At 39.4% G+C, this 144,179-nt stretch overlaps 1 protein-coding gene across 1 annotated transcript; it reads left to right on the top strand.

Moving 5' to 3' along the window:
* Positions 1-67,476: 67,476 nt before the first annotated feature.
* On the top strand, positions 67,477-123,164 carry hacd1 (3-hydroxyacyl-CoA dehydratase 1). The gene is made up of 7 exons (XM_052560468.1): positions 67,477-67,660; positions 68,494-68,611; positions 82,606-82,624; positions 82,711-82,799; positions 82,917-83,038; positions 120,204-120,382; positions 122,196-123,164. Exons 1-7 carry the CDS (start codon positions 67,542-67,544, stop codon positions 122,276-122,278), a joined length of 729 nt encoding a protein of 242 aa, XP_052416428.1. The 5' UTR covers positions 67,477-67,541; the 3' UTR covers positions 122,279-123,164.
* The last annotated feature ends 21,015 nt before the right edge of the window (positions 123,165-144,179 follow it).

The raw sequence follows: 144,179 nt of genomic DNA, 5'->3' as shown, positions 1-144,179 counted from the left end.
CAGTTTTTCTCAATTGCTTTGGCACATTTTTCGAAACAGTCTTAACATTCTCTAAACTGTGAGTGCAAATGTCACAACTGTTTGCAGTAACTTCAAAACTTTATAGCATGTCTGCAAAATGTAGTTACTCACCCAAAACATTTAATTCATGCTTCAAAACCTAGTTATTGTGTCAATAATTTGGCCAAGGCCACCAAAATCTAAAGTATTTTTGTCATTGTGTGACTCACACTGGTCAAAATGTTTAGTTGTTTTTTCACCACAACAGTCAACCATGAAAATTAAGGGTTTAAACAAAAATCTCAAAAAATTATGAACATTTGTATTTTTACAGTGTTTATTTTTGTACTTCATGTGTATATACACAATACAAGTGTATTTACTGTACATGTAAAGTAACTTACAAGAGTAACAAGATTTCACTTTACATTTCATATTTGTGTATTACCACAAATACACAAACAACAAATATCCCCTGCACCCATCCCCTGCAATGGTCAGCTGTGATGTCCTCACATGCAGCATTCATGGCATCCAGCAAAGACATCTGATTTTGTGGTCTATGATCATACACTTTCCACTTCCATGCTGAAAAAAACTCTTCTATGGGATTTAGGAATGGAGAGTATGGTGGAAGGAATTCCACTGTTATCCTTCCATGTGCAGCAAACCAGTCCCTAACACTGTTGGTTCGGTGGAAGCTGACATTATTCCAGACAACAACATAATTAGGCAAATGTGGTCTAACTAAACCTCTTTCTTGTTCTGGAATCAGGTCTCTGTAAAGTGCATTTAGGAAGGCCAGGAGAAGTTGGGTATTATAGGGCCCAATGTGTGGAATATGTGTGCTCACACCGTTCTCTGAAATGGCAGCACACATTGTGATATTGGCCCCACGTTGGCCTGGTGTGTCAATTGTGGCTCGGTGTCCAATGAGATTGCGACCACGTCTCCGGCCTTTGGACAGATTAAACACAGCCTCATCCACAAAAACAAGAATGTGGGACGCCTTGACTCTTTCACTGTTCCTCTCAAATGGCACCTTATAGAGCTGTTTCATAGTCATCTGATGTCTTTTTAAAACTCTGTCTATGGTGGAAATGCTGACAGAATTTATATTTGCGAAGACATTATTGTCATTTATGATTGCACTTTGGATCTCTTTTAGCCTGATGGAATTGTTGGCTATGACCATGTTGCAAATTTCTTGTTATTGCAGTTGGTTAAATACTGCTGCTCTGCCACCAGCGCGAGGTTGTCATGCATTTCTATGGAATAAACAAATAGATTTGCATTTACCTTTACAATATTGTTGTTTATACTGTAAAAACACTTTACATACTGTAAAAAAAAAAAAAAAAAACATATTTACCTGTTTTCCCTACGAAAGGTTTGCACAATTGATGACACTGTGGACCTGTTTACATTAGGCTGTACTCTTCGACCATCTCTTCCATTGTAAAACCATGATTTATGACATGATCCACAAATGTGGCTCTGATTTCATCAGCGACTCTGACTCTTCTATTTCCACCTCTTCCTCGGTTATTTCTTCCTCTACCACCACCACCACGTATTCTTACACGCCTTCCAATTGCTCTTCCATGAGCATGTTGCTGCAGCTCAGGGTTGTGAACGTCCTCCATTCTCAAAAACTTCTACAGCAGTGATTGTGCTGTGGGCAATCTATATATATATATATATATATATATATATATATATATATATATATATACTCCCAAAGTTGATTGGTTACGTAAATGGTTAAATGGTTGATTCATATTAGAGGTAATTTGCAATTAGATATTTTAGAATATACATTCATGTATACTAATCATGATAATTGAATAGATCGTTTTGAATGTGATGGCTTACACAATAAAAAAAAATGTCTGAGAAGTTCTGAAGTGTTTGACAGTGTAACTGAGAATCGAGTCATCAGTTTTGATCAACAAGCCATATGCAATTATTTGTTGTCCAAACTGCAGACAGTTGTATGTACTCTTTGCTCACATGTGCCAAAGCATTTGCAATTTGCTCAAATCAATAAAAAATTCCAATCTGATGTGAAAAAGAAGCGAATTGTTCAGAGATCTGAACTTAATGTTTTGGGAAATAAAAAAAATAATTTGAGAACTGAGCCAAAGCAATTGAGAAAAACTGTAGTATGTTATGTGTACGCCAGGTTAAAGAGATGGGTCTTTAATCTAGATTTAAACTGCAAGAGTGTGTCTGCCTCCCGAACAATGTTAGGTAGGTTATTCCAGAGTTTAGGCACCAAATAGGAAAAGGATCTGTTGCCCGCAGTTGATTTTTTAATATTCTAGGTATTATCAAATTCCTGAGTTTAGAGAACGTATCGGAAGTGGAGGATTATAATGTAGGAGCTCATTCAAATACTGAGGTGCTAAACCATTCAGGTCTTTATTAATAATAAGCAAAATTTTAAAATCTATACAATGTTTGATAGGGAGCCAGTGCAGTGTTGACAGGACCAGGCTAATATGGGCCCCTCCCTCCCCTACTTTCATTTTCAAGAGTCTATACATAAATCTTTTGTGTTTTGACAGTATTAGCAGAAAACATAATTTAGTTCAGTAATCAGGCACAGTTTAATGGGCTTTTTCATTTTCGTACAGAACACTTTGTGCTCAGAAAAACCACACGTCAGAAAAGCACACAAATGAAACATTTAAAGAGCCACACAGATGGGAAATCAAAAATTACCTGTATTACAGTGTATGATGTAGCTGTCCATCAGTGTAAACAATGTGCAAAGTAATTAAACCAAAAAGTACACTATTTATAAAGTTATTGGCTTCTAAAGCAAGGAGTCGACTCTGAATCGCTGAAACGAGTCGTTATAGATTTCAAATCTTTTGCCCATCTCTATGTACATCACTAGGAAAACTTTGCATAATAATCTCCGCCTACCGTCTTGGGAGAAACGGAACTCTGACCTGCCCCACCCCCCCACACAGACGCTCTGGTTGGTGTGATAGCATCATGTCGAGGAAACAGTGTGTTTTTAACTGTAAAGGCAAGTTTGTTTTATTTTCACTGCCAAAGAATGAAGATCAGAAGAACCAATGGCTAAAATTAATTTTTACCACAATAACAGTGCAGTACAACAAATCCCTTTTGTTGTGTTCACAACATTTCACTGATGACTGCTTTTCTAATCTCGGTGAGTACAAGGCGTGATTTTCAAAGCGTTTGGCCATAAAAGAGGGTTCATTACCAACTTTATTTAGACCAACAAGCATCTCCGAATCACAACGGGATGTATGATTATGAAGTTATGTGTTTGTTTTCTCCCGAGCGTCTTATCAATATGTGTGCTGTCTGCTGCTTTTGTTTGTGCTGATCTTCATTTACAAACACGTCATTAAAATGAAGTGTAACTCCGTGAATACTCAACGAAGAGACATGAGAGAGATATCTATAGAAAGCTTGACATGTCTACTTTAAAACTAAACAAGTGCCAGATATTCTGTGATAAAGTAATCCATATGAAAACAAAGTGATGTCCGTTTTTCACGTCTCCCTTCATTATATCTAATGTGACCACGCCCCCGCGCTGAACGCGCTATTCAGATTCAAACTGAAGCGCGCGGCTTGAATACGGAACAACCAATCAAAACTGACTATGTTAGTTGACCAATCAGAACACAGTATGCTACCGAAAGGTGGGGTTTAAGGAAACTGAATCTTTTGAACAGCTTAGCGCGAACCGTTTGGTGATCTCTGAGAATTGAGGTAATTTTAAAATGATATTTTGACAAAATTACAATGTTTTTTAACCTGGGATGGATTTAAACCTATTGTACAGGACTTATAAACAGTGATAGGAAGCTTAGAATTTTCATCTTACTGGCTCTTTAAATAACCAGTAAGGCTTTAAAGCAAATGCAAAAACATTTTCTTTTGTGAATAAGTGCAGTGTTCCTTGAGAGTAGCTCTACCACAGAGTTAACACTGATGTTAATATATGTCGCAGTATATTAATTCCATGGCACCAGAACTTCAGCTGATAGAAAGTACTTGATAGTCCATGATCAAAAAAATATCAATATCCTACCTTACCCATCCTGTTTCAAATGAAATGTATTTGAACCAATTCTTTGTGTAAAGGTTATAGGAAAAAGTAGGATTCAACAGGGCTAAAAGGCCCCCCTGGGGTAAAAGGCACCTTTGGTATTATTTTCATCTAAACCACTAGGTGGCACAAAAACCTGGTGTAGCAGTTTCCAAAACATTTGCTTTTTTTTTTTTTGCTTGAACAAAAATGTATTCTTTTATTTTTCCCCGCAATCAAAATAAGACTAAATTCATCATCAAACTCAGAAACAATGCAGAACAAATCGACAGAAATGGCACAAATAAAGTGGCACACTTGTGAGGTTATAAAACAACTGCTCTCTTATAATTATTTCAAAAAAATCATGCAAAATGCAGAACCACCAAAGAGGGAGAGAGAGAGAGTGAGTGAGATAGAGATGACAGGATGAGACAAAACAATTTAGCACGCACACACACACACAAACCTGCTCCAACCTCATCAGAAGTCATGTGGTTTACCATGCTTACTGCCTGCAATGCATTGTAATGTAACATTATTGAAAAACAGGGAAAAAATGCTAAACTTTGACAAAAAATATTTTATTTTTGTTATAATTGTGATTTTATAATATTTAGATATGAATCCAACTGAATCCAACTTGTGAAAAGATATATTTCAGGTAGTCAAATAACAAATAGCATATAGTGGAGCTCTATAGCCATCTAGTGGTGAAAGTGATTTTTTTATTTATTTTAAAACAGCATTTTCCAAAAAATGGGTAAATCATTTAAAATGATCCATGTTATCCCCATGAATGAAAGTTAGAAATCTGGGTCTTTTATAAAGTGAATTTTACATAAAATGCTGTTTTTTTTGTAAAAAGCCTATTTAAATAAATATTTATTTATTTATAGAAATTTAAAATATATCATAAACCCTCCAAAAACTGCAAAAATGTTGAGTAAAAACATTAACAAACAGAGTAAAATTACATTTGTAAAAAAAAAAAAAAAAAAAAAAAACTATCTTGTTACAAAATTAAGTGTTATTGTCTGGGGTCTCTGGAGACCCCACAAAACACGAGTGTATACAGGAAACGAAGACCATCAGAGGGTTAATACAACCATATTTTGAAACTACTTTTTTGTAAATTACAGATTTTATTTCAATATGCAAATGACACATTTACAAATATATTTTAAAATATTTTATTTAAATGTACAAGAATGTGTAAAAATACAAATTACATTTTCAAGATGTACAAATGTGTCAATTCATATTCATATCAAAACACACAAATGTGCAAATAAAGTTCACAGCTGTGGCCAATGGTTAGAGAGTTGGACCTGTAACCTGAAAGTCGCAGGTTTGAGTCTCTGTGCTGGCAGGAGTTGTAGGTGGAGGGAGTGAATGAACAGCGCTCTCTTCCACCCTCAATACCCATGGCTGAAGTGTCCTTGAGCAAGGCACTGAACCCCCAGTTTCTCCCTGGGTGCTGGATATAGCTGTCCACTGCTCCGGGTGTGTGTTCACTTCTCACCACTGTGTGTGTGCACTTGGATGGGTTAAATGCAGAGAACCAATTCCAAATATGGGTTACCACACTTGGCAAATGGTACAACTTCCAAATAAAATGAACATAACATATAATAATAAAACAAAAACAAAAATCATAAAATCAAGTAATAATAATAAAAAAAAATATACCAGCTGCTGGACCTACTGATGATCAATAAAATAAAATAGTTTTTTACTGATTACTAAATGCAAACCTTTTAAGGAGGAGACAGTGTGCAGAAGGAACTATTAAAGACTATGTGTTCCAAAAACTCTCAAACGGGAGAAGAGGGCTTTAGGTTGTAGATGTCATGTACAGTTTGAAACACAGATCGACTGCTTGTAGTATCGTCTTCTGTTCCATTGCCTCCCTGTTTAAAATAGTAAAAACTTGGAAGGAGTTTTCCTTGTCACCAAGCACAAGGACACGTGGATTCTGGCTTGTCTCATGATTCAAGTTCAGCACCAATTAGTGCCAACCTTAAAAGACCATTTAATAAAAACAAAGTTCAGTTAACATGCATTGTGATGATATTTCATTGATACGCTCACTTTACAAATGAGTGAATGTAAATGAGTTAAAAGCTATAGCAAATTTAAATTGGTTAAAGTGATAATTCACCCAAAAATGGAACGATTTGTATTAAACAACGTGTGCCTTATACAACATAAATAAAGGTGACTTGACTACACAGGGCACTGTAATTTTAAGAGTTGCTTTTACTTATAGGTTGAATCTCAATGAAGGACCGATTCATTTTCAGTTAACAGGCAGAAATTCTATTGTTGTTGACATTTTTCCTTCACGAAAAAGTCCATTGTCTAAAGCATAAGTATAAACACATTTAGTACAATATATTTAAAAAAAAATGTCAATCAATCTAGTTTCATAAGAGAAATTGCTGTAATTATAGGGTATTCTAATAGATGCATAACAATATTCAATATGAATGAACTATAAAAACACTTTTACTGTACAATTAATTAGTGCTGGTGCACTAAGACGAATAAGGCTTCTGTTTTACGCTTGTGACGGTTGGGTTTAGGATAAACACAAGGAGAGGGCAGGATCCAATAGCAAGGTATGGGTTTTAATAACAGAAGGGTAAATACAAAATAAACAGTCTTGATAGACAAACAAACCAAAAGAGGGAACCGGATGAAACGGGAAACTCGGAGGAACGAGAAGGTAGGTGAAGCCTCGGGAGACGAGAGCATAGACACATAGGAAAAAGGACTCCATACAGACAACAGAGAAAGACAGCTCTATATAGGGAGACTAATGACAAAGGATTGTCAGCACCTGTGCGATTTAATTGGAGTGCAATTACTGTGACGACATGACCAGACTAGCGGAATTAAAGTGCCTATGGTGAAGTGCCTAAGGAGAAGTGAGCTCACTAGGGGACACCCAGGAAAACAGAGACTGACAGCGTGACATTACCCCCTCCCCTACGGAGCAGCTCCCAGATGCTCCACCCGAAACCCCGGAAAACCCAACAGAAAAAGAGGTAGGAGGGAGGTGAAGCGGCGGCGGACTAGGGGGAGGGACGGAGGGTCAGAAAACAGAGACAAACAACCAGGTGGAATGTAGAGACAAAGACAGGACAACCAGGTAAAATGGAAGAAAACAGAGACGGAACAACCAGATGGAATGGCGAGGCAGAAGCAGGAGAGGTGAAACACAAAACAAGGAGTCCAGGAGGGTGGTGGACCGGCGGAGGAAAAACAAAGGGGAGGGACGGAGGGCCAGGTCCAAAGGAGGAAAATAGACAAACAAATGAAAACAAAAACATGGGTAAATGGAGGACATTAGGTGATGCCCACCCGGGCGGAACAGAGAGCCATCACACCCATGTGGTCAGGGCAGAAAACCCCCCAGGGCAGAGCGGAAGACCACCACCTCCTCGCAGTCAAGGCCAGAGTCCCCCAGGGCGGAGCGGAAGACCACCACATCCTCGCAGTCAAGGCCAGAGTCCCCCAGGGCGGAGCGGAAGACCACCACATTCTTGTGGCCGACCCCATGGGAGGACGAAGATCACCGGTGACTTGACTCAGTCCTCGAAGATCACCGGTGACTAGCCTTGTCTCTGGAGAGTTCATGGGAACCTGACTCGACTCTGAAAGGTCAATAGTGACAAGCCCTGACTCTGGAAGGTCCACGAACACCTGACTCGACTCCGGAGGGTCAACCGGGAACTGACTCAACTCTGAACAGTCAATGGGCACCTGACTTGACTTAAGACTGCCTGTGGAGACGTGAGACACCTCTGCCTCGGGCACCGCCTCAGTCACCACATCGGGAACGGTCTCAGGCACCGCCTCGGCCTCCGGAAAAACAGCGGGCACCGCCTCGGCCTCCGGAACAACAGCGGGCACCGCCTCGACCTCCGGAACAACAGCGGGCACCGCCGCCGCCTCGGGAACTGCATCGGGCGCCGCCTCGGGAACTGCATCGGGCGCCGCCTCGGGAACTGCATCGGGCGCCGCCTCGGGAACTGCATCGGGCGCCGCCTCGGGAACTGCATCGGGCGCCGCCTCGGGAACTGCATCGGGCACCGCCTCGGGAACTGCATCGGGCGCCGCCTCGGCATCTCGAACAGCATCGTGCACCGCCTCGGCATCTCGAACAGCATCGTGCACCGCCTCGGCATCTCAAACAGCATCGGGCACCGCCTCGGGAACGTCCTGCTGGACGGCAGCGGCCCGCTCGGGAACGTTCTCCGGACCTTGAGTAACGGCAGACGCCTGTCTCCTCCTCCGTCCTTTATGATGGCGAGTCGGTGGCACCTTATCAGGAGACTCAGGTGTTGAATCGGCCATCTTGTGCTGTGGTGCTAGGCTGGCGGCCATCATGGGTTGTGGCGCTGGGTTAGCGGCCATCTTGTGCTGTGGCGCTGGGTCAGCAGCCATCTTGTGCTGTGGCGCTGGGTTAGCGGCCATCTTGTGCTGTGGCTCTGAGCGGGCGGTCATCTTGTGCTGTGGCTCTGAGCGGGCGGTCATCTTGTGCTGTGACACTGGGTCGGCGGCCATTTTGTGCAGCAGCACAGGACTGACGGCCATCTTGTACTGTGGCGCTGGACTGGCGGCCATCTTGTACTGTGGCGCTGGGCTGGCGGCCATTTTGTGCCGATGCACAGGACTGGCGGCCATCTGGTTCCACGGCGCTGGCTCGGCCGATCTGCGTTTCCCCCCTCCTCTCTGGACATACTGGGGAACTGGCAGCCCCCAACCGAATCCCGGGTCGATGGGCGCCCACAGTGGAGATCGCTGCCGGACCTCCTCCCGGCTGTTTGTTCCGGAGCGACCTCCCCTGGTTCCCCAGAACACCACTAGGCGAGAGCCCTCGAAGCCACCTTTCTCCCGCTTGCTGGCTGGGGACAACATGGCAGCAGACATACCGCTGGATCCTTGTTTGATGGAGTCCTTCTGTGACGGTTGGGTTTAGGATAAACACAAGGAGAGGGCAGGATCCAATAGCAAGGTATGGGTTTTAATAACAGAAGGGTAAATACAAAATAAACAGTCTTGATAGACAAACAAACCAAAAGAGGGAACCGGATGAAACGGGAAACTCGGAGGAACGAGAAGGTAGGTGAAGCCTCGGGAGACGAGAGCATAGACACATAGGAAAAAGGACTCCATACAGACAACAGAGAAAGACAGCTCTATATAGGGAGACTAATGACAAAGGATTGTCAACACCTGTGCGATTTAATTGGAGTGCAATTACTGTGACGACATGACCAGACTAGCGGAATTAAAGTGCCTATAGTGAAGTGCCTAAGGAGAAGTGAGCTCACTAGGGGACACCCAGGAAAACAGAGACTGACAGTGTGACAACACTCCCCTCTTAAAGGTTGGTTGCATGAGTAACGTTAATGTTATGTATATTTTGGGCACTGAAAGAGCGGATTGCCTCATGACTGCGCGCTTTTCTTTCGTCTGGGTTTTGAACTTTTTTAACAGAAAATTGCAGGTTAATTCAAACGCTTCTCACGGAGTCTGCTGTCTGTCGCATGACTGATGTGTGTGAGCTCAGCTCGCGCAGCAGCTTCATTCACTGATCCGATCCGATAAATGGTCCGTGTGGCTTTTCTAGCATAATTCTAATGATTTCATCAAACTTTCACATTTCACCAGACATTTTTATTAACTTTAAGTAATACTTGTCTGAAAAGTTTTGCAGATAATCTTTTAATGTATTAATGCTGACGAACAAACAGGAATAGCATTCATTTACAATCGATCTGATTGTCTGGGGGAAACAAACGGACTAAAGGGATTTAAAACTTTTTTAACGTATACAAAAATGATAATTAACGTATCAGACACATTACTTAATGTTATAACAGTTATATACGTAATAGTATTATATTAACAGTTCCTTACCTTTCATAATCATGCAGGCTGCCACTGATGTCCGCGCTGAGTCTCTGACTGGACCGTTAAAATTTTAACGGAGTGAAGTGGAAACATATTTATCCCAACAGTTGGGTTATAACTAAAAATAACCCAATGGTGAAAAAAAAAAATGACACAACAAATTTTAAGATAACCCAACACATTGACCCAATTTTTTAACCCAACGGTTAGGTTAAAAAAAACAACCCAACGTTTTTTACTGTGTGTAAATGTGCACAGGGGTAGCGCATGCATTTGATGCAGAGTGGTAACGGTTTGAATATGCATGATCGTAACTGCACTTTGTATTACTGTAAATGTGCATCTAAGAAAAAGAACAGAAAAAAAATTGTATGCAAGGGTTGGGGGGGTCTTGGAGATTATTGGCCCTGGGGCTTTTGCAAGTCATAATCCATTCCTAACTGAACCCTATAGAAAATGAGTGTGGTGAACTGAAGAGAAGCACCATTATGAAGCTGGTAATCTGAAGGATCTGAAGTGATTCTGGATGAAGGAATTGTCTCTGATCTCTTGTCAGGAGACTGTCCTCCTCAGGGTTCAAAATGACTTAGGACTCTTGGGGGGTCCTCTAAAGTTTAATTATTAAAGGTTCTGAAGACTACCTTGCTACACGATATACTGTATGCAGAATTATATGGACCAGTGTTGATAATGGTCTTGGGATGATTGCCCACAGCACAATCACTGCTGTAGAAGTTTTTGAGAATGGAGGACGTTCACAACCCTGAACTGCAGCAACATGCTCATGGAAGAGTAATTGGAAGGCGTGTAAGAATACACGGTGGTGGTAGAGGAAGAAATAATCAAGGAAGAGGTGGAAATAGAAGAGTCAGAGTTTTTTTTTTTTTTTTCCATGAATGTTATTTGTTGTTTGTGTATTTGTGGTAATACACAAATATGAAATGTAAAGTGAAATCTTGTTACTCTTGTCAGTTACTTTACATGTACAGTAAATACACTTGTATTGTGTATATACACATGAAGTAAAAAAATGAACACTGTAAAAATACAAATGTTCATAGACTTCTTTTTTTTTCTACATGCTATTGAATTTTCTCAACAAATATGAGATTTTGTTTAAACCCTTAATTTTCATGGTTGACTGTGGTGGTGAAAAAACAACTAAACATTTTGACCACTGTGGGTCACACAATGACAAAAATACTTTAGATTTTGGTGGCCTTGGCCAAATTATTCACACAATAACTAGGTTTTGAAACATGAATTAAATGTTTTGGGTGAGTAACTAAATTTTGCAGACATGCTATAAAGTTTTGAAGTTCCTGCAAACAGTTGTGACATTTGCACTCGCAGTTTAGAGAATGTTAAGACTGTTTCGAAAAATGTGCCAAAGCAATTGAGAAAAACTGTAATCCCAAAGTTGATTGGTTACATAAATGGTTAAATGGTTGATTCATATTAGAGGTAATTTGCAATTAGATTGCGAATGCAATTAGAGGTCATGTGCCAATTTAGCAGACATTACAAATAATGTCAATGTCAGATATATTTTAGAATATACATTCATGTATACTAATTATGATAATTGAATAGATCGTTTTGAATGTGATGGCTTACACAATAAAAAATGTCTGAGAAGTTCTGAAGTGTTTGACAGTGTAAGTGAGAATCGAGTCATCAGTTTTGATCAACAAGCCATATGCAATTATTTGTTGTCCAAACAGCAAACAGTTGTATGTACTCTTTGCACACATGTGCCAAAGCATTTGCAATTTGCTCAAATCAATAAGAAATTCCAATCTGATGTGAAAAAGAAGCGAATTGTTCAGAGATCTGAACTTAATGTTTTGGGAAATAAAAAAAACATTTGAGAACTGAGCCAAAGCAATTGAGAAAAACTGTATTAGACTTCTTGTCACAATTTGGCATGAATTGTGCAACTGAATCTTGACTAATGAAGAGAATGTAGATGATAAACCAATGATAAACCATTTCTCTGAAATAGCTCAAAGGTTCATCTCATGAATCTTCAGTTAGAAAGCATATATTGTATAGACAGAGGACAACACAAGAGTTACAAATTCTGAAAATTGACTTATTTTCGTCTTTGTGCCCATATTTCCTTTTCTAATATCACAAAAACATTGTAAAGGAATTTTTTTTTGGTCAGACCACTAGTAAAAGTGTAACTGGGAATTCTATCCAGTCTCTTTCAATCAATATCCCACATACAGTAATCTGTAAATGTATGGATATATGGCATACATAAGCATATGGCATACTGTTCAATACAGTAGTTTACATCAGAACATACATCAGTTATATTGACAACATGACTAAGCAATTTTTATCCGTAAACTATGACACAAGGACTTGTCATTCTGATGGAACTGACATGTTCATTGACACAGATATTTATTTTTGAGAGATGAACTAAGGATTTTGAGCAAGAGACTGGCTTTTGCAGGTAATCCATTGTGTTTTGCTCTTTGTACGAGTTGTTTTGAGAAATGAACTTACTGTTTTGCAAATCTCAAGGATGATTAGAGAAATGTACCAAAGCAACTGAGAAAAAACTTTAATTGAGTCTAGGGGTTTCAGGGAGTTTAGATTTGAATTTTTGGCTTGTGCACTAATGGGCCACCATAGTCTTGGCTCAATTTGAGCACTCTGCAATGTAAGTCTATTGGTTTTTTTATGATTTTTTATTTTTATTTTTAAGAAAACTGAAAGTCAAATCAGTCTGAAAAGATATAGCACACCAAGTCAGAACAGTCTGAAAGTCTGACCCAAGTTTGGAGTTTTTAAGAGTTAAAGCTCTATGAGGAGTTAGAGTTGAAAATTTGGGGTAAAAAGAAGAAGAAGAAGAAGAAGTTTAAATAGGATTTCAGTAAGTTGGCTTTCATAAAGCCAACTTATTTAGGCCTCACACTGAGTCACTCAATGAGGAAATAAACTTTATAATAAATGCACCAGTTCAGCTATAATCTGGATTGTACTTGCATTGCCTTTTTGTTAAGGGATTCACTTTGGTTGGCATCATTGCTGAAAGGGGTTTCCCAAGGTTGCTGATTGGCTGGAAGTTCAGTGGTTTGTAGTGAAGTCTTGGATGTTGGCTGGAGTTGTGGGCTGGTTGAAGTTTTAGATGGGCACTCGAGACCGGACTCGGGGACACAGTGTTGCAGCTAAATTTGATGGTGTCCTGAGTATTTAATCATGGCTGTTGGACAATTCCCAAATGGTTTCTTGACCAATTAGATGTCGTCTTAGCTTGGGGTGTTGACATGTTTCTCTTCCCAATACATAAATCAACATGTAATCTTATCAATCACGTGTTTAGAATTTTCCAACTATTGTAGAGTGTAATTTTAACATGATTTCTATAATAAGAATATGATATATTCTACAAAGAATTGATTGGAAGAAATGTTTCAAGCAAGAAGATTCAAACACACACATACTAAACATGAATATGAGCCCTTAAGCTATTCAATATTTATTAAAATCACATACACAACGAGTGATTAGAACATTATAGACAAATGTGTGGGTTATATACATGCTATTAAGTTATGCAATACCTTAAAAAGGAGTTTGACTAAAACTGACCCGAGGCTGCTGGCCTGGACTGACGTTTTAAAATGGTGCTAAACTTCTGATTCAGTGATATCACACCAATTCATCGAGTGTGGACATACACTGTGTTCCAAATTATTATGCAAGTGTTAGCTATGGGATTTAATAAAAATAAAAATTAAATGTTTACTTTTTTCAAAATTACATTACATTTACAGTTATTCATTTAGCAGACACTTTTATCCAAAGCAACTTACAAATGAGGACAGTGAAAGCAATCAAAAACAACAAAAAAGCAATGATATATAAGTGCTATAACAAGTCTCAGTTAGGTCAACACAGTACACGTAGCATGGACTTTTAAATAATATAATAATAAAATAAAAAAATAGAGCAAGCTAGTGTTAGAGGTCTTTACACACACACACACACACACACACACAAACTGTTTGTTGTATTTCTCATATCTTTTAGATAACTGCTATCAATCTCAGGTTTGTTAAATAGTTTGCCAGGTCTTCTTAGGTAAATGCAAAACCTTAAACGTTGTTCTGATACTGTACAGCAGAAACAAGTGCTATGGTAATCTTGTCATATTTAGCTTGTGTTGGTATTACCACAAAAAAACAACAGAAAAACCACATATGGCATCTAATGATAAATTGTTTTGATACTGTACAACAGAAAGTGCTAACCTGTTATATTTAGCTCTGCTCATTTGTTGTGTGGTACATTTATGTTCTACTGCTGCAGTACCACAGGATTTCCACAGGACATTTTTTTTTGTAAGGAATGTTAAGTGCAGCGGGCTTGCTGCAGCTGAATATCTAAGAGACATTCTCAGTCCCAGACGAAACCTACGCAAAATAACATGGTGTCCATGCTGTGTAAACATATTTGTCCTTACAAGTACAATTTTGGCTGTATCATTAGTGAACCCTCCAAAAACTGCCCTTGAGAAATTTTATGTTTATTAATAAACTGCTAACGTATTTTTACAATATAAATAAGCATTGTTTGCTCACACTTTATCAGAACAGAACTGGTACATTTCCATAAATAAAATTTCATTTTATTAATTAAGTGAATTAAGTATAATTGGCGGTTATAAATTACAAATGACAAATGTGTTATATTTTAGCTATAACAGCTATAATGTAATGATAACATCAAGAACATCAAGCTAGGCCAGAAAGTCACTGTTCATCACTTTCAGAAGGTTTTAGGTCTCATGGCAGCTGCATCCACGGTGATACCTTTGGTCCTCCTGCACATGAGATTGATTCAGTTGTGGTTCAGAACCAGGGGATTTCATCGAAGGGCCAATCCCCAGAGGCAAATAAGGGTTACGCGCCAGGGGCTTTGTACCCTATCTATGTGGTTCAGACCCCGGTTTCTGACTTTGGGTCCCACTCTAGGTCTGTGTTGTCATCGCAAGATGCTAATGACAGACGCTTCCCTCATTGTCTGGGGAGCAGCCTTAGTTGGCCGTCCAGCCCAAGGGATCTGGAGAGGTCATCTTCTCGAATTGCCACATCAATTGCCTCGAAATTAAGACTGTATTTCTGGCCCTGAAATACTTCGTCCAGAAGTTGAGAGGCTACCATGTCCTAGTGCGGGTGGACAACACATCTGTAGTCTCTTACATAAATTGCCAGGGCGGACTGCAGTCACGCTGCTCGAATGAGTTAGCACACCAGGTTCTGCTTTGGGCACAGGACAAGTTCCTGTCCCACAGGGCAATTTTCAATTCCTGGGCATATGAATGTGGGAGCAGACTTGCTTTCCAAACAAGCTGTGAAACACAGCAAATGGAAACTCCACCCCTAAGTTATCAAATCTGGGAAAGATTTTAAGTAGTAGAAGTAGACCTCTGTGTTTCACAGGAGATGGCACAATGTCCCCTCTACTTCTCTCTGACTCATCCAGCTCCCCTGGGTCTGGACACTATGGCCCATGCGTGGCCCAGACTGCGTCTTTACGCCTTCCTCCGATTGCTCTGCTCCCGGGAGTTCTGGCCAAGGTCCGTCGACAGGGGTCTCATCTCTTACTTATAGCGCCCCGTTGGCCGACCGGAGTTTGGTTCTCAGATCTAATATCCCTCCTCGATGGCTCGCCATGGGTGATTCCAGTCAGGAGAGATCTTCTCATCCCCGGCCTGAGTTCTGGAACCTTCATGTGTGGCCCCTGAGGGGGACCAACTAAGAGGTGCTGGCCTTCCAGCCAAAGTAATAGAGACTATTCTAAGTGCTAGGACTCCCTTCACTAGAAGAACTTATGTGTATGAGGGCTGGTGCATGACACACCATGTAGACCCAGCTAACTGCCAAATTGTTTCAGTACTGGAGTTCCTGCAAGAGAAATTGTCCTCAGGCACATGTCCTAGTACTCTCAGAACTTACATGGCCACTAGTTTGGCTTGCCATGTTTTGATTGACTGGGTTTCTGGGCTGCCTCCAGGCAAACAGTTTCACATTGGGTGAGGGATGCTCCTGCTCAAGTGTGTGATGCAGCAGGGTGGTCCTCTCTTTGTCAGGTTCTATAGTTTGGATGTCCATCTTACTCATTTTCAAAGACTTCTGTCCTCCGCCATTTACAACACCAGAGCAGGAAAGACTTCACTTACTGTGTCCAGTATGTGCTCTTCAGATTTACTTCCACCGCACTAGCCAGTGGCGTAAGTTATAGCAGCTTTTCATTTGCTTTGGGGCCGCAATCAGGGGTGCTGCTGGCACCAGGCAAACAGTTTCACATTGGGTGAGGGTTGCTATTGCCCTAGTCTACGAGGCGCGTGGTCAAACTTCACCTCTAGGAGTTAGTGCCCATTCAACCAGTTGGGTTGCATCTTCAATGGCTTGAGCAAGAGGTGCGCCCTTGCAGCAAGTGTGTGATGCCGCAGGTTGGTCCTCTCTGCACACATTTGTCAGATTCTATAGTTTGGATGTCGATGACACTCCGGGCTCGCATGCCCTTGAGTCCACATCCCAGAGTCATGTCTGAGACCTCTTCGATGTTTGTGCACACACTACACAATCCTGGGAGTCCAGACACTTAAAGTGCGGCAGCGTTGGTATTCTCATTCCTATTAATGCAACTGAGTGCAGCATCGAGAGTGGCCTTTGATAAGGTAACGTCTCAGGTTACTTGATTGTAACCCTGTTCCCTGAAAAAGCGGGAATGAGATGCTGCGCCTCAATGCAGCACTGTCGACGTGTCCGGGCGTCTCTTCAGACAAAGGGGTAACCTGAGGATGTTTCCGTTTCACTTCTATTTATATTCTATTTATTTTTGGACCAAAATGTATTTTCGATGCTTCAAAAAATTCTAACTGACCCTCTGATGTTACGGTTATAAGAAAACAGGGAATGTTACAGTGTCAGACATGCAAAAGAAATCTAATGTATCTCTTGCTGTAGCTACTGTGTATAGACCACCAGGGCCATATACAGAATTCTTAAAATAATTAGCAGATTTCCTCTCAGACCTTCTGGTTACAGTTGATGAAGCGCTAATCACGGGAGATTTTAATATTCACTTTAATAATACAAATGATGCATTATGACTTGTGTTTACTGACCTAATAAACTCTTTTGGAGACAAGCAAAATGTCACCGGGCCCACTCATCATTTTAATCATACACTAGATTTAATTATATTACATGGAATCGATCTTACTGATATAGATATCGTGCATGCTGCGTATCAATTACTATGTGGCTCAGTGTTACCGTCTGGGCAGAACTATTGTTCCAGCCACCAAAGACAGATTCGCAAATAACCTGCCTGATCAACTGCTATTTGTACCAAAAAATACACATGACCTAGACGAAATGACGGGCAACATGGGCACTATTTTCTCTAATACATTAGAAGCTATAGCCCCCAATCAAATTGACAAGGGTTAGAGAAAAACGTACTGTGCCATGGTATAACAGTAATACTCACTTTCTCAAGAAAGACTCATAGTCTTGAATGCAAATGGAGAATAACTAACTTGGAAGTTTTTAGAATTGCATGGGAAAACAGTATGTCCAGCTATAGACAGGCTCTAAAAACTGCTAGGGCAGAGCATATCCACAAACTCATAGAAAATAAACAAAACAATCTAAGGTTTTTATTTAGCACAGTGGCTAAATTAACAAATAACCAGACGCCACCTGATTCAAATATTCCATCAACGTTTAATAGTAATGACTTTATGAATTTCTTCAATGATAAAATAGATAACATTAGATAAAATACAATAGCGAATGTAGATTCTACAGTGTCTAATACTTCAGTTTCATCCATCGCACCCAAAGATAAACAACAGTGCTTTACAACTATAGGACAGGAAGAGCTAAATCAACTTATCACTGTATCTAAACCATTAGATCCTGTACCCACTACATTACTGATAGAGTTGTTAGCTGTAGCCGAAGAACCGCTTCTCAATATTATTAACTCGTTGTTAACTTTAGGTCACATCCCAAAACCATTTAAACTGGCGGTTATTAAGCCTCTTATTAAGAAACCAAAACTAGATCCTAATGAACTGGCAAATTATGGGCCTATTTCAAATCTTCCATTTATGTCTAAAATTTTAGAAAAAGTTGTGTCTGTTGAACTCCTTCCTGCAAAAAAAATAAAAATAATATCTGTATGAAGAATTTCAGTCAGGTTTTAGGCCCCACCATAGCACAGAAACTGCACTTTTTAAAATTACAAATGACCTGCTTCTTGCATCAGATCAAGGCTCCATCTCATTGCTAGTTTTATTTGATCTTAGTGCTGTGTTCGACACCATAGATCATGACATACATATAGATCGATTACAAACCTATACATTTACTTGCTACATCATTAGAAGGATGGCATCTACTCTAATATTTGTCTGTTTCTCTCTTATTCCAAGGTCACCGTAGCCACCAGATCCAGTACGTATCCAGATCAGATGGTGGATCAGCACCTAGAAAGGACCTCTACTGCCCTGAAAGACAGCGAAGACCAGGACAACTAGAGCCCCAGATACAGATCCCCTGTAAAGACCTTGTCTCAGAGGACCACCAGGACAAGACCACAGGAAACAGATGATTCTTCTGCATAATCTGACTTTGCTGTGGCCTGGTAACTACTGGTTCCGTCTGGTCATAGGAGAACTGGCCCCACAACTGAGCCTGTTTTTTTCTCCATTCTGTCACCGATTGAGTTTCGGTTCCTTGCCGCTGTCGCCTCTGGCTTGCTTAGTTGGGGTCACTTCATCTACAGCAATATCGTTGACTTGATTGCAAATAAATTCACAGACATTATTTAACTGAACAGAGATGACATCACTGAATTCGATGATGAACTTCCTTTAACTACCATTTTGCATTATTGACACATTGTTTTCCTAATGAATGTTGTTCAGTTGCTTTGATACAATGTATTTTGTTTAAAGCGCTATATAAATAAAGGTGACTTGACTTGACTTGACTTGACTATACAGTTATTCAAGCGCAGGCTCTAAGATGGTTTAGGTCCTACCTGTCCGATCGCTACCATTTTGTTTATTTAAATGGGGAGTCATCTCATTTATCACCAGTAAAATATGGAGTGTCACAAGGATCCGTCTTAGGTCCCTTCTATTTTCGATTTACATGTTGCCCCTTGGTAATATTATTAGAAAATACAGGATTAGTTTCCACTGTTATGCTGATGATACTCAGCTATATATCTAAACGAGACCATATGAGACTTCTAAATTATCTAAACTAACATAATAATAATTTTCTCTTATTAAATTCGGATAAGACAGAGATATTAATTGGACCAAAAAACAGTACATAGAATTTTGTAGATTACAATCTGCAACTAGACAGATGTACTGTTACTTCCTCTTAAGTAAAATATCTGGGTGTTATATTAGACAGCAACTTGTCTTTTGAAAATCATTGTTCTCATGTTACAAAAACTGCATTCTTCCATCTTAGAAACATTGCCAAGCTACGAATGTTACCTCTTTCTGATGCAGAAAAGCTAGTTCATGCATTCATGACCTCTAGACTGGACTATTGTAATGCACTTCTAGGTGGTTGTCCTGCATCTTCAATAAACAAGCTACAGGTAGTCCAAAATGCAGCAGCTAGAGTCCTTACCAGGTCAAGAAAATATGATCATATTAACCCAATTTAACAGTCTCTGCACTGGCTAAGTTCCGTATCAGTTACAAATTATCATTACTTACCTATAAGGCCCTAAATGGCTTAGCTCCTGCATACCTAACTAGCCTTAAAGGTGCCATCTGTAATGTTTGGCAAAAAAAAAATCAAGTCATACTCCACATTCCATACCAGATGGGGGCAGTATGCCTCAATAAAGTGAATTGGTCTACTCTAGAGTAACAAACGAGAAACGGCATAGTCTCTATGCTCCGCCCCTACTTTCACAACAACACTACAGCCATAGCCGAAGCCTAACTGTGCGTTCACACAGTCGACATCTAGAGCGTCAAAAATCGCTCTTGCCGCTCTGCTCACGATGCTGCAGAAAGATTTGTGAGCGCTCGGACGCTCTAACGTAGATCGAATGCTTATTTTGTATTTAAAGCGGCCGCAAAGCACAAGGAGTTATAAGTTAACCTCATTAAATATTGTTGTGGACAAATATTAGGATCCTTTACTTAAAATGAACAATCTCAGACACCTTGGTCCATGTATTACTTTTATTTTTTATGTCCCTGTACACAAACAGGGACACATCATAGATTCATAAAAACGCTAAACAGCAATAATCACCCTTTCCTTTATTCTGCTTGGGAACTAATGTGCCAACTCTCAAGCATTCAGCGTGAGACACACGCAATTGACTCTTTTCACAAACTTTCACGCCACACATCAATTTTTTCACGCACAGAAAAACCACGAATCAAAGAGGACACGGAGACCAACAGACTAGACAGAGCAGGTTAGTTATGATATAATAAAATGGGTAACATTAAGTTAGGGCTGTGCAAAAAATCAAATGCGATTTTCATGCACATCTCATCAGTAAAGACGCTCCTGTAATTAGAAGTATATCTCCAGCACGTGTGTTCAGATCAGGGTTGCCAGGTTTTCACAAAAAATCCTGCCCAGTTGCTTCTCAAAACTAGCCCAATCCCGCTTCCAGAAGGTTCCCCGATAAAATATTGCTTCCCGGGGTTAAAATATACGTTTTTTAGCAGGGTTGTCTTGGTAAAATTAGCATTTTAGGGGCTAAATATCACGTTATTTGTATTGGGGTCGCTGTGACCCGCGGACATGAAAAACAACCACAGACTTGGCAACACTGGTTGGCATTTACTACACCGAGCCGTAATTCACTGACAATCTACACAAAATCGATGTTAAAATCGCAATACCAATAACGTGATATTTAGCACCTAAAATGCTAATTTTACCAGGGAAACCCTTCCCAAAAATTTATATTTTAACCCCGGGAAGCAATTTTTATCGGGGAACCTCCCGGGAACGCGATTGGGCTAGTTTGGACTAGTTTTAAGAAGCAACTGGACAGCATTTGTTGTGAAAACCTGGCAACCTGGCACATGCTGGAGATATACTTCTAATTACAGGAGCGTCTTTACTGATGAGAGTTGCATGAAAATAGCATTCCATTTTTTTGCACAGCCCTACGTTAAGTTATAGCTAGCTTATTATCAAACGCAGCTACGGTTAGCCATCGCTGACATTAGCACGTTTATCGAACAGCCTTCGATACATTTCTATGTTATAACTTCCCGAAAACAAATACACAAACATATAAAACAAAATTCTAGCGAAATACTAACAGCATCTAACTTACCAATCCAAAAGAAATGTTGCAAGGTCGGAGTCGAACCTCATTTCTTTCAGGTCCATCAGTTGTCTCCAGCGATTAAAAGCAGTGCCGATGTTTACTCTGGTTCGGTTCCTTTTCTTAGCGGATTTGATTTGTGATTCCGAGCGCGGTTGTTTCCCTGTAGTGTGTGGTGGTCTCTTGCCAAGGGCTTGAGACATTCTTTCTCTCTCTTCCCTGAACTGAAATGAAGTACTGGGCTGTACTTTCCACATGACTGACATCAACTTCAGGCACGCCCACAAGCCGTGCGAGTTATTTGTGTATTGCAGGTTGGCTGGTGGTTATGTTGCCCGCATACCACCTCCCATGGCCGAAACTGCTATTACGACACCTGTCGGGCCGGGGCTAGTAATGCTAATGCTAATTAAGGTTGATATCTCTGCAGCACTATAACTTGACATTTTTTTGTGACATCATCGCCCTTCTTTCTTCTCATTCTTTTGATGCGTGTAGGTCATGTTATGGATATTTTTACCTAAATTTTTGCATATGGCACCTTTAAACCATGTTACAATCCATTACACTCCATAAGGTCACAAAACGCTGGACTTTTGGTAGTTCCTAGAATAACAAAGTACACTAAAGGAGGTAGAGCTTTTTCATATTTGGCTCCCAAACTCCGGAATATCCTTCCTGATAATGTTCGGAGTTCAGACACACTCTCTCTTTTTTTTTAAATCTACATTAAAAATGCATCTCTTTCCCCAAGCATTCGAATAATGTATCTCTTAAATTGTGACTACAGTTGTATCTGATCATTCTTATTCTTTAGCTTGGGTTAAACACATTAATTTTACTTTGTTGGAAAAGCAGCTATGATAATGATGTCTCTGTTTGTTTCTATGTTTTGCCACAGGATAACTAGGATTTACACAAGCTTCAGTCTGGATCCAGAACACCTGAGAAGACATGATGCTGACCCCTCATAGGACGATTTAGCCTACTTTTATTGCTGCATGCCATGTGTGGGGCTTCGTATATTTGGCTTCATCCGACAATGACTAAAAATTCTGAGATCTATCTTTTCACTCTGAGGAAAATTAAGGACTCATACACAACTATTATAAAAGGTCAAAACATTGTTCACTGATGCTCCAGAAGGAAACACAATGCATTAAGAGTTGGGGGTGTACATTTTGAACAGGATGATAACTTAAAAAAAAAAAATTGTTTAAAGATCATATCTGTTCATTTGGTACTGTCTTTCAGAAGCTACATAGTTTTCTAATACTGATTTTCAGAAAAAAAAATTAGTAGTTTTCCCTGATCATTCAATTCAAGTATTCACACCCTGTCTCTCTTAATAAATTGTGCTGATTTCTTGAAAATCAATAAATGTGTTTACCATTTGAAATAGTTGTGTACTATCCAAAAACAAACATGAAACACTATATATTTTTATTCACTCAGCTATAATTCTGACTAGCAGATTAAATGTAATTAAATGAGATTTAATTTCAGTGAAATATCAATACCCCTATCATCCTCTGCCATGTCCTTTCTATTTATTATGTGGAAACTGTCACTGGTGGTTTAAAGGGTTCATATTTTCACAGTCCTTGAGATGAATGGTTGGGTCTGGGAACAGAGGATAAAATATAAATACTATAAATACATTTTACAGTTTTCAATGTTTAAACACGAGTTAGAATGATGAAACATAATATAATAATACAAATGTAATGAAAACAGGCAGATATTTTGTTAGCTGAACTATAGAGCAATTCACAAGGTCATCTATATATAACAGACAGAATAAGCATATTTGGCCTGCTGTTGTCTGGGAATGGAGGTGAGAAAAGCGCCAATATATAAACTTCCTCTGATGCTAATTCCTCAAATAAAAACCGTTAGTCAAATAAACGGCGGGCCTCTTATAGTGGCCGGGGGCATGGTCAACACGTCAAATAAAGCCCGGTCTTAAATAAAGGCCGGGGGAAAATTTGTGCAGCAGAGCCAGATAACGAACGTACACGGAGAGTTTCTCATTCTCGAGTAAAGAACCGGTTGCGTCGATTTTCGGATCACCAGTACACTGAACCGAGAACTGTTTCTGTCAGACACGTCTGAATCGAGAACTGAGGAGCTGATGATGCTGCGCATGCATGATTCAGCATGAAGCAGACTGACACACAGAGCGTCTGAACCGAACTGATTCTTTGGTTTTATATATATATATATATATATATATATATATATATATATATATATATATATATATATATATACACACTGTGTATATATATATATATATATACACACTGTGTATATATATATATATATACACACTTTCCTATGTCAGATTTATCCCGGAAATTCCTCTTTTCACGCAGTGCTAATTCTTGTTACAAATGTGGTAGAACCCAGTGGTGGAAAGAGTACTGAAAATTTGTACTTAAGTACAAGTACTGTTGCATTGATGAAATAATACTCAATTACAAGTAAACGTACTGCTGTCAAAACAGTTCTTAAGTAAAAGTAAAAAGTACTCCTCTCAAAAAATCTCAGAGTACAAGTTACTTGTTACTTTAGCTGGTGATATTTAATTACCAAAAAATATTCATATCAAAGATCTATGTGGATGGATAATAGTGTCAGGGACCTGGCAAGCCCGGGCCCCACCAATCACTGTTGTCACTGTCACAATCACTGACTGGTTAATCAATGACTATTAACCAGCCACACCTGCCACGTATCACGGAACCAATCAAGAGCACTATAAATACACTCACCCGCACCTCAGTTCCCGGTCAAGCCTCCAACAGGAAAGACCCTCACACTTGTCATCCGCTGTTGTCTCAAGTCAGATGTAACGTATACTCACCTCACTGTTACGTTAACCTGTGTTCTTGTTCTGCTGTTCCCAGGATTGTGGATCACCGTGCGATGCCATGTGTTTCTACGGTTGCTGTATTCTCCCATGATCATTCCGAGTGGATACTGTCTGCAGGGCCGGCGCTAGCCATTTGGGTGCCCTAAGCACAAATGCTTGGCGGTGAACCCCTGTGACGGTTGGGTTTAGGTGAAACACAAGGAGAGGGTAGGATCCAAATGCAAGTATGGTTTATTGTAACAAAAAGGTAAATACAAATAAACAGTCATGGGAGACAAACAAAACCAAAACAAAAGAGGAAACCGGATGAAACGGGAACTCGGAGGAAGCGAGAAGGTAAGGGGAAGTCTCGGGAGACGAGAACAATTCACACATAAGGTAAGGACTCCATACAGACAACAGAGAAGAACAGCTCTATATAGGGAGACTAATGACTAAGGATTGGCAACACCTGTGTGATTTAACTGGAGTGCAATTACTGTGAAGACATGACCAGACTAGAGGAATTAAAGTGCCTATATGGTGAAGTGCCTAAGGAGAAGTGAGCTCACTAGGGAACACCCAGGAAAACAGAGACTGACAGCGTGACGCCCCCCCCCCCACTCCCCAACTAACCAACCAACCAAAGAAATGAATAATTCGAACTGAACAATGTAAACACAGAAAGTTAAAAGTGCAAAAAAAGTTTAGTGCAAATAACAGTATAAGTGTATGAATTTTATGCAGTATGAATTTTAAAGTGCACATTTTAAACTGCAAATAACCATGCATAACTGCACAGAAGAAATTACTCAACAGAGGGACTACATCTCTATAAAGAGACCATTCTGCTATTCTATAGAACTATATTAAACATTTTCACTACCATCAGTTGTCAGAGGCCCTACAGAGGCACACGCCTACATTTCCTAGCTGCAAAATCAGCTATCAGCAGTGTTGGGAACGTTACTTTAAAAAAGTAATTAGTTATAGTTACTCACTACTTTTTCCAAAAAGTAACTGAGTTAGTAACTGAATTACTCTATAATAAAAGTAACTCGTTACCAGGGAAAGTAACTATTTGCGTTACTGTAAAAAAAGAAAAAAAAAAAAAGAAAAAAAAAAGTTGCTACATGTCAGATAATTTGTACTTTTTTTTTTGGGGGGGAGTTTTCACAAGTCAGTTGAAATGAGTAGAACAGACAAGTACATAACTTTCAATATTTATTGCACGTCAACAGACAGCAAGTTTTATCATGCACTTCAAGTATTATCTTTTTAAGAAAGGGTGTTCTTGGCCACTAGCTTTGTTGATGCAAGGGACGCGCTGCTGAAGATCCCTCGCCGCTGTGGTGAATCCGCGGTGCCCTCGAGCTGGCGAGGTATGTGCCGCCAGGGACGCTCGAGGCGGTGGGCTGGAGCGAGTTGCCGGGGACGGGCGAGCTCGCTGCCGGCTGCCCACGATATGGAGGGGCGGCTGCCATCCGTGAGGGAGCGGAGGAGTCTGTGCCGTTCGCCAGGGGGCCGGAGCCTGCCGCCTCCGTGATGGAATCCGGAGGGGCAGAGAACGGGGGACTCCTGCCGCTGCCCAAAATCGGAGGAGCAGTCGCCGTCCATCGGGCGGCGGAGGAGTGTCGTGCCGTCTCCCGAGGGCCGTCCATTGCCACTGCCAGGCACCGCGGAGGAGATCACCCAGCCGGTGGAGGGCCGAGCAGCAGTGCGTCTGGGAACCAGATTTTTTTTTTTTTTTTCTCTCTCCCCTCTCTCGTCCCTGTCCCTGTTCCCGCAGGTCCCCGTGAGCGGTCCCCCCTGGAGGGAAGGGGGAGGGGGGTCTGAGTAGAGCGCAGTCTCGAGGGTACCCCCCGGCCTACGAGGGGCGATGGGGGTATGTGGCGATTGGGGCGGGGCCGAGAGGCGTGGGAACGAGGAGTGAGGCCAGGTGTAGTGATTGGAGATGAGCTACGCCTGCGCCCCACCGCCAGTATCGAGTCCCACGTAGGAGATGGAAGGATATAAAACTGGAGCGACTATAGTGAAGGACGAGAGAGGACCAGGCCTGGGACATTATTTTATGTGTTTGCTTTTTATTTATGCGCACCAGTCGTCCGTGAGGGGCTGGTGCGCCGTTTTGTATTTATTTTTGAATTATTAAAGTGTTTTTGATTGTGCGCCGGTTCCCGCCTCCTTCTTCAGGATGATTATGGAGTTATATCGTTACACCATCTGTGCTGCGAATCTCTGTGTAGCTGTTGCGTGTGTGTGTTTGGTGCCGCTGGCGCAGCCGCGTGTGCCGGCATATGTGTAAAAACACTGGCTCTGATTGGCTACCATGAAACACATGACTCTGCCTTAGCCAATCACAACCGCTTATCTCGTCATTAACCCACCTGCTCACTCGCTGTGTGAGCCAGGGGTGCGTTCGGATTGCATAGTTTATTAAATCAATGCATAGTAACGCACCGCATTTAACGTTCACTAACATTAATGGCGTTATAACGACGGGAAAAGTAATTAGTTACCTAACGCCGTTCTTTTAAAGGCGCAACATGTAATTTTTCTGCTTTAAAAATAGCAGAAATCACTATATCTATGTTATATATATTTTTTCGTTGTGTACATCATCCCGACAGTTTCCACGAACTTTCAAATCCGGAGAAAATTATAGTTTAATTAGAAGACACGGCACGTTTCTTTATTTCCGTTTTGTCGCCCGTCTATGGCGTCATATAAACTTTGACCCCTCTAGTTTATCTAACTTCCTGCAGAACCGCCAAATACAAAGGTGAACAGAAACAAAGACGAGACGAAGAAGAAAAAGTAGTAGCCTTTATCGGTATGATAAACAGGGATAAACAGGTATGCATCCATTCAGCAAACTTTATCTATCCGTATATTTTGTGAAACGATGATGTCTTGTGTAAAACGCAGACGGACTAGCTCTCATGTAAATCACATTTGTTCTATATCTAGCTGAATAAAGTAGCTTCAAATGCAGTTCTCTAACTTGTTTGATATCATAGTATAACGTAATTATAATTATTAACGAAAGGCGACCGTGTTTTTTAACATATATTACTACTAGCTAGATGGAATATTGATTTGATAGGGGTCTCAATTCATATAGATGGTTTCATCAGCGCCTGGACCTAAAGTTCAGGTCTGTGTTGTTTATATCGGTCTGGCTGCAGTGCCTTCTACAAACGCAGTTAAAGGCAAGGTGATGAGTAGACTGAAGTTGGGCTTAGGTGGTTGTGCTGTGGGATGTGTTTCCCATACATTTATTTATTTTTGGAGACCCGCCACAATATTAAAACTGATCTTTTTTCAAAAAGGCTTCATTGAGTAACGTTAAGTACTGCACGTTTAATAATAATAATTCCTTACATTTATATGTTTAAATATCAAAGCGAGGCACAGGTGTTTTTATATTGCTGTATTTCTAAAGGAAGACTTGCATGTTATATGCCTGTTAAAGCAGCGTGTGAGCGTAGCTCTGCTTTGTTTACAGCTGTTACTGGGGAAACCTCTATTGATTGCGCTTTAGGTCTATGCTTTAAAACATCTCCTGTTGGCAAATAATGAATTTGCATTTCCTTAAGTCCGCCTGATCCACGCAGAAAACATTTTGTTTGTTATCAAAAAATATCTACTCTAGAGGGACTTGGCTGTTGTTATTGATTCTATTTGGAAGTCTAACGGAAGTTAAGTTAGGTCCACAAAAGTGCTCATGCGCAGTAACGTTTGTTTATGTTGTTGCCGTTGAAACCGTCTATATCTCTCCATTTGAAAAGACGTGATTGTCAAAATACTAAGTTAGAATGAGTGAGGAATGATAGTGAGGAGCGACAGAGCGTTGAGCCTTACGCTCTTTCCCGACGTCATCAAAGTACGTCTTATGTTATTATTTTGATTGAGTGACCCCTGGTGGCCAAAAATTCCATACTGCACGTTTAAAACTAACATTTTTATTTAAAACATTGTCTTACCTGCAAGGGACACGCGAGATTCACCTTTTTCTCGACTAATTTGGTCTAGGCCTATATTACTTTTGTATTGCTTTTGTATATTAAAGGGGGGGGGGGGGGGGTGAAATGCTATTTCATGCATACTGAGTTTTTTACACTGTTAAAGAGTTGGATTCCCATGCTAAACATGGACAAAGTTTCAAAAATTAAGTTGTACGTTTGAAGGAGTATTTCTGTTCCAAAAATACTCCTTCCGGTTTGTCACAAGTTTCGGAAAGTTTTTTTCGAGTATGGCTCTGTGTGACGTTAGATGGAGCGGAATTTCCTTATATGGGTCCTGAGGGCACTTCTGCCGGAAGAGCGCGCGCTCCCGTATAGCAGAGCAGACAGAGGCTGTGCACAGACAATCACTGATCAGAGCGAGAGCATCGCGAAATGTCACAAAAGGAGTGTGTTTTTGGTTGCCAGGGCAAGACAACCCTGCACAGATTACCAAAGAAAATACAGCATTAAGGGACCAGTGGATGGAGTTTATTTTTACAGACCATCAACGGAGTTGTGCAAGTGTTTGTGTTTGTTCCCTGCATTTCTAAAATGCTTGTTTTACAAACAAAGCCCAGTTTGATGACGGATTTGCGTATTGTTTATTTCTTAAGGATGATGCATTCCCAACGAAAAAGGGTCACGATTGTGTGTTGGAACCACAGGCGGTGAGTAAAACTGCTTAAAATATCTCTGCCTCCTTGTTAGTGCGTCCGCCTCCCATCGGAGACCTGGGTTCGAGCCCCGCTCGGAGCGAGTCGTTGCTGCTGCTGCTCTCGTTCAGTTTCAGCCTTCACAGCTGTCACAGCTTCCAATCGCTCTCAAAGCAACTGGCGCTAGTGATTCTTTAGCTCCGCCCACACGTCACGCCTCCAGGCGCTCGTGTTTTTCCGGGAAAAATCGGTACAGACTATCTTTCTCTTATTAATATAATAAAACTAAATACTTTTTGGAGTTATGAAGGATGCAGTACTACTCTATAGGTACTCAAGATTAACATGATATTGAGTGAAAACGAGCATTTCATCCCCCCTTTAACATGCTTTTAGAAATATTTTATTTGTTATTTATACTAGTAGCCTATTGTGATGATTTTTTCACAAACCAGATTTTTTGGTGCCCCCCCAAGCACTTGGTGCCCTACGCGCAGTGCGTGATGTGCGTGTGCGGAGCGCCGGCCCTGACTGTCTGTGGCCTGCGAGAAGGAAGCAAAGAATAGTGAGTGATCTATAACTGTGGCTGTGACATCTGAGATCTAAACTCTTTTCTACGAATTATTTCTTTTCTCTCATTCTACGAACTATACTACATGCACTGGAGAAACGGAACTTAACTGTGCAACTAGCACCAACGATACACTGCGCACTTGAACTCTTAATAAATAACACCATTCTGAATTCACCTTTACCTCTGTGTCCAGAGTCATACCCGACAGAAGGCTTGACCAAAACCTAACAAGGATGAATTCAGCGCAACCCGAAGACAGCGCTTCCGCTAATCCTACTCCCACGTTGGTGTACATGGCAAGCTCGATATCCCGACCAGTGCCCTTCTCCAGTAGGGAGGAAGATTGCAATGGGTTTCTACTACAGTGTTCACTCGTGCTGGAACAGGACGCACACCAGAATGCTACAGAAAGATCTAAGATTTCATTTATCATACAGCAATCATCTGTACCAGCACTGAGATGGGCCGAAGCATTATGGTTTCAAGAATCTACCATCACTACATCCTTACAGAATTTCATCAGCCATTTCAAGGAGGTATTTGGACATCCGGTGGGAGATTCCTCGGTCAGTGATCAGCTGTTAAATTTACGGCAGGGCAAAATAACTGTTTCTGAATACTCCCTAGAGTTTCGCACTTTGGCAGCATCAAGCGGATGGAATGAAAAGGCCCTACTAACTATATACCGACGAGGACTAAATCCCCCTCTACGACTCCAACTCGCCATTTATGATGACAATCTGGGATTGGAAAAATTCATGCAGCAAGCTCAACGTGTGCATTAACGGTCACAGTCGTGTTATCGAGAAACCAACCAAGTGAGCAATTCTCTTTGCCCAAGTATGCCTGAAAAATGCCACCGCCCGAAAAAAAAAAGGCGACTCCAAGTGGCTATCTCCTGAAGAACAAAATTGTCATAGAGAACAGAGGTTATGCCTGTAATGCGGGGGAGGGGACCATTTCATATGTGCCTGTCCATCTCATCCTCTACGGTAAGTGGTGAGTTCGGTCCTTCCTCGATCTTATTCTTAGTGTGGAGCCTAACCACCAGGAATCATTCTCCCCATTTATTTTAAACAATAGTCGTGCAGAACTAATACTGGGCCGACCATGGCTGATTCAACACCAGCCCTTTATTGATTGGAAGACTGGGAAGATACTCAAATGGGGTTTTAATTGTCAATACACCCACGTAAATTACCCTATTTCAAAAGTTGAAAGTCAGCATGTCACCCTACTTGTTCACTCCACTTCTATTGAAAGCCCCAAGGAGAACCAGACTGTCAATATCCCACCTTGTTATGCCTCATTTGCAGATGTTTTCAACCCCTTAGCAGCCTCCTAGCTTCCGCCGCATTGCCCATGGATTTGTGCAATCAATCTGGCTCCAGGAGAGAGCATTCCTAAGGAGGCAGATTTACTAGCTCTCCATCCCTGAACAGGAAGCGATGAAGGAATACATAGAGGAAGCCCTCAGACAACGATACATCTGGCCATCTACATCTCCAGCCGCAGCTAGTTTCTTATTCGTTCCCAAAAAGGATGGAGGGTTGAGACCATGCATTGACTACAGAGCCTTGAATAAAATAATGGTGAAGTTCAGTTATCCTCTTCCATTAATCCCATCTTCCCTCGAACAGCTCAAGGATGCCCGTATCTTCACAAAGCTGGATTTATGAAATGCATATAACCTGATAAGAATCAGAGAAGGAGATGAGTGGAAGACTGCTTTCATCACCCCTGCTGGCCACTACGAATATCTTGTGATGCCGCATGGCCTTGTTAACGCTCCATCCATCTTCCAGAGTTTCATGGACGAAGTCCTATGTGAGTACCTGAACCAGTTTGCTCTAGTATACATTGATGATATTCTCATATATTCCTCGAATGAAAAGGATCACCAGTACCATGTGGCCAAAATACTCCAACGACTCAGAGACTTCTCCTTATTTGTAAAAGCCGAAAAGTGTCTTCCATCAGCAAGCCATTGAGTTCCTCGGCTACACTATAAACAGAGAGGGGGTAAAGATGGACAACAAGAAGACCCAAGTGATTACCTCATGGCCTACTCCAAAGACCATCAAGGAACTACAAAGGTTTTTGGGTTTGGCAAATTCCTACCACACATTTATTAACCAGTATAGCATGATTACTGCCCCACTTACCTCTCTCTTAAAAAGGAAAACCCAAGATACTCAACTGGACCTCCGAGGCTGAGCAGGCTTTTCAGACGCTGAAAAAGGTGTTTACCAGAGCCCCCTTGTTACAACACCCAGATCCTGAAAAAAGATTTATAGTTGAAGTGGACACCTCCACGACAGGCGTCGGCACCATTCTCTGCTAGTATTCTGAAAATGCTACTGAACCCATGCCTTGTGCCTTCTCAAAAAAGTTGTTCCCTGCAGAGAGGAACTATGAAATAGGCAACCAAGAAACTCCTCGCAGTAAAGTAAAGTACTAGAAGAATGGAGACTCTGGCTGAAAGGGGCCCGGCAACCGTTTCTTGTGCTGACCGATCACAAAAAACTGCAATATCTGAAAGAAGCCAAGAGACTTAACCCTCGTCAGGCCAGGTGGGCTCTTTTCTTCACTCGGTTTCAATTTCAGATCGCTTATCGTCCTGGATCCAAGAACACCCGAGCGGATACCCTGTCCTGACTGTATGCCATGGAGGAAGATTCAGAGAAGCCAGAGCCTATCTTACCCACAAAGTTGTTTGTAAATCCTATTCAATAGGACTTCGACAAATTGCTCAGAGAACAAGCTCAACAGCAACCCATGCCACCAGCGTGCCCACCGGGAAGGACGTTTGTACCCCAGGATCATTGCAAGGGTCTGATTTTCCCAGGTACATTCCTCAGTGGGGACAGGCCACCCAGGGGTAACAAAAACTCTTGCTGCTTTGCAGCGTAAATATTGGTGGCTAGGCATGCAGGAGGAAGTGCAGGAGTTCATCAGAGGATGTGTGCTATAACCAATGTCCCACGACATCTACCCACAGGAAAACTGGTACCCTTACCTATTCCCCATTGCCCATGGTCTCCCATTGGGGTAGATTTTGTCATGGATTTCCCAGTTTCTGATGACAAGACATGCATTCTAGTGGCCATTGCCAGATTTTCCAAGTCATGCAAACGAATCCCTTTATGAGCTCTTCCCACAGCATTTGAGACTGCCGAGTTATTGATCGAACACGTGTTCCGGAACTTTGGGCTCCCAGTAGACGTCATCTCTGATCGGGGACTGCAATTTATTTCGAGGGTATGGAGGGCCATTTCTCTATTAAACGTCACTGTCAGTCTCACTTCTGGTTCTCATCCCCAGGTCAACGGACAAACGGAACGCAAAATCCAAGACATCAGTCGCTTCCTATGGACATTCTGCCACCAGAACCAGAACCTGTGGAACCGTTAAATCATCTGGGCTGAGTTTGCACAAAACTCGCTCCGTCAATCATCAACTAACCTCACTCCCTTTTAATGTATTTTAGGCTATAAAACCCCCACCCTTCCGCTAGTCCTAGCAGTCAATATCTAGTTCCAGAACAGTGAGAGGGTTTGGGACCAGGCTCACCAGCATCTCCAACAGGCAGTGAACCGGCAGCAACGCTTTGCTGATCTCCATAGAAGAGCAAATCCCATGTACCAACCTGGTCAGCTAGTATGGCTCTCTACATGAGATATTCATCTAAGACCACCCTGTAAAAATCTCAGCCCTAAGTATATTGGACCATTCCCCATTGAACACCAAGTTAACCCTGTCATGTACCGTTTAAGATTACCTGCACTACTATTCTCAAGTGAAATGAGTAGAGGCTTGGACCTGGAAACAGCAGTTCTCACGTCATACTTAACCAGAGGATTCTCCCAAGCCATCAAACTGACTCCATCAGAGCAAGAATGCCTTTCCAGAGCCCGAAGCGACACAATTTTTTTTTGTTTGTATGGATTTGTATGGTTCAACTATTTGCTACAAGACTAGTGCTGCGCACTAAAAAAAGCTAGTAGGGTTATTTTTTTCATGATGTACAATAATTTTTAATACCATTGGCAAAACTACCACATACTGTATACTGCCATATACCTGTAGATATATTTTTTGTTTGTCCATCAATTTTTTCAAGGCCCTCATTATTTCAAGCTTTGAAATTGGTTTAATCCAAGTCTAAAAAGACACATATACTTTATATGATTAATAGATTTTAGAGGCTTTTATTTACACATACAGTACACACACACACACACACACAGTACACACACACACACACACACACACACATATATATATATATATATATATATATATATATATATATATATATATATATATATATTATGCCCCCATTTACCATTACAAAAATCTGAATCTTAAACATTTGCTCATTCTGTGTATTTCTGTCGTTAAAATAGGACGACTTACAGGACAAGGAAGCTTGATTTCAAACTAAACTGAATTTACAAAAAAATAAAAATAAAAGAGAGAGACAAGTAGGCCTACACATTCAGTAATCAAATTATAAAACAAATGACCTCAATTCAGTTTGAGGTATTTAAAATATGACCACACTGAATTTTTACAAGCAAAGATTTAAGAGCCATATACAATATGTTAGGCCTATTTATGCAGATAAATGGAACATCAGATGGCTTGACCTGTAATGACTGTAAAATGTAGTGATGCAGTAGACAGACTATATTTATATGTACAAATCAGTCAAATATCCCATTCCAAAACATTTCTAGCATACATTTACATTGTAAAGAAATTTAAGTTCCATCTTTGATTGTTGAAAGACGCACCACCAACGGAAAGGGAGGGATTTTTTTTTTCTTTTACATTCAACCACAGTGTTACGCTAGCTTTCACTATGCTAGACTGTTTTTGCTGCCTCTAAATAGTCAAATCAGCGTTGAGTCGCGTTCTGTGAAGTACTGCCCCTTTTTGGGCGATTTCTGTCAACTGTGAATAGACTTCCATTCAAAGATCTTTTTTTTCGAACTTATCACGCTGTCAGTCTCTGTTTTCCTGGGTGTTCCCTAGTGAGCTCACTTCTCCTTAGGCACTTCACCATAGGCACTTTAATTCCTCTAGTCTGGTCCTGTCTTCACAGTAATTTCACTCCAATTAAATCGCATAGGTGCTGACAATCCTTTGTCATTGGTCTCCCTATATATATCTGTCCTTCTCTGTTGTCTGTATGAAGTCCTTACCCTATGTGTATCGATGTTTCTCGTCTCCCGAGACTTCCCCTTACCTTCTCGTTTTTTCCGAGTTCCCGTTTCATCCGGTTCCCTGTTTTGTTTTGTTGGTCTCCCAAGACTGTTTATTTTGTATTTCCCTTTTTGTACAATAAACCTTACTTGCAATTGGATCCACCCTCTCCTTGTGTTTTCCTAAAACCCTACAATCTACAAGGATTCAGCATTATGTCTACTACCATTTCATCCCCAGCCAGCAAGCGGGAGAGAAATCGTTTTGAGGGCTCTCGCCTAGTGGTGTTCCGGGGGACCAGGGGACGTCGCTCTGGAGCCTGCTGTCGAGAGGAGGTCCGGCAGCGATCTCCACTGTGGGCTCCCGTTTACCCGGGATTCAGTTGGGAGCCGCCATGTTCCCATGATGACCACGGGGGGAAGGGAGACGCAAATCGGCTGAGCCAGCGTCGCTGTGCAAAATGGCCTCCACTCCTGGACCGCTGCTCAAAATGGCCGCCAACCTAGCACCACGAGGCAAGATGGCTGCCAGCACAGCGCCAAAGCACAAGGTGGCCAACAGTTCAGCGTCACAGTGCAGGATGGCTGACAGCTCCGCGCCAACATACAAGATGGCCGCCAGTCAAGCGCCACTGTGCAAGATGGCTGCCAACCCAGCATCAAGAGGCAAGATGGACGCCAGCATAGCGCCAAAGCACAAAGTGGCCACCAGTCCAGCGCCACAGCACAAAATGGCCGCCAGGCCAGCGTGACAGCCCAAGATGCCCGATGCTGTTCCGGAGGCCGAGGCGGTGCCCGATGCTGTTCCGGAGGCCGAGGCGGTGCCCGATGCTGTTCCGGAAGCCGAGGCGGTGCCCGATGCTGTTCCGGAGGCCGAGGCCGTTCCCGAGGAGGTGCCCGCTGCTGTTCCGGAAGCCAAGGTGGTGCCCGATGCTGTTCCGGAGGCCAAGGCCGTTCCCGAGGAGGTGCCTTTGACCTGCCAGAGTCAGGATTAGCCACAATGGAATTTCCAGAGACAAGGCCAGTTACTGCTGACCCTTCAGAGTCAAGTTTAGTCACCAGTGATCTTCAAGGACTGAGTCAAGTCATCGGGGATTTTCTAAGACTGAGTCAAGTCTGATCTTCATCCTCTCGGGGGTCTGGCCACGAGGACGTGGTGGTCTTCTGCTCCGCCCTGGGAGACCCAGGCCTCGACCACGAGGACGTGGTGGTCTTCCACTCCACCCTGGGGGACTCTGGCCTCGACCACGAGGACGAGGTGGTCTTCTGCTCCGCCCTGGGGGGGTTTCTGCTGTGACCACATGGTGGTGATGGTCCTCTGCTCCGCACGGGGGGGCATCACTTGATGTCCTCCATGGACCCATGTTTTTGTGTTTTTGTTTTCTTTTGTTTTTCTGTTTATCTCCTTCTTTGGACCTGGCCCTCCGTCCCTCCCCTTTATCCTCCGCTGGTCCACAACCCTTCTGGACTCCTTGTTTTGTGTTACACTTCTCTTGTCTCTGTCTTTCCATTTTACCTGGTTGTCCTGTCTTTGTCTCCCCATTCCACCTGGTTGTTTGTCTCTGTCTTTCCATTCTATCTGGTTCTATTGTCTCTGTCTTTCCATTTTACCTGGTTGTCCTGTCTTTGTCTCCCCATTCCACCTGGTTGTTTGTCTCTGTCTGTCCATTCTATCTGGTTCTCCTGTCCCTGTTTTCTGTCCATCCGTCCCTTCCCCTAGTCTGCCGCCGCTCCACCTCCCTCCTACCTCTTTTTCTGTTGGGTTTTCCTGGGTTTCAGGTGGAGCATCTGGCAGCTCCTCCGTAGGGGAGGGGGTAATGTCACGCTGTCAGTCTCTGTTTCCTGGGTGTTCCCTAGTGAGCTCACTTCTCCTTAGGCACTTCACCATAGGCACTTTAATTCCTCTAGTCTGGTCCTGACTTCACATTAATTGCACTCCAATTAAATCGCACAGGTGCTGACAATCCTTTGTCATTAGTCTCCCTATATATAGCTGTCCTTCTCTGTTGTCTGTATGGAGTCCTTACCCTATGTGTATCGATGTTTCTCGTCTCCCAAGACTTCCCCTTCTCGTTTTTCTGAGTTCCCGTTTCATCCGGATCCCTGTTTTGTTTTGTTGGTCTCCCAAGACTGTTTATTTTGTATTTCTCCTTTTTGTACAATAAACCTTACTTGCAGTTGGATGCACCCTCTCATTGTGTTTTCCTAAAACCCAGTCGTCACAGAACTGCAGCCACTGCAATGCAATCTCAATGAGTTCCGGGAGGGCTTGCCCTAACGTGCTTTCATCATCGTGTGTAACCTTAACTTGTGCAACTACTGGTGGGAACAGTGACATTCAATAATATTTAAAAACTATTTTTAGTTTTAACAACAAGGAAAAAATTTAAAACTACTTTAATATATTTATCAAATGTCAAAAAAAAAAACAGAGAGACGGGGACAGCTATGCAAATGGAGTTGTCAGCTGAACTTGATCAACATCACAGCGAATGTTACGTAGATTAATTCTATCGTGTCACTGAAATAAATACCATTCATTCATTGTAGCAATAAGGATAAATTGGCAATTAAAGAATTAGGACAACCAAGACCAAATTTAAACATCAAACAAGTATCTACAAAGGGCGGAAAGTCGTATAAACAAGTATGTTCGAGGAAGTGGTATGAGCAGAGAAAAAGGCTAATAGGCTGCGAAGTAGCTGACGCTTTATTCTGCTAATTTACAGCTGCATATTGTTACATCGTGAGAGCATGACGGACATCGCATGGGCAATTACAGGTGTCACCGAAATGCATCATCTCTCAGAGAAGGTGTAAAAACATGAAAGAGCAAAGATGCATATGGATAGTAGGGAGCAGTGTAATATAAGTGAGTAATTTAAGTAAGCAGTGTAATGTAAGTGAGGAATGTGATATAAATGAGCAGTTATATAAGCGAGTTGTGTAAACAGTTATTTATGTGACTTCAATGATTTCTTATTAAACTGAAATCGAAGTAAAACGTGTTTTTTTTTTTTTTTTTTGGGAAAACCACGTCCTGGCGTCGGTCTTCATTTGCTGCTGCTGTTAACATGCATATAAAAACATAACGAGAGCAAGAGATTGATTCCTAATGTCAGTTTATTTTTAACTTTTGATAACTTTTGACAAAATTTAATCCAGGAGCAAAGATAAATAATTTCTAATTTAAAAGCACGGAGAGATCGCGACTGCACACAGTCTGCGCACAAGCAGTCCATTTGTATAAGTTAGGCCTATGTGAGAGATTGCATCCAGTTTTCTGCGATTACATGACAGCATTCTCAAATTACAAAAAGCGCTCAACACATTTCCGCAGGAATGATTAAAATTATGCGGAATACCTGCAATTCCACGCAGAGATTCAGACTGTAATTGACAAGAGGCTGATGCGTGTCAAACTCACTAGGAGAGGAAAGAGAGATGCAAATTGTATTGGTGTATATTCGGTAGATACTGTGGAAAATGAATAATGGAACCGTGTCAGATATTTCAGTATCGGTATCAAAATATAGATATTTATGATAGCGCTACCATGTAGTTTGTTTCTCCAAGCTTGGAATCCATGAATGACACTGAGCTCCATCTCTGTCTGATCAGCTCTTCACCTGCTGCAGCGGCGCTTTTCCCAGTTCAGATATCAGCGCTTTTATTGGTCCCTTTACGATCAGATATTTTTATTGGCTACTGAAGTGCTGGCAAAAGTTTGAATATCAATGCAAACTGTGGGTGTACTCAGTAACGAACTATGATTTAAAAGTAACGAAGTAGATTATTTTGCTTAATTTGTACTTAAGTACAAGTAGAAGTACAGCTTTAAAAATATACTCAAAAAAGTACAAGTACCCCAAAAAACTACTTAATTACAGAAACGTGAGTAGTTGTAATTCACTACCTCCCCCCAATGGTAGAACCATCACTTCTACCACAAAATACTTTTTTAAGTAATCTTCCTGATGTGTCCCAACTCCTTAGCATATCCAAAACCTCAGACCAACTTGATGATGTAGCAGAAACTATATATTCTCTCTTTTCTATTCTCTCATTTTACATACAGTTGCTCATTTACACTTAAGGAAGATTAAGGAAAACAGTCTGACACCGTGGTATAATGAGCACACTTGCAACCTGATCTAAGTTCCTAAAAGAGATGCTTCCAGAAGTCATAGATCCTCTTCTGACTATTATTAATTTGTCATTGTCATTATAATATGTCCCCAAAACCTTCAAACTGGCTCAAAAAACCACAACTTGACTCCAAGGAACTAGTTAATTACAGACCGATCTCGAATCTCCCTTTTCTGTCCAAGATACTAGAAAAGGTAGTATCCTCACAATTACAGTATATTTCTTCTTAGAGAGTAGCGGCCCTAGTACTGAGCCTTGAGGTACTCCATACTGCACTTGTGATCGATATGATACATCTTCATTCACTGCTACGAACTGATGGCGGTCATATAAGTACGATTTAAACCATGCTAATGCACTTCCACTGATGCCAACAAAGTGTTCAAGTCTATGCAAAAGAATGCTGTGGTCAATTGTGTCAAATGCAGCACTAAGATCCAATAAAACTAATAGAGAGATACACCCACGATCAGATGATAAGAGCAGATCATTTGTAACTCTAAGGAGAGCAGTCTCAGTACTATGATACGGTCTAAATCCTGACTGGAAATCCTCACATATACCATTTTTCTCTATGAAGGAATATAATTGTGAGGATACCACCTTTTCTAGTATCTTGGACAGAAAAGGGAGATTCGAGATTGGTCTATAATTAACTAGTTCTTTGGGGTCAAGTTGTGTTTTTTTTTTTAAGAGAGGCTTGATAACAGCCAGTTTGAAGGTTTTGGGGACATATCCTAATGACAATGAGGAATTAATAATAGTCAGAAGAGGACCTATGACTTCTGGAAGCACCTCTTTTAGGAGCTTGGATGGTATAGGGTCTAACATACATGTTGTTGGTTTAGATGATTTAACAAGTTTATACAATTCTTCCTCTCCTATAGTAGAGAATGAGTGGAACTGTTCCTCAGGGGGTCTATAGCACTGTCTGATGTAAGACTGTAGCTGACGGCTGAATGGTTGCAATTTTATCTCTAATAATATCGATTTTAGAAGTAAAGTAGTTCATAAAGTCATTACTGCTATGGAGTTGGGAAATGTCAGAGAGGAAAGGTAATTTGTTCTGTTAGAGGCACTTGAAATTGCCCAATAAGCCGTGGTTCCCAGAACTTGTGGAGATGCTGGAATATTGGAATGATTGTGACGACATTTATAATTTGAAATTTGAAAATATTGGGAATATTGAATACAAACCTGATTACAATGGAATGGAATAATTTACAATAATTTACAAATCTCATAAATGTATATTTTATTCACAGTAGAATATAGATGACATATCAAATGTTGAAAGTGAGACATTTTGAAATGTCATGCCAAATATTGGCTCATTGATGTGGAAGTTTACAATATTTTATTCAGAATACAACATAGATAAAAAAAAAACTGAGGAAATGTTAAGGGGAAATTAAGTTGATTTTAAATTTCAAAGCATCAACACATCTCAAAAAAGTTGGGACAAGGCCATGTTTACCATTGTGTGTGTTTACCATCTCTGAGGAGACAAGTTGCTCAAGTTTAGGAATAGGAATGTTGTCCCATTTTGTCTAATACAGGCTTCTAGTTGCTCAACTCTCTTAGGTCTTTTTTGATATGGACTGCAGGCTAGCCATTTCAGTATCCGGATCCTTATTCTACACAGCCATGATGTTGTAATTGATGCAGTATGTGGTCTGGCATTGTCATGTTGGAAAATGCAAGGTCTTCCCTGAAAGAGATGATGTTTGGATGTTGTTCTAGAACTTGAATATACATTTCAGCATTGATGGTGCCTTTCCAGATGCACGCACTCATGCAACCCCATAACATCAGAGATGCAGGCTGACAGAATTAACTCACCATAAATGGATTCAGCTGGAAACGGAGCTGCGCCGAGCTCTTCTGCAGCAGGGCTTTCTTCTGGGTCAACAGCAGGAGGAAATCGCTGCTTCTCATCACACCTACTCTGAGATCTCTCTCCAACTCAACCAGCTAGTAGCCCTTTGGCTGCCCTGTCTGTCCCACCTGCTCCTCGCCATGAGGAACCGCGACTTAATCCACCCGCTCTTCTGCAGCAGGGCTTTCTTCTGGGTCAACAGCAGGAGGAAATCGCTGCTTCTCGTCACACCTACTCTGAGATCTCTCTCCAACTCAACCAGCTAGTAGCCCTTTGGCTGCCCTGTCTGTCCCACCTGCTCCTCGCCATGAGGAACCGCGACTTAATCCACCCGCTCTTCTGCAGCAGGGCTTTCTTCTGGGTCAACAGCAGGAGGAAATCGCAGCTTCTCGTCACACCTACTCGGAGATCTCTCTCCAACTCAACCAGCTAGCAGCCCTTTGGCTGCCCTGTCTGTCCCACCTGCTCCTCGCCATGAGGAACCGCGACTTAATCCACCCGCTCCATACTCGGGTGAGCCCAACTCATGTCGGTCATTTCTGTCCCACTGCTCGCTGACTTTCACTCTCCAGCCTTCCTGTTTCCCCACAGAGCAATCCAGGGTGGCGTTCATCATCACTCTCCCAGTAGGTCAGGCGAGAGAGTGGGGAACGGCCATGTGGGACAGCACGCATGACTGTTTTGCGTCATTTGAAGCATTCTTGAAGGAGCTGCTCAAGGTGTTTGACCGCTCGACATGTGGTATTGAAGCAGCTCGAGCATTGTCGCTGCTTCAGCAGGGAGAGCAGTCAGTGTCCGGTTACTCCATTCAGTTCCGCACACTCACTGCGTCCTCCGGCTGGAATGAGAAGCTCAGCCACGGCCTTCTCATGCTCAGCCACGGCCTGGCTGAGCATGTGAAAGATGAGATCTATTCACTAGAGCTGCCCTCTGGCTTGGATGGGTTTATCGACCTCGTCATTCGGGTCGACGACCAGATTACTCTCCGTTCTCAGCACCGAAGAGAGGGGATTACCCATGAACACGTCACCGGGGTCCTGTATGGCGCAGCATGTGACACGATGTCTCAAGGCCACATCCTCCTGGAGGAGGAGCCTATGCAGATTGGGAGAGCAAGGCTTACAATAGGAGAGCGACACCGTCACTTGAATAATCAGCTGTGTCTGTACTGCGGTGAAGCAGGTCATGTGGTAGCGGCGTGCCCTGTGGCAGGGCGACGATTTTCACACAAGGCATGGTGAGCATCACTACAACCCGACTGCCACCTGGTGGCCGTTCAGAGTTTCAAGCTTCAGTACAGTTTGGTGGAGCTGTTTTCCAGGTTTCGGCATTGATTGACTCTGGAGCGGAGGGCGACTTCATGGATTCCATATTTGGCTACTCGTTTGGGGATTTCGGCCCTTGCACTGGCCGAACCTTTTTCTGCCAGGACCCTTTGTGGCACCCATCTCACTAATATACTCACACCACCCAGTTTGTCACATTAACTTTGTCTGGTAATCATGCTGAAGAGATTAGATTTCACCTAATCATGTCCAGCACATCAGGCGAGTGCTCCAGCAGCTGCTGGAGAATCGTTTATTCGTTAAGTTGGAGGAGTGTGAGTTTCACGCAAAGTCGGTTCTGTTCCTAGGTTTTATTCTCTCACCTGAAGGTATCCGAATAGATCTCGCCAAGGTAAAGGCAGTTGCAGATTGGCCCACCCCAGATAGTTGTAGAGCAGTCCAGTGCTTTTTTTTTACTTGTAGGTTAATCAAGCAGCGGTTTTGGTGGCCGTCTGTGGTGCAGGTTGCTCGACGGTTTGTGTCGGCCTGCCGTATCTGTGCTGCGGGTAAGGGATCCAATCGACCCCCTGCAGGGCTACTTCAGCCATTGTCGGTCCCTTCGGCCCTGGTCACACATAGCGATGGACTTTGTGACGGGCTTGCCTTCATCTAGAGGCAAGATGGTGTTTCTCATTGTGGTGGACAGGTTCCCAAAGGCTGTCCATTTTATTCCCCTCCCCAAATTGCCGTCAGCGAGGTAGACAGCGACTATGGTCTTAGATCACATTTTCTGTATTCATGGAACGCGGTTTCTAGGTTTTGGACATAGTTTTGTCGACAGCTGGGGGCGACTGCGAGCCCATCTTCCGGTTATCACCTGCAGACTAATGGTCAGGCCGAGCGTACAAACCAAGATTTGGAGAAAGTCGTGCGCTGTGTGGCCATCTAGGAGTATGTGCACAACTCCCTCCCGGTCTCATCTATGGGTTTGTCTGCCTTCCAGTGCTGTTTAGGCTACCAGCTACCTTTATTCCCCTCTCAAGAATCCAAAGCTGTTGTTCCCTCCGCACATGCATTTATTCAGAGATGCCTCAGTACTTGGAGGATCGCCAGAAAAGCCCTCACTCGGACTGGCGAGAGGAACAAGGCATCAGCGGACCGTCACCGTCCTAAGTCCCCACTTTACGTGTGTGGTCAGAGAGTCTGGTTGTCTACTAAGGATATTAACTTCAGACTGCCCTCCCGTAAACTGGGACCCAAATTTGTTGGACCATTTATCATTGCCAAAGTGCTTAGTCCGGTGTCAGTAAGGCTCAAATTGCCCCCTCAGTTTAGAAGGATCCACCCGGTTTTCCACGTTTCAAAGATTAAACCCGCCTTTCGATCCCCCCTTCAGCCCCTGACCTCTGCCCCTCCATCTCCTAGGCTCATCGAGGGGTCGCCTGCCTATAGTGTACGAAGGCTCATTGATGTGAGGCATAGAGGTAGAGGTCATCGATATCTGGTAGACTGGGAGGGTTATGGTCCGGAAGAGAGATCCTGGATTCCGCCTCGCAATGTCCTGGTTCGTGCTCATAGATCAATTTCATTAGCGTCATGGTGAGTCCTCCAGGGAACTCCAGGAGGCATCCATGAGGTGGGGGGAACTGTCATGGTGTAGGGTGCTGTCTCAGCTTCCCCTGTGGTCTGTGTTGCCCTGTCTGCTTGGTAGCTCATGGTCTGGGCAATCAGCGCTGACCATGGCGGTGTTGTGCAGATCATGAACAGATTCTTCCCCACCTGTCACTCGTTCCCCCACTCCCTTATATGTCTCTGCTTTTCTGTATGTCGTCGTGAGTAGATTGTTTTGTCTTTGCTCATGTTTTGTATGGTTTCCAAGTTTCAGTCTCACCTTCTGTTTTCCTGTCTAAGGATCCATAGTTCAGAGATCCGGCAGCACGAGTGGTCAGCAGTGTGCCAGCCAGCTCGGAGATCTTTGTGTCCGCCAGAGCATTTTATTATTGTTTATGTTATTTTGTGTTTTGTGGCGAGAAAAAAATTATCCTTTTATCTACTTTGCTTCTGAGTCATCTGCCTTGCACGCACCCTGACAGATATTAATTTATATATATTTATATATAAGAAACGGCTATGTGCTTCAGCAACTAGCTCCCATCTAAGCATCTAAGAGGAATTTAATTGTCAGTGGGAACATAGTTTCATGCCACAGAGCTTCTCTTAAAACCACAGACAGTTGACAGACTTGTGTTCTTTGCTAAAAATCTTGTAAAAAAAATAAATAAAATAAATAATAATTACAATGACATACTTATCCCAGTTGCACAGTTTAAATTGTGAATTGCATGCACTTAAAAGTTGACAGAATGTACTTTCTGTAGTTGTTTTGCACTACTTCGGTTACATATAGGCCAACATGTGTTCATTTAATAAAAAAACTGCTTAAATTAGCAGTTTAATCTAAATTGTTGTTGTTGTTTATTTGTTTTAATGGACAAAAGAAAATCATGTTTTTTTATTATTTAAAGGCGCAATATGTAATTTTTCTGCTTTTTTTCTGCTTTGAACTTTCAAATCCAGAGAAAATTATAGTTTAATAAGAAAACACGGCACGTTTCTTTATTTCCGTTTTGTCGCCCGTCTATGGCGTCATATAAACTTTGACCCCTCTAGTTTATCTAACTTCCTGCGGAACTGCCAAATACAAAGGTGAACAGAAGCAAAGACGAGACGAAGAAGAAAAAGTAGTAGTTAGCCTTGATCAAGACTATTATATTTTATATTTATATTGTTTATATTCGTATTTATACCTCAATCAATAACTTAGTTATGGATCATGATTATGCTTTGCCTGCACGTTCTGTGAACGTACGGGTGAAATAAATGACCAAAACGTACGGGTGAAATAAATGATCCGAGAAGGTTTTGGGTCAAGATAAGAAACAAGACACGGGTAAATGTTGGAGTTGGATTTCCAAGATAGAGTTTTGTGACAAGCTGAAGCTACAGAGAGATGCCGAACTCGCTTGCATTCTGATAAACAGGCAGGCATCCATTCAGCTAACTGTATCTATCCGTATATTTTGTGAAACGATGATGTCTTGTGTAAAACGCAGACGGACTAGCTGTCATGTATAGTATAATGTAAATCTACATTTGTTCTATATCTAGCTGGATAAAGTAGCTTCAAATGCAGTTCACTATCTTGTTCGATATCATAGTATAAACGTAATTATAATTATGAACGAAAGGCGACCGGGTTTTTTTTACATATATTACTACTAGCTAGATGGAATATTGATTTGATAGGGGTCTCATAATTCATATATCTTTCCATTCGAAAAGACGTGATTGTCAAAATACTAAGTTAGAATGTGTGAGGAATGATATGGAGCGACAGAGTGTGTGTTCCAATGAACAACAACTCCCATGAGCCTACGCTCTTTCCCGACATCATCAAAGTACGTCTTATGTTATTATTTTGATTGAGTGACCCCTGGTGGCCAAAAAGCCCATACTGTACGTTTAAATGCGAATGCAAGCATCCCACATAGCAAACAGACTTGGCCCGCATGTTGCCTCAAGGTGGCACTGCTGGCCTCCTGTCGGCAATGGCATGTACCCTTTCAGCCAGAGCTGGGCCATGTGCGGCAATGATGGCACGGCTGGGATCCGGCAAACAATATCCGAACTGATTGTTGGTGGGAGGAGTGTGGCCCAGATCAGTCCAGTGATATGTGGCCCAAATCAGGCTAAGATCTGTCAGCATATTATGTGACCCATGATAAACAAGATAAATACAATATTGCATGATAATGGTTAAATGATCATATACAGTTTAATGAAGTGTAGAACTGTTAAAATGTAGTCTTTGAAATGGCAAGTCAAAACAGAATGAAACATTATCATTTAAAAATGAAGCAAATCAGTCAAGTATATTAAACTGCACTTAATTATAATTTTATTACATTTTATATTATTATTCTTGGTACAAATAATCTTAAATGCCTCACATGAAAAGAAAGAGAGAGAGAGAGTATTTAACCATTATCATGTAATATGTATTTGGTTATTTGGCTACTATGGGACACACACTGATCTATAATATAGAGTGGGGGCACATCATTTTTATTAGTATATTCATGATCATGAAAGTATTTTATTTTTATTTAAATCCTGTATCCATGTGATGCTTGGTGGTAGGAACAGATCCAAATTCAAACCGCATTCATTGGCGATATGTATCGCCTTCCTCTGAAGCTATAGTAACTATTTAAAAATGTGACGTTAAGAAGTTTTACAACAAGTTTTACAGCAGCAATATCAAATGCTCATTGGCTCTCGCCGGTTTTGTCAGAGATTGCGACATGCCATGTGTCCGGTGATGCATGTTTTGAATGAGGAACGCGCGCCTTGACAGAGTGGATCGGGATAGTATTTTCAGCCTTTAACAACTTAAATTATGCCCTGAATGATGATGCATTGCAGTTGCAGTCCACTCTAGCAGAATATAATAGTAGTGCAACTACTATTATATTCTGTCAGAGTGGACTGCAACCGTACTGCATCGTCATTTGGACTACTGTGGTACTGGTCTTGGTCACATCTGTAATAAATTATTATGATTAAGTTACATGTGTCTATCTGTTACGTTGGTTGATTTGTTCTTTATAAAAATAAATAGAAAAATCAATGCAATACGTTTTTTTATTGCACAGTTACATTATGTGTGGGTTTTAAGTCAGATTTTTTATTCAGTTTAATGTACTTTATTTTTTATGTACTTTACATTTATTCATTTACATTTATTCATTTAGCTGACACTTTTATCCAAAGCGACTTACAATTGCTATTTATGTCAGAGGTCGCACTCTCTGGAGCAACTAGGGGTTAAGTGTCTTGCTCAGGGACACATTGTTGTCTCATAGTGGATTCGAACCCGGGTCTCTCACACCAAAGGCATGTGTCTTATCCACTGCGCCAACACCAACCCACAGTTCAGTTTGAATCTGAATAGCGTGTTCAGCGCAGGGGCGTGGTCACATTAGATATAATTAAGGGAGACATGAAAAACAGACATCGCGTTGTTTTCATATGGATAACTTTATCACAGAATATCAGTTTTCGGCACCACTTGTTTAGTTTTAAAAGTAGACATGTCAAGCTTTCTATAGATATCCCTCTCATGTCTCTTCGTTAAGTATTCACGGAGTTACACTTCATCTTAATGACGTGTTTGTAATTGAAGATCAGCGCAGTCAAAGGCTGCAGACAGCACACATACTGAGAAGACGCTCGGGAGAAAACAAACACATAACTATGATCATAATCATACTTCGCGTTGTGATTCGGAGATGCTTGTTGGTCCAAATAAAGTTTGTAATGAACCCTCTTTTATGGCCAAACGCTTTGAAAATCACGCCTTGAACTCACCAAGATTAGAAAAGCAGTCATCAGTGAAATGTTGTGAACACAACAAAAGGGATTTGTTGTACTGCTCTGGTATTGTGGTAAAAATGAATTTTAGCCATTGGTTCTTCTGATCTTCATTCTTTGGCAGTGAAAATAAAACAAACTTGCCTTTACAATTAAAAACATACTGTCTCCTCGACATGATGCTATCACACCAACCAGAGCATCTGTGTGGGGGGTGGGGCAAGTCAGAGTTTTGTTTCTCCCAGGACGGTAGGTGGAGATTATTATGCAAAGTATTCTAGTGACGTACATAGAGATGGGCAAAAGATTTGAAATCTATAACGACTCTTCAGAGTCGACTCCTTACTTTAGAAGCCAATAACTTTATAAATCGTGTACTTTTTGGTTTAATTACTTTGCACATTGTTTACACTGATGGACAGCTACATCATACACTGTAATACAGGTAATTTTTTATTTCCCATCTGTGTGGCTCTTTAAAGCATGTCACAAAATGAATAACTGAGATCATAGTAATATACAAGGTAATAATATGAAATATCAAAATTCCCAGACAGCAATATAGTGTTGGCCCAGATCCGGCCCACATTTGGTCCACATGAAATCCATTCGGGCTGGATCTGGGCTGACACTGCTTGCTGTCTGGGTTGGGTCTTGGCTATATAAGGCTCAGGTGTGGCTAAGATTTGGGGATTCTGGTTTACTTAAGGCTGAGAATTGGCACCAATAATAAAACCTGTTGTGGCCCAGATCAGGGCCAGCTAAGTCTGATTAACTGGCTGAGATTCAGGCCGGTTATGGCCCATGTGTGGCCCGAGTCTTTAATCCAGTTCTGGGCCACTTCCGGGCCGTCATTCTTTGCAGTACTTGGGCCGATGGAAAAGTCATTGTGTGGCCCGGATCTGGGCCAGAAGACATTTGCTATGTGGGATATCGAGATATATATATCGAATATTGTAAAAATTTTTACAATATCGAGATAATTTTTTTATATACTGTATATCGGCCAGCCCTACCCATAAAAGACCACGAGAGTGGCTTCTACAGTTGCTATTTTCTGGTACCAAAGAATTAGAGCGGACTGTGCCTGAGACCACTGAATCGTGTGCTTTCGAATCGCTCATTCAAGATGATTACACTGAGACAAATCCTCTCACACATCAGACTGAGAGATCTCTGTGGATTTAAAGGATGTTTCACTAGTTTCACTAGTGGCCTAGTGGTTAGAGAATCGGACTCACAATCAAAGGGTTGTGAGTTCGAGTCTCGGGGCCGGCAGGAATTGTGGGTGGGGGGAGTGCAGGTACAACTGCTCCCCGGGCGCCGCTGCAGCATAAATGGCTGCGCACTGCTCCGGGTGTGTGTTCACAGTGTGTGTGTGTGTGTGTGTTCACTGCTCTGTGTGTGTGCACTTTGGATGGGTTAAATGCAGAGCACAAATTCTGAGTATGGGTCACCATACTTGGCTGAATGTCACTTCAATTCACTTTTCACTTTGGCGTGCTGTCCGGGGAAGGGGTCCGAGCTCAGGAATGGCCCGAACCTAGAGTACCCCCGCTTCCCCGTCTATTCATAAAGTGAACTCAGAGTGAGGAGATGGGGTGGAGGAGGGATGCTGATAAACCGTCAATGGATAGAGGTAAGTCAGCAATATTTATACTATGGGATTGATTACTTGATTATGGTCCACCTGTGTCGATAAGGCTAAGTATTTGACGCGCTCCTCCCGAATCTTGTTAATAAAAACGTAATTTCACTAGTTCACGCTTACATATCATACATCCAATGGGAGCCCCGACTCCATGCATTGGATGGGTAAACCTCTCTGTATGTAAAACAGAATGGCAAAAAGGATTGCCGGGGGCTTTCACCTACGTCCGAGGGAGTGTGAGCTCCTGGCAACGAACGGGTAAGCCTTGCAGAATGGAAAAGGTGAGGTTGTCTGGCTGGGAGGCTCTCGTCAGCATCCGATGGGAGCTTGGGCTCCTGGTATCGAAGAGAGAAGCCTTGCCGGCCATAGGATGGAAAAGGTAAGGTTACCTGGCCGGGAGGCTATGGCCGGCATCCGGTGTTGTTTTATTTTTTATTTTTATTTTTTATTACATTTGCTACACCGGATGGGTAGTCTCTTCGGCCATCAGAGGGAAAATTGAGATTGTTTTATCTGCAAAGCACCCATTGCTGTTCGGCAAAACTTAATTTGCGGTATTGGATGGGTACGTCTTGTTATCGGAGGGAAAATTTGTTTTAGCTGCGATGTACTCGTTGATGTGTGATAGGTAAGTGTCGCTGACTGAAAGAATATTTATTTTATTTTATTTATTTAATTTTTTTGAGGTTAATCGGGCATTAATCAGGTAAGCTTCGCTGGATGTAATCGTGCATGGTTGGAGTAAGAGAAAGATTCTTTATTCTTGTCTGAGCTTACTATTTGCCATTTTAACCATGCAGGTGCACGAAAAGAGCCTATGGAATCACCAATAATCGAAAAATATACTTTTTTTAAAATATATATTTAAAATAGCTAGTTCATGTAGTCGGCACTACTGTCATCTAGCCTGTCCTGTTTTTTTTTTTTTTTTTAACAATAGTAGATTCCATTTAAAGTCCAACGGTTTAACCCTAATATGGACGTAAACGAATGCCTTAAATATAAGATATTCAAAAACCGGTTAGTTCATATATTTGGAGTGAGTTCGGTTGAAATGATGCCTTGGTCATACGCACTCCGGACCACATGCCTCATGATGGGACCGACGCGCTGCCCCGGTAAACAAGAATGAGATGCGTTCTAACGTAACTGTGACATTAAACTCCGTTAGTAAGAGCGAAAACGTTGATTGGAGAATGAGCTTAATATCGTCTTGGCTATCGTCGATACATGATACTATCACCACAACCTAGGATGCATGGCATACCTTTTAAGCGGAGGTGATGTCGTTTTGTTTTTTGTTTTTTTTTTGCGTGTGAGCAGACGCTGCTGTGGCAGTGGGGAGATACAGGAAAGGCTCCTGCGGGAGCAGACACTGCTGCGCCAGTGAGGAGGTACAGGAAAGGCTACTTGCTTCGGCTGCTGTAGATGTTGGCTGCGTGAAGAGTAAAAAGGGTTAGTAACATTTGATGGGGCAAGCTAAAAATGAATGGGTGGTCTACTGTGTTACCAGCTTAGCAATTGGTTGCCTGATTTGACAATTCCTCAAGCCTTGTCCACATTATTATGTTCCTGGAAACAGAGGCTTTTAGAAACGATGAAGAATGTTTAGTCTTGTAAGACGTTGTACCGAAAGACATGATTATAGCAGTAACGTTAACCCCTTACCAGTCACCTCCCATTTTTGGCATGGAGACAGAAATTACATACCCAAAATAAAAATGTTTCTGCTCATGATTCTTTCTGACTAGATACATGATCAACATTTGTCCACGAGATGACACTTCGACGTTTACCGTTCCAGAATAGGAATCATATTCCTGACATAAATTACTAAATGGCATTAAACTCCATTAGTGAGAGCTCATTTTAAATATGGCACGTATCAGAATATCTGTTAAAGTACAATGGATTACCTTATATCTGCATTCGATGTATGTCTATTTGTGGATGGAGACTTCTTCGTCACCTACGGGCTCACATCATCCTTTGAGAGCACGGGCGAGCATGAAGTGCAGTGCTGAGATGGGATAATGAGATGGTAGGCCACCTAATAATTATAATAAAAAACGTTGACTGGAGAATGAGCCTAATATTGTCTTGGCTATCGTCGATACATGATACTATCACCGCAACCTAAGATGCATGGCATACCTTTTAAGCGGAGGTGATGTGTTTTTGTTTTGTTTTTTTGCGTGTGAGCACACGCTCCTGCGGCAGTGGGGAGATACGGGAAAGGCTCCTGTGGGAGCAGACACTGCTGCGGCAGTGAGGAGGTACAGGAAAGACTCCTGCAGGAGCAGACACTGCTGCGGAAGTGAGGAGGTACAGGAAAGGCTCCTGCAGGAGCAGACACTGCTGCGGCATTGGGGAGATACGGGAAAGGCTCCTGCGGAAGCAGACACTGCTGCGGCAGTGAGGAGGTACAGGAAAGGCTACTTGCTTCGGCTGCTGTAGATGTTGGCTGCGGGAAGAGTAAAAAGGGTTAGTAACATTTGATGGGGCAAGCTAAAAATGAATGGGTAGCATACTCTGTTACCAGCTTAGCAATTGGTTGACAATTCCTCAAGCCTTGTCCACATTATTATGTTCCTGTTGGAAAAGCATCTTTACTCTCATTTGGCCTCCGGGCTCTTTAGACGGTATCCAGAGTGGATACGTTTGGAACGCTGTTTTCACGTTGTAGTATGGACTGTGGAAACAGAGGCTGTACTGAAAGACATGATTATAGCAGTAACGTTAACCCCTTGATAGTCACCCCCCATTTTTGGCATGGAGACAGAAATTACATACCCAAATTAAAAATGTTTCTGCACATGATTCTTTCTGACTAGATACATGATCAACATTTGTCCACGAGCTGACGCTTCGACGTTTACAGTTCAGGAATAGGAATCGTTTTCCTGACATAAATTACTAAATAACTGTCACTGAAATTATGTTTTATCGAAATATTGGTCAAATATCGAAGCCACAGTCTTTAGACTTTCAATTGATGCACGGTTTATCCAGATCAAGTAAGAGAGTGATGTTTAACGTGCTGTGAACGTGAAACGATAATAAACTGCGGCCGTTGGCGATGCTTGCAAGCAAATGGGTTAATAGCAGTTATGTGCTATTCGCTTCCAAGTAGTTTCTAAAGATATTTACTTGCCTGTTTTTCGTATAACGCCCCTAAAAAGGTGACAGTAATTTTACTCATACTTGCTATCCTGCGTCAAAACACGAGGGCAGATGCGTTTTAGATGAATTTTGAGTGATCACACCAGTGAATGGTGAAATAGGTCCCTAAATAATTTGGTCCTGCCAGAAAACTTGCATGGAAATTAAAATGTAAAATTAAATCAAGCATTTAGCAGACGCTTTTATCCAGCGACTTAGGTACGGTGCATTCAGGCATTTTTTTATATATATATCATGGAACATATGTCTGTATCATTTCAGTGAGGTTTAAATGTGCGCTGTAAGGCGAATGTAATGTCTTGGACATTTCAGTGTGGATGACAACTCTGGAAGTAATGCCTTGGCTTCGTGGTTAAAAGTGGCATCATCATCCGACGGAACTATGTTTGTATCTGTAGTCCAAATCTATGCGCACTCCACACTCCATATCAGCAGGTGGCGGTAATGCATCTTTATGCTGGTTTGCCAAAACCACCATAAAACACTAGTAGAAGAAGACGGAACTGCGTCATGACGTCGTTTAACAAACTTTAGCCGCGAACCTGCTTTTAGATGCAACACTTTGGATGCCAACTGCCGTAAAAAAACAATGAAGCAGAAGAAGAACCTGCTTTTAGCGTCTTCGCCTGAAAATGTATTGGTTAACGCCGCGCAGTCTGCGATGCTAGAGGAAGCGGCCTCAAACTGCCACTCGGCCTGAACGTCGTGGTGAAAGGCTGAGCCGCGGCCGGAAGTGAGAGAGGCTTGCTGCGGTGAGGCTGCGACCCAGGCTGGTTGGAGTATTGCTGCTGCAATCCAGCGCTCGAAGAGAGCTCGGTCAAGCTTGGGTCTGTGATAAGGTGACAGATGAAGCGAACCAGCATGCTGATAAACCGTCAATGGATAGAGGTAAGTCAGCGATATTTATACTATGGGATTGATTACTTAATTATGGTCCACCTGTGTCGATTAGGCACATTATCTAAGTATCTGACATGCTCCTCCCAAATCTTGTTAATAAAAACGTCATTTATTTTCACATTCAGGTCGCCCCTTGCCACAGACGTTTCCTGAGATTTGCATTTGAGGGGATAGCATACCAATTCACTGTCCTACCCTTCAGTTTATGCCGCTGCATTCTGATGGAGAAAATGAGGGGTCCAAGAACTGATCCCTGAGGAACACCAGTGACCAGTTGATGTGTTTTCGATACCTTCTCCAAATCAGCGAAGAGGAATCCCTGTGATGCCCAGTGATGAGAGGGCAGACAGAAGGATCTGATGATTGACAGAGTCATTAGCAGCAGATAGATCAAGAAGAATAACAACTGATGATTTGGAATCACCTTTTGCAATCCGCAGGGCTTCCGTGACTGACAGTAATGCAGTTTCAGTTGAATGGCTACTTCTGAAACCTAAATTTAGGTGGATTTGATAGTCTGGTTTACGAAAACAGTTAGTTGGATCAGTTAGAAAAGATATAGCAACTTGAGTCAGACCAGTCTAAAGATCTGACCTGAGTCTGGTGGTTGTAACTTTAAAGGTCTAGGATACTTAGAAATTTAGTCTCAGAAGAGGAAAAAGAAAAATAAGAAGAAAAAGATGAAGAAGAAGAAGAAGAAGAAATAAGAATTTGGTAAATTGGCTTTTTCAAGCCAACTTAATACAAATAATCTGTCACGCTATCTGGTCTCTGTTTCCCTGTGTGTCCACTAGTGGTCTCACTTCCCCATAGGCACCTCACCGTAGGCACTACAATTCACACAAAGCCTTGTCCCTGCATCACAGTAATTGCACTCCTGTTAATTGCACCAGGTGCCTTCACTTATTAGTCATTATCCTCCCTATATTTACCAGTCTTTCCTGTTTGTCTTCATGGAGTCCTTTCCTTCCGTTACCCAGTTTTCTCATCTTCCGAGTTTCCCGTCTCCGAGTTCCTGTTCCCGTTCCTGTTCCTTCTTTGTTTGTTTGTTTGGATTGTATTCTGGTTTTAACCCCGGCTTGTTGGATTACGATTTGGATTACCCTTAATAAACCACACTGAGATTGGATCTTTCGTCTCCTGTATTTCTCTGGGTCTCCGATCGTCACAGAAGGACTCCATCATGTTGAGATCCAGCGGTGTGGGACTTCATTCCAATTCCCCAGCCAGAATGGTGAAGTGGGGGGAAAAATATTTAAAATTAACCACCCTCCGCCAAGAAGGCAATGAGGTGGGTGTCATGGCACAAATGTTCTGGACCCTAGCGGATGGTTTGGGATAGAATGATGCGGCCCTAAAGACATATTCAACACCGGGCTGGATGACCCGGTTCCTAGATATGTAATGAAGCTGTTGGATGCTTTTAATTTCTGGGAGTTTATATTATACTTACAACATAGGTCTCCATGCACAAGAGGCCGCCAGCCCAGCACCACAGCACAACATGGTCGTCAGCCCAGCGCCACAGCACAAGGTGGTCGCCACGATGCAAGATTGCCGCTATGCCCAGCGCCACAACACAAGGTGGTCGCCAGCCCAGCACCACAGCACAAGGTGGTCACCAGCCCAGCACCACGATGCAAGATGGCTGCCAGCCCAGCGCCACTGCCCAAGATTGGTTGACCTTCCAGAGTTGAGTCAGGTTCCCGTTGACCCTCCAGAGTCGAGTCAGGTGCTCAGTGACCCTCCAGAGTCAGGGTTAGTCACCGTTGACCTTCCAGAGCCAGGGTTAGTCACTGTTGACCTTCCAGAGTCAGGGCTAGTCACAGTTGACCTTCCAAAGTCAGGGCTAGTCACCGTTGACCTTCCAGAGTCAGGGCTAGTCACCGCTGACCTTCCAGAGTCAGGGCTAGTCCCTGTTGACCTTCCAGAGTCAGGGCTAGTCAGCGTAGACACTCCGGAGTCAAGTCAAGTCCCCGGTGAAATTCATGGACAAGGGCAAGTCACCAATGATCTTCATAGGCAAAGTACAGTCACTAGTATTCTTCATGAACAAGGTCAAGTGACCATTGATCTTCATGAACAAATTCAAGTCACCATTGATCTTCATGTGCAAAGTCAAGTCACCAGTGATCTTCATGAACAAATGCAAGTCACCAATGATCTTAATGAGCAGAGTAAGGCCACCAATTCTGCGCCGCCCTGGTGGGCTTCTGTCTCGACCACACAGATGTGGTGGTCTTCTGCTCCGCCCCGGTGGGCTTCTGTCTCGACCACAGGGCTACAATTCCATTTTGCTCCTCTCTGGATTCCTGCCCTGTCTGTTTGGCCCTGGGGACTAAACGTTATGTCCTTCCTGGACTGGTGTTTTGTTGTTGTTGTTTTTTTTTCTTTTTGCTCCTCTTCTGTCTGTTTCCATCTATGGACCTGGCCCTCTGTCCCTCCCCCTGATCCTCCACCGGTCCACCTCCCTCCTGGGTTCCTTGTCTTTGTCTTTCTCTCTGTTTCCCTCTGTGGACCTGGCCCTCCGTCCCTCCCCCTGATCCTCCGCCATTTCACCTCCCTCCTGGGTTCCTTGTCTTTGTCTTTCTCTCTGTTTCCCTCTATGGACCTGGCCCTCCGTCCCTCCCCCTGATCCTCCCCCGGTCCACCTCCCTCCTGGGCTCCTTGTTTTTGTGTTTGGACTTCTTGTCTTTGTTTTCCCCATTTTACCTTGTCCTCTTGTCTCTGTTTCCCCATTTTACCTGGCCCTCCGTCCTTCCCCCTGGCCTTCACCGCTCCACCTCCCTCCTGGTCTCTGTGTTCCTTGGCTTCTTCTTGGGTTCGGGTGGAGCATCTGGTAGCTGCTCCGCGGAGGAGGGGGTAATGTCACGCTATCTGGTCTCTGTTTCCCTGGGTGTCCACTAGTGGTCTCACTTCCCCATAGGCACCTCACCGTAGGCACTACAATTCCCACAAAGCCATGTCCCTGCATCACAGTAATTGCACTCCTGTTAATTGCACCAGGTGCCTTCACTTATTAGTCATTATCCTCCCTCTTTTTACCAGTCTTTCCTGTTTGTCTTCATGGAGTCCTTTCCTTCCGTTATCCAGTTTTCTTGTCTTCCGAATTTCCCGTCTCCGAGTTTCTGTTCCCGTTCCTGGTCCTGTTCCTGTTCCTCCTTTTTTGTTTGTTTGGATTGTATTCTGGTTTTGACCCCGGCTTGTTGGATTACGATTTGGATTACCCTTAATAAACCACACTGCGATTGGATCTTTCGTCACCTGTATTTCCCTGGGTCTCCGATCGTCACGCAATCAACATAAAAAAAAACTAAATAGTAAAGCTCGTAGACAAACTTCAAGTTGGCTTGAAAAAGCCTAGCTAGAAAGTTTGAAGTAGTTTTAAAAGATTAAAGTTTGAGGGTTTTCAGTTTAAAGTAATAAAAGTAGTTTTAAAGTTTTGAAGACCATACAACCTATCAAAAAAAATTAATAAATAGACAGATAGATATATAAAATAGATGAGAAATTGTTTACTACCATGTTGCTAACATTATAAGCAAGAAACAAGCATGTTGCTAGCATGTTTCAGAAAAGTTATTTGCATGTTGCTAGCATGTTTTGCAAGTGACTAGCATGTTGCCAACATGACCAGCAAGTGACTAGCATGTCATTAGCGTGATTAGGAAGTGACTAGCATGTCACTAGCATGCATCGAGAATATGATAAGCAAGTGACTAACATGTTGCTAGCATGACTAACAAGTCAGCAGCATGAAGTTAACAAGACTCACATTATTAACAAGTGACTAGCATATTTAACATATTTCCAGCATTACTATCAAGTCACTAGCATTTTCATAGCATGATAAACAAGTATCTAGCATGTCATTAGCATGATTAACAAGTGACTAGCATGTCATTAGTATGACTAAGTTACTAGCATGTCATTAGCATGATTAGCAAGTTACTATCATGTCGTTATTATGTTTCCAGCATGATAAGAAACGTGACTAGCATGTCACTAGCATGTTTCAAGCATTATTAGCAAGTGACTAGCATGTCACTAGCATGTTGTTAGCATGATTATCAAGTGACTAGCATGTGACTACCATGATTAGCAATATTACCAAAGTGACTAATATGTCATTAGAATTAGCAAGTGACTAACATATCTCTACCATAGTGTTAGCACAATTAACAAATAAGTAGAATGTTGCTAGAATGCATGATTAGCAAATGAGTAGCATGTTGCTAGAATGATTAACAAGTGACTAGCATGCCTATACCATATCGTTAGCATGATTAATAAATGAGTAGCATGTAATTAGCATGAATAGCAAGTGACTAGCATGTCACTAGAATGATTAACAAGTGACTAGCATGTAGTTAGCATGATTAGCATCACTAACATGTCTTTAACAAGTTTCTAACATGTTGATAACATTATTAGTAAGTGAATAGCATGTAATTAGTATGTACTAGCATGTTTCTAGCATGACTAGCAAGTGATTAGCATGTTGTTAGCATGTTTCAATGCTAATCCAGCTAAAACCAGTTGATTCAGTAAAAAAAAAAAAAGCTAAGACCAGTGTGAGAGTGGCCAAAACCAGCATGTTTGTAGCCTGATAACTAAAAAACTAAAAAGATGGATGCGGAAATAGAAGGTAAAAACTTGTGCCACATGCTAAGAGAATAGAAATTGACTACCCTGTGCACCTTTACATCAGTGGGAGGTGCCGAATCTGCCATGGAGAAAAATCCACATTTATTATGCTGGTCCGTGGTTAGGGAGAATGTTTTTGATCGTAGTGGATGGCTACTCTTAATGGCTAAACGTGTACCCATTAAATAAGTCTACCTCTACAGTAACCATTCAATGCCTGTGACAAAGTTTTAGCCCACGTGGGATACCTGAAATGGTGGTGTCAGATAATGGCAGTTGTTTCACAAGTGAAGAGTTCCAAGAGTTCAAATCACATCAAATACATCGCCACAGCACTGTATCATGCAGCTTCTAATGGACTGGCTGAACAGGTGGTGCAAATGTTCAAAAGTGTAATAAAGAAGAGCAAAGGAGATTCCATTGAGACAAAGCTGGCTAGAGCAATGTTCAGTTACAGGATCACACCACAGTAGACTACAGGGAAATATCCTGTGGAACTGTTGAAAACTAAGGTCTACCTTGGAAAAGTCAAAAACTTTAAAAGTCAAATACAGGAAAAACAAATGAAGCAAACATTTGACCATGATCAACATGCTAAAAAGAGACATGTGACTGAAGGTGACTAAGTGTACACTAAGAACTTGGTCAGGGCCTTTCTGGATTCCTGGAACAGTTCAGAAACAGACGGGACCGGTGTCTTGTACTGTTGCACTTGAAAATGGTCAGGTAGTGCGCCAGCACATAGATCAAGTGAGGAACAGGCATGTTGTGCCTGCAGAAGAAACTTTGGAGTTGGAGGAAACATCTATGAAAGAGGGGGAGGAGTTAACATGGATTGCGAGTGTTACACTTCCCAAAGACACTAATGTGGAGCAGACAGAGGAAATGACCAAGGAGGTGTTAAGATCAGAAACTCCGGTGAAAGGTCATTTAGAGTTAAGGAGGTCGACGAGACAGAAGAAGACTCTGAGTTATTTACAGGACTATGAATAGTTAGAAGTGAGTGTGTTATTTGGGGAAAAGGGATGTAGTAAATTGGATGCATTTGACAAAATTGTCCAGTAGAGGGCGGGATGGGTTTACTTATGTTACGTTTTCTCCTGATGAGTGTTGTTCCAGGGTTAGTAGGTGTCGAGATGCATTGTCCGATCTGCACCTGTTAATAAAGAAACAACCCTAAAAAACAGCTAAGACCACCGTGACAGTGGCCAAAACCACTTTAAAACCATGTTAATAACCTGTTTCTAGCCAACAATCATCTTAGGCTGGTTTTAGCTGTATTTTCATTAGGGAGCTTTTAAGCTTTGCTATGCCAGTAGACAGCTTTGGTTTTAGCTGTATTTTCAGTAGGGAGCTTTTAAGCTTTTTTATGGCAGTAGACAGCTTAAATACACCATAAGTCTTATTGTATGAAATAAAACAACCCCTCTTAACTTTAATTTTATGAGTGTCTGCAGTACTGTTAGAAGAGTTGGAGATTTAGCTGCTCTTTAAAAAATAGACAGTATATCAATGTCTATCAATGCAAGCTTCATTTGGTCTTTTAAATATCTAGGGATTGTGTTAAAAGGTGCACCTCACTTCAAAATACTTTCAAGCCTTTGTTGAAGAGTTCACAGAAATGTTATCACTGATTTCCTATTTTTTGTTTGTGATGCTATTTCAGGGGATTTTAATGTTCACATAGATAATGCGGAAAACAAAACTACAAAAAAAATGATAACTGTTTTAAAAACTTTTGACCTGATTCAAAATATGCTAGATTTAATCATCGGTAGAGGTCTAAACATTTCATCCATTGCAATTAAGGACGTAGCATCTGATCATTTCTGTATTTACTTTGATATATTGATCTCTGCTACCACTGTATCTTTCTCTGTCAGAAAGAGATGTATTAACGAAAACATGAGAGTGCTATTTATGGAGGCTATATCTTTAACACCAACCATTTCTGCAGACTCTGTTGATCTTCTCCTTGATTCCTTTACTCAAAAGTTAAACATTTTATTGATGATATTGCTCCTGTAATAGTCAGTAAGAAGAATGGCAGACAGAAATCGAAATTAACAGCAGTACAGAGTATGAAAAGACAATGCAGAAAACTTGTCTTTTTATTTTAATTCACTATAGCATCTATAAAGACAGCCTTCCTGCTTTCTATGTGGAACTAGCCACAGCTAGACAGAAATTCTTCTCAAATCTTATAAACAGTAACTTACAACAACAACATCCCCCCACCCCCCACCAAGTCAGATTCCCAGTGAAATGCTCTACAACAGCAAATGCAATGAGTTTGCTTCCTTCTTAAGATCATTAATATCAGGAAGGCTATTAGCACATCCTCTAGTTATACAGAGGTCGGACAGATTTGAACGCAATATCAAAAAGAATATACTATGTCTATTTTTAAAGCAACTGATAGCAACATTTTGAAAGAAATAGCGACTGCATGCTATCTTGACACACTTCCAACATCTTTTTCAAAAGTGTGCTAAACTGTTTAGACGCAGATCTCTTAGAAGTGGTGAATGCCTCACATCTTTCTGGGACTTTTCCAAGCTTGCTGAAAACTGCAGTTTTTAAACCCTTTCAGAAAAAGAGCAATCTTGATAGCACCATTTTGACCAATTATAGACCAATATCAAATCTTCCTTTTATAGGCAAAATTATAGAAAAGGTAGTTTTTAATCAGCTGAACAACTAACTGATGTTATTATGTGAGTATAGGAGAGCATAAGTCTAAGTGGACGTCCATGACATGCGGAGTCCCACAAGGCTCAATTCTTGAACCGCTCTTGTTTAGCCTGTATACCGTATGCTTCTATTAAGTAAAATAATGCGAAAAAAAAAAATGCCTTTCACAGCTATGCTGATGATACCCAGATTTACCTACTCATATCTCCAAATGACTACAGCCCCACTGACTCTGCCAACACACTAATGAAATTGTGCCAGAACAGTCTTTGCATTTGGAAACAAAGTTGAAGTTCTCAAGGTGAACACATACCTTGAATCTGAGTGTCTAACAACAAAAAATCAAGTCAGGAATCTTGGTGTGATTCTGGAGACAGACCTTAGTTTCAGTAGTCATGTCAAAGCACTAACTAAATCAGCATTTAAAAAACATTGCAAGAATTTGACATTTTGTTTCCAGTCAAGACTTGGAGAAACTTGTTCATGCCTTTATCACCATATCACCAGACTATTGTAATGGCCTTCCCAAGATGATCATTAGACAGCTGCAGCTCATTTTGCTGGCCAGTCAAGTACACCAACACCATGGTCATTTAACCAACCTTTGGTACTTTTGTAGTGTGGACAGGTGCCAAATCCTGCTGGAAAATGAAATCTGGTCAGCAGAAGGAAGCATGAAGTGCTCCAAAATGTCTTGGTAAATGGGTACAGTGACTTGTTTTCAAAAAACACAATGGACCAACTCCAGCAGATGACATTGCACCCCAAATCATCACAGACTGTGGAAACATAACAGTTTACTTCAAGCAACTTGTCCTATGAGCTTCTCCGTGTTTTTCTTCACCATTTTTTCCTTCCACTCAACTTTCTGTTGACATGCTTGGATACAGCACTGTGTGACCAGCCAGCTTTCTTGGCAATTAATGTTTGTGGTTTACCCTTCTTGTCAATTGTCATGTCAATGATTGTCTTCTGGACAACTGTCAGATCAGCAGTCTTCCCCATGATCGTGTAGCCTAGTTAACCAAACTAAGAGACCATTTTGAAGGCTCAGGAAACCTTTCCAGGTATTTTGAGTTGATTAGCTGATTGGCATGTCACCATATTCTAATTTGTTGAGATTGTGAATTGGTGGGTTTTTGTTAAATGTGAGCCAAAATCATCACATTTAAAATAACCAAAGACTTGTGCATTGAATTTAATACACGAGTTTCACAGTCAGAGTTAAATTACTGAAATAAATTAACTTTACACGACATTCTAATTCATTGAAATACACCTGTAAACCTAACAGACTATAGTCCTGCACGGGTCCATTTTTGGAGACCTGCACCCGCCCGTACCCACAAAGTTCAGCACCAGATCTGACCATCACCCATGATAATATAAAAATTAAATCTGCGCCCACCCAGATCTGTTAATATTTGGCCCATTACCTGATCACACATGCTAAAATCAATCCAATTAAAGTGCTTTATTTTTTATCTCGCACCTCTCTCAACATCACGACAGTGTCATAAATGTGCTATTGAAACGAAAGTGCACTTTAGGTTATCTGCGGGTCCCCGACCCGTTGCAGGACTCTATAACAGACCATACAGATTAGGATTGAGTCTGTTAGAAATAACAAGGGTTTACACAAAACAAGGGGGATCTGCTCTTATAGTTACTATACCGCCCGCAGTTGGAATCAGCTTCAAAAAGAGATCATATGTGATAAAACATTGGCCACTTTTAAATCTAGACTCAAAAATCTGTTTAGCTGTGCATTTATAGAATGAGCACTGTGTGGTGTCTGTGTGCTGTGCGAATTTATTGCACTGTATTTTATTAATTTTATTTTATGCAAGCCAAAATGATTGCATTGTATTTTAAATAAACTTTTAATTAATTTTCAAAGTTTTTTAATTCCTTGTTTTTTTTTTTCATGATTATTTTACTTTATTTTACGTAAAGCTTTTTGAATTACCATTGGGGATGAAATGTGCTATATAAATAAACTTGCATTGCCTAAAAGAATATGTGATAAAGTGATTCAGAAAATAAAAAGAAAAAAGAAAAACACACGGGTCCACCTCAAAATGTAATATTTTCTGTATATTCTGAATCTTAAACAAAATTATTTAATGTGTCTCCTTAACCTTCAGAGCAACTGGATATGTAAAATAAACTGTAAAAGCTTTATCCCTTACTGGGGCTTTAACATCCCCAAGAAAATAGCACTGGTAATCCCCAGGGATAGTATGTTTCAATTCTTTATAAATAGGTGTTATTACACTTACTATCGAAGTGATCTACATTACATCTTTTTAAAAAAAGGAAGAAAAACTAGTCCTAGATAATGGATCAGAAAACAAAAAAAAACTGCTTTGGATTATTTTTAACAAACCACTGGCATTGCATACTTTATCATAGTCTTTTATTGTAATTATAACTCCATATTTATTACTAAAATCATTAGAAGATAAGAAAAACCCATTTGCATCTAATAGATCATGAATAAATATAATGCCTTTACTATACCAATCATCTTTAAACTTTCAGTTTATAACTATAGACATATTGTTCCTAAGAGTGTTGTGAAGGGAAATTTTGGGTAAATATAATTTTCCAAAAAGGCAGTACTTGTTTATTTTAATATTAGAAACCTTCAAACAAATTTTAGAAATATCAAGATCACATCTTGAGACAAATTCAAGGTCACCAATATTTTTGAAAATATGATTAAGAATATGGTACCATATTGAGTAAGGCTTTGCTAAGCAGCTGTGGCCTAATGGTTAGATACTTGGACTAGTTACCTAAAGGTTGCTGGTTCGAGTCTCGGTGCTGGCAGGAGTTGTAGGTGGTGGGGGGTGAATGAACAGTGCTCTCTTCCATCCTCAATACCCATGACTGAAGTGCCCTTGAGCAAGGCACTGAACCCCCAGTTGCTCCCCAGGCGCTGGATATCTGGCCACTGCTCTGGGTGCATGTTCAGGGTGTGTTCACTTCTCACTAATGTGTGTGCACTTGGATGGGTGAAATGCAAAGCACCAATTCTCAGTATGGGTTACTTGACAAATGTCATGACTTTCACTCTTTAAGCCATATTATTCTGAATGTACCAAGATCAAAATCAATGGCTTTCAAACCTCCTTTTCATACTCTTTAACCAAATGCAATTTACGTAATTAATGTGTTTTATTCTTCCATATAAATGTAAATAATATTTAATTATGTAAGGCATTTCTCATTATTAAGACATAGTTTCTCATAATAATGAGAATCTTTCTCGTAATAATGACTAAGCTTCTCGTAATAATGAGAAACTTTCTTGTAATAATGAGAAACTTTCTCGGAATAATGACTTAATCCATTAAAAAATTTTAAAATAACAAATCTTAATTGATGTAGGCGCAAACTTGTTCTGTAATCTTTAGTGTATAATAATATAATCTGTCATTAAATAATGAATTTAGAGAAATTATCTGCATGTAGTCTTTTGTTAATTTTGTTAATTTGTAGCACTGTTACTCTTCCAGATAGTTATGGCTTCAAACATTCCAGACTAATATTTACATTTACATTACATTTACATTTATTCATTTAGCAGACACTTTTATCCAAAGCGACTTACAGATGAAGACAGTGGAAGCAATCAAAAACAACAAAAAGAGCAGTTAAGATTTCAGTTAAGAAATCCAGGCATTTTATGAAGAAATGAAAACCATTACACATATAAACTTAATTTCTAGATGTTTATTTCATGCATCACATGCATACAGTGTACAGTAAGATATCTCATTTGAAAATCACAAATTATCGTTGTTCATTATCATAGCAACCTCTTGGTCTTCAGCATCCCACTTTTTGCAGGAAAAACGCTTAACGAACAGAGACAGACTGAACCAAATTCAGTAAACAACTTAATGATCAAGCATATTGTATAGACAGGCAGTAGGGTGGACCCAAAATATGAATGCAACACAAAACAGAAACGCTTATGCATTTTGTATGTATACATATGCGCAGAACACCAAGTGGTTGTAACTACGCCTTGTTAGCTAGATGAGATTAACTGTTTAAACATTGTGGTCGCTTGTGATGCATGAAAGTGACAGTTAATAAAACCAACAAATCATCAAAATTATTATCTATTCATTAAGTTTATACATGCAATGGCTTTCATTTCTACATAAAATGCATGTGATTTTTGTTGGAATATACCTGAAATAACATAGTCTGGCAGAGTAACTTGGTAAGTGCTAAAAATTAACAAATGACTACATGCAAAAAACTATCTGAAATCGTTATTTAATGACAGATTACAGCATTATATACTTTAGATTACAGAACAAAGCAATGTTTGTGCTGTTCCTGTATGGCTTTGACCAACAGATGTCGCTTGCTTGCAGTTACTCTTGCATTGCACATTTGTCGATTAGGTCTCTCTCTCTCTCTCTTTTTGTGTGTGAATTAAGTCATTATTATGAGAAAGTTTCTCATTTTTATGAGAAAATAAGTCATTATTATGAGAAACTAAGTCATTATTACAAGAAAGTTTTCAGTAAAACGAGATACTAAGTCATAATTATGAGAAAGTTACTCATTATTATGACGTACAGAATTATATTTTTCTCAGCTGTGGCAGAAATGGGCTTCCATAGTTCTCAAACGCCAAAAAGCAATTGGATCAAGAAATTGGGATAGACTGTAAATTAGGGGATTAAATGAAAATGCTTTAAAAGGAGTAAGATATCCTGCCATTTACTTTTAAAAGTATTAAAATCTCTTCCAATAATAATTTCATCTGTAAGCCATGTGGTAGCCATTTTCTAAAAAATAATAATAATAATAATAATAATAATAAATAAAAATATAAGTGCCCTTAGTGTAACCATAAATATTTATCAACATATATTTACATTCTTTGAATTAAATTCAAATTCAAGAACCACCATAATCAAGTGACCCTCACTATCGCTTAAATTTGCAACACGTTTAGTGTCCATTTGATTAAACAAAAAGGTGACTCCTGCAGATTGCGAAGTTACAATGTGTTTTAAAGTGGTTTTGGACACTTTTTTTTTTATCAGATCAGGCTGGTCTTATCTGTTTTTTTTTTTTTTGTTATTTTATTTTACTGAATCAACTGGTTTTAGCTGAATTAGCATAGAAACATGCTAACAACATGCTAGTAACTTGCCAATCATGCTAGAAACATGCTAAAAAATGATAACTTAGTTAACTTAGATGTTAACTTAGTTATGCAAACAGCGTGTTAACATGTTGTTCATGCTAGAAACGTGCTAGCAACATGCTAGTAACTTACTAATCATGCTAACAACATGCAAGTAACATGCTAATCATGCTTGGGGGGTGAGGGGGTGGGGGTGAAATGCTCGTTTTCACTCAATATCCTGTTAATCTTGAGTACCTATAGAGTAGTACTGCATCCTTCATAACTCCAAAAAGTCTTTTGTCTTATTATATTCATAAGAGAAAGATAGTCTGTACCGATTTTTCCTGGAAAAACACGACCGGCTGGAGGCGTGACGTGTGGGCGGAGCTAAAGAATCACGAGCGCGAGTAAGCTTTTGCGTTGAGAGCGTTTGGAAGCTGTGACATTACCGTGAGGAAAAAAACATCCAAAACAAACCATGACTAACAGTCAGATTCAGCGTATATTTATGATCCAGAATCAGATCCAGAGGCTGAAATTTAACAAGAGCAGCATCAGCAACGACGTCTCTATGTGGTATGTACTGAAACTGTATATATTTGCTTAGCGGTTTTGGAAAATGACTAAGTTCCACTTTATGTTGTCTTTTTTTTTTTTAAGCTGTACATGTGGAAAGTGCAGTTTGATGACAACATTGCATGTTGTTTACTTGATGTGATTACGCGCCGATAGCTAAGTTAACAACACAGAGATATTTGAAGCAGTTTTACTCACCGCATGCGGTTCCAACACACAATTGTGACCCTTTTTCGTTGGGACTGCATTATCCTTAAGAAATAAACGATGTGCAAATCCGGCGTCAAACTGGGCCTTGTTTGTAAAACATGCATCTTCGAAATGCAGGGAACAAACAAAAACACTTGCACAACTCCGTTGATGCTCTGTAAAAATAAACTCCATCCACTGGTCCCTTAATGCTGTTTTTTTTTTTTTTTTTGGTAATCTGTGCAGGGTTGTCTTGCCCTGGCAACCAAAAACACACTTCTTTTGTGACATTTCGCGATGCTCTCGCTCTGATCAGTGAATGTCTGTGCTCTCAGTGCTCTGCTATACGGGAGCGCGCGCTCTTCCGGCATAAGTGCCCTTAGGACCCATATTAAGAAAATCCGCTCCATCTAACGTCACACAGAGCCATACTCGAAAAAAACTTTCCGAAACTTGTGACAAATTTTTGTTCCAAAAATACTCCTTCAAACGTACAACTTAATTTTTGAAACTTTGTCCATGTTTAGCATGGGAATCCAACTCTTTAACAGTGTAAAAAACTCAGTATGCATGAAATAGCATTTCACAAGTTATCCTATTTAAACTTAAGTTGGTTTGAGAAAGCCAACTTACTGAAGTGCTATCTGAACAATTAATGATCTTATTCATGTTAGCAAGTCCTCTGCTAACAATCCGACATCGATTTAAGGAGCAATAAAAACACGAAAAGTTTTGAGAGAGTGCACAACATAATAAGACACTCATTTATTGCAACATAACAGTTTTATCACAGGGTGTTACTTACCTTGGTTAAGTTTCCATCACTGCAAATACATCATATAAAACATCCACCTTGTGACATAGTATGCATGCATGTATTTGTTTATTTTATTTTTATTTAATTTTATATGTTATTTTATTCTAGTTAATTATGATTAAATTAATCCTTATGACATTTTGGAGGTGTATTTGACCGATGTTCATGATCTGTCAAGCGAGTTGTTTTCCTCCGTTGACACTCATGAAGTAGCCAATGAAGCCTCCAAAAAGGGTCCCGTGGAAGGATGACCAGCCCCCGCCGACAGCTGTGCTGGCGCAACGTTTTTGTGACTTTCGCAGTCTGTACCCGGTACCATGGCGTCTGGCGAGGAGGACGGAACAGTTGAGGAGAAAGAAACCAACAACAAGAAGCGGACGAAAGGCGCCATCGCAACGGCATGGCTCACGTTCTACAATATCGCCATGACAGCCGGGTACTTGCTGGTTAAAGTTTAAGTCTGAACTGCTTTTATTTAATTCACTTGCTGAATGCAGCCGTGTGTCTGTTTATAGTGTGACCATTGTAAATCATTCGATTGTTAAGTTACCAAAGTTAACTTTAAAAGCGTCCACGATAGTCTCTTGCGCTAAACACTCACAGTGCGCGTACATAATTGTTAGTTTTGATTTATAAAGGGTCAGCTGTTACAGAGTAACAGGAATATTCTTAACAGCTACCGAAGCATGCTCAGCTTTTCCTAATACGGTTGACTGTACTGCACGTGTCGTCCCCTTCTCCTCAACTGTCGCAGTGATATGTTTAGCGCTGACACTGAAACTCTGGCCCGGCATGGCGAAATGCTCGACAGACAAAATGCAGCTAGGAAAAGTAAAAGACGGGATAATTGTAATGAAAGCGGAGTGAACCCGTTTTTCAATTCAACATAACTTACGTGCTCTAAACGGGTGTGGACTTAAAAGGGTATATTTTTGTGAAAAAGAAGTGTTGACCAATGTCCCAAAACATGTTAAGTAGGCTACTCTTTATATTAACCGTAGTATGTGAATTTTACTTTTACAGTTAATGCATTTAAAATGTTCAGAATCGCAACCTCGCTTTGATTTTTTATTTATTTTTTATTTTTTATGTGCAATGACTTTAATACTTTTAAGTGACTAACTACTTTATAATGTGTATGAACTGTATCTTAACTTGGAAATAAGGTGAAAAGCACAACCTTACATTATATGCTTTTTAATTATTGTTGGTGTTTTTATTAGTTTTTATTAATTAATTTATTTTTATTTGTATTGTCTTTTATTGCAGGTGGCTTGTATTGGCTGTTGCCATGGTCCGGTATTACCTCCAGAAAGGCACCCATAAAGGCTTGTACAGAAATATTGCCAGGACACTTAAATTCTTCCAGACATTTGCACTGCTAGAGGTAAGATCAGCTGCCTTTAACCCCCATTGTGATATAAACATGCACTTTTTTTTTACCCTAATTTTTGACACCACCTTGAAGGAAAACAAAAACCTTCTTCTATGATTTTTTTAACTCTTTGTATCTATAGTTGTTGAATGAGTTACTCTCAGGTAATAATGTGGGATTAATTCCTGAATTAAAAAAAACAATCATATGGTCTTTCTCAAACTTTTTGGCTTGTCCCTTATCCTGTGGGTTAATCATTGGGAGAACATTATATTATTTTATTTCGTTATAATGTTATTTTAATATTTTTGAAATGTTGGAGTTCCTCAATCTGCAGATAATTTTTTTTTTTAAATGTTAATTTCAAACTGCATTTTTGCACACTTACAAGAAAGTGATAATACTAAAAAAAAAAAAAAAAAAAAACTCCTCACACAAGTGGACTTTGGCATTTACGATCACATAATCATGAGTGGTACATCCTCATCATTCATTTTGAAAAAAAAAAAAAAAAAAAAAAAAAAAAAATATATATATATATATATATATATATATATATATATATATATATATATATATATATATATATATTATTAAAAGAAAATCTTAACCTGGGCTTTAAACCCAATGAGAATTATTGTGTTTTAGCCCCCCGACAAAAGACACAGATACATTCAAAAATAAATGTGACACAGATATTAGATTTTTTTTTCTTTTTTAATTTATGCATTTTGCTACATCTAAACAGCTACACACGTATATGTGGGTCCTCAATTTACAAAAAAGCAAGCAAGCAAATTATTAGTTTTTTTTTTTTTTTTTATTACTTAATTTATTCAAAAAAGGTGCAGTAGCATTTGATTTTGTGTGTGATATTGCAAATAGCCATATTTGAGACAGTAATGACATGCACCTTTCAGAATGTTAACTTTAAGTCCTCTGCCATTTAAAGAGAGCTGTGCATAGTAATGCTTACCTTTGAATGGTATTCACCATTCATTATGAGCTCTGTGGATGTTTTAAATAAAGTAAGTTATGTGTATGAACACTCAACTCACTGTAAATTGTTGGACAAGTGTATTGCCTATCCAGTGGTTTGTGCAGTGCCACTAGTTCACTGCATTGAATGCAAGTGGTATGTTAAGTGTGACCATTAGATGGTGCTTGTCATTCAAGTTTTGTAACCTTACCTCTGAGTCAGCCTAGGCATATATAGAAGTAGATATAGAAGACAGACTGTTGTTTACTTCCTGTTGTACTGTTCTGTGCTCTGAACCTATGGAATAAAGAGTAAGAATAATTCCATAGCATACCCAGCTGGCATTTCAAAATTGAAACAACCTCGGTACCATGGTTGAATCAACGCTGAATTACCTTTCGATTTTGCAAATTTGGATCAATTGTGACATTGATTCACTGTTGAAATTGTGTTGTTGTTTCACCATTGAATTTGCGATATTGTTTCATTATCTTACCTTCATCAGGGGTGAATTATGCTCCGTTTGTAGATGTTGGATTAACAGTGAATTAGGTGTTGATTTTGCAAAGTGAATCAACGTTGATAACACAATGTTGTTTCACCATCGTACCTTTCAACATGGGTGAATATACAACTGTATGTTTATTTAGAACCTAGTTTGCATTTAGATCAACACTGTACATTATAAAGGTTAAAAATCAAATGACTGGCAGCAATAGCTTTACAATCAACTTCAATAAACTATCACATGCTCAAAATGGTATAACAGTAGTTTTATTTTGGAAACATACTGTATAAAACAGATGAAAATAACCCCAAACTTTAGCTTGCAGTGTTTGTGCATGGATGTATTGTTAAAAACCTTTAGAAGAACAATTAAAATACAATCATTTTTAAAGGTTTTTGTAAAATAATATACATATTTTGTGCTGCACTTGCAAGAGAAACTCTTGTACTTTTATCTTTTATTTTGGTGGAAGACTATAGTTTCTGTAAAAAACATGTTTTACTAATGTGTCTCATTACTAGAGATTTGTACATTTGTGCAGTGAAAATGTGTTGAACAGTTCAAGAATCGAACCTGTAACAGGAGGGAAGGTTAGGACAATTCCGGGGGCCCCCTGAGGGGGGAAACATTTTCTAACGAGGGATCAAATTAAGTAAATTTTTATTAAACTAAGTAAAATCACAACCTATCACAAAAGGTCAGTGAATAATTTACAGAATTGACAGTGCAATGTAGCAGATGAACAATTTCTTACCAATTTGCCCAAAATAAACTGGATCCTTGATGACTCTACAAGGGGAAAGAAGAAAAGGTTTACTGAAAAGTACTTAAAAAGCAGGATTTCATTTTATACCATTTCTTTAAACCAGTGGTTCTCAAAATTTTTACACAAAGTACCACTTCAGAAAATATTTGGCTCTCTAAGTACCACCATAATGACCAACATTACATTTCAGCAGCGTAGTAGGCCTAACTATTCAGCTACAGCTCTGCACAGTTAAAAAATGAGGCAGTTTTATTCCTAATAAGAATATTCATAGTTGTCAGACACTTCAACATTGTAAATTCAAAGTTTGAACATTAACACTGCACTGGGATTATATACAGGTAAATGAAATACTTAAAGATTAAATTAAAATTTGTTGTAACAAAAGTTATATAACTGTACTGTACGTAAATGTTAATGTAAAAAAAAAAAAAAAATCCTTACCCAGATTAAATAAAAATGTATTAACATTAATTTATATTTATTTTACTGATTCCTCTGTGTAACCACTAGAGGGAGCCTGACACTTTGAGAACCACTGATTTAAATTGTACTGACATTTGCAATTATATATTTCAGAAAACACGAAAGAGTTTTATCTATTAAACAAACAAAAAAAATTGAACATATATAACACACCTAATGCATGGGATTCATATCAGGAAAATTTGGAAAAAATTCTAAAAGACAGACATTAACAAAACACTTACCAGCAACACAACAACACCAGATGAGCATTTAACTTGAGTATCTGTGATAACGTAATACAAAAATACACACACAGGTATTTATCTTCTGCAGGTTACATGTCCTTTCGTAAACTCTGGAAACGTTATACTTTACTATTTTGGAAAGATAATAAAGATAGCTATTTTCTTACCTCATTTTGCCAGTATGTTTGCAGGGCAAGACACACCTGACCCTTCTTGTGTTCACATTACAGTTTTTGTTCTCCATTGACATGTCACGACTCAAATTCGCTAAAAAAAAATATTAAAAAAAATAAAAGGCAAATATTAAATCATTCAGGACTGACCAAACAGTTACTATGAGCAGCTGCTCACAGGCAACCGCCTCACTCACAGAGAGACAATAATAGCGATCATATTTTCAAATTTAGTTGCATTGTCCAGTTTCTTAGATGACAGCGAGATTAACCAATCACAATCAAAGCAATAAAGTAAAACAACCCATAGGAATTGTTTCAGTGTGATGCAGCAAAATGTATATTGTTGTTAATTATGATAATATTTAAAATATACCTTTACATTTTAGAATAGGTATCATAATTAAAATATTGTAAAATCCTATTAAAATAATAAAAATAATCTTAATTTAATATTAATAATTTAAAAGGCATTTATTTTTTATGCTGTTGAAGACATTAAGTTGATTCAACATAAATATTGTATTAAAAAAATATATATTATGTTGATTTACAAATGTTTTTGTTAACCTTTTTCAACCATTTAACATTTTTCAATGTTGTTTCAATGTTGAAACAACAACTGACCTAATTTCAACCATATTTCAGCATTGAAGGTTGGTCATGTTAGGGATAAGCCAGTATCAGATTTTCCTGTTGCGATTAATTGCTAATGCTTTCATTACGGTATATGGTATTATCACGGTATTGACGGTTATCATGGTTATAATTAGGGCTGCACAATGTGTTGTTTAAGCATCGATATCGCGATGTACGAATCCATGATAGTCACATCGCAGGATTTGCGATGTAGGCTGTCGTAGTTGATCCGTTATTCCGTTATCCGTTGACGAATGTGATGAGCGCGCGAGAGAGAGAGAGAGCATGCGAGAGAGAGAGACAGAAGGAGAGAGAGAGAGAGAGAGCGCTTCAAACAACACGAGCGCTGTCTTGCTCTCTCTCCCTCGTGCATATTAATCAATTGACACGATGGTGTCGATGTTTAAATCATTTAAAATGAGAATGTAAATCTGCTCACCCCATTTTTGTTTGTAAGAAAAAATTAGATTAGATTTCATATCGCAATATATATCGCAGAAAAATAAAATATCACAATGTCATTTTTTCCCAATATCGTGCAGCCCTAGTTATAATACAGTATAACAGCTTAAATAACGTTTTTCTTATAACAAAAATATGGAACATTTAAATAAAATATCGCAATGTCATTTTTTCCCAATATCGTGCAGCCCCTAGTTATAATACACTAATAACAGGTTAAATAATGTTTTTCTTATAGCAAAATTATGGAACATTTAAATAAAATAAAGCAATACAGAAAAATATATAAAGTTAAACGGTTTACCAATATTAAAGTATAAAAACTACACTATAAAATGTACACTATAAAAACTATAAAGACCCATAGGTATAACTAACCTTAGTTAATGCATTAACATTCACAATGAGCAGTAGATACATTTGCTACAGAAGTTATTCATCTTTGTTAAAAAAAATTACAAGTCTTAGTTCATGTTAGCTCATTAAATAACACGGTTGCAACTTTCATTAAAAATTGGAATTAGGGTTGTGCCAATAGACGATTGTATCGTGTATCGATGATAGTCAAAGATATCGACGTAAGCAGATGTCTCTGTTGATAGTCAAGACGATATTAGGCTCATTCTCCTATGTATGTATTAAATAATAATAATAATAATAAATATTATTATATTTTTTTAATTAGGCGGCCTATTATAATTCAGCTCTTAAACTGCCCAGCTATTTCACTTCAGCACTGCATTTCACAAACACACATTCGCGCGCAAAGGGGGATTAGAGCCTGTAGTCGCTGAAGAAGTTGTAACGCTTGACTTGGATAACTCATTAAATCCATGAAATGAAAGAGATAGAAAATGAGGAGTTGGTGACCCACACATTTAATGGCTGGTACACGGCAACGCACTCTTCTCATTCATGATTAAGATTAACTCTTTCTTGGCATTACATATAAAGTATAGACAAAATAATAACAAGTCAGCAGAGCAGACTTATCATCCATAGAGGTTCTCATGTAGTCCTTCTCTTAAAGACTGATCACTTAATTATAACATTCACTATGTGGTGATGACGTAGAAGGACTACGTAAGTTTGCTCTGCCACCTTGTTATTATTTTAATGCACACAGCACTATAATGTGATGCTATATAGAATTGTGATATGCACTATAATGTGATACATATACATAGTTTTGACCACTACAAAGTCTCCATCCATAAACAGACGTACATTGTCTGCAGATAGAAGGTATTTCATTGCACTTTAACAAGTAATCTGAATGGCCTATATATGTGCAATATTTTAAACAAGCCCCAACTGAGTTTAATGCCACAGTTATGTTAGAATGCATCTCATTCTTGTTTCAATTCTGGTGCATCGAGCTCGTCATGGGACACGCGGTCTGGAGCGTTGTATAACTGATGCATCAGTTCAATTCAACTTTACTCCAAATATATGAATGTAACAATGTTCTTTCGCGGGAAGAAGGAGGCGGGAACCGGCGGACAATCAAATCACTTTAATAATAAAATAAAGACAAAAACAGCAAACAAAACCAAAACACAAAATAAATCCAGTCCTGGTCCTCTCTCGTCCTTCACTGTCATTGCTCCTGTTTTATATCCTAACCTGGTGGTAGCACTGGACGGCCCTCGGTGGACGGCACAACAATCCTCTGCCGCCCGGTGGACGGCGACAGCTCCTCCAATTTTGGGCAGCCGGCAGGAGTCCCACGTCCCCTGCTCCTCCGGATTCCTTCCAGGATGGCAGCAGGCTCCAGCCCCCTGGCGAATGGTGCCGACTCCTCCACTCCCTCACGGATGGCAGCCGCACCTCCACATCGCGGGCGGCCGGCAGCGAGCTTGTCTGTCCCCGACAACTCACTCCAGCCCACCGCCTCGAGCGTCTATGGTGGCACACTTCCTCCCCTGCTCGATGACACTGCAGATTCACCACAACGGCGAGGGATCTTCAGCAGCGCGTCCCTCCTTCTCCCGGTTTTCGGCACAAATGTAAAAATAAAACTTCATAATCATCGAGAAGAAGGAGGCGGGAACCGGCGGAAAATCAAATCACATTTTAATAATCAAAATAAACTCAAAACAGCGCGGCAGCCCCTCACGGATGAAATCAAAACACAAAATAACATTTCAGGGTTTTTCCTGGGTCAGAATTGGTCTTCGGTGGTGGATGACCGACATGGTCATCCACACACAGCAAAGAGTACCGTAGTACCCACATGATCCCAATATTGACAATAAATGTTACATTTAAAATAAATACAAATAAACAGTTTGTGATTTTTTTTTCATATCCTCTTTATTAGTGAAAAAATTATCACTGTCATCCTTTCTTGCCCTCTTTGCAAAAAAAGCTGTGATTTTTCCACGACTGGCTTTTATAGTTTAGAAAGATAAAATCCTTTCTTGATAGACTTGATAATTATTTTAGTATAATCATATCAATTAAAAAGTAGCATTAAAAACATAGTATTAAAAGATGTAATAGTGTAATTTTTTACCATATAAAATTTAAGAAAATTAGCAGCTAGCTAGCAACAGCTTGCTTTGTGCTTTGATCTAGCTTCATCTCACTCCAATCTAACTTTAATTGATTTTATAGGTTATTTACTACACATTGTCATAGGCCTATTTATTAATGCTAAATTTTACTAAATACTCTTGCTAAATGGGGTAAGCACACTTACTTTCTCATTACAGATGTGTATGTTCTTCTAAGAAGTAATGATTTGTTATACACTGATTCAGACACTGACGGGCAGACCAATTGCTTTAACTTTTAACTACAAATAGTATATAACTATACAAACTGCAAACTATAATTCAACATTTTCAACAGTAATATAACATTAAGTATTTCCACAGGCTTATTACTCGTATATAAACACAATAATCAGTCAATTACAGGCCTAAGCCAATAATGTACTGTTTCACTTTCCCTTTTAAAACATATTTCAAACACTTCAAAATGGAAATACTCAGGTTATTGCAACTAACTTACAAAATATTATGACAACAGTCATCCTTCAATTCTTCAAAAATATGTTCACACAAGTTACAGACCTACATTAATTTTTAGCTACAGAAAATGAATAATGTAATCAAATGTAAAATTGATTATAAATTAAAGATTGTTCTTTATTAAACTTAGCTTTTTAATCAGGAGCAGGGAGCGATTTCTTTGTTGTTGTTGTTCGATTAATATAAAGACTGTCACTTTAAGAGAATGCACTGATACAGTGGCCTACGTTCAGCCGGCTATGTCTGCTGTAGGATACTTAAAACAGGCATTTTGACATGATTTTTGTGTGAATTTGTCCATTTAAACACAATACTTCAGAGAGATTTTTTAACTAACAAAGCTTAAATGAGTTTAGTTTAAACACAGATATCAGCACCCAGATGACGGAATAAATTACTGCTCATATACAGCATTCGCGTTGAACAAGAGTGAATGATTTGTTTTTGTAATGTCTTCGAAGCCAGAATGCACATGCATCAACATAAACATTTATTAGCTGAACCCTGAAACTGATTTTTACGTGCCATTTATAACAAGCAATATTACAGAGGATATTACAGATGCTTTGTCAGATTTAAGTTGAAGCGCGTGCCGAACCGTGTGTGGTTGAACCGAACATTTTTTTTTTTCAGCGAACGGTGCCACCCCTATTACCTCAATAATCAATCAATTACAGGCCTAAAACAATCATGCCCGAGCAGACGGATATTAGTACATCTCGTCACACTGGCACCCGCTTCTAAATCAGTTGTATGGTCTGGTTTTCAGTCTAAACAGTTGCGTCAAGCATAAATGTCTTGTCTGTTTTGGGAGGTGCGCGCACAGTCAGCAGAGGCTCTTGCTGCGGTGCCAGGCGACTTAAAATGCTTCCAAGATCGACTTGTCGACCGCGTTCGACGGGCTGGTGACTCCGGCTTTAACCATTCATTATAATGAATCGCCTCAAAGGAGTTATTAGGTCATGAATCGGACTTTAGCGGACATGTTGTGTGGGAATCCTGGCTGTTAGGAAATTCAACACATACAAAAAACTTCATAACTGTATATATATATATATATATATATATATCTAAATAAACGCAAAAAAAATTAACTATATATATATATATATATATATATATATATAAAATATAGTTAATTTGTTTTGCGTTTATTTAAAGTTATGTCAGCTGCATGTGTGAAATGCTTGTCACAAGTTGTAAGAAAAGATAAGGCAAATTTTGTTTTGACTGCAATTCTCACCCAGCAGTAATTCCAAGCGTGTACATCTGCAGACTGCAAGACGGGGGCGTAACTTGAAGTGGGCGTAACTTGAAGTAGGAGGCGTAACTTGAAGTTGTCCAAATCACACAGAACCACGCGAGATCTCAAAACGATAAGTTGTTGTCAATATGGCGGCTTTAATTAGGGCACAGAATATTGATTACGTTTTAAGGGAGGCAGGGTTTTTAGGTTTTTATGTGTGTGTAGATATTAATGTTAGGGGACAATGTGAGAGATTTGTACGTTTTAGTAGGAAAACGTATTATCTGATCCACACCGGAACAGAAGAGGGTGGTAATGCACCAACAAGCTGGATGTCAACCGCCGTTAAACTGGAAAGAAGACGAATATGACAGCTTGCTGTGAGAGACAATGGTGAGAATATTTTTTTTCCCGAAATAATTATTTAAATTGAAGTGTATAAGTCATTTTCATAAAGTGGTATTGTTTTTGGAGTTAATAATTTATTAAAACTAAGGCCTAAAGTAAGCAACCTATAACCAAAAGGTCTAAAGACGCTATCCTCCGGTTTCACAGGCTTAATCTAAACCTGTCTGTGACCTACATAATATAGCATATTTGTGATTTTGCTGTAAACATGTTTTATAATGCATAACTAACGGAGGAGCTCCATTAAGTACACGACTCAATAGTGGATTTACATAAACCATATATACTTCTTGAAGACTATTACTAAATGTCTGTTTATGATCTGACTGGATAATGTTTGATAAGAATTGTAGATGAGCACATCTAACAGACATGAAACAGGTGTCTGAGTGATGTGTGTGTGATAATGTGTAGAATTCACTTTTGTCAACACTGCTTTAGATCAGTGTAAGTCATGTAAACAAACAAATCTACATAAAGTAACTAAACATTAGTTATCTATTTTATTTGTCCATTTGCAATATTGATAATTTAAGGAACATTTGTGTTGGATAAAAAGTGATTTACATCAGTTATTATCTCAACATGTAAATGCAGTATATCACAGATATATGACAGAGGAGACTGACTCTTGTCTGGATGTTACAGGGACAGATGAGACACGTGTGTTTATCTGCTGCAGAGACACTGATGAAGGATACTGCCATTAAAGGATTTGTGTAAGTACACTACAAAAATAAATGAAACATTTTAAATCTTAAGTTGTATTTTATTTTAATGTAATTTTAAACAACTATTACACCTCTTTTCTTATTCTTGATTTCTGTGCATTTGCTGCAGATCTTTTGTGGTGGAGCAGGACCTGCAAGGAAAGGTGAAAAAAAGGGAAAACCTGAATAAAAAAAGAATAATGTAATGACGTTTTGTATTGTGTATGTGTATTTTTGTAGGACATGAAAATGTAGACTGGTGTGTGCACTGAGGATGGAGAAGACCACAGCATCATCCTGGAAATGATCAAGAGTCACAGATGAGACGCTCCATCACTTGTTGTGGAAATTCTAATTCAATAACAATTTGTAGAGACTGAGAATGAAAAACCAAACAGAGTTTTGCTTTAATTCTCTGCAGAGAATGATCTGGTTTACACACAGCTTCCGAGTCTGTGTGCAAAGAGATAACACACAGACATACAGACCACTTTTTATAGAATGTAAAAAGATACATTGAAGGACAGACTAGGAATTTTGAGCCAATCATGTTGCTCAGTGCACATCACATCATAACAGATGCACATCTCATGCACATCTCATCGTAGATGCCTGGTTACTCTCAAAAACTGTCCGTCTCTGCTGTACAGTTTCCCCTTAAATGTTGTCATTCAATCTAAAGCAGTAACATGCACAAGCTACATAAATAACTCCATGTCCCTATGGACTATATATTCTACCTAATTCATTGTATGTTAAAAAAGATACTTAAATAAGATTAATGCAATCAATGCCAAATTAACAAAACAAAAAAATTCCATAACACACTCCACCTGCCCTTTACTGTCTCATCAGGACCAGATGCTGCTGTGGTGTTTTCATCCTCAGTTCGAATACCGGGGGACACATGTTAGGTAAAAACTATTAGTCTGAATGCACTGTAAGTCACTTTGGATAAATGTATAATTTATTTATATATTTGAACCACTTCAGTGGTTTAGCCCACTACAAAAGTAATAAATCAATGCATGTACTTGTAAAGTCTGTGTAAATGTTTTTCAGGTAGTCGAGCTCATGGGTTGCAGGCACACGATTGTTTGGAGCAGACACAGCAGTCAGATTGTCCTGCACGTGTTCTTCTGCTCTCGCTTCAAGGTTGTGTGGTTCAGAGAGCCGACATCATGGTCTTCCTCAATTGAGAAGAATGCGATTGTGAAGTGCAGCAGCAGAACTGTATCAGTTGTGTTCAGATGGCAGGAGGATGTTAGCTTCACCATCTGTAAATACATGATTGTTAGAACAATAAGTTTGAATGAAGCTTTGTTTCATGTGTTGTTGACTTGTACATGTATGCATTTATTGTGATGCTAACTTTTATACATTGTTTTAATCATTTAGACATGTTTTTTGTTCTCAGTAAATTAAATATAAATATTTTATCCATTCATGTATTAATTGCTTGACTGAAAATTGATGTATTCACATCGACTGCATTTGTTTAACTTGTATATAGACATGTATAGCTATGTCACAAAAGAAAATACATTTTGCTTCTTTTACCAAAATGTAATTTTAAAAAAATTATAAAATTATTGGTTGCCATTTATCGTTATTATTGCTTGTTGGGGTGGGCAAAATATGCAATTCATTATGGGGTAATGTTAATTTTCGAGTAGTAATACTTACATTTTTAGAGTATCAAATCAACAGTCTTCTCCAAAGGTGAGATCTTCGAGCAGCTGATCGACGTACCCTTTGTTGCTGTGAAGTGTTTGTGCACCTGACCCTCTTTTTTATTATTAATGCCAAATTATTACATAAAAGATCATGGTAAAACGGTTGTATCTAACAATAAACAATCATAATGCCATAAAACAGTAAATAAAATAAAAATCATGTTTTCATCATAGTATGAGATACTATACAAAAAAAAAAAACATTTTTCATGTAAAATAATTGAAAAAAATATTCAAGAGATAACAGTTTTGGGTTTTCTAATAATAAAAAAAATGCTTTAAGGATAACATTTGATCACATTAGTGATTAGTTATAAAAAATTAAAATCAACAGTATTGGCTATACTACAATCACAAAATAAAAAGGTAGCCGTTTCTGCAACAAGACTACAACATGGGCAATGTTCTTCCTTATCAAGATACTTACAAATACATTAATTATACCTGTCACTTATATCTTTTAAGTTTTTGTGCTCGTTTTAACTTTGTAGGTCACATGATCAACATAGCGGATGATGATATACAAATTGCATTCATACTTCATACATATGCATTTAGGCTGTAGAGTATGTACTCTTTTAGCGCACGTTAAGTTAGTTCTTATTGACAAAAATGCCTAATTAAAGGGTATGCGGTTTCGAACGCATCCCGACAAAATCTTGTTTTGAGAACTCGCGTGGTTCTGTGTGATTTGAACAACTTCAAGTTACGCCTCCTACTTCAAGTTACGCCCACTTCAAGTTACGCCCCCGTCTTGCAGTCTGCAGACAGACCCTTCTCGGTAATTCAGCCAAAATATTCTCCGAATGCACCACATGAAACATGTGTTCGGTCTTCCAGATGAGTTGATTTTGATGCGAGGGAGAGAGAGCATAGACAGAACTTAAGACGGAGAGTGGGTGGGGCGCTGTGCTCGTTTTCTCTGTCACTCCGTCAGTAGCCTGCTTCACTCACAAAACCCAATTACAGATCAAATATGGCTTTGGCGGGACAAAAAAATCGTTTTGGTGGCCGCCAAAAAATTTTAATTGTAGGAAAAACCCTGCATTTATACTGATAACTTTTGTGCGCAGATGCAGCAAATTTGTGACAGGATGCGCGATATGACAGTTGCGTCCAACTATATGTGAACTAGCTGTTTTAAATACAGTATTTTTATATTTAACGTTAGTTTATAAGTTTGTTTGAAAGTATATTTTTTCGATTATTGGTGATTAGTAGGCTCTCTCTCGGGCACCTGTACAGTTTAAAACACCAAATAGTTATTCTATGACAAAAACAAAGAGTCTCACTCTTGCCCCACCAATGTAAGATAATATCATGTATTGTCAATCTCACGGGCTGACGATATGATGATTTGAAAATGAATTGAACTTAATTAATGTTCAGAAGAATTTTTCATTGGCAATTTATGTTAACCAGTGAATTAACTAATGTTTACTAATGAAGCCCTAATGTAAAGTGTGAATGAACAATAAAAAAATCAAAACACTTTCAAACAATATCTAGGGGCATGTTGTAGTCCCGATTAAAATGAAAAAAAAAAAAAAAAAAGGTTGAAAATAAATAGCCTATTAATTCTAAATACTTAAGTATTTGGCACTTTGATGAAAATCATAGTGAATACACAAATCTGAATGACTATTTAAAATTATTTAAATATGTTTTAGAAAGTAGAGCAGCTGCTTTATTTATGGGGTTTCCAGGGAAAGGGCCGCATTTTCTGCAGAGCCATCTGTTGTCAGAGAATGAATGTGTTTTCATTTAGTAGTCTCTCACGTGGTCCCCCAGGTGCTTCTCATGCGTGCTTGTTTACATCAGAGCACACATGCGTCTTTCGAGCAGCATACAGTGATGTTGTGCATTTTGACCAGTTGATGGAAAACGTCTTCTTAATTTGCATTCCAAATTCGGAATAATTTGTAATATATAATTATTCACTTTATTTAGATGTACCCAAGATAACAATGTTGTGCATATTCATTACCGTGATATATCGCATTACCAAATACTTGCATATGTCTAGGTCATGTGCCGGCTGTTTTCCAACCGTTCAAAATGAAACGTTGTATTAACGATGTTTCAATGTTAAAATAACAACTGACCTTATTTGAACCATATTTCAACATTTGAAGGTTGGTCATGTGCCGACTGTTTTTCAATCATTCAGCTTTAAATACTGTATAAATGTTGTTTCAACATTAAAACAAAAGACCTTATTTCAACCATATTTCATCATTGAATGTCGGTCATGTGGCGGCTGTGTAATGTCATATTTGAGCCGCACATTCAATATTACATGCTCGTGGTGTACAATAGTATGGACTCCATTTTTGTACTCAGAATAATACTTTGTAAAAAATGAGGAACTGTCACCCAAAGGCAATATTATAAGGAAAATTACGCACAACTTGGCTAAAATATGGTGACTTAAATGTTATCAATGATATTTATTAACTTATGGGACTGGGCAGAATGGCATGCCACATCAAAATGAGTTCATTGAAGAATTTCTGTTTGTCTTCTAGCATGCTTGCATCTGTGTTCTGAATCTGTCTTAATTTCTTGTGCTCATTCTTTTTATAAAAAAAAAATTTCCTTAGCTCATTACTTCTGTTTTTATTTCAGGTTGGACACTGTGCTATTGGTATGTACTGCATTTTAAAATGTTATATAATAATTTAATTCCATATATATAGAGCTATTTTTATGTAATATTTTGGTTTGCTAAAGGAATTGTGCGGACATCTGTAATTGTGACTGGTGTCCAAGTATGTTCTCGGATATTCATGGTTTGGTTTGTTACAAACAGCATCAGACAGGTAAGTGTGCATGTCAGTGTGAATTATGGAAACTATTCACTGTTAACCTGTGTACAATCTCTAAATTGGCTTTTACATTTTACTATTTTTTTTCTTTTATTTTAAACATACGCTAAGATTCAGAATGAGGAGAGTGTGATATTGTTCGTAGTAGTTTGGACGATTACAGAGATCACTCGCTACTCTTTCTACACTTTCAACTTGCTCAATCATCTGCCATACTTCATCAAGTGGGCCAGGTACAATTGTGGCATGTCACTAAATGTAATTTCCCAACAGCAAAACTGCATGGCTTGGTTTCACTTGTTTACTCTGCATGGTGTGGTTTCAACATGTCTTATTTTTTTACAGTATATTTCTCCACACAAAATCCATCTCTACAAGTGCTTTGCACTTGAAAACGCAACACAGACCAGTGATTTTCCACCAATATAATATCCCTGATTCACACAGTCATAAATCATTATCCGTATTGTAATTTTACAGTTTTCTGTAAAATTAGTACTAGTATTGCTAAATGTATAGTTGTTATTTGATTCCAGTTACTAATATTTTTTTTTTTTTTGCCATCCAGCTGGTCCTATTGCAAGAGGATAGTGATGACCATAGCAATGCTTTTTAGGAGTTCAAGCATGTAACACTAAAACCCTACTGTAATTGTTAGAGTGACCAAAGATCAGCAATCCCCATGTAAAACCTTATTGAGCAGACCAAACTATAAGTCATAGAGACTTGAAATGTACAGGGAAGGTAGTACTCCAACTGCCTACCACTGGATCAAGGTTCAATCCCAGTTGGCTGTAACAGTTGGGCGCTGCAGTGTTCAAAAGTACCAAATCACTCATAACTTAGTCACAGCCTCAAGTGTCTTATGTTGTTGGAATCAGTGGCTGATGCCAGACAAAAATGGACATCTCAAATATTCAGGTATTTTGAAGTTTCTGAAAAACATACTTTTGCAAACTAGACCTAGTTTTTTTGCATATTTTTGCACATATGCACAATATTCATAATATAATTCATAACTTTTCCTCTAGAACCACTGATGTCAATCAAATTGTTAAACGATTGAGATGTAAAAAAAAAAAAAAAAAAAAAAAAACGGCTTTTGCAAACAAGATTTTTTTTTTTTTTACAAAATAAAAAAATGTATAAATAGTTTACATGCATAACAGTATGTCAGTACATTTTGAGTAATTTTATAGAACCTTTTTGCATCTTTGTGATAAAAGAAAAAAGAAGAAACAAACTGCATCAGCAGAAATTTTCCTTGTCTTCAGCAAAAACACATTTGAATGAAATATTTTGTTTAGTACCCGACTGGGAAACATTGGAGGTCATTTTGAAACTATTGAAAGTCTTCTTGATGCTATGTCCTTGAGTAAATCCAGCCTAATGGAAGCTGGAAACTGGAAACTAATCAGATTTCTGCAGCCAGACAGCCTCTAGGATGCATTGTCTGTCCATGTAGACAGAAAAAACCAAGGCATTCAGTTTTATCAGTAATAAATTCATAATGAAGGGATTTTAAAAATTAAAAAAAGGTGCCAGCATATTGCACGGCAAGCCATCGCATTCCTGGCTTTATAACTATTTGTGCTGTTATAATGGTTCTGTCCATGTTTTTGAAATCTGTTTTATCTGTGCTGAGGTATGATTTCTCAGCACTTCTGGAAATTCAAGCCTCAGTAAACTGTGTGGAATATTAGTATGGTTCTGGTGACCATAATTTCCCTAAACACCTGAGGTACATTCTGCTAGAGCTATCTTGTCTGAAATGTGGCTCGCTCATCAAGAAGAAGTGGTTGAAGGTTAGTGGAAAATGTGAGTAATGTACACGAAGTACGTGCAAACTATCAGTGTCTATGGATGTGGATCCTTCCGGTGTACCCTGTGCAGTCTGTGCCAGTACTTCGGATTTTGCGGTGAAAAACGCATAGTCTGAGTGTCTGGTCAGATTTCTGTCTTCTAAAGGAGCTGATATAAATGGCGATAGTGCATCCACAGTACCAAGATTTCTGCACAGTTAGAGCCGCACTGCTGAATGTGATGTCAGTAGGAAATGTTTATTCTGATTTTACTACTTCTGATTTTACTACTTGCTGGTCATATAATTCGAATATCATCAAAAAGTTGATTTATTTAACTAATTCCATTAAAAGTGAAACTTGTATATTATATTCATTCATTACACACAGACTGATATCTTTCAAATGTGTATTTCTTTTAATTTAGATGATTATAACTGACAACTAAGGAAAATCCCAAATTCATTATATCAGAAAATGAGAATATTACTTACGACCAATACAAAAAAAAAGGATTTTTAGAAATCTTGGTCAACTGAAAAGCATGAACATAAAAGTATGAGGATGTGCAGCACTCAATACTTAGTTGGGGCTCCTTTTCGCCTGAATTACTGCTGCAATGAGGCGTTGCATGGAGTCGATCAGTCTGTGGCACTGCTCAGGTGTTATGAGAGCCCAGGTTGCTCTGATAGTGGCCTTCAGCTCTTCTGCATTGTTGGGTCTGGTATATCGCATCTTCCTCTTAACAATACCCCACAGATTTTCTATGGGGTTAAGGTCAGATGAGTTTGCTGGCCAATTAAGAACAGGGATACCATGGTCCTTAAACCAGGTACTGGTAGCTTTGACTCTGTGTGCAGGTGCCAAGTCCTGTTGGAAAATGAAATCTGCATCTCCATAAAGTTGGTCAGCAGAGCTAAGATAACACAGTGGACCAACACCAGAAGATGACATGGCACCCCAAACCATCACTGACTGTGGAAACTTTACACTGGACCTCAAGCAACATGGATTGTGTGCATCTCCTCTCTTCCTCCAGACTCATGGACCTGATTTCCAAAGGAAATACAAAGTTTACTTTCATCAGAGAACATAACTTTGGACCACTCGGCAGCAGTCCAGTCCTTTTTGTCTTTAGACGCTTCTGATGCTGTCTGTTGTTCAAGAGTGGCTTGACACCATTTAAAGGCCTTTGCAGGTGTTTTGAGTTTATTAGCTGATTAGAGTGTGGCACCAGATGTCTTCAATATTGAATCTCTTCACAATATTCAAATGTTCTGAGATACTGAATTTGGGATTTTCCTTAGTTGTCAGTAATAATCTTCAAAATTAAAAGTAAACATTTGAAATATATCACTCTGTTTGTATTAGCTGATTAGAGTGTGGCACCAGGTGTCTTCAATATTGAATCTTTTCACAATATTCAAATTTTCTGAGATACTGAATTTGGGATTTTCCTTAGTTGTCAGTAATAATCTTCAAAATTAAAAGAAATAAACATTTGAAATATATCAGTCTGTGTGTAATGAATGAATATAATATACAAGTTTCACTTTTTCAATGGAATTAGTCAAATAAATCAATGTTTTGATGAAAGCGGTCTAAAATTTTCACCAAAAGAGGAGCCCCCTAAATGTGCATTTTTTAAATATATTTAAGCCTTTAAAGTAAACATATAACACAACAACAGAACACAAAAACAAAAAACAGCAACGACAAATGATAATAGTAATATTTAGAACTATTAAATAGTATTTAAATAGTGATAGCATGTATAATAACAATGATAATTATATTTAGTGGTGAGGGTGATGTTGATATTGATAAAATTATTAATAACAATAATAATAATAACAACAATAATTACAGTAATAATAGTAATACTAAATATGGCGATGATGATAACATTTTGTATTGAAAGTACAATTGCAATAGTTATATCAATATTAATATAATAACAACAACAATGGTAATAATAATAATAATAATAACAATAGTAATAAAAAAAAAAAAAAAAAAAAAAAATTAAAATAATAGTAATGCTAAGGATGGCGATTATGATAACACTTTTATCATATGGCGACAGTGATATCAATAATAACTATTGTGGTAATAATGATAATAATAGTGATAATAATAATAATAATAATAATAACAACAATACACACACGTGCGACATGCACCCACCACATACCACACCTCTCCTATGTTTTTTTTGTGTGTGTGTGTCAGTGTGCTTTTTTTTTTTTCTCTCTCTTTCTTTTACAGTTACTATTTGTATGTATGCCTAAACTAAGGTGGTGCATTAAAAAGAAGGTGAAGTGCATTAAAATCAGCATTTGGTGCATTAAAATCATGTGTGGTATGTGTTAGATGTTGACTTGATTTGGTTATATTTTTATATTTTATATATCAATATTATTATTATCATCATCATTTCCTTTATCCATTTATTTATTCATTTATTTATTTTAATCATTTAATATATACGTTATACCATTACCACCCTTATATCAAGCAAATTATCATCACATCGCCATCATTCCATCACTGTTAAATGTTTCTATGATATTTAAAATATTAATAACCATAATGTCAATAATAACTATAATACTCACAATATTACTAAAACCTATGTAAAAAATGTATAATAATAAATGAATACATAATTAATCGGAATGAGTCAGATTTGTAATAGTTGGATGAGGTCTGATCTGGAGTGTTGAGGTCCCGATACACAGTTGTAATGAGGTGTAAAATATTCTACGGAGATGTAGTCTATGAGCAAATTTTTCCAGTGTGTTATGTGAATAGTGCTTCGGGATTTCCAGTTCAAGAAGATAGTGGCGATGGCTAAGGCTACAAGGAGCATCCTTGTGTTTGTTATTTCCTGACTGAGAGTTGATAGATCACCTAGTAAACAGAGTAAGGGGGATAATGGGATGCGGCAGCCCAGGAGGCGGGACAGGGATTCAGTGACGTCTTTCCAAAAGTGTTTAATGGGTGGACAGTGCCATGTTGCATGGATATATGTATCCGGACAGCTTTGTGAGCAGTGTGAGCAAATTCCTGATGTGAATCCCATTTTAGCCAGCCTTTCCCCAGCGTAGTGTGTTCTATGAAGAGTCTTATACTGTATGAGCTGAAGGTTGGCGTTTTTAGTCATGGAATAAATATTTTTACAAATTTGAGTCCAGAAGTCGGTATCAGGAGCAATCAAAAGGTCTTCTTTCCATTTGATTGCTGGTAAAGTTATAGATTTATTTGAATTAGCTATAATTTTGTATATTTTGGAAAGTAAATTTTTCGGGGAGGATATATTAATTAAATCTGCTAATGCGGTAGGAAGATGAGTGTTGATAGTTCTGTTGTTGATTTTGGATAATACAGCTGATTTGAGTTGCAGATAATACAAGAATTGATTACTCCCGATACCGTACTCCTGGACTAAGAAAATGAAACAAAGTTGTTAGACTGAAAAATGTGCTTTAAATGTGAGATGCCCTTTTGTGCCCATTTATGAAAATTTAGTGTTTTTTTGTTGCTTGTGAAATCAGGGTTATTCCAGAGTGGGGTGAGTTCAGATGGGGCCTGATTGGAGTTTGTGATGCGATGATATTTCCACCAGGCTGTCAGAGCAGAGGCTATTGTCAATGATTTGAAACATGGGTGGTGTTTAATGGACTGACTAAAAAAAGGGATGTCTGATATATGCAAATTTTCACAGAGTGATTGTTCTATGTCTAGCCATGTAGCCATGTCTGACTGAGTGGGGTGAGTCCATTTATATATGTATTGAAGTTGGTTTGCTAGTGAGTAATGGTAAAAATGCGGTGCTTCTAATCCTCCTAAGGATTTGGGTTTTTGTAAAGTGCTTAATTTTATCCGGGGTGGTTTATTTTTCCAGTAGAATCGGGTAATGATGGAGTTTAAAGATTTGAACCAATTGAGAGAAGGTTGGGTTGGGATCATTGAGAAAAAATAGTTTATTTTTGGAAGTACTGTCATTTTGATTATAGCTATTCTGCCTTGGATGGAGAGTGGTAAGTTGTGCCAGCGGTGAAGGTCGTCTTCTATTGTTTTCAGTAGCGGAGTAAAGTTGAGTCCAGTCAGCTCTGACAGCCTGGAGGAAACCTTAACACCTAAATAAGTGATGTGGCCGGTGCATAGAGGAATGGGTGATACCTGGGCTACAACATCCCATTTAGTTTGATGTAACGAAAGAATTGAAGATTTATTCCAATTTATTGCATAATCTGATATTGTAGAGTATAGATGGTTTTAGTTATTTCTTGCAGAGATGATTGAGGATTTTGCAAAAAGAGTAAAATGTCATCAGCATATAAACTAATCTTGTGTTGTGTTTGGGGTGTGTGGATTCCTCTGATGAGTGAGTTCTGACGGATGGCTGCTGCTAAGGGTTCAATGAAGATGGTGAATAAAGAAGGAGAGAGTGGGCATCCTTGCCTAGTCCCCCTGTGCAGTGTGAAGCTTTGTGATGTTAGTCCATTGGTTGTGACTGTGGCAGAAGGTGATGTGTATAGAATTTTAATCCAATTAATAAACGACTCACCAAAGCCAAATTTTTGTAATGCGGTGGATAAAAAGTTCCAATTGACTCTGTCAAAAGCTTTTTCTGCATCTAAAGTGACTATAATGGTATTTTCCTGTTGTAATGATGAATAATGGATTAAATCGTATAATCTGCGTGTGTTGTTGGATGCCTGCCTACCTTTAATAAAACCAGTCTGATCCGGGTGGATTATGAGCGGGATAATTTTTTCAATTCTATGTGCAAGAACTTTACTGATTATTTTAATGTCTACATTGATAAGAGATATAGGACGGTAGTTTGATGGAAGGGTTGGATCTTTATTTGGTTTAGGAATAAGTGAAATAGTGGCTGTGTTCATGTGCACTGGTAATCTTGAATTTTCTTTTATTTCCGTTATTGCTCTGATAAATAATGGAGATAAAATTGACCAGAAATGTTTATAGAACTCAGCAGTGAAGCCATCAGGTCCTGGTGCTTTATTGTTGGCATTTGACTCAGGGCGATATGGAGTTCTTTTTCTATGATTGGATTATCCAGTGCGCTGATTTGTTCGGTGTTAAGTTTTGGGAGTTGAATATTATTGAAAAATAAATTAATATCATCTTGTCTTGTGTTATTATCCGATGAGTAAAGTTTGGCATAGAAGTTTCGAAATATTGTATTTATTTCTTGTGGAGAGTTGGTAGGCTTCCCTGCTGAGTCCTTAATAGTTGCAATTGTTACTTTTTCTCTGTTTCTTTTGATCTGATTGGCCAAATATTTACTAGATTTGTTGCTATGATGGTAGGTTTCTTGACGGAGTCTATGAATTAGATATTGAGTTTTTTTATTTATAATTTCGTTTAGTAGGAATTTTTGTTTTCTTAATTCATTATATACTTCTTCTGTTTGGTTATTTGCATGTAATGTTTCAAGTTCTTTTATTTTATTTTTATTTTACATTAGATCTAAAAGATAGATTTAGCAACATATCGCAGATACTCTACTATGAAAATCACACAGCTTCAGTGTGACATCAATAAGAAAAAGTATAATTTCATAGATATTGTTAATAATAGTTGTTTATAGTAAAATATGTATGAATTTAATACATGACCCAGACTATTTATTTATAAATAAATATTACATTTGAATAAAGATTACCGCTGCCTCGGGGGATTTGTGAGCGGCTGCCACCGCTGGCGCCTTGGGGAAACTGTGAGCGGATGCCCCCGCCTCGGGGCAACTGTGAGCAAACGGCACTGCCTCGGGGGAACTGAGGGCGGACGCCGCCACCTCGGGGGAAATGAGGGCGGACGCCGCTGCCTCGGGGGACTCGTGAGTGAGATTCCTGCAGGGAACCTCCTGGGTAGGCACCTCCACCCTGATGGCTGAGCCACTCAACTGCAGAGCCAGGTTGATGTAGTCCTCCAGCATCTCAACGGGGTGCCAGTATGGCATGATGGATTTGAAGGGCTCGGCTAGTCCTCCCCAGAAGAAGACCATTGGGCAGGTACTCTCCATCACCGACAACCGAGCCAGCCCCAGGAAGTCCCTGGCGTAATCCTCCACGGTCCGATCTCCCTTGTGGACATCAAGAAACCTCCCTGCTGGACCCTTGTAGCTGGCTGTGTTCTGTCACGGCACAGCAAAGGTCACCGTGGAAGAAACAGGGTCTGGGTCCAAATGCAGGGAAAACGGAGTGAAGGTAAATGAGTCCGGGAGAAAGGGAGCGGGGTTAGAAAATAGACAGGAGAGAGAGCACATGGCACCAAACAAACACAACACTCACAGGAGACCCTCCCGGGCACACCAGTTGAAGACTGTGAAAAAAAGAGTTGGTTGATTGTGATTTCATTTTTTTTTTCTTTTTTTTTAGTGTGTAATGTTGCTGTTTGAGCATAAACAGTATTTACAAAGTTATGACACTAAAGTTCAATGCAAATGTAAATATTGTCTTGTAATAAATATTATGGCAGTTTAATGCCTACAGTTGCGTCTGGTAGAGTCTACAACAAGCTACTTCCTGGGTTGTTGACATCACAAACCCTGAAATTTACATAAACCCTGCCCTCGGAAACATGCAACAAAGGGGACACTGCTTAAGCGAAAAGAAAGAGTTGTTGCCATGACATGAAATGTAGGGCTGCACGAAAAAAAAATATTCATATATGAATTGCAATTCTGTCTTCTAACTATTCTAATAGATTAAAAAGTTTCAAAGTCAATGTTCTGAAGCAGCAGTTATTAATTCTGTTCATTGTGTCCCCCTGCTCTGCACACACTCTGCTCTGCATCTCTTATTCAGATCATCAATGAACTGTGTTCCAATTATACACAATTTGTGTATAGACTGACAGATATTGTTCACGTAGCTATGAGAAGGGTTAAACAGTAGCGAGCAATACTTCCTGTCAAACACTTCTTACTGTTACAAAAATGCTAATTATGTGTTCTTTAATCAGGATGAAACAGTATATTAGAGGCTGACATAAGCAGTAGCATTTACAAATGACAGCATATCTATGAGACAAAAAAAAAAACCCACACCATTCTGAAACGTCCTGTAAGAGCCCCCCCTGAAAGAGAATGTTCTGGAAAGTGATTTTGAGGCTCTCTGTGATGGTACCACGTGGTGTCGCTCACTAGCGGATCTCAAACTTCTGGAGGGGATGAAGATTCATAATAGTGAGTGGAAGTAGAGGGGAGCTGAGCCTATGGCTGTTCTAGATGCGAGCAGCAACTGGTAGCCAGTGCAAGAAGATAAAGATAGTTGTAACATGGGCTCTTTTGGGTTTGTTGAAGACAAGTCGTGCCACTGCATTCTGAATCATTCGTAGATGTTTGATTGTTGTTACGAACTTGAAAAGGTCTAGGGAATGTACCTCAACATTTATATAATAACATACTGCTGAAGGTGGGGTATGGTGGAATAACACATGAAAGACTCTCTTTCAAAGGGAAAAATAAACTGGGCTTTATTTACAACAAGCCGAAAGGCCACTGGACCCAGTCAAACAACAATAATGTGCACAATGTGATAATGTAAGCAAACAAACAAACAATAAATGGAAAAGAACAAAAGCTGCACCAAAGGAAAGAACAAAATATAACAAAACAATCCTCAATCTAAACCTAATCTAACAAAAACAAAAATGTAGAACATAAACCAAAATCTTCAGTGCATCCGGTACCCTAACTAAACTACAGTACCTAACAAAAAACTGAAATACAAGGGAGGGCGCTCACTTCTTACCTGGTGTGTCTAAACAATCTTCTGCTACGGGTGCAGTGTATATCGCGATATACTAACCTGCGTTCTCTTCCCAAAATGTTAATTATTATTAACCAATATCTCAGAGCGCATGAAAAGGTAGACAACACAAACTAATCTCGTCCATGTTAGAGCACAACAAATATTAGAAGTACAAAGAACAAAGCACATAGCACACAATTCAATTCGCGGGCAGAAACATACACAAAAACTCCCTTCACTACAGAAAACTCATTTCACTACAAAAAGCTCGATTCACTACAGAGAGTTCTCAATACACTATTGAGAGAAAGCATGAATGAACAAGCCAACCCTTTAACCAGCTGGGCAGCCTCCAATTGACTCTCAAGCGGTGCCTTATTGATGACTGATGTCCGACTCGGTCAATCACAGCAACCTGCAAGCAGAGAGAGTAAACTAGGGACAGAGAGAAAATAATGAGCACAACAACCAACACGTGCAAAGTACACAAAAGTGCACAGATCAATGAAAACAAAACACATGTGGAGCGTAACAATTGTGCTTGATGTAAGTCCAGCCAGAAGAGCATTGCAATAGTCCAGCCTAGAAATGACAAGGGTGTCGTGGAAATTCTAATTCAATAACAATTTGTAGAGACTGAGAATGAAAAACCAAACAGAGTTTTGTTTTTGTATTGCTTTTAATCTGGTTTACACACAGCTTCTGAGTCTGTGTGCAAAGAGATAACACAGTATATAAAATTTATATAGTATATAAAAAGATACAATGAAAGACGGACTAGGACCTTTGAGCCAATCATGCTGCTCAGTGCACCTCACCCCATGGTACACATGTAGCAAAATGTAGTTTAAATGTAATGAAGAAATGGTCAAAGATATGAAGGGGTTTTACCAGAATGTTATCTGCAATACAATTGCGTGCGTTAATTAAGTCAAGTTGGTTGCATGATTTGTGTGTGCTTGTAGTGGTAAGTCATTTGAGATCAAATGAAGCAAGGAGTGAATGGAAGATGGAAGCATAAGGCATGTCCATATGAATGTTGAAGTTGCCAAAGACTAAAAGTGGACTGCCATCCTCCAGGAATAAGGACAGCAGGCCATCCAGCTCCTCTAGGAAGGTGCTTTGAATTTGCCCAGGAGGGTGATAAATTACCACAACCCGGAGTTTTATAGGAGCGGTTACAGTGATCAGATGAGATTCAACTGCATTATAATTGCATAGGGGAGAGTGGGTTGAATATTTCCAATTTTTAGAAATGAGAAAATCAGTGTCCCCACCCCTGCCAACCTGACAGGGGGAGTGAGAAAAGGGAAATTGTTGGAGAAAGCAGCTGGGGTATTCTGGATAAATTCATGTCTCAGTCAAGCTCAAGATGCTGAGTGTGGAGTTTAAGGAAAAAGCAGAAAAAGAAAGAGGTGCAGTAGATGATGTAGGGATAGGATGCAGGTTAGCAACATTGCATTGCCGTCTGTGTGTGATATTAGAGCATTGTCGAGAGACAACCAAATGTTTTGGTAACATTTGATAGAGGTGGAAAATAGGACAGCTTAAGCCGCGTTTCCACCGCAGGAACTTTACCCAGGAACTAGGGACTTTGGCCTGGTACTTGGTGTGATTCCGCCACAGGAACCAGGAACTAAATAAAGTTCCGGGTAAAAAAATGCCCTTCAGAAAGTCCCTGCTGGTGAGGTTTCAAAGTTCCGGAACTTTTGGGGGGTGGGGCTTGAGCGCTAAACATCCTGATTGGTTGAGTTCACGCAGCAATGGTCGAGTTCAACCACCATTTATTCGGATCAACATTTTCAAAATATTACCGTTATTGTGTCATAAAATGTAATTTTAAAAGTATTTCAGGCAAGAATGTAGTTGTTTAAAACTCAAATCTGTTGTTTATTTATAAAGACAGCGCCTATTTAAAAAACTGTTTCGCCAATCTCGGAGACGGTGAGCTCCACACGATCAGCGGGAGCTCAGTGATCATCTATCCGACGAGAAGCAGCCTCATCTCGGATAGACCTTCTGATATGTGCCCCTGGCTCTGATGTCTCTTTAGTGGTTAAACATAAAATATAATTCAGCTGCGGGGTAAATCTAACAGGTTTTCTTTGGTCTGTATTCAATTTATCTATATGTTAAAATGAAAATAAAAAGGCAAGTCTATATAATATTTTGTTTCATTGTAATGGCTGCATATAACGTTACACGTATCCCTGAACAAAGTACATTTCTGCAGCTGTTATTATGTTTAAATGAAAACAAAAGGAGGCCGTGGTATTTTATATCCTATTTCGTTTTATTGTAAATATACAGTAAGGAAAATTGCAGTAGCCAAGACGAGCTGACTGAAGTTATCAAGTACACTGCTGTTTATAGATTTACCGGACTTGTGTCGTCGCGGACATCACACTCCCGAGACAAATGCACAAAGTCTGAACTAACTACCTAGGATGCACGTCCAAAATCAGCGGTACTTTGTATTGAGAAACGCGCGCAGACCTACGTCACCAGTCTATTTGCCTAATCTTCCCGGTACTTTACACCGTGGTGGAAACGCAGAAAGCAACAGGTCTGGGGGGGGGGTGTTTAGGGGGTGAGTTCCTGGGAAAAAAAGGTCCTGGTACAAATGTTCCGGGTAATTTCGGTGGAAACACGGCAAGAGTGTGTAAAGGGAAGATAAAAATAATACTTAAGTGTGTTGCAGGTTTCATTGCTCTGTTAAAGTCGCAAAGGTGAAGTCGCAGAATAATGGTAAATTATGTGAAAAAATAATGCAATAAGAAAATAACTAAGCATTAACACATTAGACTGCACCCCATTAAACCACAATCAAATATCTTGAATATCTTTGAATATGTGTCCCTCAGACCCTTCCTCTTCTTTCTGCACACTTCCTCTGAATAAACACATCGACTCAATATGTATATATAGATCATAAAGTAAAGAGAGGTTTTTTTTTATCAGATAGTCTGACCTCTTCACTCACTCTCTCCCAAGCAAGATCCTTTTAATTCCTGTTTCTGTAAAAGTATAAAGAAGTGATTTTGTCCTCCATTGTTGTTTGGGATTTTGCCTCCGCTCACTACGTCGTAATCATGTCACTACTACAGCAAGCTCCTGATTGGTTAACGTGGCGCAAATTTTCGACAAAATTCTGATTTTACAAAATGCCCGGAATGCTTAATTCGCACCAATACTGCCGCAGGATGTTTATTTGCATCATTGACTTAACATGTAAATCACTCGTTCTTAATGCTTCATTCGCATCTGGCCACAATAAAAGGCCACTCTAAAATGTGCAGTTTTATCACACAGCACAATGCCACAGATGTCTGAAGTTTTGAGGGAGTATGCTATTAGCATGCTAAATGCGGGAACGTCTACCAGAGCTGTTGCCCATTAATTGAATGAACATCTCCAAAGGCATTTAGGAGAATTTGGGAGTACATCCACAAGGGTGTGATAGAGCCGGTCGTTCCAGCCGACATTAAGTCAAGCTTCTACACCCCCTACTTCATAGTACCCAAGAAAACAGGTGGGTTACATCCAATCCTGGACTTGTATGCCTTGAACCGAGTTCTTCACAGACTACTGATAAAGATGTTAATGCCCAAGCGCATTTTTGAATGCATTCGTCCGATGGATTGGTTTGCAGCAATCGACTTGAAGGAAGCATACTTACATGCCTCCATTCTTCCTCGTCACAGACTGTTTCTTCTGTTTGCTTTTGAGGGGCAGGCATATCAGTACAAATTTCTCCCATTCGGGTTGGCCCTGTCTCCCCACATCTTTACTAGGGTTGGGTACCAAAACCCGGTACCAATATGGCACCAGTACCTATAGAACCGGTATGCACCAAACTGAATCAGCACACAGATTTCGGTGCCACTAAAAAGTATCGGTTCAAGCACCGTTTAGGCACCGGTGCCATTTTAAAAGTATCGTGATGGCACCGGTATCAAATAAAACCCAATCGATACCCAACTCTAATCTTTACAAAGGTCGTGGAGGGAGCTCTGGCTCCTCTCAGGGAACAAGGTGTCCGTATCCTCAACTACCTCGATGACTGTCTGATTATAGCTCACTCTCGAGTACAGTTGTTCCCGTCTGGGTCTTCAGATCAACTTCGGGTCAGCAGCGGTCATACCGCTCAGGTTTCTTCAAATGAGACCACCCCCCCCCCCCCTTCACCTCATTTGCTGGAGCCAATTGCTCTGCCTTGGACCTACCGATACTTAGCATCACCCTGGCTCTTTGGCTCCCTGTCTCCTCTTTGGGCACCACCACCACTTGCTCCGCTGCCATCGTTCTGCCCCCTGGAGCTATCAGCCCTTCCTCCACCATGGCTCCCCTCTCTGTCAGCTCCCTGGTGGGCCACCATCCTGGCTGGGGTCTGAGTCCCACCTGGCTCCTCCTGTTTCCTTCTCTCTTCTCCCTGGCTCCTCCCTCTGTCTGATCCACCTTGGCACAATCTGTTTCTATCCTGGCTCCTCCCTCCATCTGATCTGCCCTGGACTCTGTTCATCATTCTCCTACCAGTTGTCTGTCCTTTGTCTGAACCTCCACCTGTAATGTCAGCCTGCCTTTCTGCCAGCCCGTTATCGTCCCCTGTCACTGTCCCATATCCAATTATTTTGTCATCCTCCTAAGTTCTAAGAAACTATCACACCCCGGACTGTTTGTTGTGTTTTCATTCCCCATGTGCAGTTTGACCTAGTTTACTGTGTATGTCTGATTATGTCATTTGGTTCAGGTGTGTCTTGTTAATTATCTCCATTTACCTCTGTCCTGTGTTCCCTCATCCAGTCTACTACGTTCCTATGTGTGTCTATGGCCTGTTTTTACCCTCTTGTGAACTTATTAAAACACTATTTGCATTTACTTTCATCTTCTTAGTGTGTTCATTTCACCGCAGCGTATATTATATGAAACGAGATTGTATTTATTTTATTTTTGCGATCATATAATAAAAGTGTTATATATATAATACAGTATAGACAAAGTGTGAAAGTTTACAATGCAGTATGATGAATGTTACAGTATTTTAACCCTCTGGAGTCTATTAACGTGTATACACGTTATGAGGCATTTTCTCCTGATAATCCCGACAGAACTTAAATTACACTTTCAGTTTTGATCGTACAGATAAGAGCAATACATCAATCGAATCTGTAAAGGGTCAACTTTTTTTGTAAACAGACATAATAAAGAAAAATTTGTACATTTATAAAATAAAGAACACATACATGGTTCTTCTCTCTGGCTTTTCCTTTCCTTTTTCCTCCCTCCGCTGATTACTACCTCATTCTTTCCCTTTCCCTCTTCAGCTGTGCCTCATTAGTTACCTTCTCACTGATCCATTTCACCTGCCCCCCCCCCCCCCCCCTCTAACCCGCTTGCTATTTAATGTCCTCTGCTTTCTTGCTAGTTGCCGGATTATTTTGTCAGTGTATGATGCTGGTAGCTATATACAAACCCTCCTGTATCCGTCTTGTCGTGTCTCAGTCCTGTCACAGTCTGGGTCAGGTCAGCTAAACCACATCACTACCTATTAACCTCTCTTCTACTGTGTCCAGCCCTTCTCCTGTCGACGATCTCTCTGAGCTGCGCTCTGCGCATTCCAGCCATGCAGTACGTGGGGACAAGAGGTCTAAGTTCTGCTACCGGTCTCCCTGTTTTCCTGCTGCATGCCAGCCACTCACAAGAGTCACGAGAGAGCCACTGTCCCGTTCATAAAGGGACCCCCTTCAGAGACGGCCCTGTAAACTTTCCTTAGTCCTTTTGCAATCTGTCTGTGTTGAAGTTTAAAGAGACTATTAATTTCTGCATAACCTGCAACTTCCTGAGTTCCCGTTTGAAGAGACTTGTGTCTCCGGTCTCTCAATAAACTCTTTCATTGCATTTTTGGATCCTATCCCTTCCTTACTACAGAATAATCCGGCCACTGATGGATCCAGCAAAGGAGAGAACCATTCACACGGCTGTCGAACTGCAAGGTGCTATGTTAGGAAGACATGATGAGGAACTTACCACTACTCGTCGAGCGGTCGAGACGATGGCTGCTCAGCTATCTGATTTGTCCACCCAGGTTCAGTTGCTCCGGAGAGATCCACCGCACCCTCCAGGGTCGCCTGACACACTGGAGCCGCGTGTGAATAATCCCCCGTGCTATAGTGGAGAGCCCACCCAATGTCGTCCATTCCTTACACAATGTGAGGTGTTTTTTTCCCTCCAACCAGTCACCTATGCCTGTGAACAAGCCCGGGTTGCATATGTCATTTCACTTCTGACTGGCCGTGCCCGCAACTGGGGAGCAGCAGCGTGGGAGGCAAGGGCGGAATATACCATGCGCTTCGATACTTTCAAGGAGGAGATGTTACGGGTATTCGACCGTTTGGCCCTTGGTGAAGAGGCCTCCCGCCTGCTTTCCTCACTCCGTCAGGGAGGGCGATCCGTGGTGGATTACTCCATAGAGTTCCGTTCTCTCTCGACCACCTGCGGTTGGAACGAAACAGCCCTTGCGGCACGCTTTCTGGAGGGACTTAGCGCTCATGTCAAGGATGAGGTCATAGCCTGCGAGCTGCCTACGAGACTCGGTCCACTCATTGATCTCGCTATCCGCGTGGAGAAGAGATTCGAACTACGTCACCGCGTCAGAGGCGCTGACTCCACCTCCACTTCTACGGCTGCAGCACCGTCTCCTTGCTAATTTCAGCCAAATAGCCGCGCCTCTCACTGCTCTCACTTCGGTCAAGTCAAGTTTTAGGTGGACAGAGTCTGCTCAGCAGGCTTTTGATCGTTTAAAACATTTATTTACTTCCGCGCCTATTCTCATGACTCCTGATGTATCCAAACAGTTCATTGTCAAGGTTGATGCGTCGGAGACGGGCGTTGGGGCCGTCCTCTCCCAGTGCTCAGACTCAGATAATATAATTCATCCGTGCGCGTTTTTTTCTCGCCGCCTCTCGCCTGTGGAATGTAATTATGATGTGGGGGATCGTGAACTCCTTGCCATCCGTTTGGCTCTAGGCCAGTGGAGAAAATGGTTAGAAGGCTCTACCGTTCCGTTTATAGTCTGGACAGATCATAGAAATCTGGAATACATACGTTCTGCCAAAAGGCTTAATGCGCGTCAGGCACGCTGGTCATTGTTTTTCGCTCGTTTTGATTTTACGATCTCTTATCGACCGGGTTCAAAGAATGTCAAACCAGACTCCTTGTCTCGCCTATTCGACTCCTCGGACGCCATCCCCACGCCCCGGGAGATAATCCCACTGGTGCGAGTAATTGGTACCGCTGTCTGGGGTATTGAGAGGCTCGTGAAGAGCTCTGTCCCATTCGTCCGCTCCGCGTAACATTCCCAAGAACCTCCTATTTGTCCCGGTTTCCGTTCGCTCGGCAGTCATTCAGTGGGCTCAGTCTAACAAGTTGACTGCCCATCCCGGCGTTAGGGGCACGCTAGCTACAGTCCGTCAGCGATTTTGGTGGCCCACTTTAGAACCCGATGTACATCGCTTCGTAGCCTCTTGCGCTGTTTGTGCACAGACTAAGACTAGTCACTCTCCGCCGGCCGGTCTCCTTAGACCACTTCCCATTCCGTCGCATACTTGGTCCCACATTGGTCTTGATTTTATTACCAGCCTCCCCCCTCGGCTGGTAATACACTAATTCTCACTGTAGTAGACTGTTTTTCCAAGTCCGCTCACTTTATACCACTTCCTAAACTCCCCTCAGCTAAGGAGACCGCCCAAGTACTGGTATCTCACGTTTTCAAGAGTCACGGGCTTCCCTCTGACGTAGTTTCTGACAGGGGACCCCAATTCGTGTCTCAGTTCTGGAAGGAATTCTGTCGTCTGATTGGTGCATCGGTCAGCCTCTCATCTGATTTCCACCCCCAAACTAACTGGCAAGCGGAACGCACCAACCAGATAATCGGTCGACTTTTGAGCAGCCTGGCATTTCGAAATCCCTCTTCGTGGGTCGAACAATTACCTTGGGCTGAATATGCTCACAATTCGCTCCCGTCCTCCACTACCGGTCTGTCGCCATTTCACTGTTGTCTGGGATACCAACCCCCCCCCCTATTATCCTCGCAAGAGACCGAGTCCAACGTTTCTTCCATTCAGGTTTTTATTAAACGCTGTAAACGCACTTGGAGACGGGTGAGAGCAGCCTTGTGTCATTCAAGGTTCCACGTTCTAAGAGATGCCAATAAACGTTGTGTCAAGAGTCCTAGGTACGTGTGTGGTCAAAGAGTGTGGCTTTCCACTATCAATTTGCCTCTTCAGGCACCCTCTCGTAAATTAGCTCCCCGCTTTATCGGACCTTTTCAGATTTCCAAGGTCATCAATCATGTCACGGTAAAATTGAGGCTACCCCCTAAGCTCCAGCGGATTCACCCGGTTTTTCATGTTTCCTGCATAAAGTCTGTTGTACGTGTTCCTCTCATCGTGTTTCCGTTCCTCCTATTCAGGCCGCAGGCACGTCAGTCTACACTGTACGCAAGATTCTTGATATGCGTCATCGCGGTCGTGGCCATCAGTTTCTGGTGGATTGGGAGGGTTACGTCCTGGGGTGAGAAGCTGGGTTCCCTCCCGGGACGTCCTGGATCGCTGTCTCATTGATGATTTCCTCCGGAGCCGCCAGATCCATCCCTCGGGAGCGCCAGGGGGCGCTCGCTGAGGGGGGCACTGTTATGAGTCTGGTTCTTCTCTCTGGCTTTTCCTTTCCTTTTTCCTCCCTCTGCTGATTACTACCTCATTCTTTACCTTTCCCTCTTCAGCTGTGCCACATTAGTTACCTTCTCGCTGATCCGTTTCACCTGTTCCCCCCCTCTAACCCGCTTGCTATTTAATGTCCTCTGCTTTCTTGCCAGTTGCCGGATTATTTCATCAGTGTATGATGCTGGTAGCTATATACAAACCCTGCTGTATCCGTCTCGATTGTGTCTCAGTCCTGTCACAGTCTGGGTCAGGTCAGCTAAACCACATCACTACCTATTAACCTTTCTTCTACTGTGTCCAGCCCTTCTCCTGTCGACGATCTCCCTGAGCTGCGCTCTGCGCATTCCAGCCACGCAGTACGTGGGGACGAGAGGTCTAAGTTCTGCTACCGGTCTCCCTGTTTTCCTTCTGCATACCAGCCACTTAAAAGAGTCGCGAGAGAGCCACTGTCCCGTTCATAAAGGGACCCCCTTCAGAGACCGCCCTGTAACCTTTCCTTTGTCCTTTTGCAATCTGCCTGTGTTGAAGTTTAAAGAGACTATTAATTTCTGCAGAACCTGCAACTTCCTGAGTTCCCGTTTGAAGAGACTTGTGTCTCCGCTCTCTCAATAAACTCTTTCATTGCATTTTTGGATCCTATCACTTCCTTACTACACATTAAAATGAACTGTAACTCAGTGAATACTCAACGAAGAGACATGAGAGATACATCTATTGAAAGCTTGTGTAAGATTAATAAGGGAATCAAGATCAGTATAACTCAAAGGGGATTGAATTACAGTGAATAAGAACCAAATTATTGGTTCAAATTACTCAGAATTAATATTTAACACTTTATGAACCATTCACCCACAGATAAATTGAAATTAGGGTATTGTATCAATTCTGGACAATATATTATCCCATGGCCTACGATAATAATATCATAAAATTATGATAACTGATTATGAGCAAGGTAACAGAATCTACAGTTTAAGACAGTAACTTGTAAGCACACAGCACAAGCTGCTGGTATGTAAAATCAACCAAGGCTTTATTGAACTACTCCAATACACACAAACTAATCTAACGAAATCACACAAACATTCATTCAAACAGTGACAGAGAAAAGTGATGTTATTAATGGAGGGTGAATGGAGTCCCAAGTGTCTAGTGTTAGACACTATTTTAGACACTATTTCTTGACCGCAGCCTGAGAGACTCAATCTACTAGCATTTTAATCTTAGTTCGTTTTCTTAATAAGATTTGCCCCAGTTCAGCCAGAATTAGGAGATATTGTGTACTTGCGTTTGGATGCTCCTGTGGGTGCGTGCGTTCCCTTTTATAACAAAGTTGCTGGAGAGGGAATTTCTGGTGCTGATTGACTGACAGTGAGTCGATGATGCATTCTTAGGAACAGCACTCGATGGTGAGTGGTTGGTTGGTTTTGCCCGGTGGCGCTTCGTTTGTGAGACTTCCTGGATTGTGGCTTGCTATGCAACGGAGTTTCTTCTGAGTCTGGAGCAACTCTGAGAGGGTTTTCTTTGATGAAGTTCAACGAAGGATCTTACGGAAGAGTTGATGAGTTTTGAGTGAGCTCTTGGTGGTTTGAAGAGTATGTAAGCATACACGCTGGATGATGGAAAGGTCAGCACAAAACATAGGCAAGAGCAAAAGTCACTGCAAAAGCAAGGCAAAAAGCAAGCATAACTGCTTGTCATTGGGTTATAAGTGTGTCCATCTGACCTGTTCTTCCTAGTGCAACAGCCAATCAGATATTGTCTTGGGTGGGACCTACGACCCGTTCTCCGGTTCTTGCATGCAATTAGCGTAATGTCCACATGATCTCATGTGTCCAAACTCCTGAGACTTTAGTTAAACACTTTAATAAGCAAACTTAATAGTTTAAATATGGTGCATCCTACACACATCTACTTTGTCAAAATTCTAGAAATCATTTACCCATCAAGTAGGTACCAAAATACATATGCTTCCCATAGTTGATGTGGAACTAAGGATTTAGCCGTGATAAGTGTTTAACACACAAAATTAACTTGAGTAATATAAAGCATGCATAATACAGAGAATACACATGTGTGGAGAAGGGTCTGTCTGCAGACTAAAAGACAGGGGCGTAACTTGAAGTGGGCGTAACTTGAACTAGGAGGCGTAACTTGAAGTTGTTCAAATCACAGAGAACCACGTGAGAACTCAAAACGAGATTTTTTTCGGGATGCGTTCGAAACCGCATACCCTTTAATTAGGCACTTAATTTCAATAAGTACTAACTTAACGAGCGCTAAAAGAGTACATACTCTACAGCCTAAATGTGTATGTATGAAGTATGAATGCAATTTGTATATCATCATCCTCTATGTTGATCACGTGACCTACAAAGTTAAAACAAGCACAAAAACATTGCCCATGTTGTAGTCTTGTTGAAGAAATGGCTGCTATACTACAATCACAAATTTTGTGATTGTAGTATAGCCAATACTGTTGATTTTAATTTTGTATATTTTTAACTCCACTAATGTGATCAAGTGTTATCCTTAAAGCATTTTTTTTATTATTAGAAAACCCAAAATCGTTATCTCTTGAATAATTTTTTTGTTAATAATTTTACGTGAAAAATGTTTTTTTTATATAGTATCTCATACTATGATGAAAACATGTTTTTTTGTTTATTTACTATTCATTGCATTTTGATTGTTTATTGTTAGATACAACCGTCTTACCATGATCTTTTATTAAATAATTTGGCAATAATAATAAAAAAGAGGGTCAGGTGCACTAACTCCTCACAGCGACTCTGCGATATCTGCACAAAGGCATAAAACATTGTGACGAGTGGGGCGGGGCCGAGGGACGTGGGAGGAGGGAGGCCGGTGGAGTGATTGGAGATGAGCTACACCTGTTCGACCCACCGGTCTCGAGGCCCACGGAGGAGATGGAAGGATATAAAACTGGAGCGACGACAGTGAAGGACGAGAGAGGACCAGGCCTGTACTTTAATTTATGTTTGCTTTTTATTTGTGCGCATCAGTCGTCCGTGAGGGGCTGATGCGCTGTTTTGTGTTTATTTTGTAATTAAAGTTTCGTTTTGATTGTCCACCGGTTCCTGCCTCCTTCTTCCCGATGATTAGGAAGATTTTATTATTACAGTGGTGCCGAAGCCTGGGAGAAGGAGTGACACGCTGCTGAAGATGCCTCGCCGCTGTTGTGAATCTGCGGTGCCATCGAGCAGGCGAGGAGTGTGCCGCCATGGACGCTCGAGGCAGTGGGCTGGGAGTGAGTTGCCGGGGATGGGCGAGCTGCCAGCCGCCCGCGATGTGGAGGGGCAGCTGCCGTCCGTGAGGGAGCGGAGGAGTCGGTGACGTTCGCCAGGGGGCCGGAGCCTGCTGCCTCTGTGAAGGTATCAGGAGGAGCAGGGAACGGGGGACTCCTGCCGCCTGCCCAAAAACGGAGGAGCCGTCGCCGTCCACCGGGCGGCGGAGGGGTGTCGTGCCGTCTGCCGAGGTATGTGACGAGTGGGGCGGGGCCGAGGGACGTGGGAGGAGCGAGGCCAGTGGAGTGATTGGAGATGAGGTACACCTGTTCGACCCACTGGTCTCGAGGCCCACGGAGGAGATGGAAGGATATAAAACTGGAGCGACGACAGTGAACGATGAGAGAGGACCAGGCCTGGGCTTTAATTTATGTTTGCTTTTTATTTGCGCACATCAGTCATCCGTGAGGGGCTGATGCGCTGTTTTGTGTTTATTTTGTAATTAAAGTTTCGTTTTGATTGTCCGCCGGTTCCTGCCTCCTCCTTCCCGATCATTAGGAATATATTATTTTTACAAACATGTTTACAGCGAATTCACAAATATGCTATATTATGTAGGTCACAGACAGGGTAGATTAAGCCTGTGAAACCTGGTGATAGCGTCTTTAGAACTTTTCCTTATATGTTGCTTACTATACGCCTTAGTTTTAATAGATTATTAACTACAAAAACAATACCACTGTATGAAAATGACTTATACACTTCAATTTAAATAATTATTTCGGGGAAAAATATATATTCTCACCTTTGTCTCTCACAGCAAGCTGTCATATTCGTCTTCTTTCCAGTTTAACGGCTGTTGGCATCCAGCTTATTTGTGCATTACCGCCCTCTTCTGTTTCGGAGTGTAGATCATATAATACGTTTTCCTATTAAAACGTACACATCTCTCACATTGTACCTTAACATTAATATCTACACACACATCATGAATCAAATCCTGCCTAAAACCCCTGCCTCCCTTAAAACTTGATCAAAATTCTACTCTGTGCCTCCATATCGCCAACAACTTATCGTTTTGAGATCGTTTTGAGATCTCGCGTGGTTCTATGTGATTTGGACAACTTCAAGTTACGCCCCCGTCTTGCAGTCTGCAGACATACACGCTTGCATGTATGAGGCAACTTCTGGTGATTAGTTCCTATAACTGAGGTAGAAAACCCTACGACTAGGCTTTAAGAAAGAAGTGCTGCATTTTATCATTTAAACTTTTCATGAAAATTCCATAATTCAAGATGGCCACCACCATATGACATTATAATTTGCTAATTAGATGGGAAAATGTAATCCCTACATAAACATTGGGTCATCCTTAATATTTTTATATTTGACAGAAAGTTTCTATCTTTTATCACTTTTAAGATATAGCCTTTTGAAATTAAGATGTCAAAATCGAACGTTTTAGGAAAAAACCTCTGGCACCTAAAGGGTTAAGATGTATGTGAGGTAAATACTGGTAATCAATTCAGCTTATTTGAAGCAATTTTGAGACGGTTGTTTCAAGTGGTTTAATTTCAAGTTTCATGGAATTTACAGCTGAAGAAAGGATGTGTTCTCTGGTTAAAGGTTTGGGACATATGAATGCCTTAGCATCCTTATTTTCCTGATAAGGCTGTGGATTTATGCATTGGGGTCACAACAGGGTTCTTGGCCATTTGGTCTTAAGTTTGGGAAAAAAGATAAATCTTTTCCTGCTGTCCTGGCATGGCTCGTATGAGATTAGACAGGCACAAAAAGGGAAAGGGGGGGGTGACATCTCCTTTAGCCATCTCTGCACCATGACTGTGTTTTATGATGCACTAATGGTTCGATGGGGAATCGTTCCGAACTGTGGAATGCAGTGTTGGGTTCATTTAATGAAATGGACTGTTCAAGGTCCTACACTTGACATGTCTACGTTTAAACTAAACAAGTGCTGCCGAAAACAAATATTTTGTGATAAAGTAATCCATATGAAAACAACGCAATGTCTGTTTTTCACATCTCCCTTCATTATCTCTAATACGACCATGCCCATGTGCTGAATGCGCTTTTGAGATTATAATGTTTCACTGAAACATGCGGCTTGAATACGCCCACACAACAGAAAACAACACAGCGAGACTTCAAGTTTTTTATTTTTATTTTACTGTTTACTTTGCAATGAGAGGAATAAGACATAATTCACCCCAAAAAAATGTGATGTGGATTACCTCAGGATTTCAGATTTCCTCAGAAAAAAAAAGAATGAAGCGCTTTATTCAGCAGAGATCATAAACATGAGTAAATCTCTTTTTATTTATTTATATACTTGTACTAGTTTTTACATAACATGTAAACATTTTACTAGTTAGAATTTTTCCAAACTATAATTCCTGACTAAATGTATAATCAAGTGAAACATTATGAAGTTTCAATAACAATATACACTACTATACCATTCAAAAGCTTGATGTAAATAATATAAATGTAAGGCCGGGTTCACACCGCAAGGTGCAGCAGAGCAGAAGCAGCGCGTTAGCAGCAGGTAGGCAGAGCAGAAGCAGAGTGCGCCTATTTTGCTTTCACACCGGCAGCGGAGGCAGCACGCAAATGAACAGCAGATTTTGGTCAGAGTGCTCTATAATGGTTACGTTCGCATTGCTTTATTTCCCATTTAAAATACATTTAAATAAAAAGACTTGGCAAGAAGCTTTTTTAATTAATAATTTCATTGTTACTTTGGTTGCATCTTTGTTTTGCTGTCTTTGTTTTCCATGCAGTACGTGTTGTTGATAGAAGAAAGGCCATCGCGCTATATTTGTTATTAAGGAGACTAAAAAAGACGCAGACTTTGGGTTCATCCCATTAACCGACATAGGAGAGAACATGGTGCTTATTACCATCTTGTCACTGGGTTTGTTTGCAATCAAATTTACCAAAGGACACCCTGAAAACGAATTTAATAAACGGTTTTAAATTATGTGTATTGTAAATGGTTCACAGCCTTGACTTCCTGCTCATCTTGAAATCAGCATTTACTTGTTTATCATATATGCATGTATCACCTGCTTTTGTTATTTGTGTGCTTATGTGTAATTTAGAAATTGTAAATAAATGGTTCCATTTGAATCAATTTTGAATCAAATATTAAGTTGTTTGCTCGTGTGCCAGCGAAAAAACACTATAAAATTAATTACCATCTGCAATAAGAGCCGCTGCAACTTCATCCCATGCTTTTTCCTTCTCCTCCAAGTCTTTGTAAAGTACATTGTGTGGATCATAAAGAACTTGATATTTCTCAACTTCCACGATGAGACGAAAGTCGTCCATTATTGTCTTTCCAGGTGCACTCTGAAGACCACTGCCTGTGACACCACGTACTGTTGTTTATGATTGTCAGCACGACATCCGTTCTTCTGCCAATATATAGGTGCTCGCATTCAAGTGGCTAAACATAATGAAATAGTCAAACAAAACAGGGCCTTCCTAAACCGCCTTATTGATGTGACATCCTTGCTTGGCCGGCAGGAGCTGTCATTTAGGGGACATGATGAGAGTAGTGAATCATCCAACAAGGGGAATTACAGGGAGTTCACAGAAACATTAGCTAAATATGACTCTGTCCTGTCCACACAATTCGAGTCCTCAACTGTGTTTTTTGCTATGTCCCATACTATTCAAAATGATTTGATCTCTGCTCTTGCAGCCACTGTTTCTGATCAGATCAGAGATGAAATTCAGGATGCTCCCTTTTTTGGATGGCAAGTGGATGAAACAACTGATATATCCTGCCGTGCCCAACTCTCTGTCATTGTTCGCTATGTGGATAGTGCAGGTAAAATTCAGGAGCGCTTTATTAGATTTTTTGATGTTTCGGGTTGGGGGCGAGATGCCCAGTCCGTTTTTGAAATATTAAATGAGAACATGCAGAGCTACAATTTTAAGGACAAGCTTGTGGCACAGACCAATGATGGGGCTGCTGTCATGGCTTCAGATCTCAATGGTCTGCAGGCCAAAGTGAAAGCAATAGCCCCCAGTGCAATGTTTGTGCATTGCTATGCACACCGACTGAATCTGGTGCTGTCACAGGGGGCTAAATGCTTGCCTGAGTGCAGAATTTTTTTTGCATCACTCTCTGGATTTGCACATTTTTTCCAAAATCCACAAAGAGGACATCTTTTCTGGAGTCTGCAGGCTGTTCAAGGTTGCCCAGAAACGCTCCTACTCGATGGAATTTCACATCACTGATAGTGAGCACTGTGGCAAACAATTATGATGGCCTCCTGCAGACATTTGAGAACATCATTGCAGATACAACAATGGATGATGATACACTGGATTGTGCCAAAGGCTTTGTGAGGAAACTGGAGGATTTTGAGTTTGTGTTCATGTTGTACACATCTGAACAAATCTTCTCTGAGACTGATGTGGTCTTTGATATTGTCCAGCAGAGGGCGATGGATGTTCTTTACTGCAAAAACAGAATTTAATCTCTTTTTGCATTTGTCAAAGAGAAGAGGTCAGTGGGGGCTTTCATAGCCATTTATGCCAAAACAGCAGATCTCACATCAGACCCACGAGATGAGCCCATGAGAAAGCGCCATCTGACCCAATTGCAGGATCCCCAAGTGCGATACAGAAATCTGTACATGGCCATCTGTAACGATGGAACCTTCCTATTCATCGGGAAGAAGGAGGCGGGAACCGGCGCACAATCAAAATACTTTAATAATTCAAAAATAAACAAAACAGCGCATCAGCCCCTCACGGCGACTGACGCGCACAAATAAAAAGCAAACACATAAAATAATGTCCCAGGCCTGGTCCTCTCTCGTCCTTCACGGTCGTCATTTCAGTTTTATATCCTTCCATCTCCTACGTGGGACTCGATACTGGCGGTGGGGCGCAGGTGTAGCTCATCTCCAATCACTACACCTGGCCTCACTCCTCGTTCCCACGCCTCTCGGCCCCGCCCCACTCGCCACATACCCCCATAGCCCCTCGCAGGCCGGGGGGTACCCTCGAGACTGCGCTCTACGGATTCCGTCACGGAGGCGGCAGGCTCCGGCCCCCTGGCGAACGCCGCCGACTCCTCCGCTCCCTCACGGATGGCAGCCGCCCCTCCATATCGTGGGCGGTCGGCAGCGAGCTCGCCCGTACCCGGCAACTCGCTCCAGCCCACTGCCTCGAGCGTCCATGGCGGCACATACCTCGCCTGCTCGAGGGCACCGCGGATTCACCTCATCTCCAATCACTACACCTGGCCTCACTCCTCGTTCCCACGCTTCTCGGCCCCGCCCCACTCGCCACACCATCCTTGATAACATCTTGGAGCAAATTCCTCTACGTTTTTCAAATTTGGAAAGCATGCTCTTCTTAGAATTAGTCAATCCAGGGAAATTTGATGAGATGAGACAGGTATTTCCAGAGGAGGCCTTCCAAAGTGTCCTGAAAAGTTATGGCTATCACTTTGATTCAGGAAGACTGAGGTCAGAACTTCAAGTCCTGTATTCAGATCAGGACTTGCAGGGTAACAGGGGAAAGCTGTGTGAATACTTGGTGTTCCTTAAAGAGTTGGACAGTGCAATGCCTCAGCTTTACAAACTGTTCTCATTAGTAGCAACAATTGGACGTAGGGCAGAATTTACTTTTAAATAAATAGACAATTTTATGATGTAGGCCGAAAATGAGCTTCCCCTCTATGACAGACCAGTAGCCGCCACTGCTGTCCAGACACGTTGAGTTGCTGACAGCGGAAAAAGCTTTTCACTTGTAAAACTCAAGGGTGTATGGGTAATGTAGTCTCTGCTCTCGGTGGGACGAATTAGGAAGCATGTATTGTGAAGGGCACTCTGAAAAGCAGCAGTGCCGGCAAAGGATTAAAAGCTCTATTAAGACAAATGTGCAAATGAGCATACTGGTACGCTAAAAGCAAGTTCTGGGCACACGGAGAGGTGGCGGTACGCTCAAGAGCTATATTTGGAAGTGGCATTACTGAGTACCAGTGCGCACCGGCCCACTTAAAGCACTGGTCTGTGTACAAAAAAAGTAGACCCTTTACAGATTCGATTGATGTATTGCTCTTATCTGTACGATCAAAACTGAAAGTGTAATTTAAGTTATTTTCGGGGTTATCAGGAGAAAATGACTCATAACGCGTATATGCGTTAAACGACTCCAGAGGATAAACTCAGAATGTAAACCATCCCAAAGGTATAAAATATATTCCTGTGTGTTTTTATGTTTCCCAGCTCATATCAGTATACTTATGATTCTCTAGTCGTGTTAGCTGACCTGTAAGTGCCTATATTCAAGCATAAGAATGTATCTTTATGTTTCTATCTTTATTGCATATCTTTCTTGGTACCTTATTAAACCTCTTGGTTCGCCTTAGCTAAATATCTCTACTATGTGAGCGTAAAATGCATAATACTATTTTTACCATAGTTTGGGTTACCAGATAACCAGTTCATCACGCCATTCATAAAATATGCAAATCAGGAGTCATTGAGACAAAGAAACACTTTTCCGCTGAAACTATATAGCTTGTTATTGGTCAATCCATCCAAAAGGGGGAAACCATATAAAACCTCTTCCACACCCAAAAAGGCTTCTCTTAACTTGCAGTTCCCTGGAGACACCCATCACCTTGGACACATCGGGACTCACCTTCCGGGCTTTCTTCTGGCAGTTTTCAGCAACTTTGTTGATTCACTTCGAAGCAGTGAAACAAGGAATACTAGGAAACATTACAGGCTATCAATTATAAATAATATATTTTAATTAATTAATTCATTCATTCATTCATTCATTTATTTAGAATGTAAAGTGGCAAAGTACAAAAATATTTCCACTTCTATCTTCCTGATAGGTGGAAGACATATGGTACCAGTTGTCACGCAGTGGAATTGTATTACTCTGTACTGTACTGTGATGCACATTGGCCTGGACAATTATTCCAAGATTCACCTCAATGAGACTCTGTTTCAAAGCCTGCTTTGAATATAGATATATATCCTATAAAGAAGTAACTTCTGTTGTTTCAGCTTAGTTCAGGAAAATCTCCAGGCATTGATGGTTTGCATTCTGAATTTTAAGAACACTTTTGGCATTGTATTGGCCAGGATCTTTATGAGGATTTACATAAAATTGTAGTAACAAATATAATACATTGACTGTCTTGTCAATGTACATTTTTTTAATTGTTGTCTAAAAAGGGGAATATATCTCTTTTGAAAAACTGGAGACCAGTCGCTTAATTTCCCTGGATCAGAAAAAAAGCTTTTTGGGTTCATGAGTGGACACTGAGAGCTCTCGGACTGGAGTGGGTTCATGGGTGGACTCTGAGGGCTACCAGACTGGACCGGATTCATGAGTGGACTCTGAAGGCTCTCGGATTAAAGCAGACTATTGAGTGGACTCTGAGAACTCCTGGACTGGAGTGGACTCTGAAGGCTTCCGAACTGAAGCATGTTCTTGAGTGAACCCATGGAATGGAACAGTCTCTGTGATCACTAGTGCTGAGGCTCTTGAGAAACCAGCTGCTCTGGCCGAAAACAGTGGTCAATCTGCCAAATTAGAGATCAGCCCCAGATGTCTTTTACAGTAAAAGTGCCTCCAAGTGCATTTTCACAATGACCGGGAACACAGGAATGGCATCCGTGGCCCTGTCCCAAATGGAACACGTCATGTGCACTTTTGGACTTACGGATTTACAATGGCTGCCGCGTGCATGTGTTCATTAAGTCCACGAGACCATAGGTTGTACCACTCTCAGAAGGGTGCTTGCGACAGTGTTAATTTTGCCATGTATTTTTGATTTAGTCTTTATTTTATGATGAAAATTCTTAATAGTCTTAGTCACATTTTAGTCATTTGAGTCTTTCATAGTTTTAGTCTAGTTTTAGTCCAAGAAAAGTAATTGCATTTTTGTCAACTTTTAGTCAAACAGCAATTAGCTGCAGTAGGTGGCCATCCATAATGATGGTTCTACTGCTGAACTTGCCACAGCCGCCGCGTCTGCAAAGTGCATTTGCAACTTTTCACCGCTGAGTGGTGCTTTAACCTCAAGTTATCAAACAAGCGCATTAAAGTACATTTTTGCCTTATAGTGCGGAAAATATGGTAATATGAATTATGTGTTATATTATTCAAAATAAATTGTGGTTCACTTTGCATCGGAGCATTAAAAGTGGTAGTCTATTTTAATGAGCTAGGCTTGCGTGTTTTATATATATATTTTTTCTTTATATTAGTAAAACGTGAGGCACTGTATAATCTTGCTGTCATTATTTAGGCCTAATTAAAACAACAAATTAGTCAATTAAACCTGTACGATTTAGCGAAATCATTGAAACCTGTTAATAATAAAATGTCCTCACGTTTAAACACAAGTTCTCTCATTATAATGATCAAAATGCACACAGTGTAAAAAAAGAGCTTCATTAATTGATAACTTCAGTGATTATAAAGGGAGTCTTCTTTACTTTAAACTAAAGCGCTTTAAACTAAATACTTTGCGTCAAAGCAACTGAACAACATTCATTAGGAAAACAGTGTGTCAATAATGCAAAATGACAGTTAAAGGCAGTTCATCATTGAATTCAGTGATGTCATCTCTGTTCAGTTTAAATAGTGTCTGTGCAATTATTTTCAATCAAGTCAATGATATCGCTGTAGATAAAGTGGCCCCAACTAAGCAAGCCAGAGGCGGCAGCAGCAAGGAACCAAAACTCCATCGGTGACAGAATGGAGAAAAAAACTTGGGAGAAACCAGGCTCAGTTGGGGGGCCAGTTCTCCTCTGACTGGACGAAACCAGCAGTTCAATTCCAGGCTGCGGCAAAGTCAGATTGTGCAGAAGAATCATCTGTTTCCTGTGGTCTTGTCCCAGTGGTCATCTGAGACAGGGTCTTTACAGGGGATCTGTATATGGGGCTCTAGTTGTCCTGGTCTCCGCTGTCTTTCAGGGATGTATAGGTCCTTTCTAGGTGCTGATCCACCATCTGGTCTGGATACGTACTGGATCCGGGTGACTGCAGTGACCCTGTGATCTGGATAAAGACTGGATCTGGTGGCTACGGTGACCTTGGAATAAGAGAGAAACATACTAATATTACGAATTTTTGGATATTAAAAGCATATTAGTATGTTATGTGTAAGCCATATTTTTTTTTCAGCGTTGTGAGTCTTTTATCACAGAACAGTAAAAAATGTTCATAGTTATAGACATTAGTTTAAACTCAATAAATATAAACAACCTATAATGCATTTTACTTCTAGGTTTGTATAATAAGCTGCTCAAGCAAGCGGCAAAATATTTAAACACAATAATTAGCCTACTTTTCTTGTTAAAATATTTGAAATTAAAACTCCACAGACAGAAACAGACTTATGCCTTTTGCATTTAAATCTTTATCACAAGCAATTCCACGGGTCTTAATGAACTTATTTTTTTTTTTGTCTCCATAAAAGTGAATATATATATATATATATATATATATATATATATATATATATATATATATATATATATAAACCTAGCCAAAAAACCATGTGTTGCGTGTGAAACACAGCTTTAATTAGTATACATTTATTGTGAAATGACTGTATTTCCGTTTTTTAATCCGGGTTAATTTTTCCCGCGAAGAATGTGCTTTCACTTTAATTCAGCGCCTGCAGCACGGCAAAAATAGCCTCGGTACGTAAATGATCACTGCACTGCTGCAGACACACCGCTTCTTGAATGCACTGACGGACCGCAACCTCGTGCAGTATGAATGCTGGAATCCATTAACATGGGTGCGTAAAAGCTGCAGACGGAGTATGTGTGAAACAGGCGTTATAACGTAACACCAGAGCACTACTGTGTTTACCCTCACCACGCCTTCAGTCGCTGCTTAGAAGTGAAACATTGTAAAGGGTCCGTCTGAAACAGTGTCGAGCAGCCACGGCACAGCATAACATTCGTTCTGAACATTGAGTAATTAAATACATCGGTATGGTGGTATATTAAAAATTTATATCGCAATGAAAATATACACCGGTTTTCGGTATGAACCAGTATACCACCCAGCACTAGTTCTACCATACTTGTAACAAGAAGTAGAGTTTACAATTTTGGCTATATGAAGTTTGCACAAAACTAAATAATGCTCGGAAATATCATCACTTGGTTGCATAATTTCAACACTATCAACATCAATTCCATGTGACAATATTAAATCTAGAGTATGATTTCGACAATGCGTAGGTCCTGAAACATGTTGTCTAACCCCGATAGAGTTCAGAATGTCTATAAATGCTGATCCCAATGCATCTTTTTCATTATCGACATGAATATTAAAATCACAAACTATTAAAACTTTATCTGCAGACAGACCTAACTCTGTATACAGTAGCCAGTACAAACATCACAGGGGATTTATCATTAACATTAGTTTCTTTGGATAATGTTATTTGAAGCACCATTACTTCAAACTAGTTATACTTGAAGCCTGCCCTATGAGAAATCCTGAAAACGTTATTATAAATTGAAGCAACTCCTCCCACTTTGCCTTTTAGACATGGCTCATGTTTATAACAGTAATCTTGGGGGGTGGACTCATTTAAAATAATGTAATCATTAGGTTTTAGCCAGGTTTCTGTCAAACAGAGCACATCTAGATTATGATTAGTGATCATATTATTTACAAAAAGTGTTTTCATAGAAAGGGTTCTGATATTCAATAAGCCAAACTTTATCATTTGTTTATCCATATTGCATCTGTTTTTTGTTTGTTGAACCTCAATTATATTGTTACTCTTTACTTGGTTTGAAAGTTTTTTGTATTTTCTAGTTCGGGGAACAGACACAGTCTCTATAGTGTGATATCTAGGTGAAAGAGTCCCTATGTGCTGAGAATTAACTGACCTCTGTGACATGTGGCAGCTAGCAGACAGTCGGTTTAGCCAATCTGTCTGCTTCCTGACCTGGGCCCCAGTTAGTCAAGTACAAACTCTAGTTAATCTCCCAGTTAGTCAAGTACAAGACTATTTTCCATATTTCTAGAGAGAAGAGCGGCGCCACCCCAGGAGGGATGAAGACCATCTCTTTTCAAGAGGTCAAGTCTGCCCTGTTGTCCAATTGTCTATGAAACCTATGTTATTCTGTGATCTAACTAGATCACTTTCATCAGGTTTCTCATTGGGTGCATCACCAAGTGGGGAGAACGTGTTTAATGTTTTGATTGGAACAGAAGAGCGGTGTTTTGACCCACGACTATGCTGCCTTACTGTCACCCAGTTGCCCTGCTGCAGGGGCTCTGTTGCCGGAAGCAAACAATGTACAGGAAACAATGAGCTAGATGCATCCAAAGCCGTATCTAGAGCCCTAACATTCTTACTATCCTCTTTCTGTCAGCCTAACTATGTCCCTGCATTTATCACATGTGAATCCCTCATCAGCGACAGAGATAGATAAACTGTATATGTGGCAAGAGGTGCAAATAACAATAGCAGGAGAAGCCATTACTCACTGTGCTTGATGAAATATTCTTACCACAGTTGTTTGAAGAACTTTTGAAAAACTGGAGCAAGAGAGAGGAGAGGAGAAAAGAAAACAGCTATAGGTTCGAATGAAAACTCTAATGACAAGCTAACGAGTGCTAATGCAACGCAGGTGTACTGCACTCACAGATATAATATAAAAGTGAACGATCAAAATTAATCTGATAAGATTGATCGATAATATCAGAAATATGGTGTGAATTAATTTATATTTTGTCACTTTAAAAAAACAGAACGTGATAGTAAGATAATCTTTATCTTAATCTAGGAAAAAAAAAAACAGCTACACGGAGCTACTATCAGCAGCAGCAAGGCCAGCAGGAAGCAGAGAAAACACTGTACAACAGCGACACCCGCAGTCAGGGTGTGGTGTGGTGAAACAATGCAATCGACACAAATGTTATTTGAAGTGCAGTACTTTCAAAAGGGGATTTGTTATAGTTTGATCGCTGCCATATAGACATCAGTGTTTATATCTGAACTATAAACTTTATCACAGTATTTCTGTGATAATATAAATGACTGTAAGACAGAAATATCACTGTGTACTTGAAAAGACCGTTTGTGAAGATGTTTTTTTTTTTAACCAAACATGGTAACTGCTCTCTCTGTGTCAGCGGCAGTGCGAACACAGATTTGAATGATCCGGTAAGACTTTGTCAAAGGTTTAACCAGGCTCGGGGAATCGTTGTCATTTAGAAATGAGATAAAGAGGGTGTCTGAATCTGATCATCTCTGTGCTCTCTGCTCTGCGTCGAGTCTGAATCTGACCACTAAAACTTTAATATTAAATGGTTCATTTTATATTATTATAAAAATGGCTGATGATTTAAAATATAGACCCGAACACGTACAGGTCCCGGGTTGACGAGTCTCAGGTGCACTGTGTAGACCTCTACTCTAACGTGCAGCATTTATTCTTATTTGTCTACATATTTTATCTTCACTACAAATCTTGTTTAGTTTTATTTTGGATAATTGCATGTAAAAAAAAATGATTTACTTGTAATGCATATGCAAAATGTGAATTATTATTCACATTCAAGTGTTTGTGTGAAAATTATTAATCCGCAAGCATGAAATGGAGGTGCTCTCTGGATCACTTGAATTTTTTCCTGATAATGAAATAACTTAAAATTGGGGTGTCTCCCATTGATGAGAAATATATCTACAGAAAGCTTGAAATGTCTTTTAAACGCATCAGTTCAAAACTAAATCATTATGTAGGCTAATCTGTGAAGGTTGCATTTCTCTCTAAAGGCCTGTCCATGTGGAGAGAGCCAGCACTATGAATTTCATATTGCAGCAGACAAGAAAACATTTGTTTATTAATAAATAATTAAAATGTCTCCTTTTCACAATTATTAGGCCACTTCTGCCTGTGCTTTGTGGCGAACTTAAGTACGGAATAAATTAAGGCTCATTATGGATTATAGATGTAAATTTAATATAAACCTGTGATTAGTTGAATAATGCAACGAATAATGACAAATGAACGACTAGTAGCTAGAAAAATCTTACGTGGGGGCAGTCCTATTAAATACTCTTTAGACATCTCTGTTGAAGTTTTTAAAGCAATTTATATGCATTTGTATAAATTATTATTTCAAAACGGTCTGTAAAGGAGAGGTGTAAACATATGTTTTTCCTCTTAAACACAAAAAAAAAAAAAATGATATATTATGTATTGAGAATGGCCAACCCTTCTCTGCAGATATTGTGCTTCTGGTTTGTGCATTTTATATCACATAAAGTCTACAAAATATAATGTATTCCATAACACTAGTGTTTTTGTCATGTCTGTAATGCATGTAACGCAAGCCTATAAAACATGTTCATAGACGGATGTTCATAAGACACTGTCCATATGAAAGAGTAAGAAATTCACACCTTTATTTCGACCCCCACAAGCTATACAGAATTACCCCCATAAAACAACAACCCCCACCAGCTGAACTGAATTCGGTCTGGTTTTTGGCTGCAAGGAACAGTTTGTTGTCATGTTACTTGGTTGAAATATGCCTACACTCACAGCAGCCGTACACTTTTTATTCATTATTTTCTCGCAGCCCATATTATTATTTTTACTAGACCAAAATAATAACAAATTATCAATTAATAATTAATCTCGCAAAAATCATTGTTATTGGTCATCGTAGGCGTTTGAGGAAGGCTTTAAGACTAAGCGGAATCCTCCGTCAGTTGCTCCCGCTTCACAGCGAGCACTCGCGCTATCTGACTCAGCTTCATCATCCGCGGTTTGATTTTACAAAATCAGTTTGAGCGAATATAACTTATTGATCATGAGCCCAACATTTGGCTCTATGGTTGAAATAATATTTTAGTTCAAAACTTTTAAGTGCCATTTTTTTTTATTTACTTTATTGACTAACTTTTCATAAAATTACTTACCTAAATTACTACCCCAATTCTATAATGGTCAAATTTATTCAGGCCAATGGCATTTTTTATGACATTTGTGAAATTGGACACAAATGCAGAATGAGCAGACAACGGTATTTTATTAAACAAAACATAGACTGGAACAGCTGGGGGAATATGCAGTGAAACAGTTCAAACAGATGGGCAGGGCAGACAACAATACAGGCAGGAGGAATGACCACTGAGACAGTTCGAGATGACCACGGGCTCAAGCACAGAGTAGGCAGCTCCAGAGGAAGGGCAAGGCAGACACAGGAAACCCGTAGTTTCAAGTGAAACTCAAATGTCACCAGTCTAGTCGCCAGGTAGAGACTCAAGAGACCAGAGACTTGACATGTGAGAGAGGTGAGCCACTTCCAGGCAGTGGGGTACAGTGGACAGGAAATCTGAGTGTGGGCAAGACAGGACAATACACAAAAACAAGCAAGACTCAAAAAAGACAATTGAAAACAAAATTAGAACGAAGCAAAAGAAAACCAAAGCTATCCAAAGATATAATCCAAGAGTAAGAACAAAAAAAAAAAAAAAACCCAAAACTGGAATTACTTAAACAAGAATATATGAAAATCTAAATCAAATGAGAAACAAAATTAGATTAGAATACACACACAAAAAAAAATCCTTTCTTTTAAACTAGACAAAACTAAAGACCAAAAAGGATATACATAACTAGATAAGAGATCAAAAGTAATGATCAAGCTCAAAGGGATAAATTCTGGGCCAAGAGACAAGTAAACACCAAAAACCAAAAACCAGCAGAGACACAAGGACAGAGAACCCAATATATAGAGCAATACACATGAGGATCAGGTGAAAACAATCAAGCAGACAAGGGCTAAACAAGGGGGCTTATTTTTAGAATAATTGTTGCCTACATAAATGGGTGAATCAATATAAATTTTAACTGCAGGCAGATATAGGCCTATATTATTGTATATGACAAATATTTGGATCGTCCCTTATTCTTTCCCTTATTTTCTTAAAGAATAAATACTTAATTTCTTCAAGAATAAACAAAGTATATCTTCTTGGGGTGAATTATGTCTCAGCGCGAAGCAAACAGTAAAATAAAATAAAAAACTTGTTTCGGGCTGCTCTCTTTAGGGTACAAGTGTGCTCATCATACCACGGTGTCAGACTGTTTTCCTTAATCTTCCTTAAGCATAAAGGAGCAACTGTATTTAAAATTATAGAAAAGAGAGAGTCCATAGTTTCTGTTAAATCATCAAGTTATTCTGAGTTTTTGGATATGCTAAGAAATTGGGATACATCAGGAATCACCCATTCTTATACACATAACATTCTTATATTCATACAAAATGCTGCATCAAGCAAATTTGTAAGGGAAAATATGTAAATAATAAATTAACTCCATAACAGATTCCAAATAATAATGTGCTTAGAACTTTCCAATACAGCCCATTGCAAATGTTCTGCCAGTATCACATTGCAGTTTTATTCTTGCCAATATTTTAAAAAGTATCTTTATTTTTGGAAATTCATACGGTCTGTTTGTGAAGTAGCATCACCAGTGGGGATATTTTTAACCCCACCAGCAATGAAAATTAATTCAGTATGAATAAAAAGGTATTAGCAAAATTAAGTTGGTCTAATTCACAGTTCCTGAATATTGTACCTCTTCAACATGATTATAATTAACCACATAATAATTATGTAATATCTTGTGAAGTAATGCATGGTAACTAAAGTTAGCCATGTGCTACATCATAACTGCTGGTACGTGTATTTTATAATATGTGATGTCTCATGTCATGGTGAGTCTTAATTATTTCTCTTTATGTCTTTTTTCTTTTCTCCTGTGTTCCTCAGGTATAACATGTTTATTGTCATGTACCCCTTGGGAGTAATTGGAGAACTGCTGACCATACATGCCTCCTTACCGTATGTGCGGAGATCTGGCATGTATTCCCTGAGGCTCCCCAATAAATACAATGTTTCCTTTGACTACTACTACTTCTTGATCATCGCCATGCTGTCTTACATCCCATGTAAGCACTCAACTCACAATAAAACATCTACTTGCATGCTACCATTTCCTCGTTGGGGGTTGCCACATTTCTGTCACAAGACCAGCCGAATCAGTCTTTATCATGTAATCCTTGCTCTACTGTTAGAAGTAATAAACTGACCATGTCTGACTGCTAATAGAGTGGTGTAAATATAAAATGGACACACTGATATCCCAAACTGTCCTGTCTAATTAGTTATTAGATACATACAGTATACAGTGGCATGCAAAAGTTTGGGGATCCCCTTGCAGAATCTGTGAAAATTGTAACAATTTTAACTAAATAAGAGAGATCATTATAAATGCATAATATTTTTTTATTTAGTACTGCCCTGAGTAAGATATTGTACATAAAAGATGTTTACATTTAGTCCACAAGACAAAAAAAAAGAAAAATGCTGAAATTATTAAAATAACCCCATTCAAAAGTTTGGGAATCCTTGGTTCTTTATACTGTGTTACCTGGATGATCCACGACTGTCTTTCTGTTTTGTGATGGTTGGGCATGAGTCCCTTGTTTGTTCTGAACAGTTAAACTGAGCACTGTACTTCAGAAAAGTCCTTCAGGTCCTGCAGATTCTTCAGTTTTCCAGCTTCTTTCGCATTTTTTTTTTTTTGTTTGTTTGTTTTTTGAGCCGTTTTCTCATTTTCTAATTTCAATGTTAAATAAAAAAAATATATGATCAAATGATACACAGATTGATACCCAACCCTAGTCTTAAGTAGCATTGGGTATATTTGTAGCAATAACAAAAATATGGGTCAAAATTATAGATTTTTCTTTTATGTCAAAAAACATTAGTATATTAAATAAAAATCATGTTCCATGTAGATATTTTGTAAATTTCCTACTGTAAATGCGTCAAAAATAATTTTTTGATTAGTGATATGTATTGCTAAAGACTTAATTTCAACAGCCGAAGTTGATTTTCTCAATATTAAGGTTTTCTAATAGTTGTATCAGCCAAATATTGGCTTGACATATACAACGATACACCAATGGAAAGCTTATTTGTTCAGCTTTCAGATGATATATAAATCTTAATTTTGGCCTTGACCCTTATAGTCAAATATCATATTTGTATATTCCGTACTTTATATTTAAAAAAAAAATATTTCATAGCATTGTTATTGTGAACTTAAGTGCTTTCATGTCACCTCTATGCCTCAACTGTCTGTAAATATACCTAAATGCAACTTAGGTGTTCTTCTGTGCATCTATAGTGCAAAGATTAATTTTGTTTATTTATTTAATTTGATTGGCAACTTGTGTTTCCTAATTGTGTCTTATTATTCTAAATTGAATGTGTTGTTATAATAATAATAATAATAATAATAAAAGTGTGTAAATATAATTACAAAGGGTGTCAATGTTTAGAGGGAAAATGAAATGTTTAATATTATAAATATTTAAAGTTACCCCAATTTAGAGTCCTATGAACCTTGTTTTAAGTGACCTGAAAATAAATGATATACTGTAAAGGAAAGTGAGCATTCCCTCTCACTTTAAAGTGGCCAATGAATAATGATACTCTCTCACACACACACACACACAAACTCCTGTTATAATCAAAGAAACTGTCTGCAGACTGCACTGCAAAATATATTTTCTCTGTGTGATTCAAATGTAATCTTTTCTGCAATTATTACTTTATGTAATAGTTAAATTTGTGTATATAATATCTTGTGGGATGGTGTTAAAACTTTGAAATTGAGAGGTTAATGAAACAGCCTCTGATTATAATAGTTTGCAAAGATATTTTACTTTACTTTTTTGTCTGTTTCTCTTTTAGTGTTTCCTCAGCTGTACTTCCACATGCTACGTCAGAGGAGGAGGGTACTTCATGGAGAAATCGTAGTAGATAAAGAAGAGTAGAAATATGAGTAAAAAAAAAATTAAATAACGGCAGCCATTAGTTATTTAAGAAAAGTTTCTGGTCAAAATAAGAAGCTGAAACATTAAATACAAATTAATTCTACAATTATTAGTTGCAGTATAAATTATTAGTAGAACCTTTCCTAAGGTTCACTACACTTTCCAGCTGTGTTTTGTTTCACAAGGTTGGAATGACTTCAAACATCAAAAGAGATATGAACCAATGGACACCCCAGTGTTATAGGTAATCACAGATCTGCACTCCTTAACATTTTCTGCACCCAGTTAAGATGCCCCATCTGTTTTAACAAAGAGTCACCAACTAGGATCTAGCTTTACAAACAATTATCTATACCTATTGTGATTTGTGTAATTATATAGATACTATGGTAAACTATTCTGCAAATTTTATGTCTTCATTTCTTTTTTTTTTCTTTTTTTTTTCTAATTTATGTTCTTGGACTGATTAGGGATTAATTGATTTATTTTACTTTATCTTATCTTCTACATCTAAATGATTAAGGTGTTGTTACAATTGACCGCAAATTAGCAAATTAGCTAGATAGTTAGATGTAACTATCATATATAACCCCCCACTACACACACACACATTAACTACGAATTGGTATTAACAGAAAAAAAAAAACGTAATTAAAATACAGTAGGAATACATTCTACAAGGGTTTTATCTGTTTAGTTTTTGTGAAAACTACTGCTATGAGAATATCTAGTTATCATATCAATGTTCATATGTTTAACAAGCTTGCAAAGTCAAAAATCTGAGACCTGAAATATGAGTGTGACTTTGTCCCAACATTCGGATGTTTCACAGAAGTTTGGACAGAAAGTTAACGTAATTAAAATACAGTAGGAATACATTCTACAAGGGTTTTATCTGTTTTGTTTTTGTGAAAACTACTGCTATGAGAATATCTAGATATCATATCAATGTTCATATGTTTAACAAGCTTGCAAAGTCAAAAATCTGAGACCTGAAATATGAGTGTGACTTTGTCCCAACATGCGGATGTTTCACAGAAGTTTGGACAGAAAGTTATATATATATATATATATATATATATATATATATATATATATATATATATATATATATATATATATATATATATATATATATATATATATATATATTACTTTCCGGATGCACTATGATTATCTTTGTTGCTTCAGTGTTTACAATCCAAACTAGAGTAAATAAACTGGAAGACGTTTGTACAGGTAGTGCTATAGATAACAACAATCTTAGATTGTTTAGATATCTGTTGCTAAAACCTTGACTAGCAGACCTTCTGTGTTGTTGATTTTCTTTTATCTTTTTTTTCTTTATTTTTTTTTTTTTTTTTGTAAGAAACTCTGTTTTTGAGTAGACTGTCTCTCTACGGTGCTACAATATTTAATTCTTCTGTGCAGCTGAGTAGAGAAAAGGGCTGGATTTGGAGTGAGAAGTGGAGGAATTGATATTGTTAAATAGAATTGTGAAGTCTTCAAATAAACATTTTCATGTTATTTAATTTAATGCCTGGAAACTGAACTGAATGAATAAAGATCTTGTGGGGGAAAAAATGAATGGAAGAAAGAAAATGAAAGAAACAATAAAACAAATTGACAGTATGAAATTGGGCATTGTTCTTATTGATAAATGTTTAGACTGTAAGCATTCTCAAAGAATAGAGTTTTAAATTCGTAATATTGAAGGCATAGATTTAATCTGTAAAAAATTGAAAATAAATTGTATTATCCCGAACAATACATAATGCATAACAACATACATAATAAAAGTACATAAAAATTGTGGCTAAATGGTTAGGGCTGTGTATCACCAAGAATCTTGCAATATGATATGTATCACCATACAAAGGTTGCCATACTAAATTTTGCGATACTGTAAGCAAGACAATATATTGGGATATATCTTATTTTAGGTATAGTTTATATTGTAAGGAAAGCTCTCATTAAGAACACACCACCATATGCAAGAGACATGCACATAAGTTTAAAAAAAGACTTCTCGAAAGAAGGCCAGGAGGTGCATGCAAAGCTGTGGCCACTGGTACAAGAAGCCAGATAGTTGGGTAAAAGGACATTCTTAAAGGAAGGTTACACTCTGAGCGATAACCGGAGAGTGGACCCCAATTGATCACTTCCATTTGAATAGCTGTCAGAAATTCAGCCTACACTCAAGTTTGACTGAGAATTTATTTATTTATTTTTGTTGACATAAACGCTCCGATATGTAAATATTAACACTACTCAAACTTTGTTTGTTAATGCATCATTGAACATTCTGGGTTAATTTTTTTTTTTTTTTTTTACGCCAGCATATAGCAGACACTGAATGTTTACTTTGTTTACCTGTTAAATGTTTTTAAAGCTGGTCATAATTTGATGTTTTTTGTTATGGTAAGTTTATTATCAATAGCTTTATGGTTGCCAAAATTAAGGAAAACAACAGAGTAGACAAAGCTGATTCCATATTTAAATAGGCCTTGGTTACAATAGTTGTTCGGTTTGTAGTTTTCCTTTACTCCCTTTATAGTGTATAGAGGATTAGTTACACTAAACGTGAAGATTTAGGGCTAATGACTCATTCCTGCGCATCGTTTACACTCTTTTGTGCATTGTTAATAGGTTTTCTACTTATCACCTAAATGTTGTCCTTTATTTCTTTAAATACTAGGGGGCTGAAAGGTAATGTAAAACATAAGTCTATTTTTCTTTTCTGAAAGGAGCAAAGGGCTAATTGTGTTTTTGTTTTGTTTTTGCAAGAAACCCACTCAGCTGAGGCTGACAAAAATTTTTGGAAATTGCAATGGGGAGGTTCTATCTTTTTCAGTCATGGAACATCACATTTGGCGGGAGTTATGATTTTGTTAAATAGATTTCCTGGGAAAATTATTGACCATAAAAGTGACCATACTGGCTGTTGGATAATGACCGCAATAGAAATTAATGGTATAAACTACATTTTATTATGTGTGTATGGTTATAAAAATAGAGCACAGAACAAAATCTTTTCTCATCTTTAAGTAAGTGCTTAGAAGAATGGAAATGTTTTTTTTTCAATGGATAGAGTAACAATTGGGGGAGATTTTAACCTGGCCCCTGATCTTTGGTTAGACTGCCTACCGTCAAAGAGCCACTGCCACACATTTGATGAAACAAACGTTGAATTGACCACAAAGGCCAATCTAACAGATTACTGGAGAATGAAAAACCCAACCAGAAAACAATTTACCTGGTGTTTACTCATCTAATAATGGCCAGTCCTCAAGATTGGATTATCGGTTAATATCGGACAATCTAATTAATGAGGTAAATATGTGAAATTTCAGCATCATCCCTAACGGATCATAGTGTAATATTTTTGACACTTTCTCTGAGTGGAAGAGAGAATAACATAAACCCCATATGTAAATTTAATAATACCCTCTTGGAAGATACTGAGTTTTGTAATGTAGTTATTCAACTGGTTAAAGAAGTTGGTGAATTGGAAATGTGTTCACTGAGTAAATGGGAATGGTTCAAGTTCAAAGTTAAACAGATTATATAGCTATTAAGAAAAGTAAGCAATCATCAACACTTAAAAAGATAAGACAAGGGGACATCATTAGTCACATTAATACATTGTGCTGTAAAGATGATTTGACGCTGGATGAGCAGACTGAATTAAACAATTTACAGTCCCATCTTGATAATATATATTTGGAAAAGGACAAGGGCTCATTGGATCGAAGAAGGAAAAAAAAAAAACTCTTCCTATTTTTGGAAAAACAAAGACAGACAAAGAAAAAAAATATCAGAAATTAAATATAAATGACGTTATTGTCAAAAATCAAGTAGTAGTAAACGAAAAAATCAAAGTTTTTTATAGTAATTTGTATAAATCCCTTTTTTTCTTAAAGAAGATTGTTGTTTTTTTCTTAAATAAGATTCAAGGGTTTAAAAAGACAATGGATGATAACTTATTAATAATCTATGGAAAATGAGCAAAGAATTGAGGAACTAGACTTGGCAGTTCGACAGATGTCTAAGGGGAAATCACCTGTAATAGATGGGATAACCGTGTAATTTTCCTTTTCTTTTGGAGTGATATCAGGGAAATGGTCTATAATGCTTATTTAGATTGTATCTCAAAAGGTAATCTTTCACCCACTATGAAACATGTTCTCATCACCCTAATTCCCAAACCTAACAAAGATAATCTTTTATTGGATAATTGGAGACCAATTACCTTGTAATGCAACGATTATAGATTATTGTCACATGTCTATGCCAATCTTCTGAATGATGGTTTATCACATATTACTGATGATTGTCAATCAGCTTTCATGAGGGGTAGAAATATACATAATCATACCAGATTGCTTTTATACATGCTTGACTACCGAGATCTTATTGATACTGATGCCTTTATTTTATTTCTCGATTTTTATAAGGCATTTGACACGGTTGAACATGCCTTTTTATTTGAAGTCTTAGGTTTTTTAGGTTTTGGGAACAATTTTTGTAAAATAATTAAGATGTTTTATACTGACATATATAGTTCTGTGTCCCTGATTCCTGGTATTACTCCTAGGTTTGAAGTGCCCCGAGGTATTAGACTAGGGTGCCCGATTTCTCCCAAACTCTTTATTCTAGCCACCCAATCACTTATCATGCTCATTAATCAAACCCCGATTTGCATGGGATCTCTATATTTGACAAGGAATTTAAAATTAGTCAATTTGCAGATGACACAGCAATCCTTTTAAGGAATAAATTCATGGTTGATGTTGCCCTTGATTCAGTCTTGATTTTCTCTAATGCTTCAGGAATAACCCTATATGTTTAAAAAATGAGAGCTACTTCTCATTCTATCTTCAACGGATTCCATCATCTCCTCAATCAAGGTTAAATCTGAAGTGAAATATCTTGGAATAGTTTTATCTAAAAATGCTATCAGAAGGGAAGATGTTAATTTTTCTAACCGATTAATAGATATGAAAAAAATCAAGTCGCTGGCTTACCAGAGACCTCACTATCTTTGGTAGAGTTATTCTATCTAAAGCAGAAGGTATTTCCAAAGTAATTTATCCATGTCATTCCCTGTATGTTTCTTCCAGTAATATTAAGAAAATCAACTCAATTATTTTCCAATTCCTGTGGAAAAATAAAACCCATTTTATAAGGAAATCTCAGCTCGTTAAAGAATATGATATGGGTGGTATCAGAGCCTTGAACTTTGAATCAATGTTTGGGACCTTTAAGATTAACTGGGTGAAAACATATTTATTATAACCAGATTCTATGTGGTTTCTCAATCCTAGACTTCTATTTTAAAAAAGTAGCAGGGCTTGATTTTCTTTTGCAGTGCGATTCTGAGGTGACCAAAATTCCTCTTAAATTATCTAACCTCCACAAACAAATTCTCCAATATTGGAAAATTATTTTTACCCACAACTTTTCTCCTCATGGATCCACCTTATGGAACCATAGGGTTTCTTCCCCATAGAACACGCCCTTAACGAGGCATAATATAAGACAAATATATATATATTGTATTAAAAATATAGGCTACTACAGGCAATCAACACTGTAATCAATTAAGCCAGTGTTTTTTTTTTTTTTTTTTTTTTTTAAACCTTTTACATGGTGTAGGCCAGTGGTTCCCAAACATTTACATTCCACGACCCACCTAGACAAGTGTAATCTATTTCACGACCCACCAAAATATTTGAGAAAAAAAAAAAAAAAAACGGTTGACATTACTTTAAGCCTAATCTTACTCAAAAGTTCGATTCAATTTAATTCAATTCAAGTATATTTGTATAGCGCTTTTTACAATACAAATCGTAACAAAGCAACTTTACAGAAAATTGTGTTTCTACATTATTTAGTAATAGCTTATAAGTGGTGACTGTCAGTTTGTGCATGTATGACAGGATTTTTTGAAAAATTAATACAAGACATAGTCAGCAAGACGATGAACATTATTATATGATGCAGTCACACTTGTAGCAATATTTGTTAGTTCTATTTGTTGATTAAGGGTTAGCATCATCTAAGGTCCTCTGAGGGTCAGCCTCATCTCTTCTCAGGTTTTCTGGATCCAGACTGGAGCTTGCAAAACATAGAAACAAATAGAGACATCATTAGCATAGCTCCTGATCCAACAAAGTAAAATTAATTAGTTTAACCCAAGCTAAAGATTAAAAATGCGCATTTGATCAGATGCAATTACACTCACAATTTAAGATACATTATTTGAATGCTTGGTGAAAGAGTGTGTCTGCCTCCTGACCAATGTTAGGTAGGTTACAAAATGAAAACTTAAAAAATTAAACAAAACACTGCAGTTTATCTTCATCAGTGAAAAAATTTATGAAATCATTACTATTAAATGTTGGTGGAATATTTGAATCAGGTGGCATCTGGTAATTTGTTTATTTAGCCACTGTGTTAAATAAAAACCTTGGATTGTTTTGGTTATTTTCTATGAGTTTGTGTATATGGTCTGCCCTAACAGTTTTTAGAGCCTGTCTATAGCTGGACATACTGTTTTTGCATACAATTCTAAAAACTTCCATTTTAGTTTTTCTCCATTTGGGTTCAAGACTACGAGTTAAGACAGGATCCAGGGCGGCTTGTCTCCAAAAAGTTGATTGATGAGTGTCATAAAATCCATCTGTTCTGGACACCTGTTTGTACACCCCCTCCCCTGGGGGGGAAGTGTTTTTGTATGTGTGTGTGTGTGTGTGTGTTGGGAAGCTATGTGCTTTTTTAAACATTAAAATGTGAAATCGTGAAAATGGTATAAGGGAAGTTTTTATTAAGGTTTTAAGTACACAGTGCTTTTCAAGAAAAAGGTTATAAACATAGATGAAACGGAAACAATGTAATGATCGTTTTGTCCTACTTGGAAAAGTGTAAAAACGGTGTTAAAGTTGTTACAAATTAAATAAAAAGAAAACTAGGTTACTGGTTATTTATCTAAAACGACTAAAGTCAAAAACTGTCAGATAAAGATTATAAACATAGATGAAATGGATACAATATAATGATTGTTTTCGCAGTTGGAAAGGGTGTAAAAACGTTGATAAAGTTGGTACAAATTAAACAAAAAAGTTGGCGTTTGTCACAATGTTATAAAATGTTATAACAAAAGAAAAATGAGGTATGCATTTACGCTGATCTCAAAGAAAATACATCAGACCCCGTCTTTAAAAGACCAGCACAAGATACTTGTCAAAACTATGCTGTACTTTACCACTAACTACAATTTAAATAAACTAGACTGTTACTGACAGAGAGTTAAATGAAAGAAAAATTAAAAGACCTCCCAGCAGAGTTTGCGAAGTCTCCGGTAAAACAACCTCACAGGAATGCTGACACACTCAGAATGCTTAGGTCCGGTCCCACTCAAACATCTTCTTCATCTTCTTGATGCAAAGCTTTAGGTGCATTTACCGCCACCTACAGGACAGGAGTATGGAGCATTGACCTTAATGAAAACTAACTCAAACATAAGAGATAAAAGAAATACAAAAACAAAATTATTGATAATAATAAACTTAGTAGTGATTCTTTAAATACTGTTCATCAACTCTTTGAGATACTTAATCCGTAGTATCTTTAGTATTACTACATTTCTATAGTCGCATCTTTATTTAACAATTTCTAAAATTAGATCTGGTTTATTTCTATATTAAGTGTAAGTAAATTGTATTCTTTCGTTGTCATATCTTTTAAATTTTATTAAAATAGGTTCAACTGTTTCAGGAAGATCACATTTAACACAAAGTCCAGACACATGTTTTTCCTCTTATGAATAATTACTGATTAAGTGCAATGGGTCCAATTATGGCGAGATCTTCCTTTCTATCCCCAAAATTCTCCTTTCATTTCCAACTGTTATTTGAATATTATATAAATGCCTTATGAAATTATTATGAGATTAATGCCTTTAATCTCACCATCCCATTTAGTTTGCCACGTATATATTTTTTTTTTTTTTTTTTTTTTTTTAATTAGCCCTTTTATTTCTAATTTACTTATTGGAGTATAAAATGCGATGTCTGACATTTCAATGTTTTTATCTGATCCACTATTAATTACCTTCTATTCCTATTATTTTGTATACATACAAAATAAATATTTGTTTTTGCTTGTATTCTGAACAAACTCTGTAAAATTAATGACAAAATGTCTTGTCTAGTTGAAGATTCGCCACTCTTTAAACTTTATAGTGCAGAAAATGAGTCTGAACATTACATTAGATTAGATTAGATTAGATTAGATTAAATTAGATTAGATTAGATTAGATTCAACTTCATTGTCACTGCACATGTAAGGTACAAGGCAACGAGTTTATCATGGTTAAACTCGTATGACTACTTTAGGTATATTAATGTGTTCAACCCACTGAAGAGCCAAAAATTTGACAATCATTTCTGTAGTTTAAACTGACGGATGATTAGATGTTGTTTTTGCTATTCTATACCTAACCTTTGGAACATATGTGTCCTGTTTCAGGAGCTTTAGATCCAACTGTGTATATGAGTTACTTTAAAACTAGGTTAGCCTATATGATGTTTATTTTCCATCTAAACAAAAGTCCTTGTTGTTTTATTTTATTTTAACAAGCCTTTCACACTTACTTTAGTAGCCTAAATCCTTTAATATGTCTTTTATTTTGTCAATATCAACTTCTGGCACAAAAATGTACATTCATTAATGTATGTTTTTCAAAACTCCCCACGTTTAGTGGTGAAGGAATTTGTAATGTATTTGGAGACATTAAAAGAAATGAAAAGTTCCAGAACAAGATTTTTGTATTCTTCATTAGAGGACTGTTACTCCCCCTACTTTTTCTTTATTTTTATTTTTTTTTTCTTAAGTGTTGTTTTATTATGTACAGAGTGTGAACAAAAATTTAGTGTAATCTCAGACCGTATTTGTAAATCTACCAGTAATGTATGCCTTTATGTTTTTAATGTTTAAAGCATTGAATAAAAAATAAATAAAAAACACCCACTAACACTTCCCCCTAACACCTCCCTAATAATGTTGGCCGCAAAGGTTTAAATGTATGTTAAAAAATTAAACAAAGTAACGTTTTTAATAAAAACACATCAGTTTTTATTTGATGAAAACATTCTACCTGGTTTTAATATTAGACCGATGTTTTTACTTTAAAATTAGGTTAACCTATACGTTAACCTTAACTTCTGGAGTTGCTATATCAGTTTAAACCCTGTAGACGCATTCAAATATTAAACAGGAATGAATGTGGTAAGTCAAGATGTGCTTTTCTTGCCAAAGAAACTTTTACAACATTACAGGAAAGGCTAAATATTTCATCTCAAGTAGTGCGTAGAAACGCGTCTGGTGTCTGGCATCAGAGGTCTTTGCGTTTACTGTTACGATCATGTCAGCGAAGATTGTAAAACTTCTAAAGGTTTTCGGGGTTTGCAACTCAACTGTAATCTAATTAGTTTTCCTGGGGTATTGATGTTGTAAATGGTGTGCTGCAGCCTGCAGGTCAGCTAAAGTTAATTTTTTGTTGTGTATTCAGTGATCAAAGGGTGACAATTTCAACTTTATGATGCAGGCCTGTGAACGCGAAGTTAGCTGAAAGTTCATTTACTGGTCAAAATTATGTGAGATCTTTTAACAAGTCAGACCATAGGAAAATGTTGTTTAACAAAATATTGTTAACCTCAACATAAACGTACTGAGAATGCAAACAAGTACACAAAAACAACCATACAATCATAAACACAAACACCCAAACGTAAATGTAATGTAACCAAACAAATACAAATATACACTCAAACAAGTACATTAATACACAAACAAACAAAATAGGTCACAAACACGAAAATACCTATATTAGATAGAAAATGAGTTGTTTGTTGCTACAAATTTCTCACAGAAATTTATACAATAGATTTGACATTCTTTCTCACTTTATAAATGGTGTTGTTAACCATGCTGTTTAAAATAGTTTAAAAAAGTATTATTTTTTAGCTTTCATGTAGGATTCATGTCAGCACTCAAATGTTTTTAGCAAGAGTCCAGAGAAAGATGAAAATAGATGTGTGAAGAAAAAAAAAAAGTAAGATGTTTTTTAATGACAGACTAAATGGTTTAGATTGTTTAAAACAACTAAGTTTATGCATTTCTCTTGAATGTGTGTACGGTAACCGTTGCATACAGAAGCAGAAGAAATACATAAACACATTGTGGTTGATTTACAATAAAAACAATTATTATTTATAAATCATAACTTACTTTCTTTTCAAAACACAATAAACATTCTTATGACTTTTTTTACTGTGAACAACCGGTTTGGTTGGAAAAAAAATAAAATAAAAAATAAAAACATATTTTGTTTCTAAGTTAGAATACTTATAGTTTGCAGTAAAATCACATATATAAACTAAAACATTTTTCTTTCAAACCACGCGGTTTTCACACACACTCCTCACAAAACTGCCAACAAGTACCTTAAGTTTTTGTTTAAATGTTTAGCAGTAGCTGAGACCTTGATGGAATTATTTTATGCACAGTTTTGGGGAGGTTACTATGAACTTTGTAATAGGTTATAAATCACAAATTACCCTATTTAAAATCTAAAAGTTTGTTTAACTATATCAATTTCTTTAAAAAAAGTAATGTAACTGATAACATTTGATTACGTTTTAAGACTTGTAATGTTTTAAACTGTTAATCTTTTGAAACTTGTAAACAGGCCGGGGGTTAACATTAGAGTACCCAACAACTAATGACCGTCAGACTTTTCAAAATCCTTCATCACTTAAATTAGGATTGTGATCATTTCATTTTAAAGCACAACCGCCACAAAATCAGATTTGCTTGGAGATTAAATACATATTTAAAAACACAACAAGAAAGTTTAACAGCTATGATACGGTTTTGAAATCAAGTTTTTGCACACCTTTGAAGGGAAATGTCACGGCATCTAACAATGGGTTGGTAAAAAAATTTAACAAATAAATATACATCGGCCAAATAGGAAATAAGCATTTGTCTTTAACTCCTGAAAAATCTGACTCATATTTCAGAGTAGTTTATGAAATATATCAATTAAATGTGTACGTGTGTGGAAACAATATTCGGATATAACATTTTCATAATTAACCACAATTTAATATTTTTTTCTCAGTGACTGTAACTGATTACATTTATTTTTGTAATCAAATGATATATTTAGCTATGTAACTAGTTGACCCTAACACTGATTATGCATTCTAACAATAATAGATGGTGAAAGAGTTCATTAACCTCTTTAACTTAAAAAATGTGGACAGTGTCGCTTAACACTAGTTTGGCAAACAAAGGGTTTGCTCTTAAAACAACCCCAGACCCCGACTTGAAAGTACAACAATAAGTATAGCCATTGCAGAAATTTACTATAGAGATGCAGTAAGATAAACTGGATGCACGATTGACCGACTTATGACATGTTTACCATATTATTACAATGCCCTGCTTACCTAGTCTGTAAAAATAAACAAGCATACACACAATCTCCAGAATGGGGGGGGGGGGGGTGATGATGGGGGGTATTCAGACCACAGCAGTAGGACACGATTGTCTTTTTCTAAAGATAAAGACAATTATTTGGTTTCAGGACACACGAACGGTTCACAAGATAACATAACAACGGTTGCTCCATTACAGCATAGCCAACCCTATTTTAGCCTGTTTTAGCACATGTATATTGTATTATTGTTGAATATAGTCGTTTAGTCTAGATATGTGTTAACAGTTATTTTATTGTTATTATGTATTATATGTTTTGTTTTACAAAGGGGTTCAATTTAATACGGTTAACTAATACCTCATTCAAGCTATGTTGATCTTCAGGTCAGGGAACTACAATACCCATCATACACCTTAGGCTTCAAATATGGCCGTTGTGGATACTTACTTATATTGTATGCAGCAACGCACTAAATCATTGGACATCTGATTAAACGCATGCGCAGATAACCTAAATAAAAAGATGCACATTTCTACTCTGTTTGTGAAGTATACGCTCCTTCCATGTTGTGATGTTACTAACCCTCTTTTTTGTGATCTGTTTTAGTGATGCAAAGTTCATTTCACTTCTGAAAAATTATTCATTTGGACAGTTTGGTTCAATGAACCTATCATTGGGACCTTTTCGCAGTTACGTCAGTACATATTTTTTTTCTTCTAACAACTCAAGAGTCATTTTATTTCCGTGAATCATCTAAATAAATGTAATTGTGTGAACACATATTGGTGGTTATTATCTTTTGTTCATTCAAGTTAATGTTGAATCATCTAAATAAAGTTAACTGTGTGAACACATATTGGTGGTTATGGTCTTTTGTTCATTTAAGTTAATGATGTTTGTTGATGCAGTTTTAGGCACTTAAATATCAGTTTTTTTGTCAATTACAAAAGTGTCATACATTAAGTTTATTTGTATTTTTAACTACCCTAATTACGATAGAGTTACAGGTTTTGGGTGTTTTTTGGGTATAGTGTAAGCGGTGAAAACTTAAATGTGACCGTAAATGTGACAGACAGAGTGTGTTAGCTACTCAAACAGTACACCTCGTCATCTTTTAATAAAATATTCAGGCGAAAAACACTAAGACAAATTGTGTAAGCGCTCATTAAGATACAGAAATGAAAATAAGCGTACAAATATTCATAATGACAATAAGTATAATATACCCTAACAGCACGATAGAACTGCTAAGTACACCTAAAATTTGCTAGAGTGGTGGGATATAAACCGCAATGTTTTTCATTGCGTTACACTTTGAAACCAGAACGATATGTTTCAATTACATTGTTAGCTCTTTCTGTTTGAATCTATTTACCGCAGTTTCAACATCCTAATTGTAATGGTTTGGTCTTGGTCTTGGCCTTATAAGACTCGTTTTCCTAGTTTTTGCTCTCATGTTAACGGGGCCTTGTTGGCAGTTTTGTGAGGAGTGTGTGTGAAAACCGTGTGGTTTGAAAGAAAAATGTCTTAGTTTATATATGTGATTTTACTACAAACTATAAGCATTCTAACTTAGAAACATAATATGTTTTTATTTATTTTTATTTTCCAACCAAACCGGTTGTTCGCAGTTAAAAAAGTCATAAGAATGTTTATTGTGTTTTGAAAAGAAAGTAAGTTATGATATATAAATAATAATAGTTTTTATTGTTTAACATCAACCACAATGCGTTTATGTATTTCTTCTGCTTCATGTATGCAACGGTTACCATACACACATTCAAGAGAAATGCATAACGTGGGGAGTTTTGAAAAACATACATTTATGAATGTACAATTTTGTGCCAGAAGTTGATATTGACAAAATAAAAGACATATTCAAGGATTTAGGCTACTAAAGTAAGTGTGAGTGGCTTATTAAAATAAAATAAAACAACAAGGACTTTGTTTAGATGGAAAATAAAGATCATATATGTAACTCATATTGTCAGCATCCTGGTATTCTCTCTCTCGCCCGCTCTTGCTCATTAGCCTTTCATTTCACGCTCTCGCACTCTAGCTCATTATCCCACTCACCTTCAGCTGCTCTCTATCATCTCATCTCTGCGCTCTATCCGCACCTGTTTCCTACCTTCTCTGATTAGACTCTATATTTCTAGACTTTCCTTTCCTCTGCTCTTTCTTTATCATTCTGCCTCAGTGGCTACCTGTGTTTCCTTTGAATACTGAGATTTTTCATTAAAGACTGTTAAATCGTCTTTTGCTTTTGGGTCCTCTCTCTATATCCATGACAGAATAATCTGGCCAAAAATGGATCCACTCAGACTCCAGGGAGCCATGCTGGGCCTTCATGAGGGGGAGCTGACCGCCGCTCGCAGCGCAATGGACACCATCGCGGTCCGCGTGACTGAGATGTTCCAAGAGCTTATTCACCTTCGCCTCGAGTCATCTTCTTCCAGAGGGCTGGACGTGCAGGAGTCCAGAATCAACAACCCACCATGTTATGCCGGTGAGCCCAGGGAATGTCGTTCTTTTCTGACCCAGTGCGAGGTTGTCCTCTCGTTACAGTCGTCCACATATGCCAGTGAACGCTCCTGCATCGCCTTCGTCATCTCTCTGCTGTCTGGCCGGGCACGAGAATGGGGAACAGCAGTATGGAGCTCCGACGCCAACTGCCTCAATCGTTATTCCCTCTTCAGGGAGGAGATGCTGCGGTCTTTGACCGAAACGCTTTGACGTACGTCGCCGCAACCGCCACCAGGAAGGATCTCATTCCTCCGCCCCTTTTGAGTGCTGTCTCGGTTATCAACCTCCGCTCTTCTCCTCGCAAGAGGCTGACTCTAGGGTTCCGTCCGTCACTGCCTTTATTCAACGCGCTAAATGCACTTTCAGAAGGGTCAGATCCATCCTGTCCAAGACTCGCTCTCGTACTTGGCGAGCCGCCAATAAGCGTGGAGTTAAGAGTCCCCGCTACTCCGTTGGCCAGAGGGTTTGGCTATCCACCCATAATCTTCCCCTTCAGGGTGCATTGCATAAACTAGCTCCCAAATTCATCGTTCCATTCTGCGTCCTTAAGGTTGACTCTGATTAGACTCTCTATTTCTAGGCTTTCCTTTCCTCTGCTTTTTGTCAGATTATTGGCTGATGTTGCATATCCATAACCCTCTTCCTTACCTCTGTGTAGTCCAGTCGTGTCGTGTCCTGTTTGAAGTGTGTACCTGCTTACAGCCTTTTCACCTCGCCTCTGCTCAGTTCATCCTCCAGTTTCGTGAGTGGTTACGGTTGGTGTATCCGTGCTCTGAACGCACCCAGCCGCTCTCTCTCTCTCTGCCTCCCGGGGTTACCCGTGGCCGGTCCAGACCGCAGTTTTCTGTTGCTTCACTGTTAAAAGACCTTCTGTTCCTGTAGGGCTGATACTATTATCAGTTGGAATTATAACCCAGAGACTTTGTGTTGGATCATTCCGACTCAACGGCTACCTGTGTTTCCTTTGAATACGGAGATTCTTCATTTAAAGACTGTTAAATCGCCTTTTGCTCTTGGGTCCTCTCTCTATATCCATGACACATAAACACAGTTGGATCTAAAGCTCCTGAAACAGGGCACATATGTTCCAAGGGGTAGGTATAGAATAGCAAAAAGAACATCTAATCATCCGTCAGTTTAAACTACAGAAATGATTGTCATATTTTTGGCTCTTCAGTGGGTTGAACACATTAATATACCTAAAGTAGTAATACTAGTTTAACCATGATAAACTCGTTGCCTTGTACCTTATGTAACAGGTATTTTTTTAAAGGGACTTTTATTTTGACGGGTTGGCCTGTTTTCAGCAAGTTCGCGGGAGAGGCAAAGACATCTGTGAAGAAGGAAGAGGGAGATCGGTTTTTACGAGAGAAAGACACGCCATGATTGCTGTCTGAGAGATCATCAGTTTTCACCGGGAAAACGGGAAAGAAGATAGTAGCACAGTTCATCTCAGTTTTTGTGGGTTAAATGAACATTAACGCCATCGTCGTCTGAGACTGGAAACGGAGCTGGTGCAGAAGTTCGGCTGATTGCGTCATCGAACAGAGTGAGAGACCGGCTGAGAGCACGAGAGTCAGTTGCTGGAGCCGTGAGTTTCGTTCTGAACACTGCTGTTTTGCATTTTTCGAACTGTATGTATCCTTGAGAGTTTTTTTGCGTCATTAATGAGCTGTGCTTTGGATTGGGAGACGTTAATTTCTTCCTGCTTGTCAATCTAGTGCACTTGTTAGTGCGCGAGAATATGTAAATGAACTGGAAGTGAGTTTTTTTCACAGCGTTTAATCTTTCCACTCCCTGAGTATTTTTGTATTTCTGTGGAGACTGTCCATTGCCTAAAATCGGATTTGTTTTGGGAAACTTTATTTTTTTATTTTTTTTATTTTTTTCTCTCTTTTGAGACTTGAGTCAGTGCGTGCTTTGGCAGAGCTGTGCCATTTTGTTCCAGAAATTCGTTTTTTTTTTTGTAGTGGCCATTTGCTAGTTTTTTTTTTATTATTACCCTGCCATCCTGACGACATCTTCTTACTTTCCTGACCCAGGATTTTTTGATTACAGGTTATCTCAAGTCATCGCAAGTAATTTCTTCAGTTTCACCATTGCTACAGGCTGGTACAAACATTCATTGCACATATACACATATGAACTCTTTACTGATGTAGACTGAACTGGACTGAGAACTTGAACTAGATAACAGAACTGAGTTTGATGTGAAAATTGAATCTGTCGAATCTCAAGAGTCATTTCAGAGTTCATTTGATTTAAGTCAAGTTATTTCTGAGTTTATTTGAAGTGATTCATTAGTGAAATGATTGTTATTCCAGAGGTGAACACAAGTTTTATGGTTAAACAGTTGGTGGTGCACCACGGGTAAAGTTTATTGTGACTACTTTATTTGAATAACATTGTTATATATTTTTTGTTTTGCTTTGTTTTTTTATTTTTCATGTCTTGTTCTGATGTGCTTTATATTGCTCTGAAAGGAAAAAAGACATTCTAAAAAGAAATTATTAAATCTGATTAAATGTTAAAGTAAGTCTCAAGAGTATTATCATTGTTGAACTTACCTTGGAGTAGGGGCGTCTCACTTGCTCTGTTAGGTACCAGGTTGGTGGGAATGTGAATTAGTATTGTTATATTGCCTCACATATTTACACTTCAGGCGGCCACCAAATTAGTACAAGTATTTGTAGACTTAACTGAAGCCACACTCTCTGGTTCCTTTTAGTATATAATACAACAGAGTAAGGTAACACATATACATAACCTATACATTGAGACTCAAAGCACTGAGGTGGGGGACCAAGATCCTTTCCTTCTTAAGTCTTCCGAGGTAACATTAATTTCCCCTACTAAGCGGGCAGTAATGCACCCGTTACATTTTGGCGTCACGAACGGGATAGAATTAGTGTGTTTAACTTTTTTTTTTGTGTCACGAGTCCCAGGCCTTCAAGCTAAAGAATTGCAGAGCTTGAAGATCTGAGAAAGCAGATGGCAGAAATGCAAAGAAGGTTTGCAGAACAGGCAGGAGCGCTCGAGTAAGCCAGGTCTGAACAAAGGGAAGCCTTGTCACTTGCAAGAACAGTCATTGAGCACCAAGCTACTTTGCAAGCAACCCCAGCTGTCCTCTATATACCACGAGACCGAAAACTTCCAGAATTCAGTGGCTGCCCTGCAAAACTAGGTGAAATAAGCATTGAAGAATGAGTTGCATCAATGAAATCCGCCTTCCAGGTAATGAGGGTACCAGCTGAAGATCAAGTGGAGTTTGTGAAACAGCATCTCAAAGATGAAGCTAAAGCGACTGTCAGGTTCATGCTGGGTGGCAAAGAAGATTCTGCAGAAAGCATCTTTAAAGTACTTTTAGACACCTATGGAGACAAAGTACCAATTGGAACCAGGCTGAAAGATTTTTACGAACGAAAGCAAATGCAAAGTGAGACGATATGCTCATACGCATATGACCTACAAGAGAGACTCAGCCGAGTTCAGCGCAGAGAGCCAAACAGAGTTCCAGAGGCCGAAAGTGTGTTAAAAGAACAACTTGTCCTGGGCCTTCGAGATGATTTTCTGAGGCGCGAAATGAGAAGACGAGTTAAAGAGGATGCAAGTTTGACTTTTGTTCAGGTAATGCAAGCCGCAATCACTTGGGCTGAAGAAGAAGAGACCCAAATGCCAGATGTTCCTAGACACAGTCCCCGTGTTAGAGTGGTAAGTGCTGAAGCAGAGCAAGCCTCCTCTATGTTAACACTGGAAAAGCTGCATGAAGCTATACAGAAGATTGCCGCCCGTCAAGATGAACTTTACCAAGCAGTACACAGTAATAGCAGGGTGCAACTTCAACAGAGTCATCCAAAAAGATTACCCCTGAAGGACAGTGATGAAAGATACATCTGTTATTCATGTGGTGAACCTGGGCACACTAGCAGATGCTGTTCACGAGGTACTGAAGCAACTACAACTACAGTGAGTGATTAGTCACGGCGTTCTACAGGGGTGCCGGGAACTAACATAGGAAACGTTCCATCAAGTGCATCTCAAACCAGCCCTGGGCCATCTATGATAAGAAGTCATACAGCTGAATGGACTGACGAAGTAACAGAGACGTTGAAAAGTGGTGCATTTGGAGATTGTCTGACTGTTGAAGTTAAAATAGCTTGTGTTAAGACAAACTGCTTACTGGATACAGGCTCAGAAGTGTCCACTATTACAGAGTCACACTTTAGGAAGCACTTCGGAGAGCAAGAGCTGAGACTGTCATCTGCTCACTGGGTGAGACTCACTGCAGCTAATGGACTTGACATACCTGTTCTACGATGTCTGCAAGCTGATGTTGAGTGTATGGGCAAGGTTCTCCCGGGAAAATGCATCTTTGTGCTGACAGGCACGAGCCCACAAGCTGAGGAGATAAAGGGACTTTCAGGAATCATTGGAATGAATATAATCAGTGAGTTCAAGTCAGTGTTCGTCACAGGAGAGAATGTGAAGTCAGCCAACAAATATGGACAACCTGCAGAAGCAAAGATACGAAGAGTGTTGGCCAGCATGGAGAAAACAGAAACCCTGAGTCCTGATGGCAAGATTGGGTTCGTCAAAGTTGGTGGAAAACAGGCCATCACCATCCCTCCACTAAGTGAAAAGGTGTTCGAAGGTCGTTGCAGAGTGCCACCTAAAGTGAAGTGCCAGGTATTAATTGAGCCCACCACTGGTGTGAGCCTACCCAAGGGGCTCCTAGTGGCCAATGTTCTAACAAAAACTGAGGGTGGTAAAGTTTATGTACGTGTCATGAATTCGAGTGGGCGGACAATTAGACTTAACCCAAGATGCAGAGTGGCAGTAGTGTCTAAACCACAGGAGGTGTTAACTGAGAATACACTAGAGTTTGAGGAGGAGGAAGGGACGTTTCATGTCCGACGAGTGGCGCATGTCCAAGCAGTCGAAATCTCTGACAACCCCCCAGTACCAGTCCAGGTGAATTATGAAACGCTCACTCCTGCACAAAGAGAGGAACTTAACAGTTGTTGGCAAAATACAGAGACATATTTTCCAAAAGTGACAGTGACTACGGGTACACACAGTTAGTAACGCATGACATTTACACCGGTGATGCTCCACCAGTGAAACAAAGACACCGTAGAGTACCGCCACATGTTTTCCAAGAATTCAAAAGACACGTGCAGGACCTAGTGTCACAAGGCATCCTTAAGGAGAGTGCAAGTCCCTGGGCATCCCCAGCAGTGATAGTTGTGAAGAAAGACGGAAGTGTCCGCTTCTGTTGTGATTACAAGAGGCTTAATCAGGTCACATGCAAAGACGCCTATCCACTTCCCAGAGTGGAAGAATCTCTGGATGCACTGGGGAATGCTCAGCTGTTCTCCAACCTGGATCTTACAGCCGGCTATTTCCAGGTAGCTGTAAGTGAGCGTGATCGTGAAAAGACAGCAGTCACTACCCCGTTTGGACTGTTTGAGTGGACGCGGATGCCATTCGGGCTGTGCAACGCGCCAGCCACCTTCCAGCGCCTTATGGGAGTAGTGCTCGGGGATTTGACCTTTGATGTACTCTTGATATATCTTGACGATGTAATCGTGTTTTCCAAAGACTTCAAAAGTCACTGTGAGAGACTAGAGCTGGTCTTTGATTGACTGAAGCGGCATGGCCTAAAGTTGAAACCAAGCAAATGCTTTCTCTTCAGATCTGAGGTAAAATTCTTGGGCCATGTGATCTCCTCTGAAGGAATCAAAGTCGACATTGAAAAGGTTAGTGCCTTGGATGCTTGGCCTGTACCTAAAAGTGTGAAGGAAGTGAGACAATTGATTGGATTCACGAGTTATTACAGGTGGTTCGTACCAAAGTTTGCTCAAATAGCAAAACCATTGCATGCGTTAATGGGCAACAAAGACAAAAGAAAAGCCTCTGAATTGTTCATGTGGAGTAGCGAATGTCAGACCGCATTTGACAGATTGAAACAATGCCTGATGTCACCACCTGTCCTCGCTTACCCTGACTTTGGCCTTCCGTTTATCCTCACAACTGATGGGAGTCACCATGGGCTTGGAGCTGTATTGAGCCAAAAGCAACGGGGAGCAGAGCGTGTCATAGCGTTAGCTAGCCGTGGCCTGAGGGGGTCAGAGAGAAATGACAAACACTACAGTTCGTTCAAATTGGAGCTGTTGGTCCTTAAGTGGGCTGCAACAGAAAAATTCAAGGAGTATCTGATGTTCTCCAAATTCACTGTAATCACTGACCATAATCCACTGCGCTATCTGGAGACCGCTAATCTTGGAGCAGTAGAACAACGCTGGGTGGCTCAGTTGGCGGAGCTTAATTTCGAGGTTCTGTATAAACCTGGAAGGCTGAACACTAACGCTGATGCTCTATCGAGGATTCCCGCAAGAGAGGTCCCTGAACAGGAAGACACAGAGAAGGATTTCATCCGACTGAACTCTGAGGAAGTGCGTGCATGTCTGTGGCCAGCGCAAGAGCTCAAACCAAGAGAAACTGCAGTTCAAGTAGCTATACAAGCATCCATCAAGAAAGTGCTGAATGGTTACAACTGGGATGAAATTAGAGCGTTGCAGAGAAGTGATCCATTGATAGGTCCCATATACCATGCTGTATCCAAGAATGAAAGACCAAGCCAAACAACACCACAAAGTATGCTGCCAGAGTTGAAAAAGCTTTGCAGAGAGTATGAACGTCTTCAGCTGCATCAGGGTGTGATGTTTAGATGAATCCTTGACCCAAGGGATGGAGAGAAAATAAGGCAGCTAGTTGTTCCAGCCTCCTTACGTCATTCAGTTTATGACAGCCAACATGAACATGGAGGTCATTTTGGAGAGAGGAGTACTCTGACATTGATGAGGCGAAACTACTATTGGCCTAGCATGTCTAACGATGTTCAAGACTGGATACGACAGTGTAAACGGTGTACACTGGCAAAGGATGTCTTTCCAAGAATTAGAGCCCCAATGACATGTAGTAATGTCACCGCTCCTTTAGAGGTTCTGGCAATGGATTACACTCAACTGGAGATGTGTTCAGGAGGATATGAAAATGTGCTGGTTTTGACTGACATGTTCACACAATTTACAGTTGCTGTCCCAACTAAGAACCAAACTGCGAATACCACTGCAAAAGCCCTTATCAAGCATTGGTTCCTCTACTATGGGTGTCCAGCTCGTCTGCACTCAGATCAGGGAAGATGTTTCGAATCTAAAGTGATCAAGGAACTCTCTAGAGTATACAGTGTCGGGAAGAGCTGTACAAGTCCCTACCATCCTCAAGGGAACTCTCAATGTGAGAGGTTCAATCGTACAATGCATGATATGCTGAGAACATTGACACCTGAGAAGAAGAAAGACTGGAAGACCCACTTGCCAGAGCTAGTGATGGCATACAACAATCACGTTCACTCATCCACTGGCTATTCTCCTTTTTATTTGATGTTTGGGAGGGATGCGCGCCTTCCATTAGATGTGTTGGGTGGAAAGAATTTGGAGGACAGTGATGCAGAAAACTTGGATGATTGGGTGAAGAGTCATCATGGTCGACTAAAGACTGCCGTAGAAGTTGCAAATATGGTTGCACAGGAAGCTTCTAGGAGACGGAAAAGAGTGTATGACCGAAAATCCTCTGGAGCGCTTGTAAGGCCTGGTGACCGTGTGTTGTTACGTGATCACAAACATAGGGGCAGAAATAAGATTCAAGACAAGTGGGAACATGCACCGTACATTGTAGTAAAGCAGAATCATTCAGACATACCTGTATTTACTATCAAACCTGAAAAGGGGGGCCCGTTCAGAGTAGTACACAGAGATCAGCTCTGTCACTGCACATTTCCTTTGTCACCTAGTATGCCACGTA

This window comes from Carassius gibelio, chromosome B7, assembly GCF_023724105.1.
Source record: "Carassius gibelio isolate Cgi1373 ecotype wild population from Czech Republic chromosome B7, carGib1.2-hapl.c, whole genome shotgun sequence".
NCBI classification, from domain to species: domain Eukaryota; kingdom Metazoa; phylum Chordata; class Actinopteri; order Cypriniformes; family Cyprinidae; genus Carassius; species Carassius gibelio.
Note: the sequence above shows the minus strand (reverse complement) of the source record. Positions and strands in the feature narration are given on the sequence as shown.

Bases quoted from the DNA above. Each gene is read 5' to 3' on its own strand.
- hacd1 (XM_052560468.1), top strand. From the start codon at position 67,542: ATGGCGTCTGGCGAGGAGGACGGAACAGTTGAGGAGAAAGAAACCAAC. The intron at 82,800-82,916 runs GTAAGTGTGCAT...ACATACGCTAAG, and splicing joins TTACAAACAGCATCAGACAG to ATTCAGAATGAGGAGAGTGT. The intron at 83,039-120,203 runs GTACAATTGTGG...TGTGTTCCTCAG, and splicing joins TACTTCATCAAGTGGGCCAG to GTATAACATGTTTATTGTCA.